We start from the raw sequence: 127,095 nt of genomic DNA, 5'->3' as shown, positions 1-127,095 counted from the left end.
TACTTTTTTATAATTTGTACATTTTAAAAAAAAAGAATTTGAAAAAATGGATAAATATAAATAAGAATTATACACCTTGTACAAACAAATCTGTACTTTTAAAATTTTATTTTCATCAAAATTATGATATAATATCTGTTCAACGTCGCATAAAACATATTTCAAGTCTATTTATTAGTGTGCTACTTAAAATTATTTTATTTTTTAAGGATAAATTGATAGGTTGTAGTTGTAATGTAGAAACTTCTAATACTCAAATTTCAAAATTATTAAATATGATAGCTCCAAAAAAAAAAAAAAAAAAAGATGACATCATCCTTGCATTTAGGCGGGAAATTTTTTATTATGAAAATGATATGTGAACAGTGATGACGTCAACAACGTTTTGTTTTAGTAATTGATTAGGGGATTTTGCTCCCACCAATCGGAATGCGCCACGTGGGCCAATCAGGTCCTGCCAAGTGTCCCCCAGATGGAACTGTCAGGGCATGCCACGTGGCACACGCTTATTCGTCCACCTTGGACCTGTTATGTCATGACACGTGGCATACTCCATGCCTAATGGAGAAACCGGCCACCCAGGCCCAACTTCCGAGGGAAGCCCAATCAGCCCTAGGTTAACCTAAACCTAGGATTGGCACGTTTTCCAAGGTTATAAATACCTCCCTTAATCCTCATTAAGGGGGGATGACAGAAAAAACACATTGATTACACACAGAGTTACAGGCTTGTAACTGATTACGCTAAAAACTCACATTAAACACTCTCACCTAGAGAGACTCAATCACTTTAATTTCCGCATTAATTACTCCTTAATCAAGTACTAACTTGACCGTTGGAGGCGGAGCTCCCACCACCAGGAGTCTCCGTTGTTTTGCAGGTACAGGCGTCCGGTTCCAGTCTCGGAATTGTAACTCTCCCGCAGGACATCAGAAAACCCCGAAACATTTGGCGCCGTCTGTGGGGAGAGTACTTCTGAGATGGCATCCAAGTCTGTACCGACTCCTGAAGAGAGGCGTCCCCTAGACGACCCTCAAGTACAGTCGGACCACGATACTGAGGATGAACTTGAAGTTGAAGCTCACACAGCTTCAGACGGGACCCTAAGGGCCCGACGTACCCGTCATACCGAAAGGAGGGAACGGGAACATCTTCATACAGGAAGCGAGCCAGCAGGCGCACCGCCTGTTCGGCAACAGCCGACTGATGGGTCTGCTCCCATCACAAGGAACGAACTCATGACCTTCATGAGGGACTTCAAGGGAGAGATTCAAGAGTTGATCAACAAGAAGCCGCCTGCTCTGGTCAAGGAGCATTCGGCTAAGAAACCCTCCACTTCACTGAAGAGGAAGCCAGTTCAAGGGCGAGAGGCGACTCCTCATCCTAAATCTAGGAAGCGGGAGCCACCTGCCCTTGATTTCACAAAATTCCATTTTCCTACAGGAAATAGGAAACCTGTTCGTCATATTCAGGCGGACGGGTCGAAGCAAACATTCACAGACGCTCGGCTACTGCTAGAGCAGAAGAAGAGTGACCGATTGTCAGAGTCGGCCTCTACTTCAAACTTTCAAGACAGTCTGCGAAATACCTCAATGAGGCATACGCAGTCGTATCATGAGAGTCAGTCAGGCGGTACCTCCCGTCAGTCCGGCTTTCATAGCGACCAGGCGGTACCAAACTTACCGTTTGTGCCGCAACAACAGTATTTTTTGCAGCCACCTCCGTTTGGTGGACATGCAGAAAAAAACGTCCAACCTATGGACTGGCAGCTACGGTTGCTTAGACTTGGTGAACAGCCGTCGGCCTTCTCCAAGGAAATTACTGAAGCCGCTCAGCCGGCCAAAGTGAAAAATGTATTAGTAGGCGCTTATGACGGCACTACTAACCCAGAAGACCATCTTATGGCCTTCACCAACCTGATATACCTTCAAGGGTTGGATGATCCCACCTGGTGTAAGTGTTTCCCAGCGACTCTCAAAGGAATCGCACAACAATGGTTCGGCAACTTGCCGACTGGTTGTGTAAATAACTTCAGGACGCTTGCTTACTTATTCACCTCCAACTTCACCATGAACATCCCTGCGAAGAAGACGACCCTTGAATTAGGAACAATTCAGCAGGGCGAGAAGGAGGGTCTTCGTTCTTACATCAGGCGGTTTAACCTGATGAGAATACAGATTCAAGGGTTACCGGATGAGGTAGCCTATACTGACTCTTTCAGAGGTCTCAAGGACGGGTCGACCTTCAAATTTGACTTGGTCCGAAAGAGGGTGGCGACTCTTCAAGAGGCCTTGATTGAAGCGGAAGCCTATATACAGGCGACTGATCTTTGTAGTACGGGAAAACAGTCGGACGGTAAAAGGTCCGACAAAAGAGAAGGACGACAGAAACAGTCGTCCAACAAAGACGAGAAAAGAAAAGAGGTTTGGGCAGCTGATTCCTCTAAACAGCCGGCCCAGAAAAAGAAAAAAGAATTCAAACCATACTCCCCAAAGTATGCGTTTAACAAGGATAACCAGTTTATCCTAAAAGAAATCAAAGGACGGATCTCAATTGAGAAGCCGGTCCCTATGAAGGGTTCTGCAAACAACCGGAACCAAGATAAATTATGTGCTTATCATGATGATGTTGGTCATCACACCAATGACTGCATCAGTCTCATGCGGTATCTGGACCGCCTGGCTGAGCAAGGTGATCTTGACACTTATGTCAAGAAATCCGCGGGGAACACTTCCTCAAAAAAGCAGTCGGCCAAAAAGAATCAACAGGCCGACAGCTCCGATACAGATGATGCAGTCGTCTACACCATTGCAGGCGGCTTCTCAGGAGGCGGCCCCACTATTAGGGGCAACAAAGACAATATCAGGCGGTTAGATGTAAATTCCGTTCACCAAGAACGGCCGTCCAAATATTCATTTCTTGAGATTGTCATCACTGAAGAAGATCTAGGAGGGGTAAAGGGGCCGCATGACGACCCTATCGTTATTGAATGTAAAGTGGCCAACCAGAGAGTTGGCCGAATCCTCATAGATACCGGAAGCTCCTCAGATCTCATCAGTAGCAAATGTCTGTCGAAACTAAAATATCAGACTGATTGCATACATCCGGCCTCCCACCCTTTAGTAGGGTTTGGAGGAGGAGTCGTCCACCCAGTGGGACGAGTGGATTTACCCATCCGTCTGGGCGAAAAAGGGGAAGGACGACACATGGTAGTCCGTTTCCTGGTAGTAGAAGAACTCTCGGCCTACAACATGATTCTGGGACGACCAACCCTGAATAATTCCAAGGCTGTTATAATCCCATCTCTTATGTTGCTCAAGTTTGAGAGGGATAATGGAACAGTCGGCTCCCTAAGGGGAGATTAGAGGATGGCCCGAGAGTGCTATCTCTCGGATGTCAAGCCCACTGTTATGGCCACTGGGTCAAGTGGTGAAAAAACAGACCTTGACAATGTCAAGAAGAGTGCGCCTGTTCAAGAAGCAGGCGGCAAGAAGAGAAAGGCATCCCAGACAGGGGCCGCAAGAAAAGAAAGAAAATAGCAGTCATTGGCAGAGGAGCGGTCGGATGAGTTCCGCCCTCAGCCGGCTGGTGAGCATACGGACCTGATCTTAGACGACTCACGTCCTGATCGAACAGTCAAAGTTGGGACGACTGCTCTGAGAGACCTTGGTGACGACTTTCACACACTATTGAAAGAATACAAGGACATCTTTGCATTCGAAGTCCATGAAATGCCAGGCATTAGTCCTGATCTGGCGGTACATAAACTGGTCGTGGATCCAAAAAAGAAGCCGGTACGGCAGAAGAAACGGAACCATGGCGAAGAAAGAAGTCAGGCGGCAGCCGCCGAAGTTAAAAAATTACTTGATGCAGGGTTCATTCGGCAATGTTACTTCCCAGACTGGGTTGCAAATGTGGTGCTTGTTAAAAAGCCGAATGGCACCTGGCGAATGTGTGTAGACTACACAGACTTAAACAAGGCGTGCCCCAAAGACAGTTACCCTCTGCCTAAAATTGATAATCTGGTTGACTCAACAGCCGGCCATGCTTTGATGAGCTTTATGGACGCCTACTCTGGTTTCTATCAAATTCCTTTGTGGAAGAAAGATCAGGAGAAGACGGCCTTCGTCACTGATCAGGGGTTATACTGTTACACGGTCATGCCGTTTGGTCTTAAGAATGCCCCGGCTACCTTCCAACGAATGATAAACACTGTGTTCTTTGATCAGATTGGGAGAAACGTTGAGGCATACATTGATGATATGATTGTCAAAACTAAACTTCAGAAAGATCATCTGTCGGACCTCCGAGAAACTTTCGCCACACTCAGGCGGCACCATGTCATGCTCAATCCCAAGAAATGTGTCTTTGGAGTTGAGTCTGGGAAATTTCTCGGATTCCTTATCAATCAGAGAGGAATAGAGGCGAACCCTGAGAAGGTGCAGGCGGTCATTGACATGCAGTCGCCTCGTACCATCCGAGAGGTTCAGAAGTTAACAGGTTGTCTGGCGGCCTTGGGAAGATTTCTAAGCCGATCAGGCGACAAATGCCTATACTTTTTCCAGGCAATTAAGAAAAAGGCAAGGTTTGAATGGGGGCCGGATGGTGAGGCCGCCTTCCAGAAATTAAAAGTTCACTTGCATTCCTTGCCGAGGCTGGTCAGCCCTTTGCCCAAAGAAGTACTCTACATGTACCTGGCCGTCTCTGATCATGCGTTAAGTGCTGTTCTCCTTGCTGAAAGAGACGGTTGTCAGCTCCCTGTCTACTTTGTCAGTCACGTACTGAAAAATGCCGAGTTGAGATATCCCTTAGTGGAGAAATTTGGTCTTGCACTCTTCATGGCTGTTAAAAAATTGAAGCCCTACTTTTTGGCACATGCAGTCGTCGTGTATACAGACCAACCTATCAAGCGGCCACTAACCATCATGGAGTCATCAGGCCGAATGATCAAATGGGCCATAGAAATACAGAGCCTCGAAGTTACTTTCTAGCCTAGAAAAGCAGTGAAGGGGCAAGCCTTTGCTGACTTTATTGTTGAGATGACTCGTCCTCCTGACTCTCAAGTTCCAGACCAAGTCTGGAAGGTATATGTGGACGGAAGCTCTACTTCAAATGGTTGTGGAGCAGGCGTCATATGTCAGTCGCCAGAGGGCGACAGGTACGAGTATGCTTTACGCTTCAGTTTTTCAGGCCTCAAACAATGAGGCAGAATATAAAGCTTTACTAGCCGGGATCCGCATGTGCAAGGCGGCAGGGGCAAGAAAAATAGACGCCTGTTCCGATTCACAATTGATAGTGAGTCAGTACAATGGCGAATATGAAGCAACCCATCCGGCCATGATCAAGTATTTACAGGCGGTCCGACAAGCAGTCGACTCCCTTGAGGATTTCCATCTGATCCAAGTGCCGAGATCAGAAAACAACCAGGCGGATGCACTGTCAAAATTAGCATCATCCGCCTCCTCTGATACTCCTCGAACTGTTTTTTGGGAAGTAATGGAGAAGAGAAGCATCGAGGAAGACCCTATTGGAATCCTAGACAGAAGCTCAACCTGGATGGATTCAATCAGGGCATATCTGACAAACGGTACACTGCCGGATGATCATCAACAGGCGGCAGCACTGAAAAAACGAGCCACCAGTTTTGAAGTAATAAAGGGAGAACTTCACAAAAAGGGGTACCTACAACCCTTCTTAAAGTGTGTTACTCCAGAAAAGGGACGAGAGATACTAGACGATCTTCACTCTGGTTACTGTACTTCTCATATAGGCGGTAGGACGCTTGCTCAACGAGCAAGGCGGCAGGGTTACTTTTGGCCTACTTTAGAAGCAGATGCAATGGAGATGGTGAAAAAATGTGACAAGTGCCAAAGGTTTGGCAAGCTAATTCACCGTCCGGCTACTGACCTCACTACCATTCATAGCCCACTACCGTTTGCTAAGTGGGGCATGAATATTCTGGGTCCATATACGCCTGCTACAGGCGGAAGGAGGTACATACTTGTTGCCGTCGACTACTTCACTAAATGGGTAGAGGCGGAGGCTGTAAAGGGAATCAAGACGAAGGATGTAATTTCATTCATTTGGAAAAATGTCATCACTCGGTTCGGGGTTCCCATGTCTATGGTTTTTGATAATGGTCCCCAGTTTGAGACGCCTGTTCTCAAAAGCTGGTTGGGTGACCAAGGAATTGCACACTACTTTGCATCTGTCGGTCGTCCACAAGCAAACGGCCAGGTAGAAGCCTTTAATAAAATCATCTCAGACGGTCTCAAGAAAAAGATTGAACGAGCAAGCGGCCTATGGGCGGATGAATTACCACATGTTTTTTGGGCCATTAGGACGACTGAAAAAGGGGCGACTGGAGAAACTCCATTCCTCCTAACTTATGGTGCGAAAGCTGTTCTTCCAATAGAACACTACGAGCCGACTCTTCGAGTAATGCTATATGACGAAGAGGCAAACTGGGAAGCCATGTGCCTGGCATTAGACTCACTTCCTGAAAGGAGGGGCAATGCTGTCTTGCGCCATGAAATTTACCGCCTGAGAATGACTAGATCATACAACAAAAAAGTACACAGGCGTCCACTCAAAGTGGGGGACTTTGTACTTAGAAAAATGGAAGCAGTTGGTAGGGCTAATGAGTCTGGCAAACTAACTCCCAACTGGGAAGGACCCTACCGAATTTGTGAAGAGGTCAGGGACGGTACCTACCGTCTGGAAACACCAGACGGACGACCGTTGCCTCGAACTTGGAATGTAGACAATCTTAAGAAATATTTCTTTTGAATGATGTAAATAGTCAAGAGCTACTTAATAAAAGTTTGCGTACTTACTATTCAATTTTGTACTAAGAGGGGCACGCCTACTAACAAATAGTCGGCTACTCTCCATGTTTAAATTCTTACTTTAGAGGGGCATGCCGTCTGTACCTTTACAGACGGCTACTCTCCATTGAGTTTTTTACTCTATCTTCAGAGGGGCATGCCGTTTGTACCTTTACAGTCGGCTACTCTCCATTGAGTATTTCTCTATCTTCAGAAGGGCATGTCGTCTGTACCTTTACAGTCGGCTACTCTCCATTGAGTTTTTTACTCTATCTTCAGAGGGGCATGCCGTCTGTACCTTTACAGTCGGCTACTCTCCATTGAGTATTTCTCTATCTTCAGAGGGGCATGCCGTCTGTACCTTTACAGTCGGCTACTCTCCATTGAGTTTTTTACTCACCATAGGGGCATGCCGTCTGGACATATAGTCGGCTACTCTCCATAGAAGAGGGCCGACTGGTTCCAAACACACAGCCACCCCCCTTATACTTAACTAAAAAGATTAGGGCCTGGCCGACCCTGTGCCTAACAGGCGGCTACCCTCCTTTTACTTAGCACCTACGTTCACCAAGAACTTACCAAGGCCACAGGCCGAATGATCAGACCAGGCGCCAAGCCAACTGATCAAATCTTCAAAACTAATACGACCTGTCCCAACATCATAGCAGGCGTCCGGCGGCATCCCTCCGGATGAAATTCGTCGCAGAGAGCAGCTCCCTTTTGGGTGGAACATTGCTCTATAAACTAATTACACGGCACCTATACGACTGTCCCCAAGGGCAACCGCGTAGTCGTTTTTGAGACAAGGATAACTCTATCACTAACCAAACCAGTGGTAGCAGTTGACATCTGAGTCAGATGACCGCCTGTATTACTTGGGATAAATGCAGGGGGTGCCTCTTGAGTTAATAGCCAACAAACATTGGCGAATCAAGGGGTCTAGCCGGCCTCCGCCACCTGGTACCTCTACTACTCAAGCAAGAGTGACGGCGACTGAGTAACACCAACGTTAACTCATAGTCACTCCCTCAAACTTGGTATGGAACTTAAAAGGTTTGAGTAGACCGCCTGTTTTTTGGCAAACATCGGCACTCAAACCCCTATTCCTACTAGGTAACCTCTTGAGTTAATAGCCAACAAACATTGGCGAATCAAGGGGTCTAGCCGGCCTCCGCCGCCTGGTACCTCTACTACTCAAGCAAGAGTGACGGCGACTGAGTAACACCAACGTTAACTCATAGTCACTCCCTCAAACTTGGTATGGAACTTAAAAGGTTTGAGTAGACCGCCTGTTTTTTGGCAAACAGTGGCACTCAACCACTACTCCTGCTAGGTTAACAACTTATGAGTTAAAAGCCAACAAACATTGGCGAATAAAGGGGAACAACCGGTACCCACCGCTTGATACCTCTACTAAGTTCCTTGGCAACTAAGTAACAATCATGTTCACTTGGTCAGACCACTTTCCTACTTGGTTAAATTTACAAATGACAGGACCGTCTGCCTAAAAAGGATCCAGTCTTTAAATGGCCGACTGATCGTCTATCCTGGAAACAGACAACCAGTCGTCCAGGGGCATAGGCGGCGTGACTAACTATCCGTACCTGTCTGCAACTATCGGCCATGTAAAACAGTCGGTCTAGTGAACAATTGGATATTAGAATATTCAATACTTAGACAAATTTGAAGCAAAACAAAAATTCATTAAAAAGAAGCCGGTCATTAAAGACCGGCAAAATATTCAAAGCCCCGGCCCCCTGGCCGGGTAAATACAAAAAAAACGGCACGCAGGCCGTGGAAAGAATACATAAAGCTTAAGAAGGGGGCAAATCTTCAATATTAGCAGCTGTCGCCTGGTCAGCACTCTTCTTGCTGGACTCGGCTTCAGCTGCATCCTTTTTTGATGCATTACCCCCAAGCGGCACAAGCGCCACTACCGGCTCCTCCTCCTCCAACGCTTCCTCCAACGCCTCTTCCTCAGCAGCCGCCAGGATCTCTTGATTATATGTATCAGAACACTGGCGGTACGTTTTTTCCCATGAGGCAAAGTCGGCATTGGGGAAGAGGCGGCCCCAAGTCATGCGCTGGATTTGAGCGAAGTCTTCCATCATCTCCCGGACCAGCTCTTTCTTCTCTTGCTCGGCCTTTTTCGAGAGCTCCTGAGTAAGACTCCTCTCCTGGGTCACCAGGCGTTCCTTTACGTTGGCCAAGGATTTCTCCAAGGCTTCGTATGAGTACATCTTTAGGCGAAGAGGTTTCAGCTCGGCCTTGAGATTGGTGATGGTCGCCTCCAGCTCGCCATTCCTCTTCTAGGCCGCCTCTAACTGAGCCCTAACAGCGGCGGTAGCCTGCGCCTGATAATAAAGAATATCAATGGTCAGAACTTCATTTTGGGCAATTTGAAACATTTCCTTATCACAGTCAGAGGCGGCCATAGCTTTTGCAGCCTTTACCTCTTTGTTCTTCCGGTCAAGCGGCTTGCGAAGGCCGTTCACTCGGAGCAGAGCCTAAGTACAAAGGAACAGGCGTCAGTTTCCAAACAAAAAGAAAACAGGCGTCCTGGAATTCAAATACTAAAAAATATGCTAAGTATACCTCAGCAAGGACCCCTGCAATCCCGTCTAGGTCAAGGGTGCCGACACCCCTGACCGCCTCCCTTTCAGCTGGAGGAACGACCCTGATCATAGACTTGGCCACCTCTACCAAGTCAGGCTCCTGAGGGCCGACTGCATCAAGCATAAACAAACGGATTAGACCTAGTAAAAAAGGGAGCAAGTCTAAAATTTACAAGGACAACTTCATACTTCTAGGCGGCCCAGTTGGAGTTTTAGAAGAAGTGGCCGGCTGTTTCTCAGCCGCCACCTGTTTCCTGGCAGAACCAGGAGAGCTCGCAACAGTCGTCCTCCGGGCCTTGGGGTCCGGCTGTTGGGAAGATGAAGCTCTTGGAGCACCCGTCTAAAAAAGAAGAAAAAAGTCAGTATATGCATAAACACAACTCCAAAAAGAGGGTGAAAGTTTCGGAGCTCACCAAGGGTGCCCCCTTCTTGGGGGAGTCGGTTGAAGCTTGTTGCATAATGGAGGCCCGCAAAATGGCCGCCGCAGTCTTGGAGGCGGTAATTTTGCTCATGGCATCAGCTGCAAAAACAAACATCAAAGTTAATAAAAGTCATAACAAGAAATGTATGGAACAACAGAGTATTCGACAGGCCGACTACCTCTTGAGCACCGACTGCTGAGGCCACAGGCGGCCAAAAAGTACTCGTCGTAGAGCCATTTGAAGCTCGGGACGCAGTGCAGGGGTACTTGCTCTCGTACCCCTGAAGTAGAGTCGACCCTCGACTCTACTTTAAAGAGTCCTTTATCAAGGATCTCTTTCTTAGCCTTGGGGGGAACAGGCGGCATGCTACGGTCGCCTGCAAGAAGGGGCGGATTCCTGTTCCACCTATTGAAGCGCTTGTTCAGCTCAGTGTCTGAACTCTCAATGATGAGGAAGGTGCTCCGCCAGTCCTTCCACTTGTTTGCTTTACCTCTCGTCATGAGGTAGCCCCTGTGGCTTGTCAATTGATACCAGCCGGTACCGCCTGCCTTAAGGGTCCGGCTGAGATAGTTCATATGGGCGAAAGCCTCGAATCTCGGCTCCACCCCGTGCAGTTCGCACCCGGCCACATAGCCGAGTACGTTGACCCAGGAGTTTGGGGCTAACTGCCATAACCCCAACTCATACCCATCCAAGATCCGCTGAACATCCGGATGTAATGGGAAGCGCAGCCCTGCCTTGATGGCCGCCTCGTAGCAGCCAAAGCATGCGCTATCATAACTGGTACCAGCCGGCCAAACGACTGTGTCTTCTGGATCCGGCACAAACACTAAAAAGTCGGGGCCCATTGTGTGGTTTGCGATAAAGCTCTCCACTTTCTCTTGCATGACTGTGATCCGGCCCCGAGGTACCATGCAGTAGTAGGGGGTATTTTGCTCTCGGTAAGAGGCGGATGGCTCCGCCCAATTGTCCCCCTTCTCAACTGCGTGAGAAAGCCTCGCCTCTTGCAGGCGACTGTTTTTCTCTTCTGTGTCCAGAGAAGCATGGACAGAAGAGCTTGACTCGGAATCGTCCTCTGACGAGTCCGAAGAGGACGACTCCTCCCCTCTCCCGGAGGGGCCCGCCTCCTCTCCTTGAAAAGGAGCAGAATTGTTAACTGTAAAATGGGAAGGGGTCACTATGACTCCTCCCTCAGAATTGCCGGCTTTCAGGCCGCCTTGTTTCACTTCCACATCTGGCGCCTGGTCAGATGTTTCACTAATCGGCACCCTGTAGGAGGAGCCGTCTGAATTTGAGATCCTAACAGTATTTTTTGTTCTGGTCATCCTGCTCTGCATAGACACAGATACAGTCGGACTTTGTATAAAGGGCAAAGATGGGTCCGAAAAAGGGCAGGCGGCACTCCTAGTCCTAGATTCAGCCGTCCCCGGTGACCGGCTGATCACTAACCTAGGTCGTGTCGTGTGCTTCCGTGGTGCCATTTCAAAAAAAAAGTAAAAAGAAAATTAAGAGTAAGAGAACCGACAGTTACCTGAACGAGTGACGGTTGATGAACTTCTGAAAATCCTTTGCAGGCGGCTTGTCAGAACAGGCGGTAGGCAGAAAAGGTCCAAAATGTCAGAGCAAGTTCAGGGGTCCGAATGTTCTCAAAAAGTTCTCAAGTGTGAAAATGACTCAAGACAACTCTCCCTTATATAGGCGAAGTGAGAAGGCGAAGGGTCACTTTCAGAATTCAAAATTTGGGCGGGAAAATCTCTCGGCCTTTCGCCGACTGACACCTGTAGCAGGTCGTCGCCTGTTACAGTGCGGCACCTGTCACAGGTAACACGTGACCAGTCACGTGCCACCTGTGAGGGGCAAATGATTAGGGGATTTTGCTCCCACCAATCGGAATGCGCCACGTGGGCCAATCAGGTCCTGCCAAGTGTCCCCCAGATGGAACTGTCAGGGCATGCCACGTGGCACACGCTTATTCGTCCACCTTGGACCTGTTATGTCATGACACGTGGCATACTCCATGCCTAATGGAGAAACCGGCCACCCAGGCCCAACTTCCGAGGGAAGCCCAATCAGCCCTAGGTTAACCTAAACCTAGGATTGACACGTTTTCCAAGGTTATAAATACCTTCCTTAATCCTCATTAAGGGGGGATGACAGAAAAAACACATTGATTACACACAGAGTTACAGGCTTGTAACTGATTACGCTAAAAACTCACATTAAACACTCTCACCTAGAGAGACTCAATCACTTTAATTTCCGCATTAATTACTCCTTAATCAAGTACTAACTTGACCGTTGGAGGCGGAGCTCCCACCTCCAGGAGTCTCTGTTGTTTTGCAGGTACAGGCGTCCGGTTCCAGTCTCGGAATTGTACCTCTCCCGCAGGACATCAGAAAACCCCGAAACAGTAATAGTTAATAGATTAGTATTGATTTATGGACCACTTAAAAATGAAAGTTATTTTTTAAGATTAAACTTTAAATGAATTTTAATTTTTTATTAATTATAATAAATTTTTTAAAGAGGGGTAAAATGGTCCACTAAGAAATTCCCAACCAAAAACACCTCTTCTCTTTATATATTACATAGATCTATGACGTCACTTTTTCCCCTGAACCCACGTTTAACCCTTGGTTAACCATTTAAACGACCAAAAAAATCCCCCCTAAACCATGGTTACTCTAGCTAACTAATCTTCTTCCTTCACCATTGCTAAACACCCTCCAAGTTTCTTGCTCCAACTTCACACTAATTCTTTCAATCTATCCTACAATAGCTCTAAGTGAACATGTAATTCGCCTCTAATAAATTCGTCTTTAAGGTTTTTGAATTCTAGGGTTTTCGAATTTAGGGTTAATGGATTATGATTTTGGTTGATTAACATAAGGTTTTGTATTTTTCTTTGAATTAAGATATCAATTAGCATAATATGTAATTTTTCTTTGAATTAAGCTATCAACGAATTTTAGCGTGGAATTGTAAATTGTTTTTTTTTAATCCTCCTCCTTCAGTGATCCCTCCCTTTTCCTTCATTGCTCAAATTTCTTGTCAATTGCAAAGTAAAGGATTCGTTGCAGATTAGAAGATTCGTGACGCCAATTTGTAGAGTGTTTTTCAATGGAGGTTGAAGGTTAGAGGGTTAAAGTTAAATTATGAGAGAGAAAGAAAGGAAAGTTGGTTTTAGTTTAGCTGAGGTAACCATGGCTTAAGGGGATTTTTTTTTTTTGTCGTTTAGATGCTTAATTAATGGTTAAACGTGGGTTATGGGGAAAAGTGACGTCATAAATGGCCTAAAGTGGAGTCTAGTAGTAGAATCAATTTTTTAAAAAAAATTTACGGGAGTAATTCACAAGTTTTTAGATTTGCGGTAGTAATTTTCAAAATGACATTAATACGCGGTAGTAATTGCCAAATTTTCCTAAATAAATAAATTACTGGTATGATATTTTTGGGGAGTGGAATCTAATTGTTTGATTGTGTATTTGTGTATTAGAGAATAAAGATGTTACATTTGGTATTGTTGGTACTGATGCAATTGGAGGTGTATTTTGGGTAACATTTATGATTTTTTTTTTTACAAGACTCATTCATGATGAATTTGTTGTTGAGGTTAGTTGATTTGTTATTAAAATTGTTTGATATATGCAATTGTAATCTATACTTTATATATTAAAAAACGTTCATAAAAACGTTTATGTGCCACGTCACCACTCAATAACCCATGGCATCATGTCACGTCTAAAGGTGTCAAATCGGGTACCCAAATGGAGTTTGGGTTGACCCACGACGGGTCGGGATGTTTGGGTCGGGTAATGATGGGTTATTTTAATCTAACAAAATCAAATCAAATCGGGTTGAGCTTAATCAGATTCGGGTTAAAGTTGAATTCAAGCATGGTCAGATACAAATCGAACTTGGGTCAAGTCAAATTCGGTTCGAATCATATCGAGTTAAGATGAACTCTGATCTAGATTTTATCGGGTTTAGTTGGGTCAAAATGGATTTATTTGACTTTGGATCGGGTCATTTCGAATTCGATTAGACCTTGGTTCAAATCAATTCAGTTCGGATTAAAATTTGAATCTAGTTACTTCGATTATTAGCTCATTCTCAGTTAAAATTACTTTAGTTTCCGTTTTGAGTCAACTAATTTGAATTCGGGTCAATCTCAATTCAAGTCGTTTTAGCTATATTAGAATACATGTCAGATAATGTCATTTTTGTTATTGGAGATTTTCATTCATATATAGTCTGTTGGGTTTCATTTAATTAAGTTTCGTATTGGCTTATTAGAATTGTTATAAGATTGACAACTCAAGCTATTATAGAAATTGATTATTTATTGCCTTGATAGGATGATTATCACATCGTTGTAAAATGTCTTTTTCCTTACCGTTTTGCGTTTATCGTCGTCTTTGCGGCTATTTATCATCGTCAATTCATTGGCAACTTGATTATTAGAAGTATTAAGATTGTTTATTATATTATTAGCATCTAAATCGTGATTAAGAATACAAGATTTTCAAATTTTAGTAATGTTTGAATTTTGTTATTGTTAATGAAGTTATACCCCTCCATTTCGTAATAATCGCAACACATTTTTTTCACGTTGGTTTCATAATAATTCTAACACCTTATTTAGTAAGGACACATTACTAAAGGTCAATAATGAATAAATGCTACTTGAGTTTGACGTATAGCTAAAATAAGTTTTAATAAAGGTTATTAGAATTTAAATAAATTACGACTAAAATAAGCTATAATAAGGACTAACAAGCTAAGTTAAAGTCCATTCAGATAAGGGATTGTTCAACTCCCCTTATTTTCTCTTATTTCAAGACTATTAGTTCAGATAATATCATATAATTTTAGATAAGTTTATTCAAATTTAGATTAGTTCAGATAAATTCAAATTAGTTCAAATAAATTCAGATAAGTTGGATAATTTTAGATACATTCAAAAAAGTTTATATAATTTTTTAAAATATTCAGATTAGTTCGGATAATTTATGATAAATTAAGATAAGTTCAGATAATTTCAAATAAATTCGGATAAGTTCAAATAAATTAATATAAGTTTAGATTATTTAAGTAATTCAGATATTTTCTTATAAATTCAAATAAGTTTAAATAACTTCAAATAAATTCATGTAGGTTCAGATTGATATGAGTTCAGATAAATTCAGATATCATATCACTAATATATAAAGCCGGTCTCGCAGCCAGGCCACGAGACATCGACACTTGGCATTCCTGTTTTTCGCCAAGTGTCGAGCCACATAGGCGATAAATAAGTATTATTGTGACACATAGGATGCTAAGTAAGCGGATTTTGGATAGATTTTTTTAAGATAAAAATATTGTATAGTGTTTTATTATCGATATACTTCTAATATTTCACATATACAAAATTAATTATAACTTTTAAATTCTAATATATATCTTATAATTCATTATTTTCATCATAAAATTCGTTTTAAAAAGTTCTTTAAAATGAGATCCATTTATAATATATTTTTAATGCAAAAATAGAAAATCAGTAAAAATAACTTTTAATCAGATAAATAATTTTAGTTTGGTAAAAATACTTTTAGTTCATTAGAAATAATATAAGTGTAATAAAAAAAAATATCAAGTTAATAATAACATAGATATCTATTTACAAATAAAACTACAAAAAGTACACTATTATATAAATAAGCGATATGATATCATATGTCTGAATATTTTACATTATCAAAAGGGGTTATATGATCGTATTTAACATTCAAGCTAAAAAGTTTAGGACAATCCGGGCATCACCCAAGCACAAAACTAGTGTTTATATAAATTTAGATAAATTCAGAGTTGTTTATATAAATTCGGATAAGTTCAATTAAGCTGAAATAAAATCAGATTCGTCAAAATCAAGGTGAATATAACACAACTAATCACATTAACATATCATGTATACATATTTATGTTATAAATTTCAAATTTTAAACATTTTAGGAACTATAAATTTTTTTATTTTATTTTTATTAGGAATTATATTTTATGTTATATGATAATTTAGGATTGTTTGACTTTAGAGTACTAAAATCATGGACTAATATATCAATCACTGTACCATCCCTATAATGTTGACTCCATCCAAAAATTCTTATTGCTTTGCTGCACCACTCTTTACTTCTAGAGTATCTCAATCTTTCCTGTAAATTATTTTTTTTATACCATTTTATTAACAATTACCATTCCATTCTTTGTCTCCCTTCTTTGTTCTCTCTACAATTCACAACTTGGATCATGAGTTATTATTGGTCTGCCCTATTACCAATTACCTTAGTCATATCGGGTTATAGTCATGAAAAATTTTAGTTAGATTAATAATAGGTCGGGTTTAATTAGATCATGAGTAATTTCGGGTAGGTTTTAATTGGGTCATGGGAAGTTTCAAATCAGGTAATTAAAGGTCGGTTAAAAAGAGTTATTTTTCAGGTCTAAATGGTTTCGGGTAGATTTCGTTTCGGGCTAGATCGAGTTCGGATTTTATATTATCGGGTCTTATTGGTTTCGGATTAAATATGAGTCGATTTCAAGTTGGGTTTGGATCATAAATTACCGGATGAAGTCGGTTTCGAGATAACGTCGGGTCAACTCCAGATCGAATTCGGATAAAAAATACCCGGGTCCAACTAGTTCGAAATCAGTTTGGTTTCAGGTAAACCTTTCGGGTCGGGTAAGTTTTTAACACCCCTAGTCACGTCATCACACTTATTAATTCATGGTAATGTCAACTAAAAAATGCATAGATAGAGGTTTGAACCCCTAACCTCATGGAATGAATACCACATATCTTGCCATGTTAACTAGCAATAATTTATGCTCTATTCATCTACATGAATGTATTTAAATGTAGAATACAAAATAACATCAAAACTAAAAACAAAAAAGACTCATATTACTCTTTATATTGTCTTCGATATTCAACATTATATTCCGAATACTGATAACTTGCTATTTGTTATGATTTTAGGGTGTTTTTGAACCTAGTTTGCTTGATAAATTTGTGTTTTGGTTCACTTTTACTCTATTATTATGCAATTTTTGTGTATCCTATGCTTCACGGGTTGTTAGTGTTTTTGTTGAGATTCTAGGTCCAAAGACGACCAAATGAAGCCCATGGATGCTAAACCGAGGTTAGAAGCAAGAATATGGTAGAAAGAAGCCAAGGAAAGGAGCAATATCGAAGAAAAGATGAAGAAAAGGGCTTAGAAGAGCTTGCACGGCCGTGCAGGAGTGCTCCAACAACATAAGAGCTTCTGCCTTGCTCTGCACGTCCGTGCAAATTTAGGCACGTCCGAGCAAGATACCCAGCACGTCCGTGCATATGTCTGCACGACCGTGCAGGAGTGCTCCAGCAAGTAAGAACCTTTTGTCAAGGCCTGCACGGCTGTGCTTAAGTTGGCACGTCCGTGCAGAAGAGGTTGCACAACCGTGTCATAATTGGCACGCCCATGCATGATTTCCACCCCAAACAGTAGCTTCTGCCCTGCCCTGCCCTGCACAGCCGTGCATAGGGCGGCACGTCCGTGCAGCTTAGTCTGCACGTCCGTGCCAAACCTGGCACGTCCGTGCCGACCTGCAGTCGAGCCCGATTCTTGTTTTCTCCGTCCTTTTTATTTGGGGGTCTTATAAATACCTCTTTTGAGCTCATTTGTACGGATTATCAAGGTTTTTAGAGCTTTTCTCTTAGTTTGTAATCTTAGAACGTTAAATTCTCAAATCATTAGTTAGATTCCAATTATTAGCTTGGAAATATTCATATTCAACCATTGTAGAAGACAAGTTCCACCATTGTTGCTCACCTTGAAGCTTCATAGCAACTACTCCTTACTCTTCTCTTCCATTTCTCTCTACTTTGTTGATAATTACTTGCTTATTTATTACATGCTTAGATTGTTAATTAGCTTAATCCTTAGTTTGAACTTGTTCATGAATTGCTTGAAATGTTTAATTGCTTTAACTTCCATGGATTGTGAGTAGTCTAATTTTCTAGGGTTTGGGTAAAACCCTCAATGTAGTCACTAATTACTTGTTGCATGTAATAATTGGGTAATTATTGGGTGTTAATTAGTTGAGCTTAAGTGGTTTAATTGCTTAGTTCTTGTATATGGCCATTGCTAGAACTATTTATCCATGCTTTCTCAACGAAGGATCGAGAGATGAACTTGAGTTAGCTCCCTTATGCTTAATTGACTTGAGATGCCATGAGAATAGGAATTTCCAGTCAAGGGAATGTTTATGTCGTCGTGATTATGCTTTAACACTTGTTTTATGCTTTGTAACCACGAGAGTAGGTTGTATTCATGATTCAAGTAATCCTTCTAGCTTGAGAGAGTAGTTGGGTGTCTTAGATGACTTCCCCTAATTTATCCCCTTAATTTACCTTGATTGTTGCATGCTAATCGTGATTTGTGATGAAGTTGAGTGGTATAACCCGAGCCCTAGATTCCTCTAAATATTGTTAATCTCCTCTTAGCTTTAGTTGAATTGAATTAGTATAAGTTACTCAAAATCAAACCAACTTCGACTTCATTTAGCTTTTTTAAACGGTAGTACCTCGGTGGTTGATTTAACGCCTCTTTTGGGTTCGACCCTTTCTTACCCTTGCTATTAGTTAGTGAGACCAAGATAGGAATCTATATTTTGGTAGGCTCGACGACGGCCTATCAAATACTCAAACACTTTATTAAAAAAATGATACTCAAAGTTACATCTTGGGGCAACGCCCGAGTCACACACTAGTTAAGAGATTATAAGATGTGGGTAAGGAATGGAGATCTTTTATTTTGTTGTGTTTTTATTTAGGGACGCAAATAATTTTGGCTTATGGCATTGCCAACTTCAATTAAGTGAAGTTCGTTGATCAATTTTGGTAAGTTAGGTATGAAATTATCGAGAGAAAAAACAACTAAATTGGAGATGAATACAAAAAAAATAAGTGTTGTGATGATGAGAGTTGTTTCTTATTTGATGCTTGCACCTCCCCTGTGCTTCAATCTAACTTGTGAATAAGCTAATATGCTCTCCTAGTTGACCATTATTATTAATCTAAATGTTGAATTGTACTTCTATCGTTTATTTTGCAATCTTGAACAACATTTTTTGTTTTGTGTTTTTTTTTTAATTTTTTTTTATTAATTTTATATGTCATTATAATACTCTATTTACAATTATTGCGTTTTAAGGTTATATCCATATTCTAAGAGGATATAAATCATTACATTGATATTTAAATTTTATTATTTTAGTATATATTATTGTAATTGTATCAAATTTTGTTAGAGCGAGCAAAGTAATTTATATATAATATATAATAATGTAATCAAGTAATATTGCATTACACGAGGGGCCTTTCATTGTGAAGTTTCTAGTAATCCAAATATCCAACTATATATATCTAACTATCTAAGTAGAATAATATAATATCTATTCAATGTAGTTTATTTTTTAATTTTTAACTTAGAAGAAAGTTTTCATCATATTGCGTATGTGGTACAACCTTCCTCTTTTTACTATGTCTAGAGCTCTTTAATATGAAACAATGGGAGAGAAATATTGCAGGCACCAATGATATAATCATTAATGTTTGGGGGGGGGGGGTGGGTTGGTAGATTTAGAAAATAACCTAAAACTTCAAATTTATGCCTCAAAAGATATTTTTATGTGTTGGGTGAAAGATAGTGTAGACAATTCCCTAAAACAAATTCTCGGATTTGACTAAACAGAGTTAAAGTAGGAAGAAATTAATTAGTACCTATGTCTTTCTAAATATTTAGTTACATAATCTATGAGTATAGGTTTCTCCCATATGTCCCATTAGTAAAGTAAATACGAATTACACGAAAATAAACATGTGTGGTTATTCATCATTAAAATTGCAATACATTATAAGTACCCTATGCCAATTACCAATTTGTCACCGAGCTTATTCAAACAACCTAAAATCTTGGTTTTGACTCTATTTTTCGGGATTTAGCCCTTTGCAATTCCATTTCTTTGTTTAGGCGGGTAAACTTAGCTTATTTTCAAATTAAATTTTTATGAAAAATTATTATTATTATTTTTTTTTCCACAAACTAAATTAAACTTTAATTTAAAGGAACAACATGCTAAATTTGATATAGACACTTAACATTTTATGTAGGTGCCATACTTGTTCTCACAAATGTCAAACTCACCATTAATGATTTGCTATGTTTTAGTTTAATTTGATTTTTTATTTGAGAAGGTGCAATAATAGAAATTGGTTGTTATGTACATATATAAGTGTACACCTCATTACACCCAAAATGACCATGTGCATGTTTAAAGTTGGGCATGGGCTAGGCCGACAAGAGGACTTAGACACATAAATGACTTGACCGTACAAGAGAAACGCTTGTGGGCTAGGGCCATGCATGAACACTATTTCAACAGACACAACAATCTGACCAACATCATGATTATTTGTTGACTAATTAACATATAAAGATGCCTCAGTAAGGGGATTCACATACATGGCATGACAGACATATATGCCACATCAATGCATAAGCTCCGTTCATAAAAAGTCGACACGGGTTCAGCATAATATGACTTTTTCTTGTCTCATTCCAAGCAACATTCACTTGAGCACAAGACACGCTGACACAACACATGAGCCTGTACGACTTGATCCATGCCCAACTCTATACATACGGCGTATTATTTTAGGTAACTCTACCATTCTAGTACTCCTCCACCTAGTATTTCACACTCAATAAAGTAGATATTTTAGGTTAAAACATCCCAAAATTTTGTTTGCACTTGGTACAAAAATCTCAACTTGTGTATTGTAATTGTATGCAAGTGTAAAACCCAAAACCCACCGATGTGGAGTTATGCAAAACCATACATCCATACATTATAAAGCCACTATATTGCCTTATCACTCCAAACCCCTCTCTCTTTCTCTTCTCTTCCCACCCTATCTTCTTCATCTCTCTTCCTCCTCTCCATTTCTTTCCTCTTCTCCTGCAACTTCAGCAGGGAAGAAGAAGAAGAAGAACACACCCATTTTCACTCATTAAAACAAAGCTTTAATCTTTATCAACAATGGCTTCTTCTTCAATTGTTGGGGTTTCTTCAGTACTTTATCAAACCCCTTCTTCTGTTCAAACCACCACAAAGTTTTGCATTTCTCCTGCGCTTTCTCTCCCGTTTTCCGCCTCAAAGCCGAGGAATTTGAGGTGGGTTTCTGCTGCAATTGCAACTCCTAACTCTGTGTTGAGTGAGGAGGCTTTTAAAGGGATTGCTGGGGATTTTTCTAAGGGTTCTTTTGAAGAGGAGTTTGATGAAGGGAGTGAGTTAGAGTTTGAGAGTGAAGGTGAGAGTGAAATTGAAGGTTCTGAAATTAGTGCGGATGAACTTGATGTTTCGAAATTGGGGCTTCCTCAAAGACTTGTTGATTCTCTTGCCAAACGAGGCATTACCCAACTCTTCCCAATTCAGGTTTATTATTTTTTCTATCCTTTTTTGTTTTAAATTTTTATATTTATGACGTGAATTGTTTGAGAATTTTGACTAATTTATGTGGGTAATTAAGCTATTTTATGCATACTTGTTGCTTGTAATGAAATTTAATTAGCTTTGTGTTATTCAGTTTACGGTGTATAGTAGGCTGAATGTAGGAGGGTTGTTGTATAGGTAGTCGCAAAGGGTAGTGATGTAGAAGGGATTCGATATTAGGTCTCAAAGGTTGTCTGCCAAGACTTTAACCTACTTAGCTAAATATCGTAGAGTAGGCTATTAGCGAGAGTTGGTTTTATTGGTTATAGGCTGTGTTTGTGCTCATTTGATTGTTAACTGAATTGGGTTTTATATTCTGCAATATATGAAAGTGAAGAAAAGGAACTGGATTTTGTAGAGGTCCTTACATATGAAAGGAGTGGAGCAAATTGGTGCTTTGGGAAAATACTAATGAATGTGTAAGGTATATAGTATCATCAGGTAGGATTATTAAATTGTAGGAAGAACGGGTAAGAAAATAAGAACAAAACTTGGGACCAACTATCGGGTTGGAAGTATATTTTCATTAATGCCTACGGAAATTTGAGCTCTTATTTGAGTGGAACTTTCATATATTTTAACTACAAGAATATAGTAAAGGAATTACTAAGAAAAATTCTAACTCAGATGGGGTATAGTTCTTTTTTGTTTGTCAAATTTGTTACATGTGGTAGTGCTTACCACTTAATACTTGACAATGTATTAGATAGAGTGCATCTCATGTAGTGCATAGTATTAAAAAGGGTTAATATGCACTAGTCAGTAAACTATCATGTGGTGGCTCTTAATGCTGTGCTTCAGGTAATTAAATCTCATATTCGGCATGAAAGTGGGAAGCTTAGTCTTGAGTTCTTGACCAGTAAATCATTTACTACACACTATCTAAGTTTATGGTTTTGTACGGTTGTACCTAATGGGACGTTTCTAATCCCGTAGTTACTTGTCATGTAGTCTTCATACTTTCTTATAATATACAATTATTAGTATAAATTAGTACCTTCTGACAAGAATAGGAATATGTGGTTCCCTACATCTCTTAAAATTTTAATTTCATCTGTTAGTGCCCTTTGTAACATTTATATAGTATATTATTTGTTTGTTAAATATATTTGCTTATTTTTAGCGAGCTGTACTGGTTCCTGCTCTAGAAGGCAAAGATATCATCGCTCGAGCAAAGACTGGGACAGGGAAGACTTTGGCTTTTGGGATTCCAATTCTCAAACGGATTACTGAGGAGGATGACGAAAGAGGTTCTCAAAGGTAATTATCATATAAATGACTCATTGACTTAAACATATTAATGAGTTGAGATAACTGATTTTTTTTTTTTTTTTTTTTTTTTTTTTTTTTTGGGAATTCTAGGCGTGGACGGCTTCCAAGAGTTCTAGTTCTAGCTCCAACCAGAGAGTTGGCAAGGCAAGTTGAGAAGGAAATGAAAGAGTCTGCACCTTACTTGAACACTGTTTGTGTTTATGGAGGTGTTTCTTATAGTGCACAGCAAAATTCTCTTTCCCGTGGAGTTGATGTGGTGGTGGGAACTCCGGGTAGAATTATTGACTTGGTCTCCAGTAACAGCCTCAGACTGGGGGAAGTTGAATTTTTGGTTCTTGATGAAGCTGACCAAATGCTCGCTGTTGGGTTTGAGGAAGATGTGGAGGTTATATTGGAAAAACTTCCAGCTCAAAGGCAAAGCATGCTTTTCTCGGCAACTATGCCTACCTGGGTGAAAAAATTGTCCAGGAAATATTTGAACAGTCCTCTGACAATTGATTTGGTAAATTCCTTTTCCATCTTTCCCTTGAAGCTACCCTGTTGTTATCTCTGCTTAATTGAATGTATCTCTATGTTATGTGTTGACATCTTGTCTTGTTCTTTGTATTATGCAGTCTGCCTTTTGCTCCAATTGTATTTGACTACAAATATCAATTGTGGCATTGTGCATTGCGTATCTTAGTTATTGAAAGCAAGAAATTTTTTCAATATAATGAAGTCTGTAGAAGTTAGTTTGTGTGAACTTTACTTGTGTTTTTGTAGACGTTTTGCATAATAATAATAATAATGTTGGAGAGATATCTATCATGATAAATTTTAGGAATTTTATTCTTGCTTTTGATCTTGTACGCGGGCAATAGAGATTCATAGGATGAAATATTTTACCTTCGAGAGATTAATCTCATGAATTTTAATCTTCATTTTTTTAATCCAACTTTGAGCATCATAGCAAATATATTATTATGTGTCACATATGTTTCATGTATGGGTATAGGTGTCATGGATATGGTTTAAGGGCTGAAAGACTAGTTACATTATAGTGATTGTTAAAGGAGTGGGGCGTCACCGCCATGCACTTCTTGCATTTCCTCTTCCCTTGCTCTCACACCCAAACAAAAAGTAAAAGAAACATTAATTTTTTGGTCCAGGTGCTACTCTGGAAATCTATGTTTTGTTGAGTTAAAAAAAGCCAAGCCTTTAGCCATAAGTACACATAACCCATGCAATAAGTTCTGAATTATAAACTAGCATCTCTTTCTTATTTTAATATGAAGTTAAATTAAGTCATTAATTTGTCACTAAAAATTGAAATAAGACCATTGCATGTTTTTGAGTGAAGAGTTCATTTGGCTTATACCTTTTGTATATTATACGTTTGTGGGTATGTTGATGCTTTCTAGTTGAGATAAATCCTGACTTGGTCTTTATATTTTGGATAAACTTTTCTTCAGGTTGGTGAGCAGGATGAGAAGTTAGCTGAAGGGATTAAAATGTATGCAATTTCAACTACTGCAACTTCGAAGCGTACTATCCTTAGCGATGTTATCATGGTAAGATTCAAGGCGAAACTTGTTTATTTGGTCTTAGTCAGTTGGTTTCTGTAGTCCCTTCTGTAAATTTTAGCTGTCTAATATCATGTGCTGATATCGATTTATTTCCCACGGTGACACATTATTCATTTTGCAATTTTACTCTGAAGTACTGATCATATAACCGGTAAGAAGTTACGGTCACTTGCTTCAGTTATGTGGTAGGTGTATTTGTGTGCCCATGGGAACATGTGTGTTTGCATCTCTGTAAAGATGTAGGCTCTGGGTAAATTTTGGTAAATATGATGTCATAAAAGCCCTAATTTTATTGCTGGTCAACTTTCATGTATATTCCATGAAGGTTCCAGCTGTTCACACTTGCTTGTGCAATATACGTGATTTTATGTTCATGGAATAATCTATGAAAGATTTATGTAGCTGTGGTCTGGGATCGTTTCAGATCTATAGTATGTCTAACAAGAAGCTCTGTGGAAAGATATAATGGCAACCATGCAAGCTCTCTGTTTCCAGTTTTTGGTATTTTATATTATATTTTACAACTTATATGTATGTTTTTTTTTGTCATGTGCTTTGCAGGTGTATGCAAAGGGTGGTAAGACCATTGTGTTCACACAGACAAAACGAGATGCTGATGAAGTATCTTTGGCACTGTCAAGTATTATTTCTTCAGAAGCATTGCATGGAGATATATCTCAGCACCAACGTGAGAGGACATTGAATGGCTTTCGACAAGGAAAATTCTCTGTGCTAGTAGCGACTGATGTTGCTGCACGTGGTCTTGATATACCGAATGTTGACCTGGTTAGTTCAATGATAATTTTGTTTTTTATTTTTTTTTTAAATTTTGATAATAGTTTTTCTGTACTAGTTGTAGCCTAACATATTGTCGCTTTTTTTTTTATATCCTTTGGCAATTAAGCATAGGTACACTGTGCTTTCTATTCAATTCTTGACATTTTGCCTTGAGCAATTTGCCTGGGTTTGTATTTTGGCAACTAGAAGTTCGAAGTTTCCTACTTTTTTATATAATTTTTTGGGAATGCTCACGTGAATATACTGGAACTCTTATATCCTTCTGGATCTCCTTAACCAATGTACCTCTCATGTTTATCTTCTCTCCTTTTTTTTCTCAATGATAATTATTGGCTACTTTCCTCCTGTAGGTTATTCATTATGAACTGCCGAATGATTCTGAGACTTTTGTGCATCGTTCTGGTCGTACTGGGAGAGCAGGAAAGTTAGGAACAGCCATTTTAATGTACACTAACAACCAGAGAAGAACAGTCCGATCTATTGAAAGGGATGTAGGGTGTAAGTTTGAGTATATAACCCCCCCTTCAGTTGATGAGATCTTGGCATCGTCTGTTGATCAGGTTGTAGCCACTCTGGGTGGGGTTCATACCGAGTGCATTGAATTCTTTACTCCCACTGCCCAGAAATTGCTTGACGAGCAGGGAACTGGAGCTCTGGCAGCAGCATTAGCTCATATGAGTGGATTTGCCCAACCTCCGTCATCAAAATCTCTTCTTAGTCATGAGCAGGTAATTGATAGACTTTGATTTTGAACTAGATACGTTAATCAAATTATGAAAAGTACAAAATTTGGCTTTCTTATGTTCAGAAAGTTAGCCGCACAAGCTGTCTTAGTGCTTGTTATATTATTCTCGTGTTTTTGTGCAAGAAAGTAGCTGATACCTCTGTGTAATTGTGTACATCATATCGTAAAGAATTTCAGCAAGCATGCTTGTATTTACCACGTTTGTTCTTTTGAAGGCAAGTGGGAGTAAAATAAAGTAGGATATAAGAGTGTGTAAAATTGTGGGTGAGGGTGAATAAAGTATGAGATAATGTGTGTAAAGGTGCAATTATTGTGGGTTAAGATGGTATGATTGAATCAAATAAAGTAAAGTGGGAAGACATAAAAGAACCAACAAAATTGAAAAGTGGGTACAACAAAAAAGAACCGAGGAAGTACAAAGTATATATGTAAAATCAAATTTGGTTCTCAAATTTATCATTCAACATTGAATTTTCTGTTTCAGGGGTGGATAACATTGCAATTGACGCGTGATCCTAGTGTTGCAAGAGGATTCATGTCTGCTAGATCTGTTATGGGATTTCTATCTGATGTTTATCCAGCTGCTGCGGATGAAATCGGAAAAATACAGTTAATTGCTGATGAGAGTGTGAGTGGTACACAATATTAATTTCTTTGTAGGAATGTCTGGATAGATTTTTTAGTTGATATTGGTGTTTGTTTGTCTTTCAGGTTCAAGGTGCTGTTTTTGATCTGCCTGAGGAAATTGCAAAGCAGCTATTGAGTCAAGAATTACCTCCTGGAAATTCACTATCCAAGATCACCAAGGTTATGAAGATTTTCTAACATACTTTACCTTTAAAAGTTCCTGATAGTTAAAACAAAGGCAACCGTGTTGGAATACAAAACCGTGTCTTTATTCTGAAGAATGATGTTTTATTCTAATTATACTTACTGTAATTTACAGTTGCCTGCACTGCAAGATGATGGGCCTCCAAGTGACAACTACGGCAGATTTGGCAGAGATCGAGGAGGCCGCGGAGGTATGGGTGGAAGAGGGTCACGAAGTCCCCGCGGTTGGGGTAAGAGTCAAGACTTCGATTTTGGTGACAATGACAACGGTTCATTTAGGCGCGGTGGTCGAAGCTCTTCCAGACCTAGCAACAACAGGTGGTCCTCAAATTCAAGAAGCGGTGGAGATGATTCTAGCAGCAGGTGGTCCTCAAACTCAAGAAGCAGTGGGGATGATTGGCTGATTGGTGGTGGCGCTAGACGATCAAACAGGTCATCACCATCATCATTTGGAAGCAGGGACAGGTATATCTTATTTCTGTAAAATTGGAATATGCATAGTTTTGGTGTTTAGTTTATTTCAATTAATTTTTTTAAAAGTCAAGTTAGCTCCTTTTTTTTGCACTATATATGCACAATACTTGTTAAACATGAATGTCTGTGCAAAGCGAATGTGACACTAGAGCTAAGAAAAGCAGAGCCTGTTTGGTATCCTCCAAATTACAGTGTTTCAGTTCCAACAAGGATAATTTTTAAAAAACAATACAATAGTTAAACTTGGAAGCCCTTGGCCATATTTCTAGTGTTGAAGAATAAAATCCTGCTTGCTATGAAGTAAACATAAATTCTGCAAAATGGAATATTGGAAAGTAGTACTGTTGTTCCATATGTGAAAATGAAGATCACAGATTTTAAATTTCTGCGAAAAAATTTCATTGCAATGTCTGTCATTTTTGCTGATTGTACACATGTTAATTGTTACTTATGTGGCCTTGTGCCTCATTCGGTACTATGCTATTGATTTCCACTTATGTCGCCCTCCTTGGTGTTGTACCCTGATGCATTGATTTATTCGCCTTTTACAGGTTTGGTGGTGCGTGCTTCAATTGTGGGAAAAGTGGACACAAGGCATCAGATTGCCCCACCAAGCAATCATACTAGAAACTTTGTTTCCTAACCTTCAAAGTTTCCAAGGTTTTGACGGTCTGGGGATAGATGCCTCTCACGCCTCTTACTTTTGTTCATCTACCAGATTCCGGCCCAAGTATAGTCTCTTCAAAGTTATGATCCGTTCAAGAGATGCTGTTTTAAGTGGTTTCTTGGTTTTGAAATCCAGCCTGGATCATTCGGAGCTCCACTGATTTATCGTAGTTCTTCACTGCAACAACAGTTCATACAGGAGTTTTTACATTTCTAATTAGTAAAAAATTATTAGTAATTATATCAAGGCCCTCGTAATTGTATTACTGTTTTCTAGTGTCTCCACGCCATAGCTTTTGCTGTAAGGTCATTGGGGTATATCCGTGCAGGAAATTCATGTGTATATAGTGTAGTCAGATACAGTGGAAAGCTTGCCGTGGCCATTTATGGCTGTTTGTGACTTTTTTGTTGGGAAGTTTAGCAAATTATGGGTTGTATCTTGTATGAAGATGACATTAGTTTCTTGAATTCATATTTTGTTAGCTGTTTTTGAATCTTATTTTCGTCAATAGTTTGTAGTAGCTACAGAACTTATTCCTGCAAAGTGCAAACTGAGCTAGGCAGAGACTAATTATTAATGATATCACCGTAGGGTGTTTATGTTGCAAATTTGTCTCCTTACAAGTGATATAGGACTTTGGATATATTTCACATCTTAAATTGAATAGCAAAAAGAAAATGAAAAGAAAATAAATTTCAGTGAAAGTTTCTTCACTCACAATATCATCATTCGAATGGTGTTTTCTTTTGCTCCCTGTCCTCTAATGACATGCTAGTATACTATCATCCCTTGAATTTCATGGATTATATTTTGTTTTTCTCTTTTCAAAACTTTCATAATTTCTATTTTTCCAGACACATAATTCAACTTTGGAGTTTGCATTTTTATAATATTTCCTTGTGATAATATCATAAGAAAAAAAAAACCCAAAAATACGATCCTCTACTATACAGTATTAGATTAACAGATTGATTATTTTGTTTGATTGACAAATCTATATGATGATTAAAACTCCACGGCACTTGCTACTCTACTCCTACATACGGCTAATACTACTATACGAGTATAGCTTACTATTCCCATTATCTTTCTTATGAGGCCGTCCTGGTTAATCTCCGTGATAAATAAGTTTTGTTTATTATTGAGTAAAACCACACTTTAAGTAACGGTTTTAAGGCAAGGCAAAATCGCTACTTTTAGCAGTTTACTCATTTTTACCGCAAAAAGATACACTTTTGCCCCCGTGATATGTGTTTATCACGGATATAAACTTGTATTTTGTCTTCATTGTTTATTACTTGTGTATATACAACTCAACTCATCAAATTCCTTCAAATCCCCTCTTCAATGGAGGTCACCGGAGAATCACCAACCCAAGTTCAAACCCTATCACAAACCAAAACTCTCCCACCACAATACATCCAACCACCGCAACTCCGCCCAACCAACCACCACAAACCACCATCTTCCACCCCCACAATCCCTCTCATTGACCTTTCTCTCTCCTCCCAAACTCTCCTTCCTCAATTATCCTCTGCTTGCCGTTACTGGGGTGCTTTCCATCTACTCAATCATGGCATCCCCATTAATCTCCTTGATCAAATGCGGACCGTTGGATCATCCTTCTTTGAGGATCTAGATGTTTCAGAGAAGCTTAAGTATGGTTGTGATCAGAGTTCTGCTGCTTCTGGAGGATATGGAAGTCGGATGCTTGTTAGTGGGAATGATGATACTGTTTTGGATTGGAGGGATTATTTTGATCATCATACTTTTCCTCTTTCCAGGAGGGATCCTTCTCGTTGGCCCATTCATCCTCCTAATTATAGGTAATTATATTGATTTTGTAATTTTGATTGATTTTGATGAAATTTATGTGATGTTTTAGTTTTTTCAAGAAATGATGTAGACGGGATTTGATCCTAGTTTTCGATACCAGGGTTGAGACTTTACCGGCTAAGCTAGCTAGCATTGATGAATTGTGTTTTATGATAGGTACATTGGTATTGAAAGAAATTTTGGTTTGTGAAATTAGAGATTGAAATCAGGTTTAGTAAAAAAATCAAGAAATTTGAGTTGGTTGTGTGTTACTAATGCCCTTATTGAGTTGATGTTTGATGCAATTTGGAAAATGGATTGAGCATTATATATTGGTGTGATATTGATTGAGAACTTTCACGTCAATCTGTGGAGTGAAGTTTCACTACAGAAATTTTGTTAATGCTAAGGCAAGTTTAGTGAGGGTGTATCTTTAGCTGAACAAAATTGAAGGAAATGCCCCTTTTAATAATTAATTCGATTTATAGTCGAAAGCCAAAAACTTTTGAATCTTTTGGTTTTGTTGGGAAGATTTGAGGGAATCACATATTTTGAGACAAAAACTAATCTCTCCAAGGTCTAGACTTGTCCAAATTTATAGTGTGGCAAAGAATGAAACTTCTGTGGACGATTGGATTATTGCTATGTCTACTAAAAGAATAAAGTTTGTAGATAGTGAACGTAAATATTAGCTCAAACTTTATGTAGTATTTATTGACATAAGGTGATCATTGATCAATATTGACTTGGAAATTAATGTGTTTGGCCAGAAATGTGGTGGAAGAATACAGTGAGCAGATGAAATTGCTTGCTCAGAAGCTCATGGCTCTGATCTCCGAAAGTCTTGGTCTACCATCTTCATGCATTGAAGATGCTGTGGGCGAATTCTACCAGAATATTACTGTCAGCTATTACCCATCTTGCCCTCAGCCAGAGCTCACGCTAGGACTGCAGGCTCATTCTGATATGGGTGCTGTAACCCTACTTATCCAGGATGATGTTGGTGGCCTGGAAGTCTTTAAAGATGGAGAATGGGTCATTGTACAACCGTTATCTGATGCCATTGTTGTGATCCTAGCAGATCAAACTGAGGTACCTCTCCTTCGTCCCTCCTGATATGCTTCTGCACCTCTTGTCCATGCACTCTTTCCTTCCCCTGTTTCCCTCTTCTTATGCATTTTATACCAAGTATTTTGCATCATTGGTTGCACTTGCTTAGTATATGATTACTTGGTTTGTCAAATACAGCAGTATACTGGTGGAGTGTAGACATGATCCAAATGTATTGGGATTTTGTTCTGTTACCTTGTACCTGGAGACTTGTAAATAGGATATAAAATTTATGGAGTACTTCTGAATTCTGATTACATTGAGAGAGGAGTTCGGGATTCTGCTATTTCACTATGAGCTTCAGCTGTTACATTATTGCATAGGTTGCGGTATCATTAAATTAAGTTTAGACATGATCTACAAACCTGCACATATGATTGCATGTAGCAAATGGCAAATCTTTTTCAAATTGTAGCTTTAGGAGGGAATGGGTGGAGCTAATGATAGTACACAAAATTATTCACTAGTACACAGTTGTTCTTCGCCTTCATGTCATCCCTCTTCCTCAACAGCCCTCTTCCTCAACAAAGATATCTATGTCAAAGCAAAATGAATGAATTACTTTTTTAGGTTGGCATATTCTAGTCTTCTTCATCTGACTGTTTTGTAAAATAGTTCTGATGTCTGGTTTTTACTGACTGATATGGTTCTTGTAGGTCATTACTAATGGAGAGTACAAAAGTTCTGTACATCGAGCAGTGACCAATTCAAATAGAGCACGGTTGTCAGTGGCCACCTTTCATGACCCTGCCAAAACAAGAAGAATATCCCCTGCTCCAGAGCTTGTGGCAAAGTCTGGACCTCGGTACAAGGAAGTTCTCTATGGAGATTTTGTTAAATCATGGTACACTAAAGGCCCCGAAGGCAAACGAAACCTTGATGCACTTTTACTGTAATATTTTCATTACAATATTTTTTTTATAAAAACTTTAGATAGCCTTGAAAATTCTCATCAAATTGTAGGAATTATTTACACTAAATGCTCATTTCCATGTATATTGATCAAACAAAGAACACTTGTATATTGACAAGATTATTAGAAAATGAAGAATTTGCACCGCTGAATCTGAACAGCAAACATGAACGTCACCCCTTGAGTTATTTTTGTTTTAGGTAGGCATTCATGTTATAAAATTCATTTTTCTTTCATGCTTGAATGACTTAATGCTTCAAGGCTTCAAATATTCAAAAATAATTTGTTCCTAAAAACTTCTTCCTGGATTCCATTCAATATATATCACATTCTGATGCTAACAAAATACTATCCATCTAATATTCACACACACAATGAAACAAAAGTTGCCACTGCCCATTCGGTTGTACCATTGAACAACACAAAATGTACCCACAACCTAGCCAGTAAAAGATCAAGGACTAGAACAACAATCAGATGGGTTTAACAAAAGATTAATTAATGGCCTTGACAGCTTCTCAGGTGTCGGAAGGTGGCCACTCAAGAAACTTCTTACCAAGGAGTGAAGGCGGAAGAAAACTCTGTGGTGCTGTAGGATTCTCAGGGGTATAAATGTATCCTTTTCCATACCCAAGGTCTCCCATTAACTTCGTTGGTGCATTCCTGAGATGCAAGGGCACCCCTTCGTTCCCCCCAACCGATTCCTTCACCACCCTCATCGCCTCATTTAGCGCCTTGTAAGTAGCCACTGACTTTGGAGCCAGTGATAAATAAGCAATACATTGTGCAAGATTCAACCTGCACTCAGGCATCCCAATAATATGACAAGCCTGGTGACAAGCCACGGCTTGCAAGAGAGCATTAGGGTCGGCCAATCCAACATCCTCACTCGCAAACACAACCAACCTTCTAGCAATGTAGAGTGGTTGTTCACCTCCTTCCAACATCCTAGCAAGCCAATATATAGCTGCATTTGCATCACTCCCTCTCATAGACTTAATCAACGCGCTAATCAAATTATAATGCTCCTCCCCTGCCTTATCATAAGCAAGATGTTTACACTGCATAACTTCCTTCACATCCTCCACATTAACAACCACCAAATCATCCAAATCACAACTCCTACCCTCACTTTCCCCCGAAGATTGGACTTTCCCTGGAACACGACCCAACGCCGTGGTAGCACAAACTTCAAGTGCATTCAAAGCAACCCTAGCATCCCCATCACACTGTGAACCCAAAAGCTCAATCGCCTCGTGTTTAACCTCAACCTTCCTCCCAACACTCAATGACAACCCTTTTTCCAAATCATCAACTGCCCTATTCAACAACTTCTCAATATCACAACATTGCAATTGATTAAGAGTAAGTACCCTACACCTAGACAACAAAGGAGTAACCAAATGAAAAGAAGGGTTCTCAGTAGTAGCCCCAATAAACACAATACTGCCATCCTCAATCACAGGCAAAAAAGAATCCTGCTGAGACTTATTAAACCTATGAACTTCATCAACAAAAAGAACAGTCCTTTTTCCACCACCAATTTTATCCCTCAACCTCCTAGCACCCTCAACAGCCTCCCTAACATCCTTAACACCCGAGGACACCGCCGAAAGCGAAACAAACTTATAAGAGCAAGAACAGGAGTTAACAAGAGCCTTAGCAATGGAGGTCTTCCCAGTACCAGGAGGACCCCATAACACAATAGAGGGTAAACGATTACACTTAACAGCCGAACTAAGGAATGAATTGGGTCCTAGAATATGGTCTTGGCCTACAATTTCATCTACGAATCGTGGGCGCATTCGCTCCGATAAGGGTTCAGAAGGTTTAGTGTCAATTGGGGTTGAAGAAGAAGGGGTAACAGAGAGTTTAGGCCGTTTTTGAGAGGGGGAAATTTGTGGGGTTTCTGGGGCTTGAGTAAAGGGGTGTTTGGAGGAGTTTGAAAGGAAAAATTTGTTCAATTTTAGCTGGGATTGTTGTTGCGGTTGCGAAATCGATTGCGAAGGCGGGGTTTGAAGGCGAGATTGAGGTTGAGAGAGAAGCCATTCGGTGGCTTTGACGGTGGAATCGCCTCCGGTTGCGGCGAGAGCTTGGGCGGCGAGTTCTTCGGAAAAGCCCATGTTAAGGAGATTTTCCATCTTATTATTGTCTGCCATTTTTACTTTGTTTTTTTTTCTCTCTCCTCCTCCGTTGTGATTCTTGGAATTGTGATTGTGATTTTGGGGGTTTATTCGGGGTATTCTGCGCGCCAAATTTTTGGCCTTTTTGTTGGTGAGCTAAAGAGCTGACGGTTCGAGTCAACAACACAAGTCTAGGTGTGATTTTATTTCGGGTCGTGCTCAAAATATACTATATTTGTTTCGAATTATTTGCAACGGTTTGACATAAAATGTGAGTAGAAATATCTAATTAAACAGGTATTATGATAAGCGAGACGAATTAGGTCGACTTCGAGTTATCCAAATTTCCCTCGACAACTTTGGATTCAGTTTCAGTTACGGCGTCGATTTGATTATGGACATTTACGTGATGGTTATGAGTCGTAGAAAACAACTTTTAGTTAAATTAGTGAAGAAAATTAGCAATTAATTCATGTTGATTATATAGATTTATAGGTGCAATTATGCAAATGACCCAAGTAGCCAATCTAGCCATTTCAATTATAGGTGCAAATTCTTAACCAAAAAAAAAAAAAAAAAAATTGAAGATGCTCCCCAGTAGTGCAATTATATTTTGGAATTGTGGGTAGATTCAAGTAAAAACACGAGTATATAACTAACACAGCCTTTACGACATATCTACAGATTACATTATCCCATTTTACAAAATTTGAGCATGTTAGATACTACAAATAAAATCAATACAGGTGATTAATTATAATTTCCAACATCTTCCTCTAAAACAAGGGAAATCCTAACATCGAAATTTTACAAGGGCTTTGTTTATTCAAGTTGAACTAGCTACTAAGTTGTCATCCCTAACAAATTCCATACAAGAGTCGAGCAGATTCTGGAAAATGAGGTTTGGTGTCTCGCTCTTGGCGAGAGACTTGTTCACCTCAGATATCAAGTGCTCAAGAGCTTCTTTCTTGAAACAATGTGCATTTTCCTCGAATAACTTTAACCATGCCTCCTTTGAAAATGACTGCTGATGACTGGAAGGATGGCAAGCAACGCTTGAAACTGCTTCGACTAGATTGTCATCCTCCATTTTTAATCTGAACCTTTCTGTAACGAGTTTTGGTGGCGGGATATGATCAATTTGCACCAAGTGTCTCCATGTTGCTTCAACTGCTTCAACCTAGGGAATCCACAATTTGTGAAGTTAATTAGAAAGTCAAGTACGGATTTCTAAAAGAATTTTTTGAGAAAGAGAGATGTGGGCTACAGACATACCTTTCCAGCAGCAGAAGCTTTTAGGACCATCCAAAGATGTCGCTTGGTATTGAAAGGATGTCCATGCAGCAGCATCTGCTCATAGGCATATTCGAAATCATCCCATCTTTCCTCCCGGATACAAGCTTCTAGCATCGTATTGAATGTACTGGCATCAGGAACATTCCCGCTCTTGATTTTTCTGCTTTCCTGTCCACTTTGTATCATCTTTTTAAAGATCTCTTTAGCTTCATCAAACATTCCATATCCAAGATATGCTTTAAGCATAATGTTACAAGTTGCAGTATTTGGGGAGCAATACTTTTGCATATAGTTGAATATGTATGTCGCATCATGAATATTTCCGCTCGATAAACAGGCTTGGATTAAACCAGTAAAAGTCACCACCAGAGGTTTACTAGCAACTTTACATATCTTGTCGACCTGTGATGTGTCACAAAACTTGCATGATTTTTTTGCTATCAGGGAGTCAATATAGCATAGGATGATAGACAGTATCTAACATGTCCATTTAGCACAAACTTGCATTTTTTTTTTTCTTTTTTTTGCTATTAGGGACTTAATATAGCATAGGAGTCCATGTATATGTATGTGCCCAAATTAATACCATTAAGAGAATGTGTTTAGTACTTAAAAAAAAAAAACAATTTAGCCTCTTAATGCAGAAATGGAGTATAGTAGGAACGAATGCTGGATGAAATACGATGTAAACTATTACATACTTGCATCAGTGCTTCTTCACACCTTCCCACACTACAGAGACAACGAGCGAGGTCATAATAAAGACTGGCTGGACCTACTTGTCCCTGATATTCCATGTCTTGAACAACTGCAATAGCCTCATCTGGTTTACCTTCTTTCCAAAGAGTATTAACAAGAACTGCAAAGTGGTAACTAAATAAGTCATCAGGTAAACATTCAAGAAATAATATCCTAAAATAGATGATAGGCTATACCTCTATATGTTAAAGCACTAGGGACAGTAAATCGTTGCACTTCCTTAAAATACTCATAGACCAAGTCGTACTTTCCACATGCTAACATAACCTGGTTCAAGGTTACAGTTATCAGCTATGTTATCAATCTGAAGACATCAAAATATCACAGGAATATCTGTGTGCTCAACAAAGACAAATGGGAGCACATGCATGTATGGGAATAATTGCAACCCCCTTGTCATGTTTGAAATGGAAAATCAGTTACATGCTAAAAAAAAGACCTAAATTGATTTACTGCATCCACGATAACAACCAAAAGAGAAGATCCCAAGCCATATGCTATCGAAACAACTATATTAGCCAAGAAAGAAAGAAAGAATTGAACTCACAGAATATTTGCACAATAGTTTTTATGTTTTCATGAGGTGAATGGAGCAAAGATATTCTACCTCCATAGCAAGTCCATATGTTGTGCTTGTTGGCTGTTGACCAATTTCTTCCAATTTCTGCAAAACCCATACTGCTCCTTCCCATTGTTTGCTCTTAACACAACCGTTCAAAACCTGAAAGCAATTTAAACTTCATCACCTTTTCATATCACGCTGTCATCAAAACTCTTTTTCTTTGCCACACCCTCTTTTATTACAATCATCATTAATCTTCTTGTTTCAATCATTTCAACATATATATCCTAGATGCCAATTTTGATGAGGATGGTCCACTAGTACAACAATAGAAACAAATAATTTCTACTCTTATTGTACTTACAGCATGGTAAATTACAATGTCGGGCTCAAGCCGTGGATCCCAATCATCATGATCTTCAACCTTGAAGTTCTTTGGCATAGATCTCATGTTGTCAATTACTTCAAAAAGTTCCTTCATATGACCAACTTGCCCAAGAGTAACAGCAATTGAGCGATAAGTTACAATGTCAGGATAAGTAGTCTTGTGTCGCTGCAGTGGAATACAAGCATCAGTCAGAGTTTACCCTATACTGAAGAAATTATTATTTTAAACTACAATCAAACACCACAACTGGGGAGGGTAGAGGGAGGAGGGACGGATACACTGGGGAGCTTAATCAATAAAAAACAAATACCTGCATCGTGCAAAACAGATTTAGTGCTTCCACAGGTCGTCTTGCTTTCCCAAGCACACCAAGTGCAGCTGTGTAGACATATCTAAAATTAAAAGCATGATTTAACAGAAGTAAATTTCGGTGTCAGATATATATTGTGTATATGACAAATCTGACATTAGGCACAGTATAATCTGCAAATTAATGCAGAATGGCCGTGCTTGAATAAAGAGACACAAAGGCCCAAAAAACATATGTTTGATACCAATGTCAACAAGTCATCTTGTAAAGAAGCTAGAGAAGGGAACAGAAACAATAACCAAACAAGACAAGGAAAACTAGAAGACGCTTTACCACTGTCAATTTCCTCTCTCAAAGAATGAGAACATATAGAACAGTTTTGTATTTCATCTTTTTTATGACCACCCTCCTCACCTCTATGGCTATCAACTATAACCGAATTGCAGCATATTCAAAGAAGCTCTTCATAATTCTAAAAGAAAGAAGAGTAAAGGCCCTTTCTCATGATCCCATGCAAGAGGGAAGCCTAAATCGAAAATAATTCATGATGGGCCTTAGGGCCAATAATGTATTTTTTTTTTACCTAGCCATTTTTGAGATAAAAAAAGGGTAAATCAGGGGATTTTTTTTTACAAATTCTAAAATCTTTCTCATCATTGGCATCTTACTTAAACCGTTACTCCTTAATAATGGAGACTTGGTGAGAAACAAACCTGATATTATTGGATTTGTAGCGCTCTTGCATTTGAAGCCAATCAATTAATTGCAGCACCCTTCGCCAATTTCCATATTTACCCAATATCTGAATAACCTTAAACATAGAATGATCAGAATATCTAATTCTGGCACTTCTCATTGTCTTAGCAAACATCCACTCTGGCATGTCCATATCAGCATCATTTAAACTGGTAGAAAAACAAAATATGTCATCAACTATATCTAGATAAAACACATATAGAGGTAATAAGCAAATAACACCACAACGCGACCCACTACTCACTGCATATAGCATTTGGCCAATCATGCCAGATGCCAACCAAAAAGATACCTAAAAAAAAACTTACTTTTGGTTTGTGCTCTAATAGTTGGAAAGGTATGCTGACTACTTAGGGGCATGAAGTTTGAAGTTCAATGCAATATATGATCTCCCAAACTTTCCTTTTTATTTTCCTTTCACTCCCCATGCTCTCTGAGTCTCTCCTCTTTGGATGGGGGACAAGAGAGTAGATGCCACATAATTGGAGGAACCCCCATATATGAAAACCAGATATGGCATATGAATTGCATGTAGCCCACCCCACCTCCCCCCCCCCCCCCCCCCCCCCGGTTTTTTGTTTTTTTTCTCAATTTCCCCTTATAATACACCAAATTCAACACTTAATGATCACATATCTATTAATATCTCTTCACATCACATGCAAGGGTCTAGGGTGGTTGGGGAAAGGAGCATGTAATTTTATAGATTTGTACAACTTTGACAACAAGCGATGTGACTTAAAGGTATTCCCCAAGTCTTAGGAAGGGCTAAGTTAAAATTGAATTAATCTGAGATCATTCAAGCACCTAGACTAGCAGAAAAAATTTAGCATATGCATAAAAGAATATTTGTATGCCAGCGTGCTGAAGTGCAAATACCAACCATTTAGCAAGATTCTCTATCCTTTCATCCATTATCATCTTTGAAACTCGCGGACCATCCAGGTCACCATTAAGCAACTCAGACTGTTGGAAGATAAACCTTTCCATCCCCAAATCATCATCAACACTCATCTCATTCACTGGCATGCTCTTCTCTTTAATGAACTTGGTCTTTGTAGAAGCAGTGGTGTCCACATCAAGTTTCTTGCTCAAACCAGTTTTTGATCCTACATAGCTCAACACTTTCTGTGGTCCTACACTGCTTCTTGCTTGAACCCTTTTACCCACCTCTTTCTTTTCAGCAACTCCTTCAAACCTTTCAAAGAATTTACCTCCTTCCTTAGAATCCAACCTTTTAATCCACTTTTTCAGAACAGTCTCACCCTGTTTCTGATGCTGTGGAACATCTTTACTGAATGCAACATTGCTTCTTGCTTGAACCTTACCACCCACCTCTTTCTTTTTAGCAACTCTTTCAAAACTTTCAGAGCATTTATCTCCTTCCCTAGAATCTGACCTTTTAACCCATGTTTTTTGAAAAGTCTCACCCCGTTTCTGAAGCTGTGGAACATCTTTACTGAATGCAATGTTGCTTCTTGCTTGAACCTTACCACCCACCTCTTTCTTTTTAGCAACTCCTTCAAAACTTTCAGAGCATTTATCTCCTTCCTTAAAATCTGACCTTTTAAGCCATGTTTTTTGAAAAGTCTCACCCCGTTTTTGAAGCTGTGGAACACCTTTACTGAATGCAACATTTCTTCTTGCTTGAACCCTACCACCCACCTCTTTCTTTTCAGCAACTCCTTCAAACTTTTCAGGGAATATATCTCCTTCCTTAGAATCCGACCTTCTAAGCCACGTTTCTTGAATAGTCTCGCCCCGTTTCCGATGCTGTGGAACATCTTTACTGAATGCAACATTGCTTCTTGCTTGAACCCTACCACCCACCTTTTTCTTTACAGCAACTCCTTTAAACCTTTCAGAGCGTTTATCTCCTTCCTTAGAATCCAACTTTTTAAGCCACGTTTCTTGAACATTCTCACCCCGTTTCCGATGCTTTGGTACATCTTTACTGAATGCAACATCAGTATGCTTCTTTCCAGGGCCACTCCCTCCCTTAACTTTCTTCTTCTCTCTATCAATTCTAATAGACTCCATCGCCTTCAAATACTTGTCAAATGAAGACTTAAATTTAGTGTCCTCTTTCACAATATTGTCTCTCTCTATCTGTGAAGCTGAGAGAGCATTATTAACATAATTTCGTCGTCTCGATACTAAAACCAATTTTTGCTCATTCTTTCTTCTCACATTAGAAACAACTCCAATGGCAGGTGTCTGAAATTTATAAATGACAATAATATACTGTATTAAGGCCAATTACAAAATGAATGAAAATTGCAACACAGATAAAGATTACACACAAAAAATTGCTCAATTAACATAACTTTAGATATTACTCCTTAGTATTCTTTACTATAACTCAAATTATTTTACATATTATACCCATATTTTAGACAATCAACATCTCAATTGCTCAATAGACAAATCATTCATACAATTTGTAGTTTTGTAATGTGAATTTTTAATTTTTGCAGGTAACTGTATACAATAAGTTTACTCATAGTTTCAAATTATACTGTAAAAAAAAAAAATGAAATTTAAAACATCATAATTCCAAAAAGGCAATAAAAATTTATCAATATATTGAATAAATACCTGAAGCATGAACCCCATAGGCAATGAAATGCAACCCATTGAATTCACTGGCATTGCAGCCGCTTCTCTAAGCTCACCTGAAAGCGCTACCCCAAAAAATAAATAAAAAAAATATAATAAACCCACCAAAATTTAATCAAATTGGCAACATCCCTCTTCGTAATTATCAAAGTTTGAATGTAATTTGAACAGCAGAGAATAAAAATTGGAACTTGAAATAGTTGAAAGGTATTACCCAAATTAAGCAAGAAGATAGAATTTTGCTGAAGGATGTACATGACACACTCAAATACTCAATTCATACAAGAAATCGGAAGCTTAATGGCATGATAGATACTCCGCAGTAGAAAGTTAAAATTCATATCTCAGAGAAGTGAGGGAGAGATAGATGTTGAAGAAGGTAGAAAGAGGATAGTTTGCCAAAACACCCTTTGATAAAATGACAAGATTTAAAATAAAATAAAATAATAAATGACAAGATTTAATAATAAAAAATAAAATAATTGACAAGATTTAAAAATAAAAAATAATTATGGTAAAATCTTTTACTTCATTCATTTCAGAGTAACAAAAACTTTGGTTAATGTTATATGTGGCTGACTGTATGGATAACCCATCACGGGATTATTTGGTTAATGTTACAAGGTTACTTTGTTAAGATTACAGAGGTTACTTAAAAGGTTACTCTGTTAGTGTTGTAAGAAATATTCAATAACTATACTATTGTGACTATAATAAGGGTTATTCGATTAGTATTATAGGGATTACTCCGTATTTTACAAACGATCATACGATGTGACCAGTTACACAGAAAATACGTTGTCAAAATGAATGTCCTAATTTGATTTTGTGTCGATTTTGGATGTAATCCTCATTAGTCATAAACTACTAATTAGTGTATTATTTAATTGAGTGTATCTGACTATATGTGTATTCATTATTAAGGGTATAAAGTTTCACTTTCTCAAAACAAATGCAATCCAATTTTTTGCGATAATAAATAAACAAACAAAGCATTATGATCCCATTAATTGTTGGTGCAGTGGTTATTGGGACTGCACTTGATAAGAATGATCGTGTCAGATCTTTCACAATAACAATTGAGAGAGAATTAGAAGTTAACCAACCAAAACTAAACCCCAAATCTAAATTAGCTCAATTGGTGAACTAGGTATAAACATAGAAAAAAAAACTTTAAACGCAAACCATTATCGACTGAACACGTCATCAAACCCCTTCTAAAACCCACTGACTAATCACTGGACTGACTAGTTACTCCACCAAAAATACCCAAATCAAATGACAATCTCCAGCACCATCTACCGCCGCATCACCAATGTTCGCACCTTCTTCTCCTTCAAATCCTCCATCACTTCAAAACCCACCACCACCCCAACCACCACCAAGAAACCTCCTCTTCTCTACAAACCCAACAACCCCTCAAACGACGCCGTTTCCCTGCAACTCCTCTCATGGGGTCGAGGTTCATCAGGTCAACTCGGCAGTGGAACCGAGCAAACTCGCATTTACCCAACCCCAGTTGCTTCCCTCCTCGTCCCTCCTTCGTTCCGTCTCTCTCCATCTCCTGGGTCTCGCTCTCCTCCATTGTCGGAAAAATCGGGGTTTGAGGTCGGAATTTCATGTGGGTTGTTTCATTCTGCGGTTTTGATTGATGGGCAGTTCTGGGTTTGGGGTAAAGGTGATGGTGGTAGATTAGGGTTAGGTCATGAAGATTCTGTGTTTGTTCCTACTTTGAATCCTCATTTGACTGGTGTTAAGGGTTTGGCTCTTGGTGGCCTTCACTCTGTTGCTCTCACTTCTCTTGGACAAATCTTTACTTGGTCAGTTTTCTTTCTTTCTTGATTGTTGTTTGTTTTGTGGTTAGTTTGATTTGAAAATTCTTCCTGTTTGGATCGTATTGTCCTGGAATTGTTTTTGTTAGAGAGTTGAAAGTAATTGGAATTGTTGTTGTTGTTGTTACTTATATCATGATTATCTAATTAGTGAAGTTTGTGTTGAATTTATATAATGGTTTATTGAGTTGATTAGTTTGATGAAATTCTACATGTGAGATTGTACAAAAGATAATTGCATAAAGTATTAGTATTAGTGTAGGATTATGGGGTGAAGATTATAATTCATAATGTATTAATGTTGGATGTTTGTGTGATGGTTACCAGGGATTAACATGCAAAAATAAATCAAGATTGTGCAATTGTGCATACAATCGGGTTAACAGTTCTAGGAAAAAAGAGAAATATAATTATGTCAACAATTTTTTCAATTATATATTTTCAGCTCTATTACAAAAGTTTCACTTGATTTGCAAAAATTGTACATCTTTGAGATCATCTGGATGGATCTAATGGTCGCCACGCATCAATAGATGGTGTAGTTCAGACAACTTTAGAGTTTAGAGGAATATTTTTTTTTTTACAAACATGAGATCAGTTATAGGAGAGTTCTTCAACAAAATGAGTATAGTTTCTTTTACTTCTCTAGTAGGTTCTTGAGTTTATCAGTTCTACCTAGGCCTGTTCACGGATCGGATATCATAAAATTGATATCCAAATCCGATCCGAAAATTTCGGATATCATAAAATTGATATCCAAATCCGATCCGAAAATTTCGGATATCCAAAATTTTCGGATCGGATGCTTCGGATATCCATTATCCAATATTAAGTAAAATTGGTTATGATTACTTTCTAAATTTCACTAATTTTACCGCTTTTTTATCGCTAAGTTGTACAACATATTTTAACAAAATAGTAGTCTTTTTGCAATAAATATTATCATCAAATATATTAAGAATATTATAATAAGTTAATAATACAGGGTTAGTTTTATATGAACAATTTAAAAATTTTATATATATTTCACTATTTCAGCCTTTGTATTTCGGATATCGGATATCTGAAATTTTGAAATCAATATCCAAATCCGCACCCGATATCCGCTTTTTCGGATCGGATATCCAAAAATTCGGATCGGTTGCAGATCGGATTATCGGATAGTTTTGTACAGGCCTAGTTCTACCTATGTTGGGCCAGGGGTATGGGATCGGTTGGGTTAAATGTTTGCAATTTCAATCATGCAATAATAGTGAGGTTTGTTTACAAATTCCAATCGATGTTGATTTGAAATGCACCATCATTTGCTACTTCACACTAAGAATTACATTTAGTTTACTGATTTAGTTTAATTTGGTCCATTGTAATATGAGGCCAAATACTCTTTTGCTTCGTTGGATATGACATGTAATACTCATCAAGTCAAGGAGGGTTAAAAGGCCAAAATCATCACTCGACAAAGAGATTGTGTTTCATAGATTATTTGGTTTCAATTCTACAAAATCATGAATGAATTTTTAAAATTTCTGCAAAGCTTGATGGTTTTACCTTTGAATAATGAAGTTTGCAGGGGCTATGGTGGTTTTGGTGCTCTTGGTCATTCCGTCTTCACAAGGGAATTGATTCCTAGGCTAGTTGAAGGTCCTTGGACAGAAAAAATTAAACATATATCGACTAGTGGAACACATACTGCTGCTGTCTCTGTATCAGGTGTGTTGATTGTGTGCAGAAAATTTCCCTTGTGTTGCTCTATTGGGGCTATGCTGTATTTTCTCCATTTCTCTGTATGTGTTCTGTCTTTTCCTTTATTTATTTATTTATTTATTTTTTTTTTTTTTTTGGTGGAGTGTTATATGAGGAGGTATTTTGCATGATACCTTGTCCACAAAATCTCATTTAAGCTATTGCAATAGATTCTCCTTTCTCGATTTGATAACTTTAATTCTTTAACTTGACACGGGACCCATTTGATCTTTCAAGGTTTGCCACATGTACGTAGAAATAGTGATGCACTTTATGTGTCTATCTTGATAATTCTCTTTAGATAGTGAATAATCTAAATTTGCTTTTCTTTGCTTCTAGCTGCCAAGAGGGCATGATTGCGATTTACTTTTCATTTCATTACAGGTGAGATATACACTTGGGGACGAGAAGAAGGAGACGGTAGATTAGGTCGTGGTCCTGGACGTGGCCCTGACCAAACTGGTGGGCTTAGTGTCCCAGGCAAAGTAAAAGGAATGCCGGTTCCTGCTGCTGCTGTGGCGTGTGGGGGTTTTTTCACAATGGCACTGACAGAAGAAGGGAAACTTTGGTGCTGGGGAGGTAACTTCTTTTTTCTCATCTAGATGACTTTAGGCTATTGTTATTCACATATGATGTTATATGATTTCTGATGAAAGTTACATGACATTATCTTGGACTCAGATTACTCTTCATCCTGAATCTCTGATAGCTTTATTATGATCTAGTTTTAATAATTCACTCCACATCCACAAATTTTTTCTATTGATAGCTCTTCTATTATATATTCTCCATGAAAGTGAAAGCATTTTCCATTCTTGATTTCATTCTCTGCTCGCTCACCATTGGATTTGCTACAATGGACATATACATCTTTCACTTGGTTAAGGATACTTTATTATGTTCACTTTAGTATTCCACTATTTTACCTGTTCTTGAAGTGTTCAACTCACTTTGTTGTTTTGTCCCTTCAACTGGCTCGTACTGATGTTCTCCATCTTATTGGGTTTCTAATTTGAGGTATTCAGTAGTATTACATGCTTTTTTCGTGAAAATTAATCTACAATCTCTACATAGTCGAATATTAAAGTTCTCTTTTTTATATATTAAACTAGTTTTATGCCCGGGCAATGCCCCCGGATTGTTGATAAAAACTTAAATCTACTGATTAAGTCTTATTTTTACTAATTCTCTATTATTTTTTAAAATAAATTAAATATATTATAAATGGATCTTGTTTAAAAGAACTTTTTAAAACGAATTTTATGATGAAAATAGAATCGAATTATAGGATATTTATTAAAAGTTAGGATTAATTTTGTATATATGAAATATTAGAAGTATATCGATAATAAAACTCTATTCAACATTTTTATCTTAAAAAGTTTATCCAAAATTCGCTTACTTAGCATCAAATGTGTCACAATAATACTTATTTGTCGCCTAAGTGACGCGACACTTGGCGAAAAACTGGAATGTCAAGTGTCGCTGTCTCGTGGCCTGACTGCGAGACTGACTTTATTTATTAGTGATATGATATAAATTTGGATCTGTGACAATTGTATCCTCTTTTAGGGGGAAAGGAAAAAGAAGAAACCTGAATGATTTTCAAAAGTTCTAGCTGTTGCAGAGTACTGAATGCTCACTGTTTGTACTTAATGATATAAATAAATGTACAATCCTATTGTGCTCAGAACTTATGATCCTGCTGCTACTATAGCGTTGTATCATTAGATTACATCTTTTTGTTTTGTTCTGGCAGCCAATTCCAACTATGAGCTTGGAACGGGGGATAAAGTGGGTGGTTGGCAACCAAGACTTAATTCTTACCTTGAAGACATGCGTATTGTCCAAATAGCTTGTGGTGGATATCATTCTCTTGCTCTGACTGGTTAGTTCAAGAATCTTACGCTGCTATAATTCCGCTTTAATTTTTCTCGCTTTATAATATCTAAATGCATGTACTATCTGATCCCAGAGGGCGGTAAGGTGCTTTCATGGGGACACGGTGGACACGGTCAGTTGGGTCATACTTCTATCCAAAATCAGAAGGTGCCTACAATGATTGAGGCTCTGGCTGACGAGTGTGTTACCTCAATTGCCTGTGGAGGCTCGGCTTCAGCAGCTGTAACAGGTTATGACTTGCATATGTTTTCATTTTATGTTATCAGGGGTCAGGGACTAAGGGAGATGAAGTGGGGTGTTGCAACATGCAAAGAATGGTCCTGAGTCACATACTTTATACAAATAAATTTTGTTGTGCTTATACTGCTTAAGATGGTTGCATTTTTCCTTGGCTCCTTCCTGACAAGCGTTTCAAAATAACGCAAATAAGTCTCAAACCCTTTGCCCCCTCCGTTTTTACTCAGTATTGGAGAGGTTGAACACCTTATTCCACTGATACTCACTTTTGTCCGGAAATAATAGTCAAATGTAACACTTTGGGAAGTTAGGTTGAAATTCTATATAATATTGTGATCTTTGATGGGGAGATCCTGGAAATGGCCCAATCAGGAATTTTGGATCAGCAAGTCAGTGTGACTTTTATATGTGCTTGGTTGATATAATTTTAGTTTTCCAAGGGGGGGTGGGTGTGTATATAGAGACTCCAGTTTTGAGTCATCTGTTTGCTCTTTGTAATATTTTAATGTTCATAGAGGCCAGAGAAAGACGCCATACACTTTCATGCCTTTTGCTTCGGTGATACTGAAACTGACATTGATCTTTTCAAACAGCGACAGGGAAGCTGTTCATGTGGGGAAACGCAAAGGATTCTCAATTAGGGGTTCCTGGGTTACCTGAGATAAATCCTTCTCCTGTTGAAGTGAACTTTCTGATGGAAGATGATGGCTTGGGGCCTCACAATGTTCTTTCTGTTGCCGTCGGAGCATCGCATGCCTTGTGTTTAGTTTCGAGATCAAGCTGCAAAGAATGAAATACGAACTCTGGTAGATGTTTTTTGTTCATGATGAATAGTAAAATAAGTAACAAAATACCTCTGTCCAGGTAATCCCTGTAGGGTCCTTGACATAAAAAGAGGAATTGTTATTGCTTAGGATAAGTGAATCATCAAAGTTTAGTTGTTTTAGATTCAAGGTTGAACATGCAATTTTGCGCCCTACTCCCCCTCCCCCTCCCCCTCTCTATTCTCCTTTTGTACGTAATCCGATTTTGGCGTTTTCCCCACAATTGGGTGAAAGGACGAGCAACCAAGCCACAAAGTATCAAGGGCGTTTGCTGCTGTACGTGCACTTTTTATCTGTGTAATAACATACAACCCTGTAAATCTCTAGAAATACTCCCACAATCCGGGTTTTGCTGGTCTGTGATACACTTTTTTTTTTACTCAACTATATGAAGTAATGCATACTGTTCTTTTTTTCTTTGAATTTTTTTGCTCCCTCTTGGTATAAGCAATGTATATTATGGAGAAAGTCTTTCTCCAATAATTGTCCATTGGTACTTTTAGCCTTTATACTGGTATAGATATTGTACCAACATGAGATCTTTCAAATACCAAGTCTTTAGAAAAGTGCGGCCTGATTTTCACAGCACCGCCAGGGAGCACAGGGAAACAGAGGTTTCACCTCTCGGTGGCCCAGGAAAAATAAAACAGCAAGTTTGGTCGGTGAGTGGGCTGGTGGGTTTGGGAGGTGGAAGAGAGATTTGGACAAGAGGGCTTTTTGTGCTAAAATAACTACTTATTAAGCAGTTAGAATTAAGATGGCTCATGCCTTTAATGGTGGGTTCCAGTCTTGCCGATCCTCCCATGGTAAGACAGAAGTCCGCTATGGTCATGCCTCCAAAATCATCTTTTTCTCTAACAAAAATTTGTTTTTGAGTAGTCAAATCCCCGGAAAAGTTTTGCACACCATTTGCTAAAGATTGCCGGTTTCTTTGGATTATTAAAATGTCAATTTATTGAAATGTAATGGAGTCGAGAAACGAACTCATACCACCTGGTTCAGCGGGGCAAACACCCCTTCGTTTCATCTTTACAATTAAGTTGATGCCTGGGGGGTACAAAAGGTTGGAAAAGATAAAGATAACCGCCTGTTACTAAGACAACCGCGAGAAAAATTTGAGAGAACTCGTATCATTGTGAGATTCTCCTTGTCAAATTTATACTTCACCAGTGCCAATGCCAATTTATATGCATATTTTCTCCATCAAAATTGGAGCTGACATTCAAAAAAAACGTTTTTGGAAATCATGTAGAAACCAAGTCAGACTATGGAAATCAAGAAACACTATCAACTGGATGCTGCTTTCACAGCCTTTTCAGCTGCATCATCGAGGTCTTCAGCTGTTATGATGGTCATATTACTCTCCTGCAAATATAAGTTCATTCATGATCACCCGAAAAGAATATAAATCCCAATTGCTTAAAACGAAAATATATCTAAAACAGCAAGATCAATTTACCTTCAATATTCTCTTTCCCTGGTCAACATTTGTCCCTTCAAGCCGAACAACCAAAGGTACCTTCAACGAGACCTATTCAAATATGAGATGAAGTTAGCTTCAAAAGCAAGTTTCAAGATTAGCAACATATTTGTACAGAAACAATACATTGAACAACAAAATTTAGCATTTTTTAAGCCTTCGCCAAACTTTACATTCTTGTATATAACAGCTCTACTCCATGATCACCAACGATCAGAAAATTCATAATTTGCCGAAAAATTTCAAGGAGATTTTGATGAAAATGAAAATGCATTTACAGAATAAGACAATGACATATCCTACCAGGAACAACGTCTTGTCAAGATTATCTTGTCCAGTTGCTCACTAAATAGTACTTCCTCCGTTCTAGTAATATTGCAACAGCTGGACTTTTACACTATTCATCACGTTTGCTTGACCACATATTATGATTTATACGTAAAGTAAAATTTAGTCATGTAGGGTCTTGTTAAATTCGTCTCGTAAAATACTTTCACAATATCAACTTTTATATCTTTTACTCTTATATAATTCTAGATATTTAGCATATAAAATGTGCTTTGGAATGCGTAATTTCATCCTTGTTGCAATATTTGTGGAAACAGAGGAAGTAGTATATTTTGAGAGCTTCAAGAGAAGTAACCTTTCAAAAGGCCATATATGGCCATTCCTTGTGTGACATTCTATTAGCATTGAGCGAAGACAAGACAACTAAGACCGCCCGGCGCCAGATACAGATCCTACCACTGTAGGGGAGTAAACTTACCTCAAACTGGTTCAGGATCTTGTAAAATGCTACTACATAAACTAAAAAGGTTCCAACTGTCAAATCTTAAAGTCATGCTTATTACAAACAAACCTATCTAAATCTACACAAAGTCAATCACCTGCTTTTCTCCTTCCATCCTAATGTGGTTTATATTTACACCAACTACAAACGGTTATTATATCGTCTATGTTGTGAGTTTCAAGACCTCTCTTCTACAGGCTACAGCTCATCTAGTACTTGGGAATAGGGATCAGATCACAGCCACACAGGGGTATTATTAGTACATCAGGGTGGAAAAATTTCTTGAATCATAACAGCTGCCAAAATGGTGTCAGATGTATCTAATATAAAAACAAAAATATTTTTTGTTTGCAATTTTACCTGTTTTGCAGCATTTACGATCCCACTGGCTATAACATCACACTTCATGATTCCTCCAAAAATGTTCACCATAATTGCCTTTACTCTCTCATCAGAAGTCAATATCTTAAATGCTTCAACCACCTGTTCCACACATTAGCAATTAATAACTAGCCAAAGAGTTCATGCAGTAACAACAACAGCCATCTAAACCAATTTATCAACCCTACTCCCACAAAATATAAATGGTAGTATGGTACCCCAAGACCTAAGATTCAATCTCATCTATTTCACTGCCCTTTGTGGCTCTTTATATATCAAACAAACCATTTACCTGATTTTCAGAAGCACTGCCACCAACATCTAAAAAGTTGGCAGGTGTTCCTCCATGCAACTTAATTATATCCATTGTGGCCATAGCCAACCCAGCTCCATTGACCATGCAACCAATCTCTCCATCCAGACCAATATAGTTCAAATCAGCTTTGGCAGCAGCAACCTGCCAATCAAGTGGAATTTATGTCATACTGTTAGAAGCCCCCAAAACAATAGAAAAAACCAGCTAATCAGACAATATATATGCAGAAACAATAACTGGCTTTTCCATAGTAACAAAAGATATACGAGAAGAGTTGGTAGATGCATGGCAATAAACAGGACAACTGAACAACATAATGTAAAGACATATTTACAATTAAATTAAAAAAAATTTAAAAAAAAGTCTGCCCATCCCCCACTCAAAATAAGATAATCCAGAAACAGAATTGTGTCATTAGGATGGATAAGCACAAAACTGCAATCTAGCATGACACGCAAGACATAATGAAAGGTAGCAAACCAGTAACCCTAAAAAATACATGCTTCCCCCACAATCTATAGATCCAGTGTATAACTATAAGCATGATGGATACACCTCATTCGAAAATGAACATATTTCAAATCTTTTAAAAGCAGTTACAATAAGGTAAATTCAGAAAGATAAACAACTGCTGAAGTAGTTTAGTCTGTTCTCACAAAGGCAAGTAGCCGACTTCTAAAAAGCACATATCTGCATAAAAATAATGTGGAAAGGTCTTGCTATACAAGTGCAGACTGGAATAAACATAAAAGGAAGTACATCAACAAACAGCCCAGGAATAATTCAATTCTATATATTAAGCAAAATAGAAATTTCATGAGATACAGTCAACTGTAGCAGTTAATTTGAAACTTCCAACAGGCCATTTCATCTATGCAGCAGAAAGGACAGAGAATAAATCAATAAGTTATGCTGAATAGATAATAGCTAATGATTCCTGAAACAAACCTCGCGAGGATCCTCTTGTGATGTGTCGCGTAGAGCAAATATCTCTTTCTGACGAAATGCAGCATTGTCATCAAAATTGAGTTTAGCATCAGCAGCAACCAATTGGTTGTCAGAAGTCTCTGCAAGAGGATTGATCTGTCCAAGGAAAAAGAATAAGCATGTAGAGAATATAACCTAAGAATTACAAGCAGCTATATACAAAATGTATTTGTGCATACCTCCAGCATGGTGCAATCACATTCACAGAAAAGCTTATATAAGTTCTTCACTTGTTCAATGGAAGCCTGCTTATCAGCCGACTTGAGAGCAAGACCATCAACAACCTTAGCAGCATCTTCATCGGTAATACCTTTGAAAACATCAATAGGTACCTTAACCAAAAAAATTACATAATAATTACAAGTTTTGACACAAGAATAGCCATATAAAAATAAAAATAAAACAATTGTATCAGCACCTTGATGATCATGTCAGGATACTTTTCAGCAAGGTCTTCAATACTTGTTCCTCCTTTGCTGCAAGCAATTATAAGCTACAAATAGGTAACACAAGAAGGAAAAAAAATCAAAAGGATCCCAGTTAAAATTATACAAGGAGTATAACACAAGTGCTTTAAGACATTGTATGCAACAGTGTATAACTGTATATTCTAAGGAAATGAAGAGAGTTCAGGGACATACAGGACCAAGAGTAGTACGATCAAGCGTGATGGCAAAGTAAACTTCATTAGTCAGCGACATCTTTTCACACAAATAAAGCTGTTTATGCAGGAGGAGGTAAATTATGAGATCAAGTAATACAATTATCCAACTGTAGAGTACAGACCAGTAGGCTGTAGCATAACTACTACATCAGAAATTTTGAAAGCATGGATATAAAATAAACAGATAGATAAATTCTTCATAATACAGCTAATATTAGCACAAATGCAGAATAATCAACAGGAATGTTCATCAAAACACTCCATAGTTCTTGAAATGTTGTCAGCAGATAATGATATAATTCTTATAAAACATCCGTGCTAATAGACAAAAATCAGTTCATGATAATAACAAACTAAAAGAGTGAGATGGTTTCATTCAGGTGATGAAAGAAATGAAAAATTAGTTCATGACAGTAAAAAAACTATATGAAATGCTCGGTGAAGGACAATTCAGAGTCAGGATTGATAAAGTCATCCAAAATAAGAATGACTGAATAATCAAGATTTTGTAGAAATAAATCAAACTGTAAAAAATATGAACTGACTCCAAGACTCCATCATTGTTCAAAGAGCACAAAATTACTCCCTCTTTACATGCAATGAATTAGACACATATTTTAAACATATTATACCACCTGGGAGGACAAGTATACATTGGAAAATTAAATAATACTGAAGCCCACATATCTTTAAAGCACTCTAGTGACTCTACTTTGCTTAGAGTGTAACACTGTAACAACATTAATCTATAAATCGAGAGCATAGCACAGCTAATTTATATATCCCCTATCTTACAATATTAAATATATCAACATAACTAAGTACATATTATGTCCCTAGATTTTGTGTAGTGCCATGTGCCACACTCTAATTAAGGAAAAAACAGAGAAAACAACAAAGAATGCATTGCCTTCAAGTTTTAAAGTTATCAATCAATCCATAGCACAAATAAAAGAAGCACGTCCTTGTCAAAAACTGAGGATAATAAAATCGACAACCAAAGTACTACTTCCTCCGTCCCTTATTTTTTCCCCATAGGGGAGAAGTTACTTTTTTTATATTTTTGGTTGGGAAGAGTTGATGAGAGAGAAAAGTTGTGGGACCAAATGTAGTTGGTGTGAGACATATAACCATTTGTGGTATGGGGCAAACTTAAAGGAACAGACCATAAAGGTAACTAAGGCAAACATATAGGGATAGAGGAAGTGAATAAATGACATAGTTATAACCGAACAAAATTGTGCATAGTCATAAAATGAAAATCAGATGTAGAAGACAGATAACATAGGTGAGGAAGGGGGCAGGAGCAGGAAAAGAGCATAAAAATTCAAAGAATTAAATGTCTGAGTCTCTGAGAATCTGAGATAGTTTACTAAAAATGAAATTTCAACAACCATATTAGCTTCTCATATATCCAAGAACTCCTCAACCTATTCTAGAGACCAAGATGTAGATAAAACTTTACCTTGTTAACAGGTTTTCCCTGAGGCCCACTTTGTTTGGTGACCAATATCTGACCAAGCATCTTTCCTGGAAATAATTAGAGCATATGTAAAATATCAAAAATCAACAGAATCAATATTTGGAATTAAAGGCATAAGTAATTCCACGGATTTTCAAAAGATAAATTAAATGCCATATAGCCATCCAATAAGTAAAACTGCAGATAATCTTGGTTCCCAAAGATAAGAAACAGGGATGTTACCTACTCCAGCCAAACTTAAGTAAATGAAATCATGCATCGAGCTCAAGTAGCTCCTTCAAATATATAAATAAAATGACTCCATGCTCCAGCCATGACAAATAATAGATGTTTTAATAACCTATAGGTAGGCTTTAATATATTATATATAAAAGTATTACACAACTGGTCAATGCTATGAAATCATCCCAATCCCATAATCAAGGTATAAATGCAGTGTAGAATTCAACTGACATAAAGTTAACATAAGTAAATCACTTCTTCTATGTGTACATAAAGAAACAAATGAGATGCAAAAATGGCGATGTTCCAACAAACAACAAAATGCATACTAACAAGACAGAAGCACAAATAAGTAATTGGTCATGCAAATGAAAAATAAGGGGGTTAGTATGTGTACCAGCTATGTCTGCAGCTTGATCTGTCTTAACAATGTGAACTCCACCTTTTAACCCATTTTTAAATGTCCCTAATCCACGTCCACCAGCAAGAATTTGACTTTTAACAACCACCTTCACCAGAATAAAGGAAATCCATTTTATTATAAAATAATTGATATCAGGGTCTCACAACCAGAATGACGTGAGGGATAAAAAAAATTAACATAGAAATCAATCAACTAACAAAGTAACAGTTCAACATCCTAAACTTCCTCAGCCTCCAAATTATGGCAAGGTTGCAAGATACTACGTACATCACAAAAACAAGTAATTGTAATGTGCTTCAAGATTTTCTAGTATTTTACAAGTCCACCTACACAACAACATGCACCTATCTATGTCACGAACTGGAATTAGCTTAGGGATCAGGGAACGGTACGTAAGAAGAGGGAAAAGAAAGTGACCACAAAAAATATAAGTGAAATTGTGGAGGCATTTACAAAAAAATAGGAACAAACTGAATAATGAAACTACCCTTCACCCTGTCCACAGTAGAAGCCCGTTGAGATGTATTAAAGTAACGTTAATGTCTTTAACAAGATGACACTACTCAAAGCGAAGATAAGAGGTTGTAAACTTCAGCCTTGCACACAACATAAACAGATGGATCCCCAAGTAGCTCAATAGCAACCTCCACCCCCAAAACCAAAGTACTATTGCATAAACATATCCAAGCAAACAAACACAAAGCATACTGAAATCAACTCTCGACTAAAAGGCTATAAAAATCATAGAACTTACCTCATCCTGGCCTGCAAAAGATTCTTTGATGGCTTTTTGAACTTCGTCAACAGAAGATACGGCAACTCCTTTAGGAACATTGACACCATACTTGCTCATGAGCTCAGCACCCTGCATTCACAATCGCGCACGTACACAAACACACAAAGGAAATATATCATCATCATCATTGTTGTTCATAAATCGTTATCTACCCACATTCAGCACCAATAAAGCACACGGTTCAACTAAATTAGGTTTTTTCCTAGCTTATTTTGCTCAATTTGCTGAAACTACCCCCATTTTTTCCTTCATTTGCATTTAATCATCCAAAACAGGTATAGAAAAATCCTAAAAATTGCTAAAATATACACTTCGTATTACAATTACAAAATACAAAGAAATAACATCCCAAAATACAAATCAACATCAGCCATTGAAGTACACAAACTCAAAATTCAACATTCAAACTACGCAATATTTTTAATATCTTCAATTACATTTATACATCCAAAACAGGTATGAAAACTCTTGAAAATTACAAAAATGTAATTCACAAAACAAAATTAAAATCAACAAATACCTAATAACACTGATTAAAATCATTACAAATCCAAATTAAAATTACAAATGGTTGACGAACAAAGCGACTTACCTGATATTCGTGGATGTTGAGACGGCGGAGCTGCTGCTGCTGCTGCGGCCATTTTCCGGCGAAGGAGAGAGATTTAGAAAGGAGGTTTTTGAGCGATCCTCTAACCATTTTTGATAGATCGACGGCGATCTCACGAAGGAAGGAGAGAGAAAGGTGAGAGAAGTCCAACAGGTGTAGTACGAAGAAGAATGAAATTTTTTGGGACCCTAGTTTAGTTTCCCTTACTACGGACTTTTAGGAATGGGTTTCATAATTTGATTAGATTAGTCCGAGCTCTAAAATTTTTAGCCATTTTCTCATTTTGTAATGACAGAAATAGGGTAAATTTTACCCATATATTGTCTAATTTGATAAGGTATAGTCTATGAGATTATGACTGTGTTATACTCCCTTCATTTTATAGTAATCGCAACATTTTGACTGATACATATGATGATGCAAAACTGTGACCAATAATATTTGTAACTATATTACTAAAAAGTATAAAGCTTGATTTAATGCAAATATGCATAAAGACTAAACCAAAAATATTTTATATGACAACTTATGATTTTATACATTGATTTAAAGTATACTAAAAGTAAACATATAAATAGTGCAAAAATTGTTGCAATTATTATGAAACGAAGGGAGTAAAGTGTTATTCATGTTTAGAATGAAGTAAAGTCCACTATATACCTTTATATCAGAGTAATGTGGTGTGGAACTAACTTATGTTATTGGTATGCATAAGAAAACTACCAATTTGCCTTTGTGCACTATGCAAAGCTGAAACAAGCTCGATGGAAATAATTTTGTAAAAGGTTAGATAAGATCATGTTTGAATCAACATGATCAAATTGTTAATGTTTGAATAGGGATTGGGTAATAAGGAGTATACTATATTCAATATTTAATTTATCAAAATGGAATGATTTACATGAACGTAACTTTGTAATTTTGTGATATATAGATAATTAGATAGGCAAGATAACTCTGTTAAAATTTAAAATATAAATGTATATATGTTGAAAACAACACGCACGGACTTGCTGACATTGGGCCGGGGTAGCTTGTTCTTGCTTGCATCTGTTAGCTTCAGCACGGATGTGCTCAATGTGGGTATGTGGCACATCATGCTACCTTTCTCCTTGGCTTCTTTCCTTCATTGTTTCTTCTCCTTTACTTCATTCTTTCTTTTTATTAGCTTCTTTCATTCTATAGCTCCAAGGAATGTCTTTAAACTTCAACATACACTTAAAACCATAAAGAGTCCCGTTATCGATACAGAGGTAATAAAGATCTAAGAAATCGATTCTCGCAAAATCAAGGATTGAGATACACTCTAAAATCAAGTTGTGATTATAAGAAGTATTACAAATCGGGTCGTTCTTCAACATACTTGTTATTTTATATACGAGGAGGCGAGGACTTTTTTTTTTTTTTTTTGATAAAAATGGACAGGACTAGGCAGTTTGGTCCATAAAAATGATACATATGGCATGATGCTGGGAGCTGAGGCCCAAGTTATTTAGACAAAGACTTGTTCCCAACATTTTTGGCTTGTTGAATGATGTTGTTTACTAGGGCCATACACTCATACTCCGTTACTCTGAAGTTACCTCTTGACAGTTGACACTTGTATCCAAAATTTTCTCCGGTTGTTACTTGTTGCATTACTCGCATATGGACATGTCATATAATTCACTTCTATTTTTCTTAGAGTTGTAATACGTTGAATAGCCATATTGTGTAATCCTTGTATTAAAAATCTTTTCATTATATAACAAACACTATATATATATATATATATATATATATATATATATATATATATATGTATATATACACTTATTATATTGACTTTGAAGTGTATGAACGCTACAAAGTGCAAATATAATATTTGTCTAGTTAAATTTTCATTTATTTTATGGCTCATACTCATATAATTTGATAATTGATACGATAGCAACTAAACAAGTTGGTAAATATATATAGAACCCCAATAGTGAATTATGAGATTTATTTGTGAGGTTATTAAATAAATTTCTCTTGCATAAAATTACTTATTATATGTAAAAGCATTTCAAAATTTGTTATATTCAGAAAACTCATATATAGCTACTTGAAAGAGGAACAATGACATATCGATATTATGGTGTAATAATTTGAAAGCGAGTGACCATTGATATACTAGTATAAAGGAACTTCAATCATGTGATGCTCTTAAAACTCCACAACAATTTAACATAATTATAATGCTCGAATGCTCAATCAATCATACATCAAAAGAAAAAAGTTAAACCCTAGGCTAGAAAAAGGCTAACAATATTACCTTGGCAATTCAATCATACACCCCTTGTCCCTTGACATTTAATTTGTAGATTCTCTCACGTGAATAATAATACAAATTAACCCATAGAAATATAGAATAGTCATTTAGTACCTTACTAGCTACCTTTCTCGATATATGAAACTTGTTCCATTATGCTTTACTCATGTACACCATACGTACTACACGGAGTACTACATACCTTCTTATTGTATCCTTTTTTTTTTTCTTTTTCTTTTTTTTTTTTTTTTTAATATCCTCACACTTATTATTCATGTGGACATACTAATAAAAATTTGACTAAGTGATTTATGTATAAAATTATACTCATACTTTGTAAATTATTTTATGTAATATTATGCATCAAATGTGTGATTTTATTGAATTCGTATCAAAATATGCTCCGATTTTTATATTTTTTTTATATATGATTATCAACTAATCTGATCATAGGTAAATTTCGATCCAATCCTTTCACATACTACACGTTAAACATTATATATAAATAATTAAAGATACAAATTGTCAAGTAGTGTTAGAAACCATCATAACACTAGCGTAAAATATAACATGAACTTTATTCACCAAAACTTTTATCACTTAAAAAGACATAAATGAAAAAAAAAAAAAAAAAAAAGAACTAATAAGCAGGACATTGGAATCCAGGAGGAGGAGTCTTGCCACAATCAACCAAAACTTGAAGAGCAATAGGAAGAATAATGTTAATATTCAAAAGCTTAGCCCTAATTGTGGTGCAAAGACAAACTGCAGCATCTAAACCAACTAGACCACCTAACACAGGACAACATGCATCCTTAGCACCACTTCCTATGCCAATGTGTATTAGTCCTCCTAGCACGTCAACACATGCATTCAACTTAAGGGAGTCAATGGAGCATGTTGGTTGTTTCGAAGGCGGTGGTGGGCATGGTGTTTCCGGTGATGGTACCGGGGTTGTTGGTGGAGTTGGGCTTACACTTGGGGGTGTTGGTGTGTATGGTGGGGTTACTACTGGGGGTGTTGGTGTTGGTGTGTATGGTGGGCTCACACTTGGAGGTGTTGGTGTGTATGGTGGGCTCACACTGGGTGGTGTTGGTGTATAAGGTGGGCTCACACTTGGTGGTGTTGGTGTGTAAGGTGGGCTCACACTTGGTGGTTTTGGTGTGTATGGTGGGCTCACACTTGGTGGTTTTGGTGTGAATGGTGGGCTCACACTTGGTGGTTTTGGTGTGTATGGTGGGCTCACACTTGGCGGTTTAGGTGTGTAGGGTGGGCTATATGGTGGGCTCGGTTTTGGTGTGTATGGTGGGCTCACAACCGGGGGTTTAGGGGTATAGGGTGGGCTCGGTTTTGGTGTGTATGGTGGGCTCACAATGGGGGGTTTAGGAGTGTAAGGTGGGCTGTATGGAGGGCTTACAACGGGTGGTTTCGGGTAATGCGGTGGGCTAACCGGAGGTTTAGGTGTGTAAGGTGGGGTCACAACAGGAGGTTTAGGGGTGTGAGGTGGTTTAGGAGTGTAAGGTGGGGTTACAACAGGAGGTTTAGGGGTATGATGAGGTGGTTTAGGAGTGTAAGGAGGAGACTTGGGAGGTGAACCTGTAGGGGGTTTAGGTGTGTAAGGTGGTTTGTAAGGATGGTGAGGTGGTTTCGAGGAAGGCGGCTTAGGTGGTTTGTAGGGATGATGAGGTGGTTTGTAAGGATGGTGAGGTGGTTTATGGGGTGGTTGTTGATGAGGTGGTTTGTAAGGATGGTGAGGTGGTTGTTGATGAGGTGGTTTGTGAGGATAGCTCGGCGGCTTTCCGGAGGGAGAATGAGGTGGTTTATGGGGTTGATCATGATGAGGAGGTTTATGAGGGTAGCTCGGCGGCTTTCCGGAGGGCGAATGAGGCGGCTTCGAGTGTGGTGGATGCTCAGGAGGGGGACAAGCTGGCTTGGGTGGCTTAGGAGGTGGTTGATATGGGCAATAAGGGCATGCTAAAGTAGTGAAAAATGTACCAAAATTAAAAAGAAGGAAAAGAGTAAGTAATGAAAATGCTCCCATATTTGAGAGCTTAAGAATGACCAATGAGTGATAAGAGTGAGAATAAGAGTGGCCTTCTTATAGGAAAATCCAACGTGAAATTGAGTCACAAGATGAATGAATGAGGGGGTGAGGTATAGCTGTAACTCTGTAAGTACAAAAGTTTGTTACCTATTTAAAGAAATAATAAGTAATAGAAATTTAACGTTAGTTTACTCCAACTTTCTATCTTTGCTTAAAATGATATGCAATGGTGTGTAATGTACTTTGTAAGAATTTGTTTAGTTATCATCAACACTTCTTCTATCATTACACTACCAAGAATAACATAAGATATTGTTTACTACGGGTTGTTAAAATAAAGTTGAAAGGGTTGCTAATATTTGAACTTTACACTAATCCCATGAAACTACATTTCATCCATCTTATGATATTACATTGGTTTGTATTATGTAACTTTTACATACATTAGAGTATTGAGTATTATTGCATATACTACTTTTGCGTCTAAAACTTATTTTATAATTTGTTTTATAGTTTTATACTTGTATGGTTAGATATTTTACAAGCTAAAGAGATCTAATTCTATAGGAGGTTTACAAGATGAGGAGTTTTTTACTTATTAGAACATGGTATCCATGCAAAAATAACGTTTGGTAGATATGAGAAGTGGAACATTTCACCAAAAGTTTTACTGGCTAGGGATCTATGTAAGTAACTTGCTCCATATTATAAGAAATAAAACTTTTTAGCAAGTTTTACAACTTTTACCTCTTATATTTTTACCTAATAGTTAATTTCACTTTCTTACAAATTCCTTGAAATCTTTTTACTTTTCAAAATATTTGATATCAATCAAACAATCACTTCATCTGTAAGAATGGAACCCATTATTAGCGCCAAGCAAAATGTCGCCCTAATTTTAACAAATGGTTAGAGTTTTCTTAGTTTAATTTGAGATGTACAAGTTAGAAGCAAATGCCCTTTTGATAGCCCCTTGTCTTGCCGTCGTTGGATTTATATGGAAAAATGATATACATTTTCGCTTTGTCGATTTTGTTGACTAGGGATTAGTAAGACGGGCAACAACTTGGATAATTTTTGGATTTTTTTTAATAATGGGGTACTCTTGTTTCACCAAGTCAAGACTAATTATTTTATAATTAACCTATTCCATCTCAATTTACTTGTTCCCTAATCATTTACAACTTTTATACTGATAAGAAAAAAATTAATGTATAGATAAGAAAAAATAAAAGGGTTATAAGACCTAACTTGAGTATAAGTTTCTGTAAAAAGAAAATATAACAAGTAAATTAACACATTTAAAAAAGAAAAACAGGGTCCGTTCTTTGTGGCTCTCTAAATATCAAAAAAAAAAAAAAAAAAAAAAAAAAAATTGAGACGAAAAGAGTATATTAGTGAAAGGTTTTCAATAATTGAGATATGAACATTAGCAAGTAGTGCCTTTAATAATTTAATGGCATAAAAAAAAGACAAGAACAATAGAGTCCGTGACTTAGCATATACTGTAGTCTTAAAGCCATGTGAAGCCACACCAATGCACACAAATATCCATGCAAATATGTAAATTGAACAAAATAATAGTCACTTGACTTTCCTATAATTTTAGTGGTTGTTAGCTAAGGGGAGGTTGGATCCCTTCTTTTTTTTTTTTTTTTTTTTGTGTACTTGGATAATGTGGAAAATCTATATTCATCTGATCTTATATCTCATTATATTGTTTTCCTCAAAAGAAAAAAAAAAAAAAAATCTCATTATATTGTTTATATTGTACGAAGTATTAATAATAATCTCAATAGAAGTGAATTCAGAAAAGGGTTTATGCATAGTAGTTGTACACTTGATTGCCGTCCAAAGAGAATTTAGACAAGGGTTTATGACTTTATGTATATATATAGTTCGTTGTACACTTGACATGCTTGGCGAATTGTCAATTTGCCGGATGATTGATAATAAATAGAGATAATGGTAGTGAATTGACGCTTTATTCTATGTAATTTAAGAATATTATTTATAAAATATTTTTAAATTTAGAATTTGTTATATTTAGTACCATAGGAAAGAACTCAATTTTAGATGTTCATGAGCTAAAACACAACTATCTTTACATTCAATTAACTATATATATAGTAAAGATTTGCACAATACTACTTATTAGGTTCTTAAGATATTAGCTATGATTTCTTGTAAAAATATCATAATTAATAGCATAAAAATGTATTCTTAGATTATTGTAATTATCAAACTCAAACTTAATTTTAAGCACAATTGATTTCGAAAATTTGAGCTCGGAAAGCTCAATCCTCCACTCTAGCCAGCTCGGATGTTAGTTAGCCACTTAGCTTAGCCGAGCAACACTAAATAAAGCTTGGTTCATTAGCCACCGTATCATACTCTCTTAGTCTCTTAATAGTTCATATTTTACTTTTTATGGTAAAATTTTAAGTATCTAACCATATAAATTTAAATGTAACATACTCAATAATAATGAAAAACATGCATGTATCATCATTTATGGATTACAAAACATCCAATATTCTTTGCATGTAATAAATATAGTACATTATAATAATTAAAAATTAAACAATACTCCATAATAATTGAGCAAAACAACTCATGTTACTCATCTCATCGAAAATGGTACGAAAATATGAAAATGAAAGTCGACAACTTAATAAGGTCACGTCTTAATTAAAAAGTCTTTCAATCGATTATTCTCCAGTAGATTATGCATGTGTGAATATTAATGAATTTTCTAAAAATTGAAGTAAAATTGATACAAGACAAAACCTTGATATTTGTTCGCCCTTTTCTATTGACAATTGGAGCCTTGCTTTGCATAAAAAAACAATTGGAGCCTTGCCTCATCTTCTAGGTAGGTGTTGTTGATTGTTGAATAATAATATAGATTGTCTCCATTTTCATAAATCCAAGATTCTTTTATATACTTTTTTTCCTTATAATTAAAAAAATTCGCCATTATCAATATAATTGGACCATCCTGTGTTCTATTTTCATTTGTAAATGTAGCTATAACTCTTGAAGTACATATGCTTGACTTTTTGCGTTTGGATTAATCGTGAATGTCTCCTTAGCAAAACTTGATAAAAACACTTGGTCTGACGATTGATTATACCTCTCATATTACCTTCTAGTACTAGAATCGACAATATATGATCCGATTTGATAATCTGATTAAAGTAATTAAGAGAAATCCAAACATATACTCAATCTAACATGAAATCAAAGAAATAGAATTTTATTTGAATTGACCCATTTATTTTGTATCATTTAATCTATTATTATTGTATTTATCATGTACAAATACTTCCATCACTCGCTTAAAGGACGACCGTAAACTTACAAAATAATAATTTAAACTTTATATCGTCACACAAAACTAAACTCAAGTGCTACCAAAATACTTTGTAATAAAAATACTTAGAGTATATATGAAAGTATCGGACCTTGTCATCAACTATTGATCAGTTATATATGAAATGACATGCATTAAAACCTGCAGAGAACATTATTTCACAAATTAAAACTCAAAACACAAAATTTATAATTTCATGTATAACATAATTTTAATTTAAGAATGAATTTGAGATATTTACTTGGATCGACAGTAATTAGCATAGCGGTGCCACCAAAATCACAAGTGCCACCAGCAATCTTAACCCTTTGCCAATAACTATTAAAAGCATATGAAGCATGGGCCACCAAATTGTTGGGCACAAAGCAAGGCCCATTGGGCTGAACTGACCCACAGTCAGCCCCATTTCCACAAGCATAGTCCATGGCCCTTTGGAGCATGGTCTCAGGCACTGTGGGCCTAGCAACACACCAAACCGCGTATTCATGGCCCGGTTGGCCCCAACCATGTCTTGGAGGTCCAGCAGGCTGTAATGAGAGCTGAGAAGGCCCAGGGTGAAGCACGACCGGACCGCCGGGAGTTGGGCTGGCATCGCTAACAGGCGGTCCTGACATCGGAGGAGCTGCATATGGGCTTGGACTAGGGGAGTTGTCTGGTGGGTTGGATATTAAATTTGAGGGAGTTGGAGCTAAGGGTGAAGGTGCTAACCATGAATCATTATCATATGCATCAAGTGTTGGGAGGTCAAATGTATCAGACTCTGGATTTTGAAAGTATGAAAATTTCAATCCTGCCATTAACTTAAATCTCTCCAGGGATCTTCCGGCATCTACAATCAATTCATCAAAATTCACAAAAAGTTAGTTACAATTTACAAAAGTCATGCCACCTCTTAGATAGTTCAGGTTAACCACGTCATCTGCTGTTTCAAGATATAATAATATATTGACATTCTTACCAACGTAATAATTGTATCATTTTACGTAGGAAAGGCATGATACACTTATGCAAGGTACTCGTAGCAATTAATCAAAAACGAAAAATTCAATGTATGCAATAAGAATCATACCGCAAATGTTGAAGAGAGAAAATACGAATATGGACACAAGTACGATGATAAAATCGAGACGAGTTGGACGTGCTCTGAAAAAGACCGCCATTGTTTTTAAAATCTACTTAAGGAGAGTAAGGCAAATAGGCAATGGATTAGAAGACCAAGGCACTCCTTATAGAGAAAATTAAATTACTGTAATGGAGAATATAATATGTGCAAATCCTCTAGCATGGTGATTGGAATATGTGCTTGCTTGAAATGGGAGAACTTACATCTAAATTATACTAGTATTCAAATTGCCATTTTTCATTGATTCATGTATTGCTTGCATTTCACTCAATATAGGGGCATTTTTACCTTTTTCTTTTGCCTTTTCTTGTACATTAAACACATAAATAATCTCCTCTAAAGTAGTATGGTACAATATAGAACAAGGCCATGTTCGGTAGATGGCTTTTCGGTGGCTTTTTAGTTAGCTTTTGGCTTTTGGCTTTTTTATGTGGTCAAATAGCCAAAAAAAAGTGTTTGGTAATTGGCTTTTTATTCAGCGAAAAAGCTGATTTTGCCAAATTGAAAAAGCTGCTATGAGTATCTTTTTTTGTTGGCCCACAATTTATCTAATAAACAGCCAACAGCTAAATTTACCAAACACTTTTAAAAACAGTCAACTTAAATAGCCAATTTCAAAAGCCATTATAAACAACCAAACATTCCAGCTGGTCAAACAAGCCAAGTGAATCAGCCAACCGCCAATCGCCAATCGCCAACTGCCAACCGCCAACAACCATTTGCCAAACAAGGCCTAAATCTCTTTAAAAAAAAAAAAAAAGAGAATAAATCTCATTTGGAATATTTTGGTATTGTTTGTGAGTTATGCCTTCAGTTGGCGTGACTCTTCATGAGTGTGCAGTGTGCTATGCAATTTACTTCGTATAACTGTATATATTGAATGGATTTGATTTTTTTTTTTTAAAAAATACTTGTACTTCATTACAAATCATTTATTCCGAATATCATTATAATAACTTTAATTATCATTTAAAAAATCAAAAAAAAAAATTGATTTCTGTACTAGATTTCGTAATGACTTTAATAAATTCATATAATTAATTCTTTTCATATATTTACTCAACAAAATACTGTATGATCAATGAGAATGTGTGAATGGTGTAAAATTTCAAATGATGTAATTATATAATGTCTAAAGAAGTATATTGTAATGAACAACAATTTGAATTTATCGTATTGCAAATGAAATTCATAATATTATGAAAGCAACTTTACTTCCAAATTAAATTCCCTTTACACACTATAAAACGATCCAATCTAGTCTAAACTCGAGCAAAACCGATCCGATTTGATGCGGGCCAATGCACAACCCTACTTGGGAGTTGGGACTATTGGAAAATGAGGGTCTGAGATGCAAGTACAAATGTACTAGAATTTAGATTATGAACTCACTGCCTTTTTAAAAATTTTAACTGCTCAAATTTGGCGTGATTCTAACGGTAACCTTTTCTCACAAGTCCCCTGTTTCATCCCTCAACAACCAACTTCTCACTTCATCTTCAACCCCAATCAATTCAACGGCTATCAAAAATCAAAAAGCAGAAAAAGAGACACCCTCAAAAAATTTAAAATTAAACCCCCAAAAAAGCAAAAAGAATTCATGGAAAAAGAAATAAAAGAACCCGAATTCAAAGAAAAAGAAGCAATAGTAATTCAATACTTAGATACTTCAATGTCTAACAATCTTCTTAGCAAATACCCTGATTATTCCGGTTTTGGTTTCGACTACTCGCAAAGCTCGATTTGGTCCCCATTAGTCCCTCGTTTTACTTCTATTTCGTGTTTGAACCCCAAGTCTCCTGATTTGAATAGAAGGCTTTCTTTTGAGAAAATTTCATTGTCAAGTAGTATTAAGAAGAAGGTTTGTACTTTTGGGTTGAATTTAAATGCTAAAATTCAGAAGAATAAGAAGAAGAAGAAGATGTTGAAGTGTAACAATGATTCTTCTGAGTTTCAGTCTCCTCCTTCCAAAAAGGTAAGACCTTTAATTTCGCGCTTAAGTTTTTTCGGGTGGTATTGGAAGTCGCAAAGGTAGTGATGTAGACGGGATTTGACCTTTAATGGTCTAAGACTCTAAGTTAGTCGAGTAAAAAAACACGGGAGGAGAGTGTTAATTACTGAATTAGAGTTAACTTGTTATGTTTGGATGCAGGGTTGGAAGAAGGTGTTGAAGATGACCTCTAAACAGTTCAAGAGAAAGAAGGATAATCATCATCGTCATCCCATTTCTCGGGTCACCCTTTCTGATTTTTTGCAGTCTCAGAATTTCTAGGTTTTTTTGTTTTAGCGCCTCAGCGGTATGAATTACTATTCGGTCATACTTGTTAGTATCATTATTTTGTATCAAGTTCAAATTCTTTATGCAAAAAAAAAAAAAAAAAAAAAAAAAAGAACATATTGGGAGATGCTTGGGAGTTCCGTAGTAGGATTATTGTCTCCCGGTTGACAGGTTTGTCAGTTCGAGTCCTGAATGATCTACGCATCTCCCTTCATTTCAATTATAATGTAATACGGAGTATTGGTATCAATCCAATTAATGCTACGCTCATTTAGTCATTTCTCCTAATGCAATATGGGTATTGATCCAACTTATTGCAAATATAGGGTGTCACCATGGCACTAATTTTTGTGTATAAGCCAAAATCAAGCTATTTCAGTATGAACTTTGAAGGTGGTTGTAGGCTTGTAGCATCTTACAAAGTCATAATCAAAACCACCTCCTGATAGCGTGATAGTTCTAAGTTCTAACATTGGGGTGGTATTGAGTACACCCCCTCCTCCTTGAAACAGAAAAGGATAAAATGCTAAACACGCTGCTGGCCCGCTGTACCTCTCAGTTGACTCGTAACAATCCAATGATGGTGAACATGGTTCTTATACAATAGGTGGCAGATGAGTCGTGAACTTGTGATAGACTGCTTAGGGATTAGGATGAACATGGTTCTTATACAATAGCACAACTCCATCCTCCCGAGAACTCTATAATCAGTTCCCTCAGCCAAAGTTTTCTCAAAGAAGATCCCATAAGATGAGTTGACTTAGACCTAACTCCTAATAACTCCTGCTTTATCAGCCCAGTTGTAGAGCTATATGACTATATCCATTTACAGACTTGCCATATAACAATCTCCCGACTGCCTGCCTAACATAGACACCAGGAAACATTAAGGACCTCTAATAGTTCTACACTGCAACGTTCCAAACTCCCAATGTCCTGTAATGATAAATATCAGTAAATGTTGTTAAGAATGACAAAAACAGAAGATTTCATTTAGTATAAGTTTTCATCCATTTCATAATCCAATGTTTCTTTCACCTTTTTTTTTTTTTTTTTAATTTTTTTTTGGATGATAGATGTGAACTACGTGGCAACAGGGTTTGATTCATCCTTTAATATAGTTATATTATGAAATAAGCGATAACCATACATCCTTGTGAGTGTGAGGAGGGACATAGAGTTTTATTCATCCACCAAGAAAAAATAGTTTCACACTTCAAATTGCCAAAATAAATATAAGGGCAAATGGAACAGAAGAGAGGTATTTGTATTCATGTTGTGACAAACCTCAAAAGTAAGGCTGTAAAGCCATTCTGTTTCAGACTTCAAATAAAACCTTGAGGCAACTCCAGAACCCCTCAGCCTCAGCTACGACATCTAGCTTCCACCTCATTGCGCAAGCTTACAGCCAAATCTTCATTTCCATTTTGGCAAAGCCCATTGCACAACTCAGAGAGAATTTCAGGACCAGGAACCATACTTCTCCCTAGCATTTCCCTCAGAACCTGAACTGCTCCATCAAAATCACGATTCTGACAGAAAGAAGAGATCAAAATCTCATATGTATTACTCGTTGGATAACAACCATTTCTTATCATACTCTTGTACAATTGAAATGCACGTTCAGAATTCTTTCTCGTGCACTGCCCTAAAATAAGAGCAGAATAGGTTGAGGAATTTGGGGCTAAATTCTGCTTGTCAAGTTCGTTAACCATAATGGCTGCTTTCTTAGTCTTGCCCTCCTTGCAGAATCCCAATACCAAAGCATTATACGTCACCATATCAACCTTCACCCCATCTTTCAGCATCTCTTCATAAAGTTCATATCCCATCTCACTATTACCCCACTGGCTATATCCATTTATTAAAGTATTGTAAGTTACAGTATTTGGAGGCACACGTGCCGCTTTCATCTCACTAAAAACCTTGTTCGCGTCATGCAATTTCCCTTGCTTACAAAATCCATTGATGAGGGTGTTATAAGTGACACTATCCGGCTTTAATCCGTTCTTTTCCATCAAGGCTTTTAGCTTCACGGCAGAGGTGAAGAGGCCCTTATTGCAATACCCAGAAATAAGTATATTATGTGATGCTACAGTAGGAAAGTTACCCATACTTGCCATATCCTGAAACACCTCCAAGGCCTTTTCCAAACTACCAAGCTTACAATGAGCATAAATAACCATGTTCATAGTATAAACATTTGGCATAATTCCATTTTTCCGAATCTCCTTATAAAAAGCCAATGCAATTTTTTCCTGATTCAAACTATGCAACGAACTCATGTAAGCATTACAAGACTCTATTGTAGGAAGAAACCCATAATCCTTCATGTGGCAAAAGGTCGCGGTAGCATTCCTAAACTTCTTCATATGGGCATGAGTCTTAAAAAGCGAGTCAAACACAAGAGGAGACGAATCACACAATCGATACGAGTACAATATAGCCTCAAACAACTTATGTGGCAAATCAATAGACAGCGAACTCAGTATATCCTTCATAATCGATTGAGAAGATTTAAATTTCCGGTGTTTGGTCAAAACATGGAGAATCATGGAATGAGTTTCAAGGTTGTGAAACTTAGGGTTTTTGAGCTGAACCCATTTATAAAACTCATAAGAAAGAACATAATCCTTCTTAATCTTCAATAATACATGCTTAAATCTAAATGGGGTAAAACCACTTGATAATTTCTCCAATTTTTCCCAATCAGAGTGTATAAGATGGCTATGTGCTACATTCACAAAATCAAGGTCTTGACCTTTTGGTTCAGGAATTGTTCCATGTGGAATTGGAATTACATTCCATTTATTTCTTGCTAAATTACCCAGAATTGAGGAATTGCTCAAACCAGAAACTTTCATTGCAAAGTTTGAGAATCAAGCAAATTTAATAAAAGGGTGTTCTTAATTTAAACTGTTTTAAGGTTTAACCTTGTGTTTGAATGATAATATACAGAGAAATACTTGAAAGCAGGTGAAATGAGCAAAACCTAAAATCAACAAGAAACGAAATTGGAAAGAAAGTTTTGCCCTTTTATTGATTTGAAACTGACCTGATCATGGAAACTCAGAGCTTGTTTGCATTCTTGTTTAATAGCTCCTGCAAGTCAGAAATGATGAGGTGCGGCCGAGCGGGGGGAAGGAAAGGTTAACGTTTTCCCTCAATAATGCTCTAATTTGTAGAATTGTAGCAATTCCAAAAATACAGCTCCTCTTATATAATTTCCCAAATTACCGTCCACATCATCATCTAAATCATAAAATCGCTTTTTTTATTTTTTTACAGTTCAGTACAAAACCGCCACTTGAATCAACGGTTTCCAATCAAGAGAAAACCGCTAATTGAGGTGGCGGTTTTCCATTTTATTTAAATAAAAAAAAAAAAAAAACTAATTGAGTAAGGGTGAATACCGTGAATTGAGAAGATCAAGGCAAGGTTGATAATACTCAAAGTCCAAATCAATTTAACAAAAATCAGATCTTAATTTAGTTACATCTGAATTACATACTTTCCCAAAAAAAAAAAAAAAAAATGTGAATTACATAATTTCATAGTTGACACGAAGTTAAATTAACCCAGTGGCGAAAAAATTGTGACGAAAAGGTAGCAGAGATGGTGGTGATGGTGGCCGTCGTGGTGGTGGTGATGGCAGAAGCTCGATGACGACGTGATTTATAATCCCAAACAATATGAATCAAAAAAATCAGACTCCCAAACTTAATTCAACCATCCCCAAATTGAATAAGAAATCCACCCACCATAACTTTTACTCTAAAGCTTGATGGGAAATGAATAATGAATTTAGAAGAATGAATGAGAGGAATTTGATTCTAAAGCTTGAGTGTGAATTAACAATGGAGAAAGGGGGCTTTGGTTTGAACGACAATACCAAGGAAAAGAAGAGAGAGAAAGCTAAGCAAGTCAGCTTTTTTTTTTTTTTTTTTTTTTTTATATGTTTTATTTCCTGGTAAACCGCTACTTCAAAAAAATGACTGCTAGATTGAGAGTGTGGGCCTCAAGGCACCTTTCTTATGCTGGTTTTGCCAAAAAAATAAAAAATAAAATAAATAATGACGTGGACGATAAATTGAGAATTTATAAAAAAAAGTAACCGTAATTACGGAATTGCAGCTCTTTCCAATATTATGTAGGGAGCATTTGTTTTTACGGTAGGCTTAAACCCTTTTGTTGGAGGTTGTAAATGAGTCGTTCAAACATGTTAGATAGAGTCATATTAAAGGGTCGTATAATTTGGAGTCAAAATAGCAAGTGTTAGTGAAACTCGGTTGAAATTGGGTAATATAGATTCAATAATCAAGTGTCAACCAATTTTGACATGTTTACTTTTAGTCGTTTACTTGATCACATTATTTCAAAGTTTTCAACTAGTTAAAGCAAAATTAAAATCTCTAATCTCAACAAAATCAAACTCGGGTTGGTATAGGACAGGTCAATTTTGATAAGGTTAAGTTCAACAAGTGATGTTACGAAGTATTTCCAATTTTAAGCTAGTTAAAAGCGAGCTTTGGAGCCTTGGAGGCTTGGAGCTTGTCAGTTCCTAGCTCAACAAACTCAAGCTTCGGGTCATGTTTTTGTAATCGAGTTAAGCACTTAAGCTGCCCGAGTTCGAGTTTGGCTTGGCTCCCATCACTTCCTTCATTATTCTTCAAAAAAATTTAGGGTCCCAAATTAACCAGAATTGGAATTTGGAAGGATATATTTTATACTTAGTGCCAGACTGCCAGCTACTCACTCAATCCACAATCCTACACCACTCTACTGGCTAAGGCTCACAAGCTAAGAAGACACCATAACAATCAATGGAGTAAGCAAATTTCTAACCCAGAAAAATTTCAACCCAGAAACAAAAACCAGACCTCAAAACTTCGTCTCCCATGTCAACTTCATCCCTACCACTTCCCTTACCACTCCCACCCAATAATCTCTCACCTCACAGGCAACTCTCCAATTCACAATTCTCTCTCTTAGACCCACTTCTCCCTTCCCTTGATGAACCCCAAAAAGCCCTTAAAACCCCAACAATTCGTACCCGTTTAAGCCAACTTTGTAGAGATGGTCAACCCCATATTGCCCGCCAAGTGTTCGACGCATTGCCTAAACCAACTACTGTTGTTTGGAACACTATAATTATTGGGTTTATTTGTAACAATCTTCCCTTTGATGCTCTTTTGTTTTACTCTCGAATGCGGTCTAATTCTTCTACTAAATGTGATTCTTATACATATTCTTCTGTTCTGAAGGCTTGTGCTGATACCCGGAATTTGAGGGTTGGTAAGGCTGTTCATTGTCATGTAATAAGGTCTCATATTCATGCTAGTAGAATTGTGTATAATTCTTTGTTGAATATGTACTCTACTTGTCTTGCTAGTACTGTTGTTTCGCAATATAGAGAGGTTGATCCTGTTCGTAGAGTGTTTAAAACTATGAAGAAGAAAAATGTTGTTGCTTGGAATACATTGATTTCTTGGTTTGTGAAAACTGAGAGGTTTGATGAGGCTGTTAGGTATTTTAGGTTGATGCTGATCATGGGTATTAAACCTACCCCTGTTAGCTTTGTTAATGTGTTCCCGGCTGTTTCGGGTGTTTGTGATTACAGGCTTGCCAATGTTTTATATGGGATGCTTGTCAAGTTTGGTGGTGAATATGTTGATGACTTGTATGCTGTCAGCTCAGCAATTGTTATGTTCTCAGATATTGGTTGTCTTGATATAGCAAGGAAGATGTTTGATGGGTGTTTGAACAAGAATGTTGAGGTTTGGAATAGCATGATTGGTGGGTATCTGCAGAACAACTGTTACATTGAGGCACTTGATCTTTTCGTCGAGGCTCTTAGTTCGGAGCATGTTTCACTTGATAATGTTAGTTATATTTCAGCTTTAAACACTGTCTCACAAATGCAGCAAATGAATATCGGTCAGCAGCTGCATGCTCTAGTTTTGAAGAATCCGACAACTTTGTCTGTCACTGTACTAAATGCGGTTATTGTTATGTACTCGAGGTGTAATTATATTCACGAAGCCTTTAAGGTTTTTGAAGGGATGGTTGAAAGAGATGCTGTTTCATGGAATACTATGATTACTGCTCTTGTGCAGAATGGACTGGATGATGAAGGACTGATGCTTGTTTATGAGATGCAGAATCAGGGGTTTGTCGTTGATGCAGTAACAGTTATAGCTATACTCTCAGCTGCGTCAAATCTCAGAAGTGAGTTCATCGGGAAGCAAACTCATGCTTATCTAATAAGGAAAGGGATAGAGTTTCAGGGCATGGACAGCTATCTAATAGATATGTATGCTAAATCTGGTTTGATAGAGAAGGCACAACTGCTATTCGAAAAAAGTGATGAGCTAAGTAGAGACCAAGCAACATGGAATTCCATGGTATCTAGTAACACACAGAATGGGCTTATTGAAGAGGCTTTTGCTGTATTTCGCCAGATGCTTAAAAGAAATGTGCTTCCAAATGCTGTTACCATGGCATCAATTCTTCCAGCTTGCAGTCAAATTGGGAGTATTGCATTGGGTAAGCAGATCCATGCCTTTGCTACCCGCCACACCCTAGACCAAAATGTGTTTGTTGGCACTGCTTTAGTAGACATGTATTCGAAGCTTGGGGCAATTGCTTCTGCTGAAAACATGTTTGCTTTGATTCCCACTAAGAGTCCTGTTACGTACACTAACATGATATTGGGCTATGGACAGCATGGAATGGGAGCTAGAGCTCTTGCCTTATTCGATGAAATGCAGAGTTCAGGTGTAAAACCTGATGCAGTCACTTTCATTGCAGTATTATCTGCATGCAGCTATGCTGGGATGGTGGATGAAGGTCTTAGTATTCTGGAGTCAATGGAGATAAAATATGGACTTGAACCTTCAATTGAGCACTATGCTTGTGTGGTGGACATGTTAGGAAGAGATGGAAGATTGAGTGAGGCCTTTGAGTTGGCTGAACAATTGGGCGAGGTAGGTAGTGCAATCCAAGCTTGGGGATCACTTCTTGCAGCTTGCAAAACTCACAGACAATATGATTTGGCAAAGATTGTTGCCGATAAATTACTCAATTTGGAATCTAGAAATAGTAGGAGTGGGTACCATGTACTGTTATCAAACTTATACTCAGATGAAGGATATTGGGACCTTGCTGATAGAGTCAGAAAAGAGATGCAAGAGAGAGGTGAGAGGAAGGAAGTTGGCTGCAGCTGGATAGAGACTTTGGGTCGTGTAAACTATTTTGTGTCTAAGGATGTGAAGCACCTAGAATGTGAGTATGTGTATGAGATGTTGGCAAAGTTAGCTTCTAATATGGAGGATGCAGGATACACTCCCCTTTGTTATGGTGATACACAGATGGACTAGATATCCCATGGTGATAATCGAGGAGATGGAATTAAAGGAGTTATGCAGTTTAAGTAAGTTCAGTTAGTATCTAATCATGATCCCTTGCTCCAAGACAAGCTTCTGTCCAAGTAATTCTATGCCTTATGGAATTTGTATGTTCTGTAATATTCCTTCCTGCAAAGTTTTGATGCCCATGACATAATTTCAGGTGCTGGTTTAAAGTAAAAGTCTCATGCAAGTAATGATGTAGTAAGCTGCCCATCTTTTCCTGTCTTACTGGACTTGAAGCTGATTTCCTTTGTTGCGTTGAGGGGCGATCAGTGTTCATACAGCTTCTGTTACTAAGGATTTTGGGACATGGCAAGTCTTTTTCTGGCTCAGAAAAAGGGAAATTAAAAGGTACTGTATGTCATTGTGGTCTCACCAAATATGAAAGAGTAAAACGCTATACAATATGGTACCAAAAAAGGAGGGAGGCTGGGAAACCTTCAATATGTTCATTATTTTTTTATTTTTTTCTCAGCTCTTAAGCAAGGCATGTTCTGAAAACCGCTTTTCCAAATGTTGGGTGTCTATTCAGCTGACTTCCCAGACTCCATCCCCTATTTTTCTTGCAGCAAATCTATTTTAATTATTATTATTTTTTGGGGGGGTGGGTGCGGGTTGCTGGGTGCTGACTGATTATCCATATTAGTAATAAGTTGTTATGTTTTATTGATTGCCGAGTGACTACATTATTGTGACATTGGTACATAGGTGGAAGTTTGAATGCCTTCAAATGGCTTGAAAGTTGAAGAGCAATCCAGCAGACTGGAAATCCAAAATGGAGCTTCTTGAAGGTTTTGACTATTCTTTGCATCTTTAGGCTTTATCTCTGTACTGCAGTTCTGTTTGCTATCTCAGTGTTTTGTATAGGCCTCTATTCAGTTTTCATTCTGAAAGTCTATAGCTCACTCTTTTTTGTATGAATAGTTGAAGTTTGGTAAACAACTTTACGATTATTTCATCTCTGGCACCCTCCATATTCATATCAGATTCACTGTTTTTTTATTAAACTTTTGGGTTCTTTGAGCTTTACCATTTCTGCTTCTCTTATCTCCAGGCTTAATTAGGGGACTATTAACAAGCAGACGAATCGGCAACGTTATTTGTGGATGTTCTGTAGACCCATATATGATTTCTACTGTCAGGACTCAGAAGCTACATGCCTACATCTATTCTGAGGGACTTAAGGTTAAATTTTATAACTTCATGGTCCAGATGGTCCTGTTTGTGGCTGTTTGAATGTACTACTTGCCTTTGTACTTAATTCGATTTTAATTTGCATTTTATAGGCAGGCATGTGTCATGGCAGGCTTGTGTACCAGCCACCAGCACTGTGGATACCTTGCGTCATTGTAAAAGGTAATTAGAAAGATTTCTAGTTTCTTTGTGATCTCTTCAATTGTCTTTTGGCTTCTGATTTCGTTTTAAAATTGGTTGAACATTCTTCCTATAATTCCTATGGTTGTTGGCACTTGGAAACTAAATTGTGGAGTTTCTGTAAGATACTTGTGTTGTGGATCACTATAGTGATTTGATTGTATTCAGTGTCTGGACTTTTGGAGTTCTATTTTCTGACTTTTGCTGATTCTCTCCCTGCATTATTTCAAATTCGAATCTTTCTACAGAGTACTTAATTGACTTTGTTGTCTATATTCATAAGATTTCGTTTTTACGGGATTGACAAATGCATCCAATATCTCACACAAGTGCTTTAATTCTTCCTATTTCTGTGATTCTTACTTGGATATATATAGTTAAGTGCAGCATGGAACTTTTAGAGGGCGCCCCCATTGATCTTGTAGATAAATTTTTGTTTATCTATGCCCTTTTTTTCACTATTCATGGCAAAACCGCTACTTCAAGTAGCAACTTTGCACCAAACCGCTACTTCAATATTTACATTATTGCCACTAGATAAACTGAAGATCGCCTTGTACTTTCTCGAACTTTTAATTGTCCAAGGCTTAGGAATTGTATAATGAAAGCTTGCAGAATGAGAATATTATGGTTACGATCTTGGATTTTGTATTAGATATCTTCTGATTAATCTGCAATATGATTTTCTGATATTGACTTTTGAAGAAAGCTTATGTTATTTGCTGTCTGGCCAGGCGTCTGATTATACATTACTGTTATGCATTGTTGTTATCTGAACTGGTTTCTAGTGTAGAGCCAAGATGTCTTATGCCACTCATCTTCTGTGACATTCTGTGAATATTGTTCTTCCATATTTAGTAAAAGTAATCGTCTGGTTCAGCATTATAGTGATGTTTCAGGAAGTGAAAAAGTCATCTTACATCTTTCCTCTTTTATTCTCAGGAAGTCAACCTCCAAGTTCAGAATCTAAGTGGGAAATTGAAGATAAAAGTTTAGAGAACTGAATTCAGCTCTTTCTGCCCTTGCAAAATCTGAATTGTGATGTGATTTGTGCCATTGGTTTGGCTGGTGCACAGCCAACCTAACACAACTTGGTCAGATAAAAGCAAACCAAGAAGCAACTCTGAGAAAACAAGTGCTTCAGCAGTGTATGATTTTGGCTCATATTTTCTCGGTATCATTTTGTTCTCTTCTCATCTTCGTCTTTCCATGTTTCTTTTTGAAATGGCTGTTTAGACACGGAATGATGAAAGGAGTTCGAATAACATATTTCACATGTTAAAACACCAGCTAGAAAATATCTACTCTTTCAAAATACATTGGTTTAGTATGTAAAGATCCAGTAAATTGAATAAATTTACATAGTTAAAACCAAAACATTACAGTTGTGCTTTTGTCACAGGAATTTTTTATAGTGTAAACTTCTATCTGGTTCAGTTTTGGCTCTTCCGGAATTTCCTTTCTTCTGAGAGTCGTTCTGCTAGCCTGCACATGGTATACCAGCTATTAGTTGACAATTTTAGTCATAATTAATTCCCTAAATGTATGCTAAAGAATGCATGAGTTAAGGTGTAGTCTTTTTCTATAACACGTTCTGTGTATACATGTACCAATAATTTACTTCCTTGGTCCGAATATTATTAAAGAATGATGTCAATCCCGTATAATTAAGGATATGATGTACTAGTAAGTTAAATAAGGGGTACTTTCGGTTGTCTAGTTATGAGTTAATCCTACTTCAAGAAAGTTAACTTTATTCTATTATCCCAATTTTACTTAAAAGTTTGTGACTAGTATACTTGAACAATAAAAGGTGATTTATTTATCATTTTTTTGTCAGTGATCTAATCTAATACAGTATTAAGTATTAATACACAAGCAAGAACACCAAAATTTCGGAATATATCTAGGGTTAAACCTTGTGAGGACTTCTGCGTTGGTGCCCATGTCTTGAATAGCTTTGAGAAATCCAGTTTCAGGATCAACTCGTGAAGCTGGTTTGTTGAGCAACTCTTGACCAATTTTCACCAGATTTTGCATGTTCTCTTTTGTTGATATATCTAGTGATGTTGCTACTCCTGTTAAGCTATTATCCTGTTTCCATAAAAAGGAATGTTAATAACAATTCGTATAAAGTATGCTTGTGTTTTTGTTATGCATGTTATATCAAAAATCACACATTAAATTCAAGTTACGTGTATGACATAAATTTTGATTGTCACAAAACTCGTAGTGCACTTGGGTACATAACGCTCCATCCATCAAGCACGTGATTGGCTTGTACACGAGTGCATCTCCCCCGATCACTGTTAGACCTTGGTGCACAGTGCTACTACTGAATACTGATACAATGTAATGCATACATAAACGATTAACACATCGATCTACTTACTTGAATACGAAGGTAGTTATCTTGGGTTTGAGTAGCCTGAAAAAGAACACTATTGTGAAGATCAACCATATCACCTCCAGATTCAAAGAGACAGTCTATAATAGAAGTTGATCCACCATTCATAATCCAAGAAAGAGGCCCCCATTTTGCTGTCATTTTAGCATTATATTTTTCCTCATTCTTTGCTGATCCACTCCCTATTGAAATCACTAGCAACCTTCCATCATGCATGCGGTGAGCATTTGGGTTTTCCTTTATCATTTGTTTGCTCACTTCAATCATAGCTATCAAAGTCTGGACAAGGAAGACGAAAATATTTGTCAACTGTCAAAATTTTATACTAATAGACTTACTATTAGGATTACAGTGATTTCAATTAAGAAAACACTTAAGAATGTGTGGGATCAAATCCTAAAGTGTAAAATTACAAGACAATTGTAAAATATCAAATACAATTCAATGTATTACAATCGAGTATAAGAAATATCTAAGAAATTACAAAAATTCACAAAGATAACACTAGTGTAAAGATTGCCTTTTCTCCAAGCCGACAACAACCAACATGAACATGTGAATAAGGATGTCCCGTAAGACTTAAACCTTGATACACTGTCAAAGGCGTGTATACACTTTCCTAAAGAGGTTTATTTCCCCCACACGGTGCTTGGGTTAAACCAGAAATCCTCTTTGAGATACAATTGACAGCAAATTTCGTTCTTAGCACTAGAATTGAAAATACAATGAACAATTCACAAAGTAGGCTAAATTTCAAGAGTTTTTAACGAGAAGTTTGCAAGATTTCTAAATGAAAAATGAGGAGAATAAATTTCTAGGAGATGAAGAACCAGAGAGAAAAACTGAAAGAAAACTATATCTCTCAATCCTCTCTCTTTTATTCATTGTTTCTTTTACAATAAAAGAACGAAAAACTGCAACTGCCAGAGGGTCGCGGGCGCGGCATCCAGGGACGCGGGTGCTTGGGCCGCGGGCGCGGACAGGGTGAACATGGTTCACACCCAACTTTCTGGAGATGCCGGGCCGCGCCCTAGGAGAGGGCTCTCCCCATACTCGCGAGCGCGGCTTCCCTATGCTGCGGGCGCTGCATCCCGGCTCCCCACATACACTCTATATATTCCAACACTTACACTAATATACCATGAGAGAAATATGACTTATTATATCGGGGATAACTTTTAATGTCCCACAATAAGTTATTGTAAGTCTGTCTCACTTAATGCTTATTGTGCTTAATTATTCAATGTTAATATCTACTCTCTATATGTAATCACAACCTAAATCATTAGTGTAACATACAATAGGACAAGACTAATATGAAAAAGAGTTGTTTTTATACCGGATTATTGTCCACAATTCCACCATCAATAAGGTTAAATTCCCTAATACTTGGATCTCCAAATTGATATGAGGGAAGAAATGTTGGGGCAGCCGATCCGCCAATGCATATATCAGATAGCTTTGCATCAATAGAAGGTTGAGCTGGTATCTGAAGAATCAATACAATACTGTTATATTGTGCACTAGAGGGCATAATGCTGGAAGCATGAAGTGCATTATGCTCTCGAACAATACGTCGTAGCAAGAAATATTCTGATAGACGAAACAAAATAAATCATAAAACCAACCTTGAAAGAAGAAAAAATAACTGGTTGGAGCAACTTGATATCAAAAGCTGGAATAATGAGGTTTGTTAAAGTTTGATGGAGCTTCATCTCTTTTAAATCTTTTCTCAGCAAATTATGCAGATATTTGCCATCATATTTAGGCCCTGTCATTGATTTGAAAAGGCTAAATACTCCGCTGCAATGCATACAAGTAGTGTAAGCATACACGAGAGTAGTGTTTGAATAGTGTAAAATTTCAAACGTTCAATTTTGCTCCGTACCTTTCTTGCGGAAATATCTTAGGGGAGTGTTCTAGATAAAAAGGGATGATATCCTTGGCAGCATAAAGAGGGCGATTATTTTCATCTGGTGCTGTTAACATAGCACCTACTATACCACCAGTACTTGTTCCAGCAATCACATCAAAATAATCTGCTAATCTTGCATCCTCACCATCCAATTTCTACAATAATTATAATCCTACGGTGTATATTAGTATGTACACTAATCTATACTTATACATGATTAGTTATGAGTTGCTTATGACATTTTTTCTAAAATTGCACTTCTTGTAACATATTATCGAAATTGGTTATTGCTAATTAGAACTCCTTTTTTTTTTTTTTTTCGTTCTTATAATTATGACACCGATTTTTATTAATTGATCTCAATTTTTTTGTTGATTCAATAATGTTTTTATCATCGCGATAACCAAAAATCCCTCCTACTAAATATGTACTTACATAAAATTAGAGGTACAAAATAAACATACCTGAAGTTGTTGCTCGAGGAAACTAGCAATAATAGCAGGTATAAGACCGCGAACTCCACCACCATCCATGCTAAGGATGGTGATAAGCTTCTTGTTTTTGTTGTTGAATTTGATCACGGAAGGAGGATCTTGTGCTTGAGGCATTGCTGCCATTTTCGACTAATTGTTTCTTCAACACAATAAAATTAAAGATCAAATTAAGGTTGCAGAAGAAGTTTCAAGAAAATAAATTGTGCCTTAATTATGGAAAAACTATTAACAAGTTACATGCATTTATATTTGATATTCCAAATGGCTTGGATATAATTTGACTATAATAAACTTAATCTACTAGCTGTTCCTAATTAGTTGTATGTACAATATTATAAAAACAACTTCATCTTATGCATGATTAGTCATGTTATATTACTGTATATAGTTTTGTTTGATTAAAGTATACTCCATAAAGGTATTGTTTATATTATCAAAATAAAAGGAATAATAATTGCTTAGAAAAGGTCTAATTTGGTGGTGGCTTTGTACACGTTTAATTATTAAGTGCTGTTCTATACTAAAGACCAGGTTTTATTAGACTTTAGAATGTTTAGTAGACCAGGTTTTATAAGATTAAGTGGTTTTTATTGATAATAAATTGATATGATAAACATATAAGTATTTTTGGAAAAGAAGTTGTAAGTCAATATGTACATAACTACATATGTGGATAAATATAAATTCATCTCTAAACATGTGATTTTCTTTATAATATATATATATCGATCACGTATATGACTTTAAGGTTAAGTAGTGAGGAAAAAACAATGGCCTCAATGGACAAGGGATGAATAAATGTTAAGTATTGAAAATAAATCATATGACCGTTAACATTGAACTTTCCTTCATATAATAAAAACATGAAATTTACCGTGCAAATTACAAACAACTTATAAACTCATCACCATCATCGATCTTCCATAATTACTACCAACCGAATATGTATGTCAATTAGAACTAACTCAACTTTATATCTTAAGTCAACCATTATATTCTCAACTATTGGTAGTCATCTCAAACTAATTAATTTTAGCTAATGATTAATCCAGGTTAACGAAGCATTTAGCGAAAAATTATATTCCAAACTCTTAATAACCAAGGGAGAAGGAGACACGATACGGAGTGAGAGGTTGAGCATGTCACAAGGTACAATTTTTACCGACCGTAAAAGTACAACACCTAGCATCAAACTATAAAGACATAATGTCCATAATACAAGCACTCATATTTAACTTTTTCAATGAATGAAGCTACAGAGTACACAAACTACGAGGTGCAAATTAAAATACATGCATTGATGGATCCAAAAATTTAATTATTGGGTACAAAACTAAATTTAATAAAAAAATAAAAAATAATATATTAATATGTAGTGTATTACGGACCGAGTATCATTTTTTGTCAACTAAAATTTGAAATATTAGTTCATTATATCTTTGTATTAGTCTTTGCGTGTACGATATATTATACAAATCCTCTAACGAGGTTTATAAGTGAGTAACTACATATATTTGTGTGAAAAAAAAAAGTTTAACATGTTAGTGAAACCGGTGTCTTTGATTGAAAAGTAACTAATTTAACGTAGGAGAACATATGGATTATATGATTAATATCTAAGAGACCAAGTTTTAAATAATCGGTCTCTTTGATTTTAGCAAGGAAATAATAGGCGAATTGGTCTGGTGGCTTGGTTTTGTTAACATAGCAGTAACTAAGATACTTGTTGGAGTCTACAGGTGGTCTTTTTGGTACATTTTCAGAGGTTACTTATTCAGGGTTACTTATTTAGGATTACTCAATCAATCAAGAGTTACTTGTTGAAGGGTTACTTATTTAGGGTTTACTCAGTTGGTCAAGTATTACTCAGTTGGTTAGCGCATTTTCGGTGTGATAGTAACCCTTGACAGACCGAGTAACTCTTGATTGACCGAGTAACCCCTAACCGACCAAGTAACCCCGACCACATATAAAAATTTGTGTAAAAAATATTAAAATATGATATAAGGAGATCAATAGAGGGAAGAAAAATATTATGAAAGTTTTTAATTTTCAAAAATATAATAGAGCAAGTAATAAAAACGGCAAAAGAAAAGTGGATCAATTAATAATTAGTTATTAATTAATTAATAAAATATGGAAAGTGTAGTATGAATAGGAATCTTGGATTTTTGTAAAAAAAAAAAAACAAACAAAAAAACCATCATATAAAAACACCAAACGGCCAACCTCTTTCTAATAATAAAACAAAAATAAAAACACTCAACGCGTTAGAAGTCCGTAATTCCGTAATAAATAAATTTTAAAAATCAATAAATAATAAACGAGAAAATCTAAGTTTATGTCCGCAATATTAAAGAGATTTTTTTTTTATAAGATAAACATAATAAACTTTAATTTCCTTTTTAAAATACCCTCCGTATTTGTATAATATACGAGTAGATTCCTATTCCGTATATTGATTAGTTTCAATTTTATACGATTAGTAACTTTTTGTTGGTTGATTTTACAGATTTTTTATTTTTGTATAATTATGATTTCATTCGGTTAAGTAGGGTTTAGATTAACGATATTAGAGCAATTATTGATCTTCACTCGAGGATGATTAATACTATGAGCTTGTAAAGAACTTAGCAATGCATGTTCTCATGTTTTAATAAGTGTTATACTTCTATTTTTGACAAAAGCTATATTTTAATATTAGGAAAAATTGATTTTAATAATCACACCTTTGCCCGATTCGCGGTTAATAATCCCACCTTTTACACATTTTTTCTTGGAAAAATTCATGGGAATAATCCCACATTTGGGCTATTCTTTTTTAATAATCCCACCTTTGAGATATTATTTAATAATCCGACCTTTACCCCCCATTCTTTTTTATTGGTCCCATTTTACCTGAAACCGGTTAAGTAGGTAAATTTTTTTAAAAGATTAATTGACACGTATCATTACATAATTGGTAAAAAAAAATTAAAAAAAAATAAACCCCCCACCCAAAACTCAGCCACCCCTACCATTACCACCACCCCAAACCCCCATCCGAAACCCAGCCCTATCCCCACCATAACCACCACCTTAAACCCCCACCCCGAACCCAGCCACCACAAACCCCCAGCCCCCTTCTCCTTCATTTTCTCTCTTCTTCTCTCTCTGCAAATTCCCAACCACCATGAACTGCCATTTCCGATGAAACCATCAAGGACGAAGGACGAAGGTCGAAGGGGAAATCGAAAAGGGGTAGGGTGGATTGCTCGGATTTCAGAGGGGAAGGGGGTGGGGTTGTCTGATTTGGGAGGGGAAGGGGGTGGGTGGTCGGATTTCAAAGGGTAAGAAGGTGGGGTGGTCGGATTTGACAGGGAAAAGGGGTAGGGTGGTCGGATTTGGGAGAGGAAGGGGGTGGAGTGGTCGGATTTGGGTAGTTTTGTGGGTGGCTACGATGGTCGGGTTTAGGTGGTTTCGTGGGTGGCTGGGGTTGAATGGGGTGGTCGAGTTTAGGGGTTTTGGGTGGTTTCGTGGGTGGCTGGGGTTGAATGGGGTGGTTGGATTTTTTTTTTTTTTAAAAGGTTTTTTTTAATTGATTTTTTTAACTTTTTTTTTGGACTAATTACAGGCCGCCACGTGTCATGTAACCTGTTATAACAGGCTACATGACCGGTTGGGACCAATAAAAAAGAATGGGGGTTAAAGGTCGAATTATTAAATAATATCTCAAAGGTGGGATTATTAAAAAAGAATGGCCCAAAGGTGGGATTATTCCCATGAATTTTTCCTTTTTTTTTCCGGCTATTTCACCAAATGCCACTGAGTACTTAAAAAATTCACCAAATGCCATCAAGGTTTTCAAAATTCACCAATGCCATCGAGCTTTTAAAAAAATCATCAAATGCCATTAATGACTAACGGTCGTTAACTCCGTTAGTCATTAAGATTAAAGCATGACACGTGTCATGATATGATTGGTTCATTTTAATTTATAAAAATAATTTTTTTTTTCTCGATTTTCGTGACGATAATTTTTTGGGTAAAGTTTTGGGGGTCATTTTGATCCTTTATGGATACAAATAAGCTCGGAATTGGCAAAAAAATAGCGTAAATACCCCATTTTGTGTGTTAAAAAAATATCTCGTTTAGCGTGTTGTTATTTTTTAACCATGAAAATTGATCGGGTAAGATTTTGGGGGTCATTTTGATCCTTCATGGGTACAAATTAAGCTCGAAATTGGCAAAAAAAAAAATAACGTAAATGCTCCATTTTGTGTGTCGAAAAAATTTTGATTAGCATGTCGTTATTTTTTAACCATAAAAATTGATTGGGGGTAAGGTTTAGGGGTCATTTAGACTCTTTATGGGTTCAAATTAAGCTCGGAATTGACAAAAAAAATAACGTATATGCCCCGTTTTGTATGCTGAGATCGTAATTTTTTTGCCGGAAAAATTGCAAAACGGAGCATATACGTTTTTTTTTTGTCAATTTTGAGCTTAATTTGAATTCATAAAGGATCAAAATGACCCCCAAACCTTACCCAATCAATTTTCATGGTTAAAAAATAACGACACGCTAATCGAGATATTTTTCGACACACAAATCGGAGCATTTACATTTGTTTTTGCCAATTCCGAGCTTAATTTGTACCCATAAAGGATCAAAATGCCCCCTTAAACTTTACCGAGCAATTTTCGTCACAAAAATCAAGAATTTTTTTTTATTCATTAAAATAAATGATTATTGTGTATTAATTTTAAAAAGTAATGGCATTTGGTGAAATAATTTTTCAAAGTAATGGCATTTGGTGAAATAAGACTTGCATTAACAGAGAACTAACGTCCATATGCAATTAATGGCACGAGGTGTCATTGTACTATTTGTCAGTGGCATTTGATGAATTTTGAAAACCTTGATGGCATTTGGTGAATTTATTAGATACTCAGTGGCATTTGGTGAAATAGTCATTTTTTCTTTTGTTGGTCCTATATGACCGGAAACCGGGTACTAAAGTCAACATAAAATATTTTTACCTTTTTATTTTTTTTATTAAATATTTTTACCTAAGGTTGTTGGTTTCCTTTGGTTTCCCTCGTAAAGTTTTTGGTGGGTTATTAATTACACCCAACTACTTATGTCACATCATTGTTCTTCTGTCTCTTCCATTTCTACTCAATTAAAGCAGTCTCCCTCCTCTAATTAGCTAATTTCATCGCCATTATTGAACCACCAACCATCCTACAACATTTGTACCTCCTAAAAGCATCAAGATTTTTGCGTCAAAAGGGCGAAAAAGGACGGGTTGTTGTTCGTACTTCTCTGTTAAGCATTAATTTCGAACCAATTTCAGCAGGTTTGCAATTCTCAACCAAACCTTCTGAATTTGTTGTTAATTTAAGTAAATGAACATGTTTTACATTGCAAGTTCCTATCTTTTTCGCTGAAAATGTTGTTTGAATTGTGAAATTGGTTAAATTTGAGTTTTTGTAAATTGGATGAACTGGTGGTTGTACTTCATAGGTTTTGATTTAGATAACCCTAATTGGATTGTTTAATTTACTGTTGTTTGTTGGTTGTTTTTTTGAACGTTTTTGTTGTTATATATTGTGGATATGGTTATAGTATTGAATTGATTGTACTGTGTTGTTCTTTCTTAAATGGGTGATCCATTTGCTACTGTGACATTCAAGTATTGTTATGGAGGGGTGTTTAAAACTGTAAGAAATGGGAATTTACAATATGTGGGTGGGCGTAGGAAGACCTTTGCAGTGGACCCTGATGAAATGTCTTGCTGGGACATGTTTTTGCTAGCCCAAAAGAGTAGCAAGGATGATGAAGTACAAGGGCTTTTTTACTTGGTCCCAGGGCTGACTTTAGAAAATGGATTAAGGAAGGTAGGAAATGATGATGATGTTAGGAACTTGACTGAATTGCTTGACAAATTTAGGACTATAGAAGTGTATGTAATGCATGAGAGTCAAGGTCCAGAGCTTGACCAAGCAAAGCAGTTGACTCAATCCCAACCCTTAGATAAGGATGCTGCTACATCATCTAATAAAGAAATAGAGAGGACCCCACCACCAAAAGATGCTCCCACCTATTCAACTTTACCATTAAAGAATCTCACTTCCACAACAACCCAAAAACCAGATAAGCCTTTAATTTCAAACCCTAAAGGGAAAAAAAAAACCAACTCCAAAAAAAATCAGCTTCTAAACTACCCCCAACAGAAACCACATCTGCTCAACCCAAAAACACCATACCTGTTTCTCCTCATATTGAACCCATTGTAGTAGAGCAAAACACTAACATTGTCCTTCCTGAGAATGAAAACACTGCTGATTCTTATGAGTGGACAGATAATAGGCCTAATAGTCCAGTGAACTTGAACAACTTGTTTCCCTCCATTAGTCACAGTAGTGATAGTACAGATCCATTATATAAGCCTGAGTGCAGTGAAGAAGGGGAGGTTAATTTAGATTTACATTTAGAGGATGTAGAGTTAGATGAGGAAGGTGGTGTAGATTGGGAAGAAGAAGTTGAAGAAGCTTTGGTTGAGCCTGTGCAGTATGAATCAGATGGCAGTGATGAAGAGGCTATTATAGCAAGGGAGAGGGTTGAGAATTACAACAACAAGCTAGTCCATCTAGTCCAGCAACTTCAAAGGGATGCAGCAGAAGGGAAGTTAGGGGAGGGTATATCAAATCAAGGTGGTGAACCTGCAGCTAGTGAGACAAATGAAGATGGTCAACTATCTGAGTATGAGGATAGTGAAAATGAGATCCACACACCAGAAACAAGTGGTGATAAGGGGCAGGCAGTGAAAAAGAAAAGGTCAGGTATTCTTGTTAACTTGAACACTGACTTTTCTAAGTTCAGTTTTGTTGTGGGTCAAAGATTTGCCAATAGAGATGTATTTAAGGAGGCTTTGGCAAAGTATGGTATACTACAGGGCAGAAATGTTAGTATAATTGCTAGCAACAAGAAGAGACAACAAAGAATAGGAGTTAAGTGTGTTGATAACTGTCCATTCTACTTTTATACTTCATGGGACTCAAGGAGGGAAACAATGGTTGTTAAAAGAGTGGTAAATGAACATACATGTCACAGGAATATGAAGAATAACAAGAAATTGAAGTCTGGTTGGGTGGCTAAACAATTCTTAGAGGTTTTCAAAACAAGGCCTCATTGGCCAGCCAAAGAAATTATAGAAACTATTAGGAGGGCTTTCAAGGTTGTGGTCAAAAAAGACTTTTCTTATAAAGTGAAGTTTGCAGCCCACAAAATGTTGCATGGCTCAATGTATGAGCACTACAACAAGCTAAGGTTAGTGGGTACATAGCAGCACTGAAAAGAAGTAGCCCTGGTTCTACCATTGAGCTAGTCACTGATATTAGCAAACACTAAAACCCACCTATTTTCAAGAGGCTCTTTATTTGCTTTAAAGGTTTACAAAAGGGGTGGAAAGAGGGATGCAGAAAAGGTCCTCTGTGTGGATGGCTGTTTCCTCAAGACCTTTCTGGGTGGTAAATTACTATCTGCTGTGGGCAAAGATGGTAATGACAAGATGTTTCCCTTGGCATAGGCTGTGGCAGAGGGGGATAATAACCTGTCTTGGGAATTGTTCTTTTGACAGCTTCAAATGTGCTTAGATCTAGGAGAAGGGGACGACATATGCATAATCTCCGATGAGCACCAAGTAAGTCCTATTACCAATTTGTTTCAGCTAATTTTGTTTTTAATTATTTAATTAGTTTATATACTGTTTTCTTTATGTACACAACTAAATGTTGAATATTAATTTTTCTGGAAGGCAATATTGAATGATGTGGCTACAATTCTCCCAAAATCTGAACATAGGCACTGTGCCAGACATGTTTTTGCTAACTGGCATAAGGCACACAGAGGAGATGAGATGAAGCTACAATTCTGGAAAGTTGCAAAATCTTATAACAAAGCAGATTACACTGATGCATTGGATGAGCTGAACACCATGAACCCTGATGCTGCTACTGCTTTTAAAGGATATAATCCTGAATGCTTTTGCAGAGCTTTCTTAGACCCATCATTCAGGACTGATGCCATCACAAGTAACGTGGTGGAAACCTTCAACGGCTACATAAGAAATGCAAGGACAAAACATATCCTCTACATACTTGAAGATATAGGGCTAACCTTATGCAAAGGTTATTGTTGAAAATACTTGATATGTAGAAGTGCACTTCAGCCTTATTCCCCAAGATCCAGATGAAACTTGAGAAAGAGAAGGAAAAAGCTGCCAATTGCGATGTCACACCATCAACTGAAACCTAATTCAATGTGAACTATTGCTTGGATCAACTCGTGGTTGACTTGGAAGCAAGAACATGCACCTGCAGGAAGTGGGATATGCTTGGCATACCCTGCTGCCATGCTGTTGCCTGCATATTCTTCTTGCACAAGGAAGCAGAAGACTTTGTTCATGAAAGCTACAAGAAGGATGTTTACTTATCAGCTTATGTAGGTGAGTCTTTTTTGTAATTCAGTGCACATGTAAAGTTCCTATTTTAGATGTCTATCTTCTAACACTTATATGTTCTGCTGCAGGTTCTATTCCCCCATGTGAGGGGGAAAGACATTGGCCAAGGACTGAATTTGCCATTGATCCACCCCCAATTAAGATAGGGCCCGGAATGCCGAGAAAAAATAGGATCAAGGATCCATTTGAGCTGCCAAAAAAACCGGGATCATTGAGCAAGACAGGGATGGAAATGACTTGTTCTATCTGCCAAGTCAGAGGACATAATGAAAGAAGGTGTCCCAACAAAAACACTGCTACTATAAGGGAACTGGCTCCTAAAAGACCAAGGGGAAGACCAAGGAATGATGGTCAAACCCCTAAGCCTAGGTCCACTACACAACCATCTTCCAGCTTTGCTCTACAAGCAACCTAACAGCCCACACAAGTGACAACTAAATCTATGGCTTCTTCACAAACCACCAACTCCGGACACCATAATGCCACTGCCCATCCAAGTCAATTGGGTAGGGCTAGGAGAATGATTAGGGGTGGAATAGGAGCTAGAGGTGGAAGGGGAGGTAGAGGTGGATCTGTTTCTGGTTCTGTGGCTAACACTAGTGGAACAAGAGGTAAAAGTGGAGGATCAAAAGCAAGGGGGAGGAGGGGTGGATTAAGAGGTAGGATGCCTGTAGGGGTTGGAGTCTTATTTGCATCTGATGGCACTGCAGTCACAACAATGAGTCAATTAGTAACCCTCTGTATTGGAACTTGTTGTATCAATGTATGCTAATTATTTTTCTTATTTTTTTTCCCTTGTACGGGCTTCTGGTACACCAACAACTTTGCATAGTCAGTCCGTTCCTGGAACACAATCAAGTCAAGTTTGATGACTTCTACTACTGCTACTCTTCTTTTTTTTTTTCTCCGATATTCAAGTTCATTTGCATCAGTTGGAGTAGCTAGGTTATTTTGGGGTTGTTATTGTAAACAATGGTACTAATTTTTTGGGTAAACTCTGGATGTTGTTATCTTTTGGCATTATATATGATAATGCACTAAACTTACTCTTGTAATATTTAGGCATGATTAACATATGCCCTGCTACTTATGAACATGCTGCTTCAGATGTTATGACTTCATTTTGTTTGCAATGTTACTAATGTACTTGGAAATGTCAAACAAAATCTGAAATATGCTCATCTTATTCATCAGTTCTTCAACATTATATCAAATAAAAACCTTCCCCTACAATACAAATGACCAACTCTCTTTATCAAGTGACCAACTCTCTTTCAACCTGTCTAGCAACTTCTCTTACTGCCTTATCTCCTTCCACTTGGCACAGTCGCTTAGGACATCCTGGAGCACCCACTTTGATTTTTCTTAGGAACAATAATTTTTATTGATTGTAATAAAGAGCAAGACTCTACTTTTTGTGTAGGTTGTCAATTAGGGAAACATGTTTGCTTGCCTTTTCATAATTCAAATAGTACTACTTTTTCTGCTTTTGATATTATTCATGCCGATCTATGGACTTCTCCTATTCGTACTGCAAAAGGGCACAAATATTATCTAGTGCTTTTCGATGATTTTACTCATTATGTGTGGACCATTCCTCTTATGTTCAAATCTCAAGTCTTTCAAACTTTTCTTAATTTTCGTCAATATGTTATGACTCAATTTGAAAGACCTGTTAAGTCATTCCAAAGTCATCATGGTCGTGAGTTCCACAATGACCCTTTCAAACTCTTTTGTGTCAAAAATGGAATGGTTTAAAAAAAAAAATAAAAAAAATAAAGGGGACTAGTGTTCCAATTGACAGAAAATAACAGAGCACAATTTAATTAGGAGGAAGAAGAGAGAATTACGAGGAACAGGGGAGATTTTAAGAGAATGGGGGTGGAAATATTTTATTTTTTATTTTATTTTTTTACAAATAACGGTCATATGCCACGTAGGACATGTAACCTATTACATCTGGTAAACTGACCTGTTAGGACCAACAAAAGAAAAAATGTGTATAAGGTGGGATTATTAAATAATAATCGAAAGGTGGGATTATTAACAGCGAATCGGGCAAAGATGGGATTATTAGAATCAAATTTTCCTTAATATTATAGTATCTTTTTCTCTTTTTAGGGTTCTCATCCAAACCCACTACTACTTTTTATTTTATTTTATTATTCATTCTTTTTTACATTTATTACTTTTCAATAAGCTATTACCCCACTATCTTATTTTACAACTTTATAATATTCCAACTACCCCACTAAACTTATTTAAATCCATTAAATTGTCTAAAATTATATGACGGATAAAGTGTAACACTTATTAAGAGGGAGTATTGATCTTTACTAGAGAAAAATTAATCTTATGGATGTAAAGAGCTTAGCAATGCTGTTTACAATCATCCCATAATGTTAAGTTGTACTAAGATAAATTAAAGTTATTGTGGTATACCTTTTTTTTTTTTTTTTTTTTTTTTTTTTTGTGTGCAAAAGAGGAGCAAGCCATTGTGGTGTGTGTATATATATATATATATATATATATATATATATATATATATATATATATATATATATATATATATATATATAATAGTTACGAATTACGAATACCTACCTATTTTAGGTAGATCATATATCTAATGGAGACACTTGTAATTTTTGATAAACACCATATGTCTAATAAAATCTCAAATCATATGAGTGTGCAATATAATATGTCTATATAGCTTGATTCTCCTTTTGTTCCTGAAATATTATCTATCTTATTCTAATAAATAAAAAATAAAAAAAATAAGGATGGTAGGTTTTTTTTCTTTTTTGTGAAGATGGTTGTTATATTTTTTTTTTAAAAAAGATGATATTTTTTTTAAGATAAGAAAATAAAATATAAAAGGGGTAATTGGGAAAATAAAATTTATCATCCAAAACCCCTTTCACTTTATATATTATTATAGATAATTATAGTTTTAAAACTTTTTTTTTTTTTAAAACATTATAGTTTTAAAACTTTTAGACAAAGAAATATAAAATTGAGTAATTAACCAAACATATAAACCGATGATATGACTATAATTAAGTAACACAAACTTTCATATGTGGCTAGCCACATGGTGTGGCCAGCCACATGTTTTTTTTTTTGGAAAGAATGTTCGGGGTTATTTGGTCATGGGTTACTCACTCAATCAGGGGTTACTCACCCGATCAGGAGTTACTCGATCAGTCAAGGGTTACTTGGTCAGGGGTTACTCGATCTATCAGGGGTTACTCGGTTGGTCAGAAGGTTACTTAGTTAGGGGTTACTCGATCGGTTAGGGGTTACTCAGTCAGGGGTTACTCAATCGGTCAGGGGTTACTCGTTTGTTAGTTGGCCATACGGTGTGACCAGCCACACACAAAAGTTGTTGAGTAAGTAATTAATCAATATAGAATTACTAGGAAGAAAGCCATAAGCAATGGAGGTTGGATAGGAGTTAACATAGATTATGAGTGGTTTTATTTCGTTTTGAGAAGGTATTGTGTGCGGACTGCCGCATGCATAATTTCGTGCGGCAGACTTACAAATACCCTGGCTGATATGTTTCTTGTGTTGGCTGAAATGTTTTTTAATGTTTGATATGTTCCTTTTGTTGGCTGATATAAGACATTAGTTGACTGATACATTTCTTTAGTTGGCTTATATCTTTATTTTGTTGGATAATATGTTTATTTTGTTGGCTTATATGTTGCTTTTGTTGGCTGATTTCATCCTGAACTCCCGATGCATAAAAGTAATACATTTACCATCTCAACTAACTTTTATTAATGTTTCAAATTTCATATAATATTATATATTTCTTTCATTTATTAAATAAATTAGAGGTAATATAATTCATTTATTTTTCACAAGACTAGAATATAAATACATATAAGGTAAAAAAAAAAAGTAACAACCGAGACAATGCTCGAACCACATGCTATATACAAATAGTTGAACATTTTATCAAATTAAAGAAATACACAAACTAGCAACTCGGGGCACACACTAGTTTTCTATGAATCAGAGGTCTGCCATTGTAGTTGAAATGAGGAGAGAGAAACTGTGGTGTGATGAGGCTATGATTATATTGCAAATGCAAGTGAGAGAAACCCTAGTTGCCGCACAAATAATTGACTGCACCCAATAGTTTGTGTTTTATTTTTTAGGGACGGGAAGCAGTTGTAGGAAGATTTTTATTTTGTAAAAGGAAGGATGATAGTTAGAATAGAACAATGGACAATTTATTAAAAAAAATTGGTAGTTATGGAGTATCAATTTTTTTTAGTAGTTATTGTATTTTTTTTATTCTCGGTTATTATTACTACGTACTGTAATATTTTTCTAACAAATATTTTTCTTGAAAAATAAGTATTTTTTTAAAGGGTATTTTTGGAAAGGGAAAATTCCAATCAAAGTGCAGTTTTTATTTTATTTTATTTATTTATTTTTTTTGAAGAAAGGAAAAAAAAGAGTTCCCTTTAAAGATTAATTTTTTTTTTTTAAAAAAAAAACCCTTTAAAGATTAACAGATTTTTTTTGTTGGGTGAATAAAGATTAACATAGATACATAGATAGATAGATTTTGTTTGAAGCAACATAAATAGATAGATAGATATGGAAAGTTTAGTATGAATAGGAATCTGGGATTTTTTTTTTTAAAAAAAACCATCCTATAAAAACACTAAACGGCCAATTTCTTTATAAAAAAAAATAAAAATAAAACACTCAACGAGGTTGTCCGTAATTCCGTAATACGTAAGTTCGTCTCTCTCTTTCTCTCTCCTTACTTATTTTAATTTATTTGCTCATAAAAAAACTTAATTTTATGTTACAAATTTGTGAGATTTGTAGTAGATCATTGAATATTGAGTTTGAATTGTCTTAGGTTTCAATTTTATTCAATTTGTAACGGTTTATTGGTTGATTTTGCAGATTTGGTTTTGTATAATTAGGTTTCATTCGGTTGAATTAGGGTTTAGATTAGCTATGTTAGAACAATTATTGATTTTCAGTAGAGGAGGATTAATTTTATGGACCTGCAAAGAGCTCAGCAATGCTCTTAAAGGTTCTCCGATTGATACTTTGATTCGATCGTGTTTATTGGAGGAGCGATCTGGGTTAGCGTCGTTCGTTTACGATGCTCCGGGTGCGTCATACACCCTTAAATGGACTTTCCACAATGAATTGGGATTGGTTTTTGTTGCTGTGTATCAGAAGATTCTGCAGTTGTTGTATGTTGATGATTTGCTTTCGATGGTTAAGCGCGAATTCTCGGTTGTTTATGATCCGACTAGGACGGATTACGGCGATTTCGATGATGTTTATAGGCAGTTAAGGTTGGAAGCTGAGGCTAGAGCTGAGGAGATTAAGAAATCGTCGAAAGTGGGGGCGAGGATTGTTGGGAAGAAGCAGGAATTGGTTCAAAAGGCGAAATTTGATCAGGGTGGGAAGAAGAATGGTGGTGGGAATTTGAAGAGTGAGAATGGTGGGGATGGTGCTGATGATAGGTTGGTGAATGGGTATGTAAATGGGGGTAGGGGTAGCCTCGATGAGGAGGTTAAGAATCGCGGTAGTGTAAATGATAAGGAGAATTTGAGTTCGAATAATGGAGCATTTGATGTAAATAAGCTTCAGAAGTTACGACCAAAGGCTGGGAAAAAGAATGATAGTGCTGCTGTAGTTAGTAAGGGTTCCAAGCCGGAATCTAAGAAAAAGGTTACGAAAAAGAATAGAGTGTGGGATGATAATAAACCTAAAGATGTGAAACTGGATTATACTGATCCTGTGACTGAGAATGGGGATGAACATGTGAATTACCTCGCAGCAGAGATTGAGGGTGAGAGTATGATGGATAAAGAAGAGGTTATTAGCAGTGACAGTGAGGAGGAAGAAGATGAGCAAGTTGTGGATGGCTCTAAATCTGTGACAAAATCAAAGGGGTGGTTTTCTTCAATGTTTCAGAGGTTTGTTCCTTTACCCCTTTTGCTTGAATTACCTTTATATAGATTTTTGATTTATAATTTTGCCCTAGATCTTAGCGAATAAGACTGATGTTATATGTGTATTATTGAGATGATGGTATTTATGGCTTTATGTTAGCTCATTTAACAAGGTATGTTTGGAAATTGTTTTAAAATGAGACTCTGTATGGTTTGCCCTTCTGAAATTTCAATTCAGGATGCAATGTACTACTTGAGAAAATTTTCGTTTTTGCTACGTTACTTGTGGAAAACCATGATACTAAGTCCAACATTTTTGATACATCATTATTCTTGCACCTCTTTTTTTGGAAATATAATATTATGACGGAAACATAATTTCGCAAATTTTGGATCTCAGTATTGCAGGCAAGGCCAATCTGGAGAGGGCTGATCTTGAGCCAGCTTTGAAAGGTCTGAAGGATAGGCTTATGACTAAGAATGTGGTATGTTAGTTTTTTTCCGAAGTTGTTTGTGCTTATTTGTTTATTACAGTATGGCAAGGTGTCTCAAGAACCATGTGGGCGAATCCCATGATATTGATGATTATAGTTTTTTATGCTCTTTATTTGGTATTTTTGTTTCTTATGTACTTCTGATAACGGCAGGCTGAGGAGATAGCAGAGAAACTTTGTGAATCAGTTGCAACAAGCCTGGAAGGTAAAAAGCTGGAAAAATTTACGTTGGTATCATCAACAGTTAAGGTATGTGTGAATTATTAGTAGTAATTATCTTGTAAAATTAATAGTCATTATAAGTTTTCATCTGTTTATCATCTTCTTTTGTGCAATTTCAGGCTGCTATGGAAGATGCCCTTGTTCGCATCCTTACTCCTAAACGCTCTATTGACATACTTAGGGATGTTCATGCTGCCAAAGAACAAGGGAAGCCATATGTTGTTGTGTTTGTCGGTGTCAATGGAGTAGGAAAGTCTACCAACCTTGCCAAGGTGATCCATACTTAAAAGTCTTGTACATTTTCCTCTCTTTTTTTCTAGATTATCTGTTCTCCTAAGGCCTTTACTTATTTTTATTACCTATCATCTCACTTAAAATCTCAAGGCACTTTTACTTGTTGGCTAAGATTAAGTTAAGATATTTGACAATATGGATGCAGTAAATCAGTAATTAACAACTCTTTAATTTCTGTCAATAGCAATAAAATCTTTCTTTTAAATTAAGGGATCATATTTCTTAGTTTTTCAGATGTTGTATTACTCATGTTCTTTCTGTCAATGGACAGGTTGCATACTGGCTGTTGCAACATAAGGTAAGTGTCATGATGGCTGCCTGTGATACATTTCGTTCTGGAGCTGTTGAGCAGCTTCGTACTCATGCACGCAAACTTCAGGTATGGGCATCTGCATAAAATTGTCAGTGCTAAAAATATGTCAGCAATTGCCTGAAAACTGAACTTACTGGTATTTCAGATTCCAATCTTTGAGAAAGGTTATGAGAAGGATCCTGCTATTGTGGCAAAGGAAGCAATCCAAGAGGCCACTCGCAATGGTTCGGATGTGGTTCTTGTTGATACAGCTGGTCGAATGCAGGTATTCTGTCCCTCCTTAGCTCTTCCTTTTTATATATATATAAAAAAAAAATGTTAGTGTAAATTTGCTTTTTCGTGTATCATGTTTGACTATTCTCTTGTTTTGTTTACTCTCTTGTGTTCTATCTTTAACGTTTGGGGGTTGTCTTGCAGGACAATGAACCTTTGATGCGTGCACTCTCAAAGCTTATCAACCTTAACAATCCAGATCTTGTCCTTTTTGTTGGTGAAGCGCTTGTTGGTAATGATGCTGTTGATCAGCTCTCAAAATTCAATCAGGTTTGTACTGGGATTTAATTGCAGCCCATTATTTTGCCTTCTATATCCTTTACTTTTTTGTTTGGATTTTCCTTGAAAGTTGATCATCATCTGTTACTTTGATGCAGAAACTTGCTGATCTTTCAAACTCACCAAATCCAAGATTGATTGATGGCATCCTCCTTACCAAGTTTGACACCATCGATGACAAGGTAGGCCCTTTATCATCCTCCGACATCTCACTGTGCCAATCATACTGCATATATACTTGTGCACACTCCCTCCGGCTGAATTTAGAGTCACATTTCTGTAGGATTGCAGAATAAATTGTCACCCTGTATAATAAGAACAGATATATATTGGAATTAATAATATGCCACTACTAAAACTAAGTGATGAGAAAAGCCAAAGAGGATAGAAATGACTTGACTAATAAAGGATCTTTTGTCAAAGCATGTCATATAGCGTTTGGTCGGGGCATTGGGCTATTCAGAACAGAATGAATTGAATTGGATTGATTCCATTCCAGTGTTTTGGGGGTATCAATATTCTCCCCAATTATATCCTGCCTCCCTGCCAAAGCTTTAAACTACCCCTTAAGAATAAAAAAGAATTGAACCCCTAACTCACCCTAACCCCAAATTTGTGTTCCTCTCTGATTTCTCCACCTTCCCCTTGGCAAAGAGATGATTTATCTTAGCAAGTTTTAATGGGCAATGAATTTATACAGTATGAAACTGGGTGGGTAAATTTGATTAATCTAAGCTTCATACTCCCTCCGTTCCCTAATTGAAGCTGTAGTCACATTTTCACCTAATATTATTGTCCCTAAATAGTCCATTTTACCTTATTTATAATTGCTTTTTTTAAAAAAATAAAAAATTGAAGAAAGATATTTATATTTTCTTTAATTAATCAAATCACACTTTTTTTAAAGTCTTTTTTAATCACTTGTAATCAAATAAACCTCAGTATAAGACTTATTTTGAGATTGTGGGGAGTATGTGGCAAGATATGATTTTGTTTCATTTTATTTTGGACTCATATTTTGTATGTATTACGAAGTATAGTTATACTTCGTATATTATTTCACTTGATCAATAGAAACTCTTGATTCCATTTCCTGACATGGTTAATTGATGGAATTATTTAGGTTGGAGCTACTTTGTCCATGGTTTACATCTCTGGAGCTCCTGTGATGTTTGTTGGCTGTGGGCAGTCTTACGCTGACTTGATGAAATTGAACGTGAAGTCCATCGTGAAGACGCTCCTCAAGTGAGCCAACATAATATGCCACATCGTTTGTACTGTGTGATATGCTCTTTCTGGCATCCTCAAACTTACTGTCATCCTCTGTTTGATTTTAGATATTAATCCAGCTGTGTTGTTTCTGAGAAGAATTGTAAAAATAAAGATGTTTTTTGTTTGTGGCTCTATATAATCAATACTCCATACTTATATTTTATTTATAGGTTTTGACTAGGCTGAATGTCAACATTTTTTAAGTCAACAGATAGTATTCCAAATAAACTAGACTAAGGGGCAAAACTTTACAATAGAATAGAGTTAGTCTGAACCTTGAATTTGGGGATCAGCATTTATACACTGAGGAAAGAAAGCTCTAGTAATAGTCTTGGGCCAGTTAGGAAGATTTTCCATTTATGCATAAAAATTACAAATTACAATCCTAAAAATGCTGGAAATTGACGTCTAAATTTACTTATCAGCGGATAAACATGGGAAAAAACAAAAGTTATGTGTCAAGAGAAAATATGCCTGAAGATTATAAAGACCATATCAAAGGGGGGGTACCCTGGACATTGTCTTAATTTTAGAGGGGTTAAAATTGTCTATTGATGTTGGCTGACATGGATATTGCTCCATGTAACCAGGGTTATGAATTACCCACATACAAATTGCGTTTAAACCAACATTATCATTCCCACAGATCAACCAGCAACAAGATCTATGCAGTTCTTTAATTGCAAATGTCCGATTGAGCATTCTAGAGAACAAAAAAAAAAAAAAAAAAAAAAAAAAAAAAAACCAATTCGAAGAGCTCTTCCATTGAAGCTAATGGCGATAGTGGAGTAACTCCATTTCAGCTTATTATTTTAGCAATGCAATCAATCGTGAATGCCAATTGTCTGATGTGTACTCATCAATGTTCCTTTTATTTACCCATTTGCCATTAGATAAACAAAACATGTTAAACAATAGGATTTGTTAAACATCGCCCGCAAATCTCCACATAAAGCCCACAAAATTCACTTGATTTGACAATATTGCCCTTGACCTTAAAAAAAAACACTCACACTCTCATCACTCACATTCCCATCGCTCATCTTCTTTCAACCTCTCTAAAAAAAAAAATTTCAAACAATGGCAATGTCGAGGCGGCAAGGCAAGGAATTGGCGGCGGCGGCGGAGGGAAGGAGGTCCCAAGGAGGCAAGGCACAATTTGTTAAAAAAAAAGGGAAAACCGTCGTGACGGAGGTGGGGCGCCTTGGCTGGACGCCCAGCCAGCGGTGGTGGCGCCAGCTGCAGACGCCGCAACCAGTAGGCTGGCGCCTGGGCTGGACGCCATAGCCACGGTTGTGGCGTTTATTCAAGGTGTCGCAGCCGTGGCTATGGCGTCCAGCCCACTGGTTGCGGCGTCTGCAGCTGGCGCCACCACCGCTGGCTGGGCGTCCAGCCAAGGCCCCCCCCCTTTTTTTTTTTATATATATTTGTATTAAAATATTGTTTTTTTTTTTGTGTGTAATATCTTTTTCAATTGTTTTTATATTTTGTTGTTTATTTTTATAAATTTTTTCAATTTTGTTGTATTTTTTCTATGTTTATATTTTGTTTACAATTATTTGTTTGTTTTTTTTGTACATTTTTATTTTTATTCTCTATGTCGATTTGTTTTTATATTTTTTTGTGACTTTTATATTGTTTTTGGTTAGTTAATTTATTTTAAATTTTATTATTGATATTGTTTTTGGTTAGTTAATTTATTTTAATTGGGAATGAATTATTTATGTTTATATATATTCTTATGTGTTAGTTTTATTTCCTTTCTAAGTGTATTTTTTATTCTATTATTTTTATTTAAGTGTTTTGTTAATTTCTTTATTATGTTAATTTGTTAGTATGTTTTTAGTTTATTTGATTTGGGTAGTGGTAGCTATTTTTCGTATAATTTTTTGTATGTTTATATATTTTAAAATTTTGTGTAGAATTCACTGGGTCGTCATGGTGCGGGGAAGAATGTAGAGCTTCTTAGTAGAAGCTATTCAGTGGAGAGGTCGGACCATAGACATGTTAGATCCCGTGGTATTTCGGCCTCAGCTCGTAGAGAACGGATCCACCGTCGGGATGAGGATGACGATGACGATGATGATGCTGAGGAGGGTGACCAGGAGGAGGAGCGGGAGGAGGGCGCAGATGAGGATGAGGATGTGGACGATGGCAGTGGACCGTATGATGATTACGGTCCATTCAGTCAGAGGGTTGATGACATGTACGAGACACATATGGTCGAGGTGCGTAAGGGTAGGGGTGGTAGGTTTGTTAGTAGATCTGACACATCATCTGCGTCCACTGTATCTGGGGCAAGCAAGAAACGGTCGAGGGCCGTTAATGATTCTTGGGTTGTTAGGAGTGAGGTGCCCGGTGGTCCTGTTGACGGGAGTGTGATTCCTAGCTTTCTAGGACACATAGCTGCCCGTATTTGGGAGGACCAGGAGAGGCCTTCAGTTACGGGGTTGTTGAAATGTCATACCCGGGAAAAGACTTGTAGCTTTTTGCGTACATGGGCTGAGGCTTGGCCGGCGGAGAGCGAGATGTTCGAGCGACTGGAGGGCACTGGGGTGAATCACGTTCCTGCCACCATGCACGATAAGATTGACAGTACGCTGATCACGGCTTTCATTGAGCGATGACAGCCGGATACAAACTCTTTCCTCCTTCCGTTCGGTGAGATGACGATCATGTTACATGACGTCGAGGCCATTCTGAGGATTCGTGTTGAGGGTAAACGACTTTGTGCTGTGGCTGATGCGGATCAGGCAGATTTGCTGGCGGAGTTGTTCGCGGTGGACAGGGCTGCACTGTACACCGAGGCGCTAGGTGTTTGGGAACACGGTGGTGTGAAGATCGCATCCGTGTTGCAGCGGTGTTTGTACCCCAGTGCACGTAGGACGCACGACGCACAGCTGGCTGCTTATGTTTTTCTACTCCTCGGATGTACCTTGTTTCCGGATAAGAGCGGCGGAAACAAGCTCAGGCCACGCGACATAGTAGAGGCGTGTGACCCCGACAGTGTAGGCCAGTTTTCCTGGGGATCGGCTACGTTGGCGTATTTGTATCGCCAACTAGGATTTGCGAGTCGGGCTGACGCAGCAGGTATCACTGGGTGTCTGACTCTATTGCAGACTTGGATATACGAGTACTTTCCTGCATTGCGACCACATCGTGACCCGGTTCCTATTGATGAGGGGATGTCGCGTGCTTGTGCGTGGAGTCCGCGCTCGGAGAAGAAGTCTGTTGACCGCCTCCGATCGATACGGCTATTGCTGGACAGGCTGTCCCCCTTAGAGGTAACGTTTATAAATTGTTTCTACATTTTATTATTTGCACATATTATATTCATGTTATTAAATTTTAAAACTATGTGCAGGTGAACTGGATGCCTTTCGGCCCGAACCCTAGTGTTAGGGTACCCAGGACCCTGTACACGGGACTCATTCAGTATCGTGAGATCGTCGAGGCGTACATGCCCCAGCGTTGTCTTCGCCAGCTTGGATTTGTCCAAGTTGTCCCTCCTCCCCTGGCATCCCGATGAAGGCGGTCCGACCTGCATCGTCGAGGGACTACGTCGTGCAATGGACGAATATCATGACCGGGACGTGAGACCAGTTTCCGATGGTGGCCCGCTTATGGACTGCGGAGTTGCAGCGGCCGCCCTCTGGGGTTCCTCCCATGTGTGACCACTACTACATGGAATGGTTCAACCGGTATTCGCACCCGAGGTTGATCGCAGATCTCGACCACAGCGATGATGATTATGTGCCACCGCCTACTGCCATGGAAGCGGTATGTCTCATATTATATTTATCGTTGTCTTTGAATTTAGTTTTATATGTTGTTATTGTATTTCATCTTTTATTTTTTGTTGTATGCAGTGGATGGGAAAGATAATGCAGGACGTACAGAAACTCTCTCTGGAGAAGGACATCATGAGTGCAACAGTGAGAGCTGCTGTTGATAGTCTGGAACGGACCCTTGCGCACTGGGAGTCGGCGTCGAGGAGGGATTACTGATGGTTTTGTCATTTCATTTATAGAGCACTTTAAACATTATCATTTTAATTTATTAAATTGGACATTATGTTGTAAGTTTGTAACATTTTAGATTGTTCTTTTAGCTTCCAACTTAGACATATTATCAATGCTGTTTTTAAATTTTGACATAACCGTTCGTGGATCCGCACAACTTACCCATGCAACATATAGAATGCAGTAAGCAATACAATATAAAAGATTAATGCTCTCATTAAAAGAGAAACGTACAAATAAGATTACATAGGAAGAATGTAAACATGAAAAACTAAAATGCAGCTAGGGTGTTCCATTCGTGGATCCGGTCATGATAATGCGCATCCCAACCCTCTACGCTCGCTGTGCGAATGGTGTACCACCGAGGTATAATCGGTGGCACTGGAAAATCGGATGACATGTCTAGTCGGATGAAATGTCTGTATGACGACCCAAGAAACGCAATAGCTACCTCTCTGACCGGTGCCGTGACAGTCTCGCGCGAACGCCAAGGGAGAACCGTGGTACAAGGATAATACGCTTGACTATGCAATCCCAGGCCGAAATGCATGACTGCGCACTTGTAAATGTTTGCAACGGCAAACAGATCTAGGGGCGCGTCAAAATAATGATTTTGGCCGCAAGGTCCACCTCCCCACCGGATACGCCGCAGAGCGCCATCCAAGTCATCCTGGTACACATGACGATAAACATTTCGGTTAGAGGCAATTTCGCTGTACATCAACTGATGCACCAAACCGTAGTTGTCTTCGCCCATTTGAAAAACATCAGCCACGACCCGGAATCCGCAGTTACCATCTCCGACTAAATCATTCCACCCTTCCAAGTACGGCATGATGATCGCAGGTATCCTGTCCTTGTACGGAAACTGATCAACATCGTTTCTTCCTATTCACCATATAATTAAATACAGTTAAGAAGGCAGGAGTAACCTTATAAAAAATGTGCAATGTAAAAAACCAAAACGTACCAGTTCTCAAGGGCATATTCACAGACGATGAAGATTGACTACGACCGACCACGAGCACGACCACGACCAAGACCACGGATATACTCAAACGCACTCCTGTTCCGCCGTTGCCGACCTCGAGGATGGTCAACTCCTTCGGGTTCCTCAAAATCTAAGGTTGACGTGTGGAACATGTCATGAAGTACATGAGTAGCGTCACGAATAATAGAAGGATGGCTGGAGGACACTCAGTCGTACATCGAACGAAACTGCTCCAACTCCTCCTGTTCACGGTTGGCTGTTTGAGTATCTGCATGCTCACCAATAACGAGCGTCCGCCAGAATGAATGGACCTGATCAACATGTAACGACGCCCTTTCTTCTGTAATAACGCGGTGAATGGTGCATGCGCAAGGTAATCCATGAGTTACTGAAATAGCACACCCGCACCGAGCATACACTTCGTCAGCCAACTCCCTCATCCTGTTCAGCTCAGTGAGAATCAACCCCAAGCAGTAGTGCGACACACGACCATGGAGAATCTTAAATATGAAATGGCTATACATCGTACCATGTCGTTGTCTGGAGTCCTCTAGAGAGTTCCTAATGCCGTTCTTCTGAGTTTCAATTGACTTGTTAAGTCTATCGAACAGTGTATCCAAAGCAGCGGTCGATGAATCAATCCAGTCCTTGGTAGCTCTATGAGCGCTCTCAACTCTACATGTTGTAGTGTTCCCGAAATGAAGTACCTGGTTTGTCCAATATTTGACAAACTTTTCCCTGTGAGGGACCCATTGCTGCATCACATAGTCCACCAGTGCCGAACACCACTGGTACGAGTCCCTGAAGTTAGCCAATTCTCGCTCGTACGCTTCCTCTGTGGTAGCCTGTAGGATCTTCCGCCACTTACCATTCACCAATCTCTCTGCCATTTCCAAATTCTTGTTGAAATGGTTGTAGGCTTTCACTTTCACGCAGTTGTTGATGTGCCATGTGCACAGTAAATGCTTCGATTCTGGAAACAGCTCTGCTATGGGGGCAAAGAGACCTCCCTCACAGTCGCTGACGATGGCTGCTGGATGAACATTAGGCCCGATGTAGTTTCTCAGCTTCTCCAACACCCAATAATAACTTGGAGCCGTCTCATCCTTGATGATTGCATGACCAATCAGAAAGTTCTGGTTCGTTGGAGTCATCCCCATGATCTCAACCAGTGGGAACTTGTACTTGTTTGTCTTGTACGTTGAGTCGATCAAAATCACAAATGGCCAAGACTTGATCATATCAGCACAATCAGGATGCACAAGGAAAAGATGAGTCACCTCCGCTGTATCTTCATCAGAATCAAACCAGAACAGGTAACCACGTGATTGTGCCTGGTGTAGCAGCTGCTGTATAGGGTTCCTTCCCTCTGACCGTTCAAACCTGAGTTGCTGTCTGACGTTGTAGATGTGTCTTCGGTTTGGATGGTCTTCTGGAAATTTCTCTAACACAGATGCTAATATTTTAGCAGGCTTGACTTGAGCATCACTCATTTCTTTCACAACTAGTTTCGCAGCAGGACTTAAGCCGCTCAGCTGTCGATGACCCTCTTCATATACTATCATCTCATGGTTGTGATACCCCCATTTAGAGTAACCAATCACTTCCCAACCGTCACGACTCCGTAGTTGTCGAACCTTTACTCTGAACTCACACCCACAACCTTTCCGCTTTGTATCAAACCGAGTGGCTGTACGAAAATCTCTTTCTTCTCTTTTGCGATAACGGTCACATCTCAAAATGCGATCCATTCTACCATCCCGTTGAGATTTATGAGTTACTACTACCAAGCAAAATCCAGCTGCAATTGCAATCTGTTTTGCCCAATCAACCGCCTGTTGAGCTTCTTCGAATGGACCATCATGTCCAAATATCCCACTGTAATCATTTCCGTCTCCACCATAATCCTGCATCAATTATATATTATAATAAATACATTTAACGGATAATACATTTAATTTCTATATTTACACAGAATTAACAAAAAAAAAAAAAGCATAATTATGTATAATATTATTCATACACATACACATACAAATTTTAAACACAATCATTTATAAAAGTCACATAAACAATTTCCAATTTTTTTTTTAATACAATTTCGAATTGTCAAACTTAATTTTAGAAAAAAACCTTTCTCAACAATCAAACTTATTTTTTTATAAAAACCCAATTCGAATTTTCAAACTAAATTTAAAAATATACCATTTCGAATTTTCAAACTTAATTTTAAAAAAACCTGTTTCGAATTTTCAAAATTAATTAAAAAAAACCCATTTCGAATTTTTAAAAAAAATCATTTTCGATTTTCTTTTTTTTTTTTAAAAAAAATAAAAATACAAAGGTGGCGTCTGCCAGGGCTGCCACATCCACTGGACTGGCGCCTGGCAGGGCCGCCTCAGCCAGTAGAGTGGCGCCTGGCCAGGACGCCAGTCTGGTGGTTTGGGCGTCTGGGCTGGACGCCACTGTGGTGGTTCTGGCGTCTGGCTTGGACGTCCAGGCTACGGTTTGAGCGTCCATCCTAGGCGCCGAAGCCACTCCGACGGTAAACCGTGAATTTTAACGGTGACTTACCTCGTTTTCTGTCGACGACGACGTACCTCCGGCGTCCCCCGCATCTCCGGCCTGCCCTCCGGTCTCCCCCGGCGAGCCAGTACGGCTCCACATTTTTTAAACCGAGATTTCTTCAATTTTAGAAAATGGGCATAATGGTCACACCAAGTCATATTTGTGGGCTTTATATGGTAATTTGCGGGCGATGTTTAGCGATTCACTAAACGATACTCCCTCCGTTTCGCATTAGTTGCATCAGTAAAGATACAAATAATAATAAAAAAAAGTAGTGTGGGTGGGACCGGTAGGAAAGAGAAATAATAAAATATTTGTGAAAGTGGGGTTAGTGGAAGAGAGATATTATAAAATAATGGTGGGTCTTTTCAAAATATAGTAGTGTTACAACTAATATGAAATGGCCAAAAATAAAAAGTGTTACAACTAATGCGAAACGGAGGGAGTAAGTCAATAGGGGCTGGCTCATACGGTATTACAAAAGAATTATAACAATCTTAGAGTTAAACCACTCAGAAAAAATAAATGTAATTTTTAGGAAATCAAATAGCTTAGTGAAATTTAATTAGTCATATATTCCCTTTGTTCCCTTTTTAATTAGTCAAATTTAATTATAGAGCAATATTATAGTTGAAACAATCACAAAAGAAATAATAAGAAAAAACTAGATTCTAACCATACATAATAGAAACTTTCCTAGAAAATAGCTAAAATAAATATAAAAAGAAAAATATACAAAGTAAAAATCAAAACATGTCATTTTTTTATGTCTGTTTTAATAGTAAGTGGTTATTAGTAAAAACGACTGTACATCGTGCAGGATAAAAATAATATAAATTTTTGGCAATTACTCGTACTAAATAAAGATTATGCACTTTTTTTTTTGGAGTCGCATAAGTTTAATGTTAATTTAGTAATTATCAAATAATTAATGTAATCTAAACTTTGGTATTAAAAGAAAATTTAAATAGTATATTGTTTGACAATTACCGTATCAATTGTATATTTAATTTGTATGTTGTTTGTGATCCGCGTATATACACATGTTCATTTAAAAAAGACCAAACATAACTTAATGAAAATTAATTTCTTAATTAGTTTTGCCAAACCCATCAACCAAATAGTAATTTTTGACATAAAAAAAAGAAAATTTAGATTTTTATTTTATTATTGAAAACTTGGTTTTAATAGACTCAACTTATTTTATACGGTTGTCTTTTGTAGAAAAATATTGTACTTTCTTCGTCCAAAGTTATTAAATTACGGAGTAAGCAACATTGTTAATCCCGTACATGTGGTTAGTGACGAAAGATTACAATAAAAAAATAATCGCCCAAATAATGCGGAATAGAAAGTGATATTAGAATGAGGAAACTAATTTCAAAGGTAGTCATCTTTTAAAACACGAGTATAGGGGTGTGAATGAACCAAAAGTGATAATTTCCTGAAATGAGAACTATGTAGTAAGATATATTCCACGAAAACTTATACAAGTGACTCATCAAGTACATGCAACTCTTCTATGTTCTACAAAACCCGTGATTGGGTAGTATTAAGGCGAAACTAAATTCAAAGTAATTGTTTTTACCAATATTTGATTTTAGCATGCAATTTGCAGATTTTACATCATAAAGATTAGGCAATTTTGTACCTCTATAATGCATATATGATCGTAAACTTCTTCACTTAAGCGTTAACCCATATCCTTGCGTAGAGTGCCTACCAACTTTCTCATCCCTAGAACAAAGATATTGAACTACCATTCTTTATCTCCGCAAACAATTGCAAGGTGATGAAATAATACCTTCATTATCCAACACAAATAAGGGCAAAGAATGTTACTTGATTTATTTAACATGAATTATTTAATAAAAAGATAATATGAAAATTATAAGTAATTTATCAATGATCAATACTGTGCAATATTCATATACATATATATATATATATATTTTCACGTAATTTATTAATTATAAAGTTTCATGTAATTTGTTAATCTATATCTCTCCTTACTATTTAAAATCACAAATTGGAGATGTCACATGCCCTCTTCCCTTGTTACTTTTCTCTATAAGTTTCATTCTTTTTCCTTATATTTACATAAAACTTCTCCAACACCTCTCTTTATTTCTCAATAATTCTTTATATGTTGTAACCTCTAATTGAATTCAACAAATTGAATGTTTTTAATCTTCTCATCTTCACCTTCCTAAAATGGACATTTAAAATCACATTCATCATTTAATTCATTGACCTCTTATCTTTCTCTAATCTCTTTCCTAAAATGGATGTTTTAGTTGCATCACTTTTTTTAACTAATAAATTCTTTCTATACCTATTTACCGCACGAGCCCTATTTTATTTTCCTTCCTATCTCTCCACTCTAAATGTACTTTTTTTTAGTTTGTACCTACTTTGTAAAAAAAAGTTTGATTCGTCACTGATAGTTGGTAGAATAAGAATAAGTGGATGACGTACAGTATACCAAAGAATAGGTCAAGATAGCAAAGGGAATAAAGTCACTCTGTGTAGTTTCAAAGGGTTAAATTTACTGGTATGAGAGAGTATTTTGTGACTATCACATTTCCACATTCAAAATTTAAAAAATGCGTTCGATTTCTAATTCAACATATGCATAGAATCAAGATATACCAATTTCATACTAGCTGAAATTAACGGATTTACAAAAAAAAAAATTACAGAAATTTTATGTGTATTTCCGTAACCTTTGGACCAGACCCATTAGCGACACTCCAATAGTAAGCCCCAACGGATGAAAAATCTTGCTTGGTATATTATGAGATTACTTGATTTTCAAGCTAATGTATTATATTTTTTTAGAAAATTTATGAAAAATGTGCTATTAGAAATGTTAAAATTTCTATTTTAAAAGGTTTATTCACGGAAAGTTTATTTTTGAAATGTTTAGTTATGGAACTCGTTTTATCAAAGAAAATTATTTGATTGTATCTCCACCCTGGTTGATAAAGCTATAAACATTATATAATCTAGTCTTTTTCCGTTTTATTATTATTTTATTTTAACTATTAACTGTTTCTCAAAATTTATTAATTATATGGGTAAGGTATAAAATATTTTAATATTTTATTTGTGAAATGCAACATACTTTATTTGAACAATGATTCATTCTAACTCTCTTCTTATCACATGAATTCTTTTATGTATTGTGATGAATTATTACGCTGCTCATTTGATAAATAGTTCTATTGTGCAAACTGTTACAAATTAACTCGTAAACAACTTTGTTCTATGAATTTTGATTTGGATATTGCTTCTTCTATAATACTACCTCCGTTTCATAATATTAGTCCTATTTAAAATCTTTTGAATATTAAAAATTAGAGAGAATCTTCTAAATTTCTCTCTATATATAAGAACAAACATAGTCAAATATAATTTATTTTTATTCTTCTCAATGAATACATTATTGATATCTAATATAAATTTTGGTAGTGTGGGATTAGAGATATTTGCGATCAAATATTTATATCAATATACGTAAATGAGAATAACATTATGAAACGGAGAGAGTAATAATTACAAGGCATTGTGTTGGATAGTAAAATATCTTCCTATATAGGCTGTATTATACCATATTTTACCGTGTGGGGGTGTTATTGACATGAATCCATGTTGTCATAAGCTAGAAGAGCATGTACGCATGTATACTAATGAAGGTAGTGCCATGATCTGAAAGTGCTGGAATGTTGCGATTTATAAGATGAACACACTATAGCAGGCCAGTATGCTATTTCATTTTCGATTTCCAGCAACAAAATCCATGAACTTATGATAGTAAATAGCAAGACTATGATGTACACTATTTTTACAAAATGTCTCACTAGAAGGTGCAAGTTGCATTATTTGAGCCGTTACTCGAAATTTATTGTACATTAGCTCTCTTTCTCAGTTTGCACCAAAGTCCATTCTTGGTGTGAATTGTTGCCCCTGTCACAAGTTCCACTGCATCTGGCGAACCTTTCAATTCAACATCAAACTTCTGAAGCAACACGGCCAAAGCAATTGTAGATTCCATTAGAGCAAACTGGTCTCCCACACACTTTCTCGGTCCACCACCAAAAGGCAAGAACGCAAAATCTGCTACAATCTAATATTTGCAAGTGCAAACGATTAATTAGTGATGCTCTAGAGAAAAATGAATGGATTTGACGATCCAGCAACATCAAGTTACCTCATTAGGATACAGAGCTCCAGGACTCCGAGATGGATCAAAGCCATTCCATCCTTCTATATCCTCACTTTTTCTCTGGACTAAAAATCTCTCTGGTTCAAATTCATCAGGTTTATCCCAGAAATATGGAGATCTATGAAGATTATATACCTACACGGAAAGTTTTTATGCATATGTGGTTAATATCTTTAGGTTAAGTTTAAATTCATCAGGTCCCTTAACATATTTTACTAGTAAAGTTTCATTGAGAAATGGAGTAGAGATAGAGAGTGAAAGGTACTGAGAAAATTTGGGCAGGTACTTTGTGAGACATCTAAGTAGTATATGTAAGTTACGTAACCCTTGACGAAGGGAGTAAAAGTCTGCTGTGCTAAAGACGGGCAGCCACTAATATGATCAGGTAAAGAAGTATTGATGTGGGTAAAGCCTAACCTACATTTGTAGAGGACTAGCCATTATAGCATATGATTGACTAGTAACGATTGACTTCATACCAGCTATGGAGACTTCAAAAGGTTTTAAGCTACGGAAACTTCCATGTAAAGACATTTCATATTTCACATATATTATGAGGATAAGTTGACCCACTCACAGAAATAAAGATATCAGTCCCAATGGGAATCTTGTATCCATCTTTTTGACCCTTGTAGCCTCCTGCACAATCAGAAATTGATTTCAGTACAGCCAAATTCGATAAATATGAGGCCTTTCTTAGCTTCTTTTCAAAGAGATACTCTAGGTCCTGGGGCGATAATCATGTAAGCCACATTCCCATAGCAGGGTAAATTACATGCTTTTACTAAGTGTGATTATCAGTAGCAGGTAATGTTATGAGTAGTGGCTAGAAGATTATACTTCACTAGTATATTTAATAATACATAATATGTACTGGACACTACAACCTATATCTCATTAGTGACACGAATTGGGGAAAGTAAAATTTTGGGAGCTAGCTACTTCACTTTTCATATGAGCACTTAACAGAAGTACCTGGTAATGTATCTGGTTTGAGATATCGTCTGATGAGCAAAGGAGGTTGAGGATACAACCGAAGAGATTCTACAACTATAAGTCTAATGTACCTGATATCATAGAACACAGTAAATTGCATCAAGTTTCCAATTACCCAGGTGGGACAACTTTAATGTCACAATTGAAACCTATTTTTCTTCAGCACTTATTTATCCCATAGCAATATCATTGACGTAAGCGTATAAGAGGGTGACTTGGTACATACTCCAATTTTTTAAGTGAGTCAAAGGTTACTCTTCCCTTGCCTAATACTGCATCTATTTCAGCTTGAGCCTTCTTCATTTTGGAAGGATTCTGCACCAAAAGCAAAATTAAGACCAGCACCAATGGCAAAGAAAAGGGACAAAAACAAGACTAGGATCCAGTGTCAAATTTTTTTTGCCTATGGAAGATTATATAGGTTAATCATACCTGAGAAAGAAGGAAAATAGACCAAGTAAGAACAGCAGCTGTAGTTTCATGTCCAGCGATTAGCATTGTCATCAGGTCATCCGTAAGCTGTCAAACAGATAAAGCAAACATATGCTGAAGGATTCCTCAAACCTACTTTCCAAAACTAAATATTTGTAGGATCCTAAGAATAACAGATGATATTGAATCTAAGCTATCAGCAGTTAAAAAAAAAAAAAAGCACATTCAATGCACAGACATACATGTCACATGCCTGTTTGAAATGTGAACCACCTAAATGAACTTGGGTTGCATAAATGCATGGGCCTTGGATTGATTCAAATTTTAAAAATTGAGAAATTAAGAAACAAAAAATAATCAAGCTTTAAAATTACCTGGCGATCATCAACATCAGCACCTCGCATGTCAACAAAGAAGCGCAAAAGACTAGCATCCTGCCAATTTTAGTTTTCATTTTAAATCTTGTAGAGAACAAATATAGTTCACAATTCAAAGCACATTAAATCGACAAGAAAACAAAATTCGTGTAATCTAACTTACACCATTCGACCCACCTTAAGATTTGAATAATCCCTTTGCTGCAGTTTCTCAACATCCGTCTCCTGCCACACCAAACAATCCCAATGTCATGGGTGAGTATGTTTAATTTATTCACAGATATCATATATAATGCCTGACTGCAGGTTACATTAAAGCAGGCAAACAGCAGAAGCATTTATCCCAAACAGCCTACATCACAAAGCAGAACTGCAGAAGTGTTTCATTCTCTTGCAGAATTTTAGATGGATTATTAAATTTCACCTTCTATATCAAAGTAATTAAAAAAAAAAAATTAAAAAAAAACAAAAAAAAAAGGAAAAAATATAGAAGAGCCAGGAAATTAAGGATTTGACAAAAAAGCACTTTTAATCTGCAGCTTCGTTTTTACCTGTCTAGTCTCTTTGGCATTTTTTATGAGTCCATCAAGACAGTCATTGATGACCTTTAGGTCATATTGGAACTTCCGCTGCCTTGGTACTATCCAACTTGCAAGAGGAAACTTTCAAACTTCCAGTAAGGAATGTAGAAAGTTGATCTATGCTCTGCTTCAAAAAGTGTCCCGTAGACTGCCTGGGGTAAACATGCTGAAAGTCAGTCTGGTTCACATGAAGTCAAAACATCCAAAAAGAAAATTTATTCTCTCTTCGCGTATCATTATAACCTACATAGGGAGAGAAAAGCGGAATCAATATAGGGAGAGAATAGCCGAACTTTATTGTTTCTACAATTTTAAAAGAGGTTAAGATTAACAAAATTTGATCATCGAAATCAATCTGAAATCAATCAATTTATAGTATAACATACGTATATAATATTTAGTATCTATAATAAAAAGGCTTCCAATATTATAGTTATATAACATGTGTATATAATATTCATGTTATTGAGATAAAAGGGATGTTGACCATGCAGTTATATACTTTCCATCTTGAGATTAGAAGGCTTCGATTCCAATAATGTTACGATATAATATTAAATCAACATCATGATGGAATGTTATGGTAAGTAATGAATTTGGGAATAATCAACAGCACCAAAGAAGATGAAGGACTCCATAGATTTTAATAGAACCCCGGGAGGCCATGTACATTATTATTAGAACCATCTCTTGCAACTTTTCACTGCCAATGCAACATAATCCTAAAATAGCCGCGTAATTGAACCAAACTCATTTTTGGGACTTTATAGACTTATTGATAGGCCTCTTATGGTTCCAAACCAACTTATATGACTTGAAAGCGTGGATTGCTTAAAGTTATAACATATTTTGACTTCTTTAGGCCTGGAAAGGAAACCAATCGGGGTGCTTCCCATAGATCCCAAGACACCTCGGGAGTTCATTTGGATGGTTGCAACAGTCCATTTTTCCTTTAAACTGTCGATTTATCCGTTTACAACTTATGCCCCCTTCATTAAATTAAGGCTACCATGGGACTTTATATGACCAACTAGTGGTCATATATGGATCCAAACAATATTATATGACCCCGATATGCATCCCTTACAATCCCACCGGGTCCCAAAATCTCTAATATTGATCCTAAGGTGTAAACAATAGCCTTCAGTTTTGAACAATTTTGGACTTTTTAAACTTGGAAAAAAAAAAGTGGTCAGGGTTCTTTGCATGGACCCTACGACACCCCGTGAGGTCATTTAGGTGGTTGGAATCATCCACTTAACCTTTAAACTGTCGATATCATATTGGAACCTCTAGTGATAGCCACAAAAACTTAAAGATTCTCCAGTTTCCAAGATTAACCAGGCACAGTAGAGACTCTGAACCAAATTTACTGTGTCTTCTCTCCAGAACACAACAGATAATTCAAAGAGACAATATCATATGCCACACCAATGTCAAGCATACATGAAACACCCTCTTAGCTTAGTTTCAGATAAACATCAATGCAGTTGCAGCCAAGACTGCTTTATCAATTAAGGCCCCGTTTGGTTTGATGCAAAATGTTTTTATGGTAAATGATTTTCCCATTTTTTTTTCTCATTTTCCTTCGTTTGGTTTGTGAAGTGGTGGAGAACAATTTTCCCAATGGTGGAAAATTATATCCTTTATGGTGGAAAACAATTCCTTTATAAAACAAGGGAAGCCACATTTTCCTTCCCTTCTACTTACCTCCTTTTTTACTTTCCTCTCCTCTATCTTCACATTTCCACCCCTATTTTTAATTTCTCTAAAAAATTTCTTGATGGAATCAAACAAAGGAAAACTAATTTGCAATTGTAGATTTCCTTGAAAATATGTTTTCCATGAAAACCAATTTTTCATTGAAAGTGTTATACATCAAACCAAACGGGGCCTAAAGCAATTAAAAGCATTACAAACCTTTATTACTGGAGGCTCTTTGGAAATTGAACCGAAGTCATAGTTGAAGACACCAAGTCCAATAATATCAAGTGCCAAACTTGAAAATTCTGCTTCAAGATCCAGCTCAATTGTATCCTGCGCTTGTACATCTTCAAGCAATTTTTCAAATTTCAATGTTGTTCTCTCAGAGCAGTCAGTGAAAACCTTAACCATGGCTTCCAGGTATAAGGCATGAAACCCAGGAGCAATGACTGCAAAATGTTAAAAGCAAACTTTGAAGAGATCGATCACAAAATTATACGTAGTACTATACTTATACAAACGACCACCAGAGGTTCTTCCCAATCTTTCCACTTATAGTTCATTAGAGAGGTCATAAGGATAAGAGAATGCATTGAATCACAAAGAACAAAGTTCGTATACATTTTTTTTATCCAAATTGCATAAATATATATTACATGTCAACATCCATCCTGAACTCAAAATTGAAAACATAAGTGTCTTTTAAGAATTGTTATAAGTGTAATTACTCCTGTCATTTCATATTTATTCAATCAACAACAACAACAAAGCCTTAATCCCTCATTTAATATTATTCGATCATTCAGCCAAATTTGTACATTCAATATTATCTGTCACTTACTAATTCAATTTTTCAACACAATGGGAAAAAAAAATGAAATGAAGAGGTATGTAGAATTTGTTTCAGAAATATGCCAATAATATCAAAACCACCTAAATTCTTGTAAATAACCTAAGACAACAACTAAAAGCTAAATCAGGCAGTCTTATGCACTGAATTTGCTAATAATGCTAGTTGATGGCACATGAAACAAACTTAAAAGGAAAGAAGATGCAGAACAACTATAAGTCATTAAAATATGTTTTTCTGAACATAAGTTTAAACCGAGCAAGCTACTCATTGTGACTCCAGCAGATAAAAGTCGGGCAAAGGTATTACATGGTGCCTTTATCTACACCATTACTCACTTGGGCATGGTAGTTAAGTATAAAATGAATATAGCCGCTTCTTGTTCCCTAAAAAGTTTTTTCAACTTTTTGTTAAATGGACAATTCAGCCCCACTTAAAAGGGGTGTTACAATACTATTGCTGCATTTCCATTAAAATATTACTATGCAAACAGGCATCAATAACTATACAAGTCTGAGGCTATTGATCTCCTATTATTATTATGTATGTGGCAGAATATTTCTATCGCATGAGAAATCTCCAAATATTTAATTGCATACATGCCATTCAAAACGATTATCTTAAAAGTGCCCACACACGCACATACCTAAATGCCAAGGCAATTTTTTTCAAGAATCACAATATCACATGGCCTGAAATTCCGAAAACCTTAAACAGTAATGAAAAGTCTAAAACTCTACATTGCCAGACTAATGAAGGTAATAGCAGAGCAGGTTTACCTATGCTATCAAGGCCATAAATGAAACCTCAGTATCAATTACCAATAGCTGCTGAAAGATTAATATGAATCTATACGAAGTTTCTATGACTGCCACACAATTATACAAATCAACCAAGGTCTACATTTACCATTCAAACCATAGATGCTAATCATGCTACGGAACACATAAGACCCAAAGGCCTGAATGTAATATGATGATGAAAATTAAGAGAGATAAAAGTTGAATGCTTGCCTCTTCTTCTTTGCTTCCAAGTATCAAGGTCGGCAGGTATTAATCCTTTACCCATTATTGGTTCAAGAATTTCAGCAAGAACTCCCTATGGATAGTTGGGGTTAAAGCAAAGGAATCAGAAAGACAAAGTCAATGAGTTAAATACTTTTATTATCACTAATCTAATGGAACTTCTTTCAAGTTTCATATCAATCACAGCAAATCCAGAAGCAGGAAATAAAAGAAAAAAAAAAAATCAGGCGCGTGGTTATACATCCATCTCAGGTGAACTACAGAAGCAAACAAATAGACATCCTCATAAATTCAATGGTCATTCTATAATGATAGAATTTACCTCTTCATATATAAAGTATAAAGATACAAATTACAAGAGCATGTGGTAGATAACAAAACTAGTAGACTTGGATCAAAACTGAAATTTTAGTATAATTTTCACTTCCTCCACCATACCAAAGCTAATCTTGGATGTCCAAATTAAGAAACTGAATGCAGAATTTCCTGCTATTAACTTTCTTATGACCCTGCTTCAGGAGTATATATTTTTCATTCACAAATTTTTCTTCTTTATGTCAAAGGCAAAGAACTATACACTTTGCCAGAACTGTTTCAGTCAAGAATGATAATGACAAATTGGTTTGAGTCATTGAAGTGTTCAGTTCTTGTTATAAGACAGAACTGTAAAGCTCAGAATTGTTTCATGATTGCTTCCCTTTATAGTTTCTCATGTCTGTAATGATTCCAAAATCATGTCTGTAATGATTCCAAAATCTAATTTTCTACAATATCAATTCTTGCTTCCAGAGTTGTAATTCTGTATATTAATTAGCATACATCTTTGTTCCAGACACGGTCAATAAGCAAAGAATTTTTGAGAGGAAAGGTGATGAGAAACACATTAAATAAGCAATCAAACTATAATTCAAGGTTGTTAACTGGAAGCAGCAAATTGCTAAACCACATTCTTATGTGGGTTGCTTGATCACCTATACAGAGACATATTTGAAGTTGTACGTCAAAAGACATACAGTTAAGATCCATTCTACAATCTGCTTAAGAAGACTCAAACCCATTCTTGCAACAAATCTAATCCTAGCTGCATGAACACAATGCAAATATTAAAGGGTCAAGGACACGAAGCCTTATTTACCTTGTCATAAGAAAATGCATTCTCTCTAAGAATATGCCTTGCCACAATAGGATCTGACACGACGACAAAGGCTTTTGGTCCGAAAGCAAGTTTATATACAGATCCATGCTGCATGGTTAAATAACACACATGAAGAAACGAGCATAAGAGAGTAAGTATAATAGTACAAAGATTTGTACAATCAAAATGAAAATCAATCTCAACGAGCAATCACAAGATCCTTACCAATATTTCATATTAGCCCTCACACTGACCAACCAAATTACAGCGCCAAGCATTTATTTAAAATCATGTGTTCACATGTACCATGTGGCCAACCAAATTACAGCGCCAAGCATTTATTTAAAATCATGTGTTCACATGTACCATGCGACCAACCTTACCCTTTAGTCTATGTACTACCACTAAGAACCTCAAGGAGATTAAAACACTTACAAACCTAATAAAGCTTCTAGTATCAATTGGTTTATTCCTTCAATTCATGTAAGTCCTAGCAAAGGATTTTCAGAGCACAAAATCCACATGCATTCTTATCATTGCGGTATCACACCATAGTCAGATTAAGTTTTTTTAGACAAACTCTTTGCAAATCCAAGTAGCAAAGTATATACACATTATTAGATGCATGAAACAAAACATATCATAATGCAATGAGGGAAGTACCTCTAAGAACCAATCATACAGAGAAAAAAAGAGAGGCCGACCGAACAAATCTGAGACTGCTCCTTCAGCTGTTGGCATAGACCCTAGGTTTCCTCCACTTAAGAAATTTGTCAATAAGTTGCTTGCATTATCCAAAACGTTCCTTGACTTTGGTTTTTCAGTACTAGTGGATTGGCATCTACATATCAAGCAGAGTCCCCTTATAAAGTTGCTAGAATCCCATAAATATGTACCAAGTTCTGATAAGCACATTAATAAAACTAATTACATTCTTGATTTGAAACCCTTTATAATACAGGTCAAAACCACATTTCCTATTCGCCACTTATTTAAGATATGATCATATAAAAAACTCTTTACATCCAAGGGCAACAACGCATATACAGTATACTCGATGCATTTCAATCAATTATCAATCAATTACCTACTTACTTTCTTGCAATGCTTAAAACTGACTGTCCTAAAATATTATAACTACACTATGCAATCCAAGCACAACACCACTAATATATGCTAATATTGGCCATTTTAAATTCTCCTTTATATGGCTGAGAATTTCTAAGATATCACACTTAATATTTGTGATGGTAGAATTAAATAACACAAATACCATAAAAGGGTATATTAGAGAAATAAAATTTCTCTTCTTTTGGAAAATTTGTCAGAGTAATCACTGTTTCCAGGAAATTGAGAAGGGTATCAAATAGATTTCTTCTTGTAAACATACTCCATATTTAAACATACTCCATATTCATTATACACCCAGATGTACCTAAAGCGACGGTCTTATGCATGAGCTAAAAAATTAATCTACGGCATAAAATGAATCTTGCATATAACACCAATCAACATAACAAAGATTACAAACTATTCAAAACAACAAATATCATCAAACAATTTGCATATAAACATCTAATTCTATCAAAAAATAAATAAAAATAAATAAATTATCAACAACAAAATTCCAAGTAGTAAAAATTTAATAATCCCATAACGAAAAGTAAACCAAATAAATAAAGCAATATTAAAAGGGTGGAGGAGGAGAGAGAAAAAGGAGAAGAAGTACATGAAACGACGACGTTTGTATGTGGAAGTAGGCGAACAAGTGAGAGGAGAGAGAAAAGGTTTGAGCTTTGAACACAAATCGGAATTAAAATCCAGCAGTGAGGCGCCGGCGCCGGCAGCGGAGACGGCGACGGCGGTGGTGGAAGCCATTAGCAACTCCACCCGCAAAACAATAAATAAAATTAATCCAATCCCAAAAAATAAAAATAATAATAAGATGTGGAAATTCTGTTGAGATGGTGAGTTTTGTTGGAGTATTTGTGAGTGTTTTTATTTTATTTATTTTTTATTTTGGTGTGTTAAATGGAGAATTTGGAAGGAAGTGGGCAGTGTATTATTCGGTGAAATGCTTATTTAATTGTTGATTAAAGAAGATTTTGAGCATGATTATGGAGTAACCGTTGGAAATGGAGGGAAATTATGAAGATGTGATTATGTAAACCACAATTAAGGGACGATGTCATGCCACGTGTTGTCCATGATTTTATTTTTTTTTAATAAAAATATTGTTAGAAGGTATGGATTATAATTGAATTTGATAAATAGATTTGCTAATTTAATATTGAATGTTTTACTATAATATAATATTATTATAAGAATGTAATAATCTACCTAGATGCAGGATTCGTAATGTGACAATTTAATCTAACCATCTTATTAGATAATAAAAATTAAATTGAACAAGAAATTGAATGAAAACCTTAATAGGTTTCACAAGAGCCATATATTAGGTGGTAGTTGGTCAAGCTCATTGCCACCTACAGCACACCCCCCTCGCTTCTGGTGACCAGCCCTACCCAACAAGCACCTCACCTCGAATATGAACCAGAAGAGGGGTATTTCCACATACTACTCGAACCAATGAACCATAAGAAGAGGTAGCAGCAGGAAGAATCATTCTGGGTCACATAGAGCAGCATTGCAGCATTCATTTACCAGCTGTGTATCGCCAATGTTCTTTTACATTTAACATATAAATGTCCTGAACATATACTTGTAAAGTTGTAATTAACTAATAAGTCAAGTTTCCAAATGAAAGGCAAATTGGAACACAAAGATACTCAAAAATTATACATACACAAGACAAGAAGCTACAGAGTAATTCATCTGACATCAAAGTATGAATCACCATCTTTGCAGCAAAATACATCCTTAACAACATTTCAACCAACCATTATCGCAAGTGTTAAACTAAAAGTTGACACAAGTCTTCATCATTTGGACTGAGACTATATCTCTTAATGTAGTCACCTCATAAGTCGTCATAGAAATTTTCCTGGCACTTCAAATGCCCAAATGTATTCTGCAGATCCAAGTTTCTGATGCTTAAAAGCCAAAAAGCTTCCATTCAGGTAAGAGATTTCCATTATGCAATCTACAAGTATATTGAATATCTGGGATCATTTATATTTTGATACGACTACTGCTGCCTATGAAAACCACTTCTTGGAAATTAAGAATTCCACAGTAGATCAGAAAACTTTGATCCATACAAAATTTGCTTTTGCACAAGCAGTAGAACCCTTACAGCCCACCTTATCAGCCATTCCTATAGCTTCAAGCTTGCATTCAAAACTTGCCACACTGAAGTACCGCCATCAAGTCTGAAATAATATCGCAGACATCAATGATTGAGATAGAACGTTCAACAAATACTGAGGACAAAAAACCTCAAACTGACAGCTAAAGTGCAAGCATTTCAGACATACAAGCAGAACATATTATAGCCCTAGGTCGGTTAATAACATGCAGGAGGGTGAGCACGCACTATCTGTACCAGAGCAATCACAGACAACAGAAATAGAAATGATGCTAGAACTTACACATCATTAATTAGTTAGAAAACTTAATACAAAAATTTGACGATGAAACTTTTTAGGATTTTGACATACATCAACAAAATAAGTAAATTTGGAGCACTCATATTATTAAATTGACTTTGCACAGTTCGGATTTAGTATAATAGATGGACCAGTGATATTCAAATCAGCATGAGATTGGCACAAAAAGATGAGTTCTACATGCTTAGGAACTACAATTTCCAACTATAACCAACATCAGACAGTATTGATCACCAAATCACCGTCTTTGCTGCAAGGATGCCTACTTAACAATAGAATGCGACAAAAGTTTAAACCTAAAATGCTACAATGCATCCAACTATTACCTTGAAGTCAATAAGACAAAATTATAGACAGAGACTATATCTCCAAGCTAAGTTGCCTCATATGTCGTCTGAGGATGATTTCATGGTATTCAAATGCCACCAGAAATTAGTACAGTCCAACTTCTGATGCCACTTGCATTTAGCCAAACCGGGAAAAGAAGATATGTGGTCTATCCTCTCAGAAATTTTAAGCAATTTATCTTGCAAAATTGCATCACATGGTCACACACCTATTACTGACTATGAAACCATGTTCCACAGGAGAAAGGTATAAAGAGTTACATACAACAACAACAACAACAACAACAACAACAACAACAACAACAACAACAACAACAACAACAACAACAACAACAAAGCCTTAGTCCCAAAATTATTTAAGGTCGGCTAACATGAACGTCATAAGGAAGCGTATGAAATAAAAAAAGGGGCATAACAAGTTAATCATTTGAAAGAGTTTGAAAAAAAGGTGAGTAAAATGAGCAAAAGAAAGAGCATCCAAGGAAAATTAAGGGAGTTTTAAAAGAGAACCAAGAATAAAATTCAAGAAAATTTTAAAGGGGTGGTTAAAACGTTGGAGTAAAAAAAAACATAAAGGTTTGAGAAAACTTTAGAATAAAGAGTTACATAGAGATCAGAAAACTTTGATCATGTAACACAATTTGCTGTCATACACAACCATTGAAACACATATAGCCCACATCAGCCTAATTTAATACTCCCTCCCCGTCCAAGTGTCCACATATAATCTTCTTGTATTCCTTTTCAGGATGTCTACAAATATTCTTCCTTTACTTAAATGGATAGATTTTACACTCAACCCCTATGATGTGGACCTCACCATTAACTTTCTCTCACACTCTAACCCCACCGTACTAAATTCCTAAATATGCATGTCCAAACTTAACAAGCTTCAAGCTTGTGCTCACAAATCACAATTTGCTACAGTCTAGTGTTGTCTCACCTAAAATAATTGACATCAATAAAGAGATTAAGCTATCACATGTCTTCAAACAATTTTGAAAGTTGACACAGAATGAGCAACACATAATAGGAGGGACAAGAATTCAAGAAAAATCTCCGACAGCAAAGTGCACACCTCTAAGGTACAGAAACATAACAAGTTGCCGCAGTAGATCAATTGAGTCATATGCAAGAGATGCAAACAAGTGCTATTGCCCACCCACCCCCCTCCCCCCAACAAAGAAAAAAGAGGGGGGAGGGGGCCTAGAGCTGTAGTAAGGAACACAATAGCTTATTAGGCTATCCTAAAGTCCTAAATATATCACAAAAGCATTTTAGGGAATTTAAGGACTTAGTGTTATAAGGGGTATGGTTTTGGGTTTTTTGGGGCAGTGTTATCCGGTAAACACATTAATGATTTGGAGTTTCTCCATACCTTATAAATCTAGAGCTGGTTAATCATAAAGAAGCAGATCTCTGTATCACAAACACAAAAACCTGGGCAAATGTGTTCATTAAATCATCCACCTCAATTTCAGGCATTCCAGAATTATTCACAAATATGCTCTTAAACTCTAGCTAAGAGAACCTTAATCAAATCCAAACTATAAGCCCTGACATGGTTAAAGACAGAAGTTCACCTTTTCTTTTAATTCAAAATAATAAACACAATGAATGCTTGTCTTCACTAGAAATTAGAAAGACATTGATTTGTCTTCCATCTTTGATACTAAATTTCTAATCTTCCTCTAATTTTTCTAGGGATTTTCCATTGCAGTACAACAGCTGTCCATCGACAGTGCTTTCTCTAATCTCCCAATAACGTTTTGGTGATTTCCAAACATTCCATTATTTCACCATCTCGTTCTTAAAAATAACATTCTCACCTCCCCTACTCAATAAGTCAATAAGTACCCATAACTACATCTCAAAGCACTAAGACCTTGACACCCTCCACAATAAATAATGACAATTATAAAGATCCGCGATAGCAGCAACCTCTACCATTTGATCTCATAATGACTCCATAGTACAACAAATAAGGAAGACAAACCAGTAGACCTAACCAAGTGATAGAATACGTGCTTTGTATACAATAAAAAGAACTATACTAGCCATAACAGAAGACCAACACCGAAAAAAATTTGTTTAGCACGTAATTCAGAAGACTAGGATGAAGCACGATGGAATTACTATGTAATAGACAAGCCTATTCAATTTATCAAGATTTGATGCCCTACTTGCGAAACCAGCAAAAGAAGCTAAACAAAACCCAACCATTCTGCAAATCTAATGAATTTAACATCCTGCAAAATTTTAATGCTACTAGCAACAATTATAATAGCACATCATATTAGTACATAATCAACTACAGGTTGAATATAAACAGCAAAATCAAGGTCCAATAGAAACCAATATCAAGGTCTAATTAAAAAGGAAAGCAAATTACAAGTAAGCAAATCACCAACAGCTTTAATCTAATCTTTCAATGGAAATCAAGGGAACATACAGCACATAGATTACGGTTCAGCATCCTCGCCATCCTTGGGACCAAAGGGATCATGGTTAGGATCAACTTCTTCGCCAATGGTACGTTGTACAAGCCTCTTCAAATCAGTCATAACCTTAGACTCACGTTTAGCCTTCTCTTCATAGTTAAACATAGCCAAAGCCCGCTTATCCTCTGCACTATAAACCTGGTTTTCTTTCCTAATACGGATGGCATTCATCCTTTGATGTCTACTACCACTCATCACATACCCAAGTGTCTCAAATTTCGATATCTCATCAGCCGAAAGCCCCACTTCTCCACGACGTGGGATACGCTTCCCTTGTTGAACATACTGTGCAATGGCATCACCTTCGCCAGGCCTAAGTGCACCTCCATAACTAATATGCCCTTCAGCTTTCGGCAATGGCTGTGGCCCCACCGGTGGCTCATTAACCAAAGCCGCCGCCTTCTTCGACTCTAACATTTCTTTCAACATCAATGCCTCAGGATTTGATTCATTCAAATTTGAATCATCCAATGCAATCTTCTCCTCTTTCTCTGATTCACTACTGCCACTACCCTCATCACTCTTCTTCTTAGTGCCCCTCTTCTTCTTGCTACCCCTCTTCGATTTCGCCTTCCCTCCATCACTCTCCTCGCCTCCACTTTCACTCTCACTCTCACTCTCAGAATCACTCTCTCTCCTCCTCCTCTTGCTACTCCTTCCCCTCTTCCTCCTACTACTCCTCGATTTCGACTTCGATTTCCGCCTTCTTCCCTTCCTACCCTCATCTTCACTGCTTGAATAATCATCCTCACTCTCTTCCCTACCAGAATCACTATCAGAATCATCAGATTTCCAACTCCTCTTTCGCCTCGAACTCGAACCCTTCCTCTTCCTCTTACCTTCACTCACCCCTTTCCCTCTCTTCCTCCTCCTCCTCCTCTCCCTATCCGATTCCTCCGATTCAGAACTCGAACTCCTCGATTCGGAGCCCGAACCCGAACTTGCAGACCTAGAATTCCTCTTCTCTCTCTGCAAACCACCATCAACATCACCATTTTCTCTCTCCTCTTCAACCTCCTCCTCGCGATCGTAAAACGCATCGTTTTCATTGGGAGGAGGACTAGGCGTAACCTTCCAGAAGAAATTCCTCAACGATTTCCTCAATTTCTGCCTCTTCAACCTCCGATACTCCTCCTTACTCAACCCTCGCAATTCCTCATCCGATTCCTCTTCCGGAACCCTACCATTATTCTCTCTCCTGTAATCCTCCCTCCTATATTCCCGATACTCCGGACTTCGCCGGAGCACAGGACTCCGGATTCTCCGGCGAACAGGACTACGGCTTCTCCGGTAAACAGGACTATGGCTTCGCCGGAAAACAGGGCTTCTGCTTCTCCGGGGTACAGGACTGCGGCTTCTACGGCGGATAGGACTTCGGCTACGCCGGAAAACAGGGCTGCGACTTCTCCGGCGACGGTAACGCTCTCTGGAATCGTCGGAATCCGGCGAATAGCGGCGGTTTCGGGGCTCCGGAATTTCGATTACAGATGAAGGTCGACCCATTTTTTCAATTTTTGGGGGAAATCTGATTGATTGCGAATTGAAGGGAGGAGAGAGAAATATGAATACGGAATTACAGAGCTCTTTTGTTTTGTTTTGGGCCGAAATTGTTGGACATGTTGTATTAGGCCGAGTCCAGTAAGGAAGTAAAGTCCACCCCGGTTGTACATCCTGGATCGGGTCTAATTGTATTAGATAGTTTTATTCGAATATGTTTTTTTTTTTTTTTTTTTTTTTTTTTATTTGTTTGGAGGAAGTTGAAGTATCGTCTATGCTAGTATGCTACTATGTGAATAATGGGTGATTCCTTTCAAATTGAAGATGGCAACTTCGAAATTATGAAGCATTCTCAAAGGCTGCTAGTGCTACTAAACTATGTGGATTTATTTATTTATTTATTTATTTTTTTAATGGAGGACAACCATCAATTGTTAAATTGTTTTGATAGGTTGAATTCAATTATGTTTATCGAGAAACAAATCAGATGACAAACTGTCGGATTTGGTTTGACTTGTCATTTAGGATGTTTCAAATTCATTAGTATTTCTTAAATTTATAGTTTTATCTTTATATTTCTTTTGTACTAAGTTATACTACACCAAATAAATTATATAAATCATCCCTTCTCTCATCAACCTTTATTAAATATTTCATCAACCTTGATTAAATTTGCAATTTATTTAACCATGAATACTATAATATCCTAATAAAAAAAAAGGATTTGGGTGTGTGTATATGTGGGGTAAAGAGAAGTAATTTTAAATACTTTTAAATCAACACCTCTCGTAGACTAGCCAATCTAGCTAGGTCAATAATGCTTGAAAAGTAGAGAAGCAAATGTAGATGGTGAGAGTTGCACTTGTTACCTTAAAGTTACAAGTTGAATTCCCCGCCATCTCTACCAATAAAGTATGCTTGATTATGCATGTTAAAGGACTAACTCAACCAAAAACTTAAGCTGATGGTTGAGGCCCAAGAGTGTGGATGCAGCATGGGTCCTCCTCATACCCAGCGCTTAATATTCCACTTGAAAATGAGGGGTGGATGAGATTCAAACCCGTGACCTTTGTGACACGTTGGCTATAATACCATGTTAAATGACCAACTCAACCAAAAACTTAAAATGATGGTTGGAGCCCAGAAATATATTTTATGTACAATCAATGCAAGCAAATATTTGTTGTCTCGCACTCTCGCTTGTCTGCCCGTCAAAATCCAAGCCATTACTCCAAACAACATACAAAGAAAGAAACACTCTTGCTCCTTAAAGGATGTGGTTAGTTTAACTACTTTTTTATTTTTATTTTTATTTTATTTTATTTTTTTTTTTCTTTTATCTATACTTATTAAGCATATTTGAATCTATCTTGTCCAAATTTATTTTATTTGAATTTTATTTTTTTTTCCTTAAAAAACTTTCTTATTTTGATGGATTTACGTGTAATTTTTTTCCAGATTTATTTTATATGAAATATATTAAAATAAGGGGTTTTTTTTTAAGAACATATTAAAATAAGTTGAATTGGCAAACCATATTTGTTTTTTTGTTAACCATGCAATCCGACATACATACATAATTATCATTTAACTAGTTAATTAATTACGTGATGCATACAACTAATAAAAGCATATTAATCTTGAAAAGTGATAGCCTTAGGGGTGAGGGAAATATCACCTAGAATAATTATGCTTCTAATATAAGTTTTCAATCTAGCTCATGAACTAATCAAACAACATCTCAAAGGTTTAAATTGTAGGTTTATTTGTGTGTGTGTGTTTTACATCTTAATTAATCAATCTACCACTTTAAATAACTTTTTTTAAAAATAATAATAGTAATTAACTCACAAAAGTAACAAATGATTAACTTTCAAATTAAGTAATCATGAAAGAATAATAAAACCAAGATTAATTTAGAATATTAATACAAAACTCATGGAGTTATAAATAAACACAAATAAAAGTGTGAAAATATGAAAGTAATATCATGAGATCGATAAGTTTGAGAAGTCAAATTCTAACTTTCATGATGAATTAAAAATGGTCCCCATAAATTTAGGCCATTAGATTTACATTCAACCCCTATTTCCATCCCAAATCTCACTCAAAATAAATCACTTTCACTCATATTTCAATGCTGACAAATTATCACGTGCTTTGGACATCAGAAAGTTCAATTCTACAAAGATAACCCAACAAATTATATCAACCATACTTTATAAAATATATATTGTCACATTATATATTATATAGCTAAATATGGAAGATTGGAAAGTTTGGAATAATGCAATAGTAAGAGTCTGGTCAATTTTTGTTCAATTCTCTCACTATCACTCAATTTTTATTTTCCTCTTTTTTATGGGAATCTATAAAGTAATCTATTCACCCGGAAATAATAGGCTTGTATAGAGGTGTCTAGAATAACTAATTAATCGCATTTTCTAAAAGAGAAAACAATTATATTTCGTATATTTAACATAGTAAGAAAGTGTGGTAGAGGTAGGTACCTTAAATGTGTACCCTTATAAAGATTAGGAGAATGTGATAATTAATTGAGAGACGGAAAATATTAGACATGATAGTCGATAGATATATACAATCATAAAGTAAAAGAAAGAAGAAATTCTTTCAAAAAAAATAAAAGAAAGAAGAAATAAAAGCAAAGGTGTTTACTGCTTTTTTAAAAAAAATATTTTCATTCCTATTATATTTGACTGTTTCAATTAATCAAACATGTTTAATTTGCACGTTATGTAGGTATTTCGGTCATATTGAAGCAGTATTCAAAGTCATTATCTTAAAATGATAACTTTACAATTGAAATGATA

At 36.8% G+C, this 127,095-nt stretch overlaps 15 protein-coding genes across 18 annotated transcripts; 6 read left to right on the top strand and 9 right to left on the bottom strand.

Annotated features, from left to right (window-relative positions):
* Positions 1-20,881: 20,881 nt before the first annotated feature.
* Positions 20,882-28,288, top strand: LOC110695127 (DEAD-box ATP-dependent RNA helicase 3, chloroplastic-like). The gene is made up of 10 exons (XM_021872347.1): positions 20,882-21,381; positions 22,562-22,698; positions 22,801-23,212; positions 24,162-24,260; positions 24,837-25,061; positions 25,424-25,801; positions 26,303-26,446; positions 26,530-26,625; positions 26,765-27,114; positions 27,675-28,288. The coding sequence occupies exons 1-10, from the start codon at positions 20,986-20,988 to the stop codon at positions 27,748-27,750; spliced, it is 2,313 nt and encodes a 770-aa protein (XP_021728039.1). The 5' UTR covers positions 20,882-20,985; the 3' UTR covers positions 27,751-28,288.
* A 745-nt stretch (positions 28,289-29,033) lies between these two features.
* On the top strand, positions 29,034-31,793 carry LOC110695126 (probable 2-oxoglutarate-dependent dioxygenase ANS). The gene is made up of 3 exons (XM_021872346.1): positions 29,034-29,616; positions 30,376-30,697; positions 31,372-31,793. The coding sequence occupies exons 1-3, from the start codon at positions 29,138-29,140 to the stop codon at positions 31,609-31,611; spliced, it is 1,041 nt and encodes a 346-aa protein (XP_021728038.1). The 5' UTR covers positions 29,034-29,137; the 3' UTR covers positions 31,612-31,793.
* Positions 31,794-31,840: 47 nt separating this feature from the next.
* LOC110695125 (ATPase WRNIP1-like) lies at positions 31,841-34,303 on the bottom strand. Its single transcript, XM_021872345.1, has one exon. It carries the CDS (start codon positions 33,785-33,787, stop codon positions 32,147-32,149), a length of 1,641 nt encoding a protein of 546 aa, XP_021728037.1. The 5' UTR covers positions 33,788-34,303; the 3' UTR covers positions 31,841-32,146.
* Positions 34,304-34,403: 100 nt separating this feature from the next.
* Positions 34,404-41,041, bottom strand: LOC110695124 (pentatricopeptide repeat-containing protein At1g30610, chloroplastic-like). 2 transcript variants are annotated; one of them, XM_021872343.1, is made up of 11 exons: positions 40,656-41,041; positions 40,421-40,506; positions 38,706-40,039; positions 37,780-37,971; positions 37,067-37,148; positions 36,733-36,921; positions 36,414-36,527; positions 35,983-36,073; positions 35,749-35,906; positions 35,027-35,449; positions 34,404-34,931 (listed from the first exon to the last, which is right to left on the bottom strand). In XM_021872343.1, exons 1-11 carry the CDS (start codon positions 40,696-40,698, stop codon positions 34,578-34,580), a joined length of 3,066 nt encoding a protein of 1,021 aa, XP_021728035.1. In that variant the 5' UTR covers positions 40,699-41,041; the 3' UTR covers positions 34,404-34,577. The 2 variants fall into 2 exon arrangements, with proteins under 2 accessions (XP_021728035.1, XP_021728036.1); XM_021872344.1 differs by having other exon boundaries at positions 40,421-40,497.
* Positions 41,042-41,405: 364 nt separating this feature from the next.
* LOC110695122 (ultraviolet-B receptor UVR8-like) lies at positions 41,406-47,402 on the top strand. Its single transcript, XM_021872340.1, has 6 exons — positions 41,406-42,261; positions 43,844-43,983; positions 44,401-44,595; positions 45,776-45,904; positions 45,992-46,147; positions 46,749-47,402. The coding sequence occupies exons 1-6, from the start codon at positions 41,720-41,722 to the stop codon at positions 46,946-46,948; spliced, it is 1,362 nt and encodes a 453-aa protein (XP_021728032.1). The 5' UTR covers positions 41,406-41,719; the 3' UTR covers positions 46,949-47,402.
* Positions 47,403-47,915: 513 nt separating this feature from the next.
* LOC110695123 (succinate--CoA ligase [ADP-forming] subunit beta, mitochondrial) lies at positions 47,916-55,395 on the bottom strand. The gene is made up of 12 exons (XM_021872342.1): positions 55,115-55,395; positions 54,481-54,591; positions 53,700-53,811; positions 53,063-53,127; positions 51,575-51,652; positions 51,352-51,426; positions 51,113-51,265; positions 50,895-51,029; positions 49,923-50,087; positions 49,610-49,732; positions 48,439-48,510; positions 47,916-48,344 (listed from the first exon to the last, which is right to left on the bottom strand). The coding sequence occupies exons 1-12, from the start codon at positions 55,220-55,222 to the stop codon at positions 48,267-48,269; spliced, it is 1,275 nt and encodes a 424-aa protein (XP_021728034.1). The 5' UTR covers positions 55,223-55,395; the 3' UTR covers positions 47,916-48,266.
* Positions 55,396-57,904: 2,509 nt separating this feature from the next.
* Positions 57,905-59,522, bottom strand: LOC110695121 (36.4 kDa proline-rich protein-like). Its single transcript, XM_021872339.1, has one exon. It carries the CDS (start codon positions 59,464-59,466, stop codon positions 58,066-58,068), a length of 1,401 nt encoding a protein of 466 aa, XP_021728031.1. The 5' UTR covers positions 59,467-59,522; the 3' UTR covers positions 57,905-58,065.
* A 3,180-nt stretch (positions 59,523-62,702) lies between these two features.
* Positions 62,703-64,124, bottom strand: LOC110695357 (glucan endo-1,3-beta-glucosidase 12-like). Its single transcript, XM_021872602.1, has 3 exons — positions 63,915-64,124; positions 63,087-63,674; positions 62,703-62,986 (listed from the first exon to the last, which is right to left on the bottom strand). The coding sequence occupies exons 1-3, from the start codon at positions 64,003-64,005 to the stop codon at positions 62,955-62,957; spliced, it is 711 nt and encodes a 236-aa protein (XP_021728294.1). The 5' UTR covers positions 64,006-64,124; the 3' UTR covers positions 62,703-62,954.
* A 1,019-nt stretch (positions 64,125-65,143) lies between these two features.
* LOC110695120 lies at positions 65,144-66,524 on the top strand. The gene is made up of 2 exons (XM_021872338.1): positions 65,144-65,943; positions 66,121-66,524. The coding sequence occupies exons 1-2, from the start codon at positions 65,569-65,571 to the stop codon at positions 66,238-66,240; spliced, it is 495 nt and encodes a 164-aa protein (XP_021728030.1). The 5' UTR covers positions 65,144-65,568; the 3' UTR covers positions 66,241-66,524.
* A 94-nt stretch (positions 66,525-66,618) lies between these two features.
* On the bottom strand, positions 66,619-70,398 carry LOC110695118 (pentatricopeptide repeat-containing protein At4g26680, mitochondrial-like). The gene has a single exon (XM_021872336.1). It carries the CDS (start codon positions 69,108-69,110, stop codon positions 67,611-67,613), a length of 1,500 nt encoding a protein of 499 aa, XP_021728028.1. The 5' UTR covers positions 69,111-70,398; the 3' UTR covers positions 66,619-67,610.
* A 378-nt stretch (positions 70,399-70,776) lies between these two features.
* Positions 70,777-76,406, top strand: LOC110695116 (pentatricopeptide repeat-containing protein At3g22150, chloroplastic-like). 2 transcript variants are annotated; one of them, XM_021872334.1, is made up of 6 exons: positions 70,777-73,678; positions 73,816-74,006; positions 74,364-74,446; positions 74,710-74,840; positions 74,942-75,011; positions 75,972-76,406. In XM_021872334.1, exon 1 carries the CDS (start codon positions 71,145-71,147, stop codon positions 73,623-73,625), a length of 2,481 nt encoding a protein of 826 aa, XP_021728026.1. In that variant the 5' UTR covers positions 70,777-71,144; the 3' UTR covers positions 73,626-73,678; positions 73,816-74,006; positions 74,364-74,446; positions 74,710-74,840; positions 74,942-75,011; positions 75,972-76,406. The 2 variants fall into 2 exon arrangements, with proteins under 2 accessions (XP_021728026.1, XP_021728025.1); XM_021872333.1 differs by having other exon boundaries at positions 70,777-73,735.
* Positions 76,407-76,426: 20 nt separating this feature from the next.
* LOC110695117 (patatin-like protein 1) lies at positions 76,427-80,125 on the bottom strand. The gene is made up of 7 exons (XM_021872335.1): positions 79,816-80,125; positions 79,325-79,506; positions 79,065-79,239; positions 78,776-78,925; positions 77,422-77,715; positions 76,948-77,123; positions 76,427-76,514 (listed from the first exon to the last, which is right to left on the bottom strand). Exons 1-7 carry the CDS (start codon positions 79,966-79,968, stop codon positions 76,463-76,465), a joined length of 1,182 nt encoding a protein of 393 aa, XP_021728027.1. The 5' UTR covers positions 79,969-80,125; the 3' UTR covers positions 76,427-76,462.
* A 12,840-nt stretch (positions 80,126-92,965) lies between these two features.
* LOC110695115 (signal recognition particle receptor subunit alpha-like) lies at positions 92,966-97,649 on the top strand. Of its 2 annotated transcripts, XM_021872332.1 has the most exons (10): positions 92,966-93,110; positions 93,288-94,318; positions 94,695-94,779; positions 94,942-95,037; positions 95,130-95,282; positions 95,576-95,683; positions 95,763-95,882; positions 96,035-96,160; positions 96,268-96,351; positions 97,293-97,418. In XM_021872332.1, exons 2-10 carry the CDS (start codon positions 93,342-93,344, stop codon positions 97,416-97,418), a joined length of 1,875 nt encoding a protein of 624 aa, XP_021728024.1. In that variant the 5' UTR covers positions 92,966-93,110; positions 93,288-93,341. The 2 variants fall into 2 exon arrangements, with proteins under 2 accessions (XP_021728024.1, XP_021728023.1); XM_021872331.1 differs by lacking the exon at positions 92,966-93,110 and having other exon boundaries at positions 93,342-94,318; positions 97,293-97,649.
* Positions 97,650-108,729: 11,080 nt separating this feature from the next.
* LOC110695113 (cytochrome P450 97B2, chloroplastic-like) lies at positions 108,730-118,853 on the bottom strand. Its single transcript, XM_021872328.1, is given in 15 exon segments — positions 108,730-109,151; positions 109,236-109,385; positions 109,828-109,889; positions 110,226-110,317; positions 110,473-110,561; positions 110,679-110,765; positions 111,053-111,112; positions 111,233-111,280; positions 111,607-111,726; positions 111,729-111,788; positions 113,557-113,789; positions 115,204-115,288; positions 116,351-116,458; positions 117,014-117,191; positions 118,080-118,853. Coding segments are annotated over 15 exon segments (1,746 nt in total). The 5' UTR covers positions 118,229-118,853; the 3' UTR covers positions 108,730-108,926.
* A 190-nt stretch (positions 118,854-119,043) lies between these two features.
* LOC110695114 (NKAP-like protein) lies at positions 119,044-124,792 on the bottom strand. The gene is made up of 2 exons (XM_021872330.1): positions 122,719-124,792; positions 119,044-119,682 (listed from the first exon to the last, which is right to left on the bottom strand). Exon 1 carries the CDS (start codon positions 124,268-124,270, stop codon positions 122,729-122,731), a length of 1,542 nt encoding a protein of 513 aa, XP_021728022.1. The 5' UTR covers positions 124,271-124,792; the 3' UTR covers positions 119,044-119,682; positions 122,719-122,728.
* Between the last annotated feature and the right edge of the window lie 2,303 nt (positions 124,793-127,095).

The sequence above is a fragment of the Chenopodium quinoa genome, unplaced genomic scaffold (genome assembly GCF_001683475.1).
Source record: "Chenopodium quinoa cultivar QQ74 unplaced genomic scaffold, ASM168347v1, whole genome shotgun sequence".
NCBI classification, from domain to species: domain Eukaryota; kingdom Viridiplantae; phylum Streptophyta; class Magnoliopsida; order Caryophyllales; family Amaranthaceae; genus Chenopodium; species Chenopodium quinoa.
The sequence above is the reverse complement of the archived record's forward strand: the minus strand, read 5'-3'. Positions and strand labels throughout refer to the sequence as shown.

Coding starts and splice junctions, on each gene's coding strand:
- LOC110695114 (XM_021872330.1), bottom strand. CDS start 124,270: ATGGGTCGACCTTCATCTGTAATCGAAATTCCGGAGCCCCGAAACCGC.
- LOC110695125 (XM_021872345.1), bottom strand. CDS start 33,787: ATGGCAGACAATAATAAGATGGAAAATCTCCTTAACATGGGCTTTTCC.
- LOC110695124 (XM_021872343.1), bottom strand. CDS start 40,698: ATGTACATCCTTCAGCAAAATTCTATCTTCTTGCTTAATTTGG. Junction 35,907..35,982: donor TAGTGCTTTAACATATAGAG/GTATAGCCTATC, acceptor ACCACTTTGCAG/TTCTTGTTAATACTCTTTGG. Junction 35,450..35,748: donor GTGAAGAAGCACTGATGCAA/GTATGTAATAGT, acceptor GACACATCACAG/GTCGACAAGATATGTAAAGT.
- LOC110695126 (XM_021872346.1), top strand. CDS start 29,138: ATGGAGGTCACCGGAGAATCACCAACCCAAGTTCAAACCCTATCACAA. Junction 29,617..30,375: donor ATTCATCCTCCTAATTATAG/GTAATTATATTG, acceptor GTGTTTGGCCAG/AAATGTGGTGGAAGAATACA. Junction 30,698..31,371: donor TCCTAGCAGATCAAACTGAG/GTACCTCTCCTT, acceptor TGGTTCTTGTAG/GTCATTACTAATGGAGAGTA.
- LOC110695357 (XM_021872602.1), bottom strand. CDS start 64,005: ATGGCGGTCTTTTTCAGAGCACGTCCAACTCGTCTCGATTTTATCATC. Junction 63,675..63,914: donor TTCTCTCTTCAACATTTGCG/GTATGATTCTTA, acceptor AATTGATTGTAG/ATGCCGGAAGATCCCTGGAG. Junction 62,987..63,086: donor GCTAATTACTGTCGATCCAA/GTAAATATCTCA, acceptor TGTTCTCTGCAG/GTTTTAATGCATGTCATTTC.
- LOC110695118 (XM_021872336.1), bottom strand. CDS start 69,110: ATGAAAGTTTCTGGTTTGAGCAATTCCTCAATTCTGGGTAATTTAGCA.
- LOC110695117 (XM_021872335.1), bottom strand. CDS start 79,968: ATGGCAGCAATGCCTCAAGCACAAGATCCTCCTTCCGTGATCAAATTC. Junction 79,240..79,324: donor AAGATATTTCCGCAAGAAAG/GTACGGAGCAAA, acceptor TATGCATTGCAG/CGGAGTATTTAGCCTTTTCA. Junction 77,716..78,775: donor GAATTGTGGACAATAATCCG/GTATAAAAACAA, acceptor TTCCTTGTCCAG/ACTTTGATAGCTATGATTGA.
- LOC110695116 (XM_021872334.1), top strand. CDS start 71,145: ATGTCAACTTCATCCCTACCACTTCCCTTACCACTCCCACCCAATAAT.
- LOC110695127 (XM_021872347.1), top strand. CDS start 20,986: ATGGCTTCTTCTTCAATTGTTGGGGTTTCTTCAGTACTTTATCAAACC. Junction 26,447..26,529: donor AGTTAATTGCTGATGAGAGT/GTGAGTGGTACA, acceptor TTTGTCTTTCAG/GTTCAAGGTGCTGTTTTTGA. Junction 27,115..27,674: donor TCATTTGGAAGCAGGGACAG/GTATATCTTATT, acceptor CGCCTTTTACAG/GTTTGGTGGTGCGTGCTTCA.
- LOC110695122 (XM_021872340.1), top strand. CDS start 41,720: ATGACAATCTCCAGCACCATCTACCGCCGCATCACCAATGTTCGCACC. Junction 42,262..43,843: donor CTTGGACAAATCTTTACTTG/GTCAGTTTTCTT, acceptor TGAAGTTTGCAG/GGGCTATGGTGGTTTTGGTG. Junction 45,905..45,991: donor TCATTCTCTTGCTCTGACTG/GTTAGTTCAAGA, acceptor ATCTGATCCCAG/AGGGCGGTAAGGTGCTTTCA.
- LOC110695120 (XM_021872338.1), top strand. CDS start 65,569: ATGGAAAAAGAAATAAAAGAACCCGAATTCAAAGAAAAAGAAGCAATA. Junction 65,944..66,120: donor AGTCTCCTCCTTCCAAAAAG/GTAAGACCTTTA, acceptor GTTTGGATGCAG/GGTTGGAAGAAGGTGTTGAA.
- LOC110695115 (XM_021872331.1), top strand. CDS start 93,342: ATGTTAGAACAATTATTGATTTTCAGTAGAGGAGGATTAATTTTATGG. Junction 95,283..95,575: donor AGTCTACCAACCTTGCCAAG/GTGATCCATACT, acceptor GTCAATGGACAG/GTTGCATACTGGCTGTTGCA. Junction 96,352..97,292: donor TTGACACCATCGATGACAAG/GTAGGCCCTTTA, acceptor GGAATTATTTAG/GTTGGAGCTACTTTGTCCAT.
- LOC110695123 (XM_021872342.1), bottom strand. CDS start 55,222: ATGGTTAGAGGATCGCTCAAAAACCTCCTTTCTAAATCTCTCTCCTTC. Junction 53,812..54,480: donor CTTTTGCAGGCCAGGATGAG/GTAAGTTCTATG, acceptor ATTCTGGTGAAG/GTGGTTGTTAAAAGTCAAAT. Junction 51,030..51,112: donor GTGATTGCACCATGCTGGAG/GTATGCACAAAT, acceptor TTCCTTGGACAG/ATCAATCCTCTTGCAGAGAC.
- LOC110695121 (XM_021872339.1), bottom strand. CDS start 59,466: ATGGGAGCATTTTCATTACTTACTCTTTTCCTTCTTTTTAATTTTGGT.